Source organism: Rhinoraja longicauda, chromosome 37, assembly GCF_053455715.1.
Source record: "Rhinoraja longicauda isolate Sanriku21f chromosome 37, sRhiLon1.1, whole genome shotgun sequence".
NCBI classification, from domain to species: domain Eukaryota; kingdom Metazoa; phylum Chordata; class Chondrichthyes; order Rajiformes; family Arhynchobatidae; genus Rhinoraja; species Rhinoraja longicauda.
This window is the reverse complement of record NC_135989.1, coordinates 3,755,754-3,858,585: the sequence shown is the minus strand read 5'-3', so window position 1 is coordinate 3,858,585 and position 102,832 is coordinate 3,755,754. Positions and strand designations below refer to the sequence as shown.

The following is a 102,832-nucleotide window of genomic DNA, read 5'->3' as shown; positions in this document are numbered from 1 at the left end:
TCCACATCCACTCTATCCAGGCCTTTTTAAAGAGAGTTTAAAGACTCCCATCGGCACCTGAGGGCGGTCACGGTGGCGCAGCGGTAGAGTTGCCGCCTTACAGCGAATGCAGCGCCGGAGACCCGGGTTCCATCCCGACAACGGGCGCCGTCTGTACGGAGTTTGTACGTTCTCCCCGTGACCTGCGTGGGTTTTCTCCGAGATCTTCGGTTTCCTCCCGCACTCCAAAGGCGTGCGGGTTTGTGGGTTAATTGGCTTGGGTACAAGTGTAAAATTGTCCCTAGTGGGTGTAGGATAGTGTTAGTGTGCGGGGATCGCTGGTCGGCGCGGACCCGGTGGGCCGAAAGGCCTGTTTCCGCGCTGTATCTCTAAAAATAAACGAAATTAAATGACAGTAAGTCGTCCATGCACACTGACTGGACTGGCACTGGACTGCCAGCCGGAATCTGCAGGTTCAAGACTCGATATCGAACAGCTCCGATGACACATTATAGACAGGGAAGGCGAGTCTACATGTATGCAGTAGAGAGCACATGACTGGTCGTATCACGGCCTGGTTTGGCAACTCGAACGCCCAGGAACAAAGATCACACCATGCGAAGATAGGCGCAAAGTACCGGAGTAATTCAACGGGTCAGGAGAAACGTTTCAGGTCAGAGCCCATCTTCCAGTCTGAACATTGGTAAACCCTTCCAGGTAAAGACCCCACTGGTCATCTCGGTCCGAGGATCCACAGCTGAGATGGCACCAACATGTTCCCAATGTTGGGGGAGTCCAGAACCAGGGGCCACACAGTTTAAGAATAAGGGGTCGGCCATTTAGAACGGAGATGAGGAAAAACGTTTTCAGTCAGAGAGTTGTAAATCTGTGGAATTCTCTGCCTCGGAAGGCAGTGGAGGCCAATTCTCTGGGTGCTTTCAAGAGAGAGCTAGATAGAGCTCTTAAGGATAGCGGAGTCAGGGGGTATGGGGAGAAGGCAGGAACGGGGTACTGATTGTGAATGATCAGCCATGATCACATTGAGTGGTGGTGCGTACAGGCTCGAAGGGCCGAATGGCCTCCTCCTGCACCTATTGTCTATTGTCTATTGGAACAGACTCTTCCATTAATTGCCTCTCACACCTCGATGCTTGCAGAATATCGGCCCATTCACTAACTGAAGGTGAGAGGCCTTCCTCTCTGAACTGGGAAAAGAAAAAGATGTTTTGTCAACAAGAGATTCTGCTTTGATCTGTCCGAAGAAGGGTCCCGTTATGAAACTTCACCTCGCCATGTTCTCGTTGAGTTTAGTTTATTGTCACATGTTCCAAGGTACAGTGAAATGACGATACACCATAAGTACAGGAGGAGGCCATTCGGCCCTTCGAGCCAGCACCGCCATTCATGGCTGATCATCCACAATCCACAATCAGTAACCCGTTCCTGCCTTCTCCCCATATCCCTTGACTCTGCTATCATTAATTTTTAAAAAGCTTTTAGTTCAGTTTAGTTTAGAGATACAGCGCGGAAACAGGCCCTTCGGCCCACCGGGTCTGCGCCGACCAGCGATCCCCGCACACTAACACTATCCTACACCCACTAGGACAATTTCTACATTTACCCAGCCAATTTATCTACAAACCTGCACGTCTTTGGAGTGTGGGAGGAAACCGAAGATCTCGGAGAAAACCCACGCAGGTCACGGGGAGAACGTACAAACTCCGTACAGACGGCGTCCGTAGTCGGGATGGAACCCGGGTCTCCGGCGCTGCATTCGCTGTAAGGCAGCAACTCTACCGCTGCACCACATGATGTTGCGTGCTCTCCAGTCAGCGGCAAGACTGTACATGATTACAATCGAGCCGTCCACAGTGTACATGATAGGGGGAATAACGTGAATAATGTTTAGTGCCAGGTAAAGCCAGGAAAGTCCGATCAAAGATAGTCCGAGGATCTCCAGTGAGGTAGATAGTAGTTCAGGACCATTCTCGCATTACTGATGGTTCAGTTGCCTGATAACAGTTCGGAAGAAACTGTCCCTGAATCTGGAGGCGAACGGTTTCATACTTTAATTTATGGGGAGATCATTGTCCCAATCTCAGTCTCGGCAATCTGAGCTGGTCAGTCCCAGTAAATCTTTTCTCTCGGATCCCGGATAAAGGCAATGATGTGTCTGTACACTGTAAACGGCTCGATTGTAATCACGTGTTGTCTTTCCGCTGACGCAACAAAAGCTTTTCACTGTACCTCGGTACAGGTGACAATAAACTGAACTCAACAGAACTGTTTTAGTGCAAGATAAAGTCCGATCAAAGATAGTCTGAGGCTGCCTGGCCAGTCAGGAGGCTGGGTTACTCCAGCACGCCAGCCTTTTGCTTTGATCTGTGGCTCTATTCAAAGTTCAGGCTGACACACTGTCTATCAATGTGTGCATGTGTGTGTGTGTGTGTGTGTGTGTGTGTGTGTGTGTGTGTGTGTGTGTGTGTGCGCGTGTGTGGTGTGTGTGGTGTGTGTGTGTGTGTATGTGTGAGTGTGTGTGTGTGTGTGTGTGTGTATGTGTGTGTGTGTGGATGTGTGTGTGTGCATATGTGGGTATGTGTGCGTGCGTGCATGCGTGTGTGTGCGTGTGTGTGAGTGTGTGAGTGTGTGCGTGTGCGTGTGTGTGGGGGTGAGTGGGTGGTGCGTGCGTGTGTGCGTGTGCGCGTGTGTGTGTGTGTGTGTGTATGTATGTGTGTGCATATGTGGGTGTGTGTGCGTGCGTGCATGCGTGTGTGTGCGTGTGTGTGTGTGCGTGCGTGCGTGCGTGCGTGCGTGCGTGCGCGTGCGTGCGTGCGTGCATGTGCGTGCGTGCGTGCGTGCGTGCGTGCGTGCGTGCGTGCGTGCGTGCGTGCGTGTGTGTGTGCGTGCGTGTGTGTGGGAGTAATGGGAGGTTAGGGGAGGCAGTGTTTGTTCCCACATTGTACCATTGCACCTTGTGGTGCAGAAGGCCTGGGGCGTTTGGCCAGCATTTGATCAGCTGGCTGACCTCTGCCACTTTTCGTACCAACACCCTTCATTATCTTTAGTTACACAACAGCAGCCTCTGAGGCTCGCGGCCATTGGGAGCGTGTGAAAGGCTTTGGGTGGGGGCTTTCCTAGAGAGGGGAGGAGGCTCCAGACCGTAAACACCAGGCCTGCTCGGCCCCCCTAAGCTGGGCCACGGGTGGCACGGTGGCGCAGCGGTAGAGTTGCTGCCTCACGGCGCCGGAGACCCGGGTTCCATCCCGACTACGGGCGCCGTCTGTACGGAGTTTGTACGTTCTCCCCGTGACCTGCGTGGGTTTTCTCCGAGATCTTCGGTTTCCTCCCACACTCCAAAGACGTGCAGGTTTGTCGTGTGGCAAATGTAAAAATTGGCTTGGCAAATGTAAAAATTGTCCCTAGTGGGTGTAGGATAGTGTTAGTGTGCGGGGATCGCTGGTGGGCCGAAGGGCCTGTTTCCGTGCTGTATCTCTAAACTAAACTAAGCTAAACTAAATAATATTTCATAAGTTCATAAGTGATAGGAGCAGAACGAGGCCATTTGGCCCATCAGATCTCCTCTATCTTCCCCTCTCAACCTCATTCTCCTGCCTTCTCTCCAAAACCTCTGACACACTTATTAATCAAGAATCTATCTATCTCTGCATTAAAAATATCCACTGACTTGTGGCCTCCACAGCCTTGTGTGGCAATGAGTTCCACAGATTCACCACCCTCTGACTAAAGAAATTCCTCCTCATCTCCTTCCTAAAGGAACGTCCTTTAATTCTGAGGCTGTGCCCTCTAGTCCTAGACTCTCCCACTAGTGGAAACATCCTCTCCACATCCACTCTATCCAGACATTTATATGTACAAAACAAACAACACCAACACACACACAACCAAAGGCAAAAAATTACCGGATATTCTTAATACTAAATATTAAATGATTATATTACAATCCTGTTCCGGGATGCATTCAACCCCTGTGGTGCCCAGTAGACTCGACAATCCCCCCTGATCGAAACTGGGTCTTTGGCGCTGCAAGTGCTGTAAGCCAGCAACTCTACCGCTGCGCCACCGTGCCGCCTTAAGTCCTCCCTCCCAGCTTTCACTCCCCCCACCCCCACCTCACAATCACTCTGAGGAAGGGTCTCGACCCAGAACTTTAACAATCGACAATAGGTGCAGGAGGAGGCCATTCGGCCCTTCGAGCCAGCACCGCCATTCAATGTGATCATGGCTGATCATTCTCAATCAGTACCCCGTTCCTGCCTTCTCCCCATATCCCCTGACTCCGCTATCCTTAAGAGCTCTATCTAGCTCTCTCTTGAATGCATTCAGAGAATTGGCCTCCACTGCCCTCTGAGGCTGAGAATTCCACAGATTCAAAACTCTCTGACTGAAAAAGTTTTTCCTCATCTCAGTTCTAAATGGCCTACCCCTTATTCTTAAACTGTGGCCCCTGGTTCTGGACTCCGCCAACATTGGGAACATGTTTCCTGCCTCTAACGTGTCCAACCCCTTAATAATCTTATACGTTTCGATAAGATCCCCTCTCATCCTTCTAAATTCCAGTGTATACAAGCCCAGTCGCTCCAGTCTTTCAACATACGACAGTCCCGCCATTCCGAGAATTAACCTAATGAACCTACGCTGCACGCCCTCAATAGCGAGAATATCCTTCCTGGATACATCGTGGAGCTCGCAGTCTCGGGTTGAGACCGGTGTCGGGAAGCTCCAAAAGCCGCACGACGTTCGACCAGCCCCGACACGGGGTAGATCGCCCGGCGTGGGGGAGCTGAGATCCCCCCCGATGTGGGAGCTTGATCGCCCCGACAAGGAAGGCCAGCCGCCGGCTACGGGAGCCAAGATTGTCCCGTCAACGGAAGGTTCGAGGCCCCCGACCGCTGGAGGACAAAGAAGGGAAGAGATTGAACTGTTTTTTGCCCTCCATCACAGTGAGGAATGTGGAGGAGTCACTGTCAAGTCAAGTCAAGTCAATTTTATTTGTATAGCACATTTAAAAACAACCCACGTTGACCAAAGTGCTGTACATTTGAATTAGGTTCCAATAGAAAAAAAAATGAAAACATACAGTAGCACGCAAACAGTTCACAGCGCCTCCTCAATGAGCCTCAAACGCTAGGGAGTAGAAATATGTTTTGAGCCTGGACTTAAAGGAGTCGATGGAGGGGGCAGTTCTGATCGGGAGAGGGATGCTGTTCCACAGTCTAGGAGCTGCAACCGCAAAAGCGCGGTCACCCCTGAGTTTAAGCCTAGACCGCGGGATAGTGAATAGCCCCAAGTCGGCCGATCTGAGGGACCTGGAGTTAGAGAGGGGGGTTAGAAGATTTTTGATGTAGGGGGGGGAGTGTCCATTTAGGGCTTTATACGTGAATAGGAGGAGCTTGAAGTTGATTCTGTACTGTACAGGGAGCCAGTGGAGAGAGGCCAGAATCGGGGTGATGTGGTCCCTTTTACGGGTACCCGTCAGGAGTCTCGCTGCGGCGTTTTGGACCAGTTGCAGGCGGGACAGGGAAGATTGGCTGATCCCAGTGTATAGGGAGTTGCAGTAGTCTAGGCGGGAGGAAATGAAAGCGTGAATGATTTTTTCTGTGTCGTCGAATTTGAGGAAAGGTTTGATTTTAGCTATGGTTCGAAGTTGGAAGAAGCTGGCTTTTACCACAGCGTTGACTTGCTTATCAAATTTTAATGCAGAGTCAAATATCATGCCGAGGTTTTTGACATGCGGTTTGACTGTGGTGGATGTTCAGATACTACACTCTAATACTAGACTCTGTCAACTTCACTTCTGAAACACCCCTCTACATTCTTGAGAGGGGTCGTTCCAAACCTCCTTCCCCCTGGGTGTGAGGCATCCTGATGAAATGTTTTCTACGGCGCATCTGTAGAAGTTGGTGAGAGTTGATGCCGAACGTCCTAAGCCTTCCAAGGAAGTAACGGTGTTGGTTGGCGTGCTCCCTTGGTGGTTGCTTCAATATGGGTGGTCCAGGAGATGTTGTTGGTGATGTTTACTCCGAGGAGGATTTCAACCGTCTCCACTTTGACACCGTCCACGCAAACCGCTTCGCTTTCTGGAGGTCGATTGCTCTCCGGGTGCTCCGGTTTCCACCCACACCCCAAAGACGTACAGGTTTGTAGGTTTAGTTTAGTTTAGTTTGGAGATACAGCGCGGAAACAGGCCCTTTCGGCCCACCGGGTCCGCGCCGACCAGCGATCCCCGCACACTAACACAATCCTACACCCACTAGGGACAATTTACATTTACGCCAAGCCAATCAACCTACAAACCTGTACGTCTTTGGAGTGTGGGAGGAAACCGAAGACCTGAATTAATTGGGTGGCACGGTGGCGCAGCGGTAGAGTTGCCGCCTTACAGCGAATGCAGCGTCGGAGACTCGGGTTCGATCCTGACTACGGGCGCCGTCTGTACGGAGTTTGTACGTTCTCCCCGTGACCTGCGTGGGTTTTCTCCGAGATCTTCGGTTTCCTCCCACACTCCAAAGACGTGCAGGTTTGTAGGTTAATTGACTGGGTAAATGTAAAAATTGTCCCTAGTGGGTGTAGGATAGTGTTTGTGTGCGGGGATCGCTGGGCGGCGCGGACTCGGTGGGCCGAAGGGCCTGTTTCCGCGCTGTATCTCTAAAAAAAAAATCACAAAGGGAATGGAGATCAAGGAAAATGTAGAGTAGATCATTATCATATCATATCATATATATACAGCCGGAAACAGGCCTTTTCGGCCCACCAAGTCCGTGCCGCCCAGTGATCCCTGCACATTAACACTATCCTACACCCACTAGGGACAATTTTTACATTTACCCAGCCAACTAACCTACATACCTGTACGTCTTTGGAGTGTGGGAGGAAACCGAAGATCTCGGAGAAAACCCACGCAGGTCACGGGGAGAACGTACAAACTCCTTACAGTGCAGCACCCGTAGTCAGGATCGAACCTGAGTCTCCGGCGCTGCATTCGCTGTAAAGCAGCAACTCTACCGCTGTGCTACCGTGCCGCCCAGTGATCCCCGCACATTAACACTATCCTACACCCACTAGGGACAATTTTTACATTTACCCAGCCAACTAACCTACATACCTGTACGTCTTTGGAGTAGTTAGTTGGGAGAAGGTAACAACAAGGCAAACAGAGATAAAATGTAGTCGGGGACAGTAAGACTGGTGGGAGAACTCCGAGATCTTTGGTTTCCTCCCACACTCCAAAGACGTGCAGGTTTGTAGGTTAATTGGCTTGGTAAATGTAAAGAAAATTGTCCCTAGTGTGTGTGGAGATGAGGAACGCAGAGGCTTTGCGTAGGCTTTGCAACTAAGATAGATCTGGCTCTGCGTTCCTCATCTCCACATTGGGTGTAGGATAGTGTTAGTGTGCGGGGATCGCTGGTCGGCGCAGACCTGAGTCACTCCAGCATTTTGTGCCTGTCTTCGTTGTAAACCAGCGTCTGCAGTTCCGTTCCTCCACACGAATCTCTGTCTGCCAGGAAGCTGCTTCCCACAAGCGTCATGCCCGATCCAACACAATTTAAAAGGCAATTCAAACCCATTCATTAGGCTCGACAGCAGCCTAATAATGGAACCTGCCTCACAATGGGCGACTCCCAAACTCTGGTGCCAACAAACCTCACCACAGCTCACCCAAGCAACGCTGACTCAATTGTGTCATACTTTAGACGAATAAATATCTTGAAGTGGGCAGCAATTAAACTCTTCTCACACAAATATTTTTCTCTGCTTGAGGAAAGCTCAGCGGGTCAGGCAGTATCAAAGATACTAGAGGACCAAGATGGACCACTCCGTTGAAATCGCCTCTACTGAAGTGTAGTACGCAAAGTCCGCCATTTTAGTAAGCAAACCCCGCCCCTCACAGTGTAATCAGTGTTGTGTGGGAACAGTATGTGTGATGATACCATTAAAATGCAGAATATATCTCATCCATCCCTCCACAGATTGGCGCCACGACCTACCTCGGGTCGAGTGGTCTATCTTGCTCCTCTAGTATCTTTGGGCAGCATCTCTGGAGAAAATGGATAGGTAACTTTTCGGGTCAAGGCCCTTCTTCAGACGACCCGACAACGAAACGTCGCCGATTCCTTTACTTCGAGCTGCTGCCTGTCCCGCTGAGTTACTCCAGCATTTTGTGTCTATCTTCGGTGTAAACCAGCGTCTGCAGTTCCTTGCTACACATTTTTCTCAACTTGTCAGTCAGCTGCCCGTCAATCGGCATGAGAAAAAGAACTATGATCGGAGTTAGTTTAGTTTTAGAGATACAGCGCGGAAACAGGCCCTTCGGCCCATCGAGTCCGCGCCGACCAGCGATCCCCGCACACTAGCACTATCCCACACCCACTAGGGACAATTTACATTTACACCAAGTCAATTCACCTACAAACCTGCACGTCATTGGAGTGTGGGAGGAAACCGAAGATCTCGGAGAAAACCCACGCAGGTCACGGGGAGAACGTACAAACTCCGTACTGACAGCGCACGTAGTCGGGATGGAACCCGGGTCTCCGACGCTGTGAGGCAGCAACTCTACCGCCGCACCACCGTGACCCCCTCAATGAAAAGATAAATTTGCAGCTGTTGGGGTTCAGGCTGGTAAGGTCAGGGCAGTATGTCCTAATGTCACCTTCTGTGGCTGGGCAACATATCCTCCCTCCACACACACACATACTGAGACACAGAGTGCTGGAGTAACTCAGTGGGTCAGGCAGCATCTGTGGAGAACATGGATAGGTGACGTTTCACAGAGTGCTGGAGTAACTCAGCGGGTCAGGCAGCAACTGTGGAGAACATGGATAGGTGACGTTTCACAGAGTGCTGGAGTAACTCAGCGGGTCAGGCAGCATCTGTGGAGAACATGGATAGGTGACGTTTCACAGAGTGCCGGAGTAACTCAGCGGGTCAGGCAGCATCTGTGGAGAACATGGATAGGTGACGTTTCACAGAGTGCCGGAGTAACTCAGCGGGTCAGGCAGCATCTGTGGAGAACATGGATAGGTGACGTTTCAGTTTGTGAACTTTCTTTCCCGGCTCGAATAGTCACGTATCCATGTTCACCAGTGATGCTGCCTGACCCGCTGAGTTACTCCAGCACTTTGTTTTGTGAACTAGCAACTCAAATAGAGCCTGCAGCCCTTCTTAAATAGAGATATTTAGAGCAAATCAGAGGAGGTAATTGCTGCAGGTAATATCACAAAGTTTAGAAACAAAGAAAATAGGTGCAGGAGGAGGCCATTCGGTCCTTCCGGCCAGCGCTGCCATTCAATATGATCATGGCTAATCATCCACAATCAGTAATTCATTCCTGCTTTCACCCCATATCCCTTGATTCCTTTAGCCCGAAGAGCTAAATCCAACTAACTTGTGAAAAAATCCATTGAATTGGCCTCCACTGCCTTCTGTGGCAGAGAATTCCACAGATTCACAACTCTCTGGATGAAAAAGTTTTTCCTCATCTCCGTTCTAAATGGCCGACCCCTTATTCTTAAACTGTGGCCCCTGATTCTGGACTCTCCCAACATCGGGAACATGTTTCCTGCCTCTAACCTGTCCTATCCCTTAAGAATTTTATATGTTTCTATAAGATCCCCTCTCATCCTTCTAAATTCCAGTGAATACAAGCCCACTCGACCCATTCTTTCATCATATGTCAGTCCTGCCATCCCGGGAATTAACCTGGTGAACCTACGCTGCACTCCCTCAATAGCAAGAATGTCCTTCCTCAAATTAGGAGACCAAAACTGCACACAATTTAAAAAACATTTGTACAGGTACATGAATAGGACAGGTTTGGTGGGATATGGGCCAAACGCAGGCAGGTGGGACTAGTGTAGCTGGGACATGTTGGTCGGTGTGGGCAAGTTGGGCCGAAGGACTTGTTTCCACGCTGTATCACTCTATGATTCTAATACTACACTCTGTCGACTTCACTTCTGAAACATCCCTCAACATTCTCGAGAGGGGTCGTTCCAAACCTCCTTCCCCCGGGGGTGAGGCTGTGATGCATCCCAATAAAATACTTTCTATGGCGCATCTGTGGAATGTTAGTGAGAGTTGTTGGTATGGTTGCCAACTGTCCCATATTAGCCGGGACATCCCGTATTTTGGGCTAAATTGGTTTGTCCCATACGGGACCGCCCTTGTCCCGTATTAGGCCCACACGGTGCTGTAGGCCCGGACGCTGTAGGCCCGGACGCTGTAGGCCCGGACACTGTAGGCCCGGGCACTGTAGGTCCGGACACTGTAGGCCCGGACACTGTAGGCCCGGACACCGTAGGCCCGCACACTGTAGGCCCGGACACTGTAGGCCCGGACACTGTAGGCCCGCACACTGTAGACCCGGACACTGTAGGCCCGGACACTGTAGGCCCGCACACTGTAGGCCCGCTCACTGTAGGTCCGCACACTGTAGGCCCGGACACTGTAGGCCCAGACACTGTAGGCCAGGACAGTGTAGTCCCGGACACTGTAGGCCCGCACACTGTAGGCCAGGACAGTGTAGTCCCAGACACTGTAGGCCCGCACACTGTAGGCCCGGACACTGTAGGCCCGGACACTGTTGCCCAGGGGCCGCTGTAGTCCCGGACAGTGTAGGCCCAGGCGCTGCCTAACGGAGGTTGCGTAACATCCCGCCTCCCAGCAGCCGCCATTGGTAGAGCGGGAGCACGTGGCCGCTGGCTGGGTGAGGTCACGTGGGGCGCGGGGTGGTGACGTCACCCTTTGTCCCTCATTTGGGAGTGAGAAAGTTGGCAACCCCTAGTTGTTGGGGATGTGCCAAACTGGACAGACATGTCAAAAGGACGTTCATTTTGGAAGGAGATGAGGAGAAATGTCTTCAGTCAGAGGGTGGTGAATCTGTGGAACTCATTGCCACAGGAGGCTGTGGAGGCCAAGTCAGTGGATATATTTAAGGCAGAGATAGATAGATTCTTGATCAGGGGTTATGGGGAGAAGGCAGGAGAATGGGGTTAGGAGGGAGAGATAGATCAGCCGTGATTGAATGGCGGAGTAGACTTGATGGGCCGAATGGCCTAATTCTACTCCTATCGCTTATGAACCTGAACTTGTTATTTCGAGGGGCAGAATTAGGCCATTCGGCCCATCAAGTCTGTGCCATTCCATCATGACTGATCTACCTTTCCTTTTAGGGAGAGATTGATCAGCCATGATTGAATGATTGACTAGACATGATGGGCCGAATGGCCTAATTCTGCTCCTAAACGTCTCCAGCATGCTGAGATGGTTGTATGTCATTTGGGGGAGTGTGTGAGCGCAATGTCCCTTGTTGTAAGGAGGACCCAACAAGCCTGGCTCCCCCCCTGTGTCCCGCTCGGCACCCCTCCCACCTCCAGTCCTCTACACCACCGCTCACTCTAGCTCCCCACGTCTGGCGTTGCCTGACCCGGGCAGACACAAGATGCTGGAGTAACTCAGCGGGTCAGGCAGCATCTCGGGAGAGAAGGAATGGGTGACGTTTTGGGTCGATACCCTTCTTCAGAGTGATGTCAGGGGAGGGGGCGGGACAAAGATAGGATGTAGTTGGAGACGGGAAGACTAGTGGGAGAACTGGGAAGGGGGAGGGGATCGAGAGGGGAAGCAGAGACTATCTGAAGTTAGAGAAGTCGATGTTCATACCGCTGGGGTGTAAGCTGCCCAGGCGAAATATGAGGTGCTGTTCCTCCAATTTCCGGTGGGCCTCACTCTGACAATGGAGGAGGCCCAGGACAGAAAGGTCAGACTGGGAGTGGGAGGGGGAGTTGAAGTGCTGAGCCACCGGGAGATCAGATTGATCAGCGAAGGTGTTGAGCGAAACAATTGCCGAGCCTGCGTTTGGTCTCGCCGATGTAGAGAAGTTGACATCTGGAACAGTGGATGCAATAGATGAGGTTGGAGGAGGTGCAGGTGAACCTCTGCCTCACCTGGAAAGACTGTTTGGGTCCTTGGATGGAGTTGAGGGGGGAGGTTGGCCTGGCCTGGCCTGGCCTGGCCCTGCTGGAGACCCAAGGCTCCATCTCAGCGCCGCCGTGCCAACCCTCAGCCACTCAACACCGGAGCTGCAAAATAACCCGAACCCGCATGTGTGGCAGGAACTATCGGCAAACAGTGAGTGTGTACAAGCAATCAGAGAGCACTCTTAAAGGACAGCGGAATTATGGAAACATGGTCCCCGTGTTTAGTCAAAATATCTAATAGATGCTTGTCACCTCACCCTGTGCATGCCTATGGAGTGACCAAAATTATCACCTCGATAAATCTAAAGCTACTCCATTAGACTAACAGGTAAAAACATCCTGATACCAACAGAGTGACAACGCACACACGCACACATGCACGAACGCACGCACGCACACACGCACGCACGCACACACACACGCATGCACACACACACGCACGCACACACGCACGCACGCACGCACGCACACACGCACGCACGCACGCACGCACGCACGCACGCACGCACGCACGCACACAAATGCACGCACGCACGCACAACATGCATGCACGCACACACGCACGCACGCACACACGCACGCACACACACACGCACGCACACACATGCACGCATACACGCACGCACACGCACACACACGTACGCACGCACGCACACACGCACACACACACATGCACGCTCGCACGCATGCAGATACACACACCCACGCACGCACAAACGCACGCACGCACACACGCACGCACGCACAAACGTGCGCACACACACACGTACATACGCACGCACACACACACACACACACTTTACGTCCAAACTGTCACTGCACTTAAGAGATAACTCAAGGCTGTGGACAAGGGAGTTCTAAGCAAAGATACTAGAGGAACAAGATGGACCACTCCGTTGAAATCCCCTCTACTGAAGTGTAGTACGCAAAGGCCGCCATTTTAGTAAGCAGAACCCGCCGTTCGCTCTGCCTCGCGCAGTGTAATCAGTGTTGTGGGGGAACAGTATGTGTGATGAGACCATTAAAATGCAGAATGTATCTCATCTATCAATTCACAGATTATTGTTATTTTTCTTTTAAAATGTTTCTTCAAGTTTCTGCCTACTAAAATGGCGCCATGACATAGAAACATAGACAATAGGAGGCCATTCGGCCCTTCGAGCCAGCACAGCCATTCATTGTGATCATGGCTGATCATCCACAATCAGTAACCCGTGCCTGCCTTCTCCCCATATCCTCGATTCCACTAGCCCCTAGAGCTCTATCTAACTCTCTCTTAAATCCATCCAGTGAATTGGCCTCCACTGCCCTCTGTGGCAGAGAATTCCACAAATTCACAACTCTCTGGGTGAAAAAGTTCCTTCTCTCATCAGTTTAAATGGCCTCCCCTATATTCTAAGACTGTGGCCCCTGGTTCTGGACTCGCCCAACATTGGGAACATTTTGTCGGTTTTTAGGGTCGAATGGTCTATCTTGCTCCTCTGGTATCTTTGATTCTCGGAACGTTGTTGTTTGGGCGGCACGGTGGCGTAGCGGTAGAGTTGCTGCCTCACAGCGCCAGAGACCCGGGTTCCATCCCGACTACGGGCGCCGCCTGTACGGAGTTTGTACGTTCTCCCCGTGACCTGCGTGGGTTTTCTCCGAGATCTTCGGTTTCCTCCCACACTCCAAAGACGTGCAGGTTTGTAGGTTAATTGGCTTGGTAAATGTAAACATTGTCCCTAGTGTGTGTGTAGGATAGTGTTAGTGTGCGGGGATCGCTGGGCGGCACGGAGCCGGTGGGCCGAAAGGCCTGTTTCCACGCTGTATCTCTAAATCTAAAAAAAAAAACTAAAAAATCTAAATTATGAGAATAATAAAACACATGACATTCAATATTTAATTTTTTTTTAAACATTCTCCCTGTGACCTGCGTGGGTTTTCTCCGGGTGCTCCGGTTTCCTCCCACACTCCAAAGGCTTGGAGATTAATTGGCTTCAGTGAAATTGTAATTTGTCCCCAGTGTGTGTAGGATAGTGTTAGTGTGCGGGGACCGCTGGTCGGCATAGACTCAGTGGGCCGAAGGGCCTGTTTCTGGGCTGTATCTCTTAAGTCTAAAGTAAACTGAACATTTGAAGACCTGAAGTTATTTTGACAGAAGAATGTTTACTTCAGGGACGAAATGACATCTAAACACTATTCTAAGGAGACATTGATACAAATGTGCAGTAGAAGCAAATATCAAAGCAAATGTTATTAGTCTTATCTTTGATGAAAAGACATTTGGACAGATTCATGGATGGGGCAGGTTTGGAGGGATATGGACCAAACGCAGGCAGGTGGGACTTGTAGATGGTGCATTTTCGCCAGTGTGGGCAAGTTGAGCCGAAGGGCCATTCTGAATCGCTTAAAACTCCACTAGTGGGAGAGTCTAGGATCAGAGGTCATAGCCTCAGAATTAAAAGGTGCTCTTTTAAAAAGGAGGTGAGGAGGAACATCTTCAGTCAGAGGGTGGTGAATCTGTGGAACATTGCCACAGAGGGCTGTGGAGGGCAAGTCATTGAATATTTTGAAAGGTCTCCACTCGAAACGTCACCCATTCCTTCTCTCCAGAGATGCTGCCCGTCCTGCTGAGTTACTCCAGCAGTTTTCGTCTATCTTCGATTTGAACCAGCATCTGCAGTTCCTCCCTGCACGTTCTCCAGACCGGTTCCTGGAGTAGCTGCTCCCCCAGGTGAGAGGAGACCGAGGGTCCCAGTTTGGCATCAGCACTAAAGAGTATGTCTAAGGAGAGGTTGGACAAGCAAGCATTTCCCTGGAGCGTCAGAGGTTGAGGGGGGATCTGATAGATGTTTAAAAATTATAAGAGGCACAGATAGGGTGGATGGTCTGAGATTTCTCCCCTGGGTAGAGCTGTCAAGTGCTGGGTGGCACGGTGGCGCAGCGGTAGAGTTGCTGCCTTACAGCGCTGGACAATAGACTATAGGTGCAGGAGGAGGCCATTTGGCACTTCGAGCCAGCACCGCCATTCAATGCGATCATGGCTGATCCGAGTTTGATCCTAACCTCGGCGAGAACAAATGCAGGCTCGGCGATCGTTTCGCTCAACACCTCCGCTCAGTCTGTCTTAACCAACCTGATCTCCCGGTGGCTCAGCACTTCAACATCCCCCTCCCACTCCCAATCTGTCCTTTCTGTCCTGGGCCTCCTCCATTGTCAGAGTGAGGCTCACTGCAAATTGGAGGAACAGCACCTCGTATTTCGCTTGGGCAGCTTACACCCCAGCAGTATGAACACTGACTTCTCTAACTTCACATAGTCCCTGCTTTCCCTCTCTCTCCCCTCCCCTTCCCAGTTCTCCCACTAGTCTTCCCGTCTCCTACTACATCCTATCTTTGTCCCGCCCCCTCCCCTAACATCAGTCTGAAGAAGCCTGACCCGCTGAGTTACTCCAGCATTTTGTGTCTACCTTCGATTTAAACCAGCATCTGCAGTTTTTTTTCCTACACCACTAACCTCGGATGCTGCCTGTACGGAGTTTGCATGTTCTCCGTGACCTGCGTGGGTTTTCTCCGGGTGCTCCGGTTTCCTCCCACATCCCAAGACGTGCAGGTTTGCAGGAATTTAGAAGGATGAGAGGAGATCTTATAGAAACGTATAAGATTATTAAGGGGTTGGACACGTTAGAGGCAGGAAACATGTTCCCAATGTTGGGGGAGTCCAGAACATGGGGCCACACAGTTTAAGAATAAGGGGTAGGCCATTTAGAACGGAGATGAGGAAAAACTTTTTCAGTCAGAGAGTTGTGAATCTGTGGAATTCTCTGCCTCAGAAGGCAGTGGAGGCCAATTCTCTGAATGCATTCAAGAGAGAGCTAGATAGAGCTCTTAAGGATGGCGGAGTCAGGGGGTATGGGGAGAAGGCAGGAACGGGGTACTGATTGAGAATGATCAGCCATGATCACATTGAATGGCGGTGCTGGCTCGAAGGGCCGAATGGCCTCCTCCTGCACCTATTGTCTATTGTAAATTGTAATTGGCCTCTGTAAATTGCCCCTAGTGTTAGGATAGTGTTCGTGTACGGGAGTCACTGGCTGGTGAGGATTTAGTGGGGCCCATTTCTATATCTCTAATCTATATCTCTCAATGAAACATCTCTAATATCTTATATCTTTAAACTAAACTCATCGTCGCTAGCGGTCACTGGAAGCGAGTGTGACTGTCCTCTCCATAGGGTCGGACGTCTGTGCGTGAGTTTGTTTAACGTGGGGAGACTGGCGCACAGACAGACAGCCACCACACGGTCCTTGACAGATCTGGGTCAGGATCCAGTGGCGTGGAGTCCAAGACGACCGGGGACCCTTTTCTGCTGCAGCCTTCATCCATCCGCCTTCCCAGCCGTTGTGACGCTCCACTAAAGTCACCCGCCATCCTCCCTCCGCCTGTTCCACCGTTGGGGTCTTGGTTGGATCGCTCTTTGTCAGGGACCTCCCCCTCGACCTTACCGCCACGGGTGACCCTACCAGGAGCGTAGCTCCAGACGGCATCGCTCTCAGGGTCTCAGGACCACACGAGCTTCTCCACCACGACAAGGTGACAACCCACGGAGAAGTGAACTAAATCTAAACACCACTTTGAATGATTTCATACAAGGCAAGTAAATGGTTGTGTGAAATGTGCCTCTTTCTCTTCTACTACTTCTTCTTCTTTCGTATGTCAACTACAACAATCAAAAGTGGCAATTGGTGCTTCAGAGTACAGTAGTTGACGAATTTTGCTGCAAATGTTGCCCGTTCCGTAGAACTACCCAGGGTGCAAGACGAGGACTTGGAGCCGCCCCCACCCCGCCTCTTTCTCCATCCTTGGTGACAAGTTTGTGACCTTCAGTGCAATAAGGGTACACACACACACACACACACACACACACACACACACACACACACACACCACGCAAGGGAGAAGATGTACACTGTAATCAGGCTAAGTTGTATCAAATACAAATATAACATGAAGTGAGCCCTGACCAAAAGGAAAGATTGACTTGGTTTGTTTCCATCCACAGTAAACAACTGAGCAACAAAGTGTTCCCAAAATATTGATTGTTGCTTGGGGTTTATGACACGACACAAATTCCCCACAAAGTGCTTTTCCCCATTGCCTCCCGTTAATGTACAAAGTCATATCAGATATAAGGGACAGAGGATTCCACTAGTCCGTTCATACAACAGAACACCGATCACTGTCTGAGTACAGTTCTGGGCACCATGTTATAGGGAAGATGTTGTCAAGCTGGAAAGGGTACAGAAAAAAATTACATAGAAAACATGGAAAATAGGTGCAGCAGGAGGCCATTTGGCCCTTCGAGCCAGCACCGCCATTCATTGTGATCATGGCTGATCATCCACAATCAGTAACCCGTTCCTACCTTCTCCCCATATCCCTTGATTCCGCTAGCCCCTAGAGCTCTATCCAACTCTCTTTTAAATTCATCCAGTGAATTGGCCTCCACTGCCCTCTGTGGCAGAGAATTCCACAAATTCACAACTCTCTGGGTGAAAAGGTTTTTTCTCACCTCAATTTTAAATGGCCTCCCCTTTATTCTTAGACTGTGTGGCCCCTGGTTCTGGACTCCCCCGACATTGGGAACATGTTTCCTGCCTCTAACGTGTCCAACCCCTTAATAATCTTATACGTTTGGATAAGATCTCCTCTCATCCTTCTAAATTCCAGTGTATACAAGCCTAGTCGCTCCAGTCTTTCAACATATGATAGTCCCACCATTCCGGGAATTAACCTAGTAAACCTACGCAGCACGCCCTCAATAGCAAGAATATCCTTCCTCAAATTTGGAGACCAAAACTGCACACAGTATTCCAGGTGCGGTCTCACAAGGGCCCTGTACAACTGCAGAAGGACCTCTTTGCTCCTATACTCAACTCCTCTTGTTATGAAGGCCATCATTCCATTTGCTTTCTTCACTGCCTGCTGTACCTGCATGCTTCCTTTCAGTGACTGATGCACTAGGACACCCAGATCTCGTTGTACGTCCCCTGTTCCTAATTTGACACCATTCAGATAATACTCTGCCTTCCTATTCTTACCACCAAAGTGGATAACCTCACACTTATCCACATTAAACTGCATCTGCCATGCATCCACCCACTCACACAACCTGTCCAAGTCACCCTGCAACCTCATAGCATCTTCCTCACAGTTCACACTACCACCCAGCTTTGTATCATCTGCAAATTTGCTAATGGTACTTTTAATCCCTTACATCCAAGTCATTAATGTATATTGTAAATAGCTGCGGTCCCAGCACCGAGCCTTGCGGTACCCCATTAGTCACTGCCTGCCATTCTGAAAGGGACCCATTTATCCCCACTCTTTGCTTTCTGTCTGTCAACCAATTTTTTATCATGTCAGTACCCTACCCCCAATACCATGTGCTCTAATTTTGCCCACTAATCTCCTATGTGGAACCTTGTCAAAGGCTTTCTGAAAGTCGAGGTACACCACATCCACCGGCTCTCCCCTGTCAATTTTCCTGGTTACATCCTCAAAGAATTCCAGAAGATATCAGATGTAAGGAAAGAGGATTCCACTAGTCCGTTCATACATCAGAACACCGATCACTGTCTGAGTACAGTTCTGGGCACCATGTTATAGGAAAGATGTTGTCAAGCTGGAAAGGGTACAGAAAAGATTTACATAGAAAACATGGAAAATAGGTGCAGCAGGAGGCCATTTGGCCCTTCGAGCCAGCACCGCCATTCATTGTGATCATGGCTGATCATCCACAATCACTAACCCGTGCCTGCCTTCTCCCCATACCCCTTTATTCCACTAGCCCCTAGAGCTCTATCTAACTCTCTTTTAAATTCATCCAGTGAATTGGCCTCCACTGCCCTCTGTGGCAGAGAATTCCATAAATTCACAACTCTCTGGGTGAAAAGGTTTTTTCTCACCTCAGTTTTAAATGGCCTCCCCTTTATTCTTAGACTGTGTGGCCCCTGGTTCTGGACTCCCCCAACATTGGGAACATTTTCCCTGCATCTAGCTTGTCCAGTCCTTCTATAATTTTATACGTTTCTATACAATCCCCTCTCATCCTTCTAAATTCCAGTGAATACAAGCCCAGTCTTTCCAATCTTTCCTCATATGACAGTCCCGCCATCCCGGGGAATAACCTGGTTAACCTACGCTGCACTGCCTCAATAGCAAGGATGTCCTTCCTCAAATTTACAAGGACATTGCCAGGACTAGAGGGTCTGAGCTATAGGGAGAGGCTGAGCATGCTGGGACTCGGTTTCTTGGAGCACAGGAGGATGAGAGGTGTTTTTATAGAGATGTATAAAATCACAAGAGGAAGATGCAGAGTCTTGCCCGCAGGTGAATCAAGGACCAGAGGACAGAGTTTTAAGGTGAAGGGGAAAATAATTAATAAGTAACTTGTTCACACAAAGGGTGGTGGGTGTATGGAATGAGCTGCCAAAGGAGGTAGTTGAGGCAGGGACTATCCCAACGTTTAAGAAACAGTTAGACAGGTACATGGATAGGACAGGTTTGGAGGGATATGGGCCAAACGTGGGCAAGTGTAGCTGGGACATGTTGGCCGGTGTGGGCAGGTTGGGCTGAAGGGCCTGTTTCTACACTCTATCATTCTGTGACTCTACGTCTCTCTATAGTGAAAGCTCTGGGCTCTGCCAACACCCAGGTGCATGGGGAAGACACGAAGTGCTGGAGTACCTCAGCGGGTCAGGCAGCATCTATGGAGAAAAAGGACGGGTGACGTTTGGAGTCAGACTTTCTTCATCCTTCAGCTATTAGGTCAACCTCCAGTTATCTCTTCGGATCCTCACGAATGCGTGCTGCTTAAGGTGGCGATTGGGGAGCCCCTGAATCACTAGTCCACCGATTTCTACCTTCAGAGCTAAACATGGCTGAAGTCAGTCTGAAGAAGGGTCTCGACCCGAAACGTCACCCATTCCTTCTCTCCTGAGATGCTGCCTGACCCGCTGAGTTACTCCAGCATTTTGTGAATAAACATGGCTGGTATATACATTTTCTGAGGCAGTTAAGCATTTGCAGAATGTTTAACTGTAGGCACATAATCACAGCACAAAACTGTTAATTAAAGTAGACAACTCTCATCAGGTCAATTAAATCAGTACAGGTGTTACAATAGAGAGACCTGAACACAAGGAACTGCCAAAAAAAAAGACACAAAGTGCTGGAGTAACTGCGCACGTCAAACAGCATCTCTAGAGAATATCGATTGGTGGCGTTTCGGGTTGGTTCTGATCATGATCTAAGCCTTGACTGTAGGAAGGGACTGCAGATGCTGGTTTAAACCGAAGATAGACACAGAAAGCTGGAGTAACTCAGCGGGACAGGCGGCATCTCTGGAGAGAAGGAATGGGTGACGTTTCGACCCGAAACGTCACCCATTCCTTCTCTCCAGAGATGCCGCCTGTCCCGCTGAGTTACTCCAGCTTTCTGTGTCTATCTATGATCTAAATGTTGCCTGTCTAAGTTCTCCAGAGATGCTGAGTTACTCCAGCAAGTCGTCTCGCCTTTGTTACAGTAGGAAACCCTGGAGACTGCGCCCTCATCAGTTGAACGGTGATGTTGCAGTGTGGTGAGATATTTGGCTATAGGTGCCTTCTTCCGAACCTGCTGGCAATTCTCCCCAGAATGACTGTCATTTAACCTGATAGGTGCAAAGACATTTAAACTTGGTACAGGGATACAGCAATGAGCACCACAGTCTCACATAGGGTTGCCAACTGTCCCGTATTAGCCGGGACATCCCGTGTTTTGGGCTAAATTGGTTTGTCCTGTACGGAACCGCCCTTGTCCCGTATTAGGCCCGGGGGGCGCTGTAGGCCCGGACAGTGGGGGCCTGGACAGTGGGGGCCCAGACAGTGGGGGTCAGAGGCCTGGGCACCGCCTAACAGAGGTTGTGTGCAGTTTTGGTCTCCAAATTTGAGGAAGGATATTCTTGCTATTGAGGGCGTGCAGCGTAGGTTTACTAGGTTAATTCCCGGAATGGCGGGACTGTCGTATGTTGAAAGACTGGAGCGACTGGGCTTGTATACACTGGAATTTAGAAGGATGAGAGGGGATCTTATCGAAACGTATAAGATTATTAAGGGGTCGGACACGGTTAGAGGCAGGAAACATGTTCCCAATGTTGGGGGAGTCCAGAACCAGGGGCCACAGTTTAAGAATGAGGGGTAGGCCATTTAGAACGGAGATGAGGAAAAACTTTTTCAGAGAGTTGTAAATCTGTGGAATTCTCTGCCTCAAAGGCAGTGGAGGCCAATTCTCTGAATGCATTCAAGAGAGAGCTGGATAGAGCTCTTAAGGATAGCGGAGTCAGGGGGTATGGGGAGAAGGCAGGAACGGGGTACTGATTGAGAATGATCAGCCATGATCACATTGAAAGGCGGTACTGGCTTGAAGGGCCGAATGGCCTCCTCCTGCACCTATTGTCTATTGTCTAACCCGCCTGCCGGCCCGGGCGGCCGCCATTGGTGGAGCTGGAGCACGTGGCCCCTGGCTGGGTGAGGTCACGTGGGGCGCAGGGCGGTGACGTCACCTTGTCCCGTATTTGGGAGTGAGATAGTTGGCACCCCTCGTCGCACAGTCCAATCAGGCCGATTGAGTCCTGATCTTGGTGCTGATTGTGTGGAGAAACAAGGAACTGCAGATGCTGGTTTACAAAAGAGACAGTTTGCCAGAGTAGATCGGCGGGTCAGGCACCGTCTGAAGAAGGGTCACCTATCCATGTTCTCCCGAGATGCCACCTGGTACAGGGACGGGCCAATGCAAGACCAATATGAGCAAATGGGGCTGTGCAGATGCGGCAGGCACAGAATGTGAATGTGGAACATCTGGACAATCCGTGCCACACCTACCAAGATGCCCACGTCTTGGCAAACAATGCTGCCTGGAAGATCCAACGAGAAGGCAGTCAACTGTGCAAGAGCCCGGCCCAACATTTGAAACATAGATGATGGACACGAAATAAGTGGGGTGGAAGGCATCCTCAATAAGGATGGTGATATCATTGTACAGCAGTTTATTTAGTACTAGCCCAAGTGTTGGGCCTAAACCTCTCCTGTAATGGTGCAGCACCCTCTCCCCCCCCCTCAACCCACCTTATTCTCCCTCATCCCCCCCTCCCTCCCACTCCACCCCCTTATTCTCCCTCATCCCCCCCTCCCTCCACGCCCCCTCCCCTCCCCCCACTCCATCCCCCTCAAACGCCCCCTTATTCTCCCTCCCCTACTCCATCCCCCTCAACCCTCCCTTATCCCCTCAACCCCCCCTTATTCTCCTTCCTCCCCCTTATTCGACCTCCTCCCCCCGCTCCCCTCCCCTCCAACCCTTCCCTCCCCCACCTAGGAGATAGATTCAAACTTTTAAATGTGAATAACTTTCAAAATATAACACCGATTTCAATGAAACGTCTTCCATTAGCATCAAAGGGACGACGGTGAGTAAGGAGGGCCTAAAATTGTCGCGCTATCGTGTACCGTTTTGGTTGTAGTTCAGGAACAAACAAACAAACAAACGAGAGTTTTAGTGTATTGGTATTTGTTCGACGTATTGTGGTGGGTTTTGTTTTGTACTGTACATCTTATTGTAAATAATTGATTAAATTATTTTTGGTTTAGAAAAAAATCAGTACTGAGCTGGGGCTTTCTGCAGTGAAGGTCGACTCAAATCCAGACATTTGCCTGGGACCATTATAATCCAGATACAAGCACAGAGCAAGAGGTGCACAATCCCAACTCTGGCCTTCAGACATTTGTCAGTGTGAGGGAAGATACGCCTTTATGGCAGGATAGGGAAACGCCGCAACTTTCACTGCATCGATACAGTATGGATTTAAAATAACGCACAGTTCAGGAGTAACTCAGCGGGTCAGGCAGCATCTCTGGAGATGGTTAGGTGACTTTTCAGGTCAGAACCCTTCTTCAAACCGATCCAAAACGTCGTCTGTCAATGTCCCCCGGAGATGCTGCCTGACCCGCTGAGTTACTCCAGCACGCTGTGTCTTTTTTGTTAACCCACATCTGCAGTTCCTTGTGTTGACAGTGTGGATTAAAGGTGAGCTCCAGAATTTAAAGAAATAAACATTACTGATATAAATGTGTTTTAACTCATCTGTAAACATGTTCCCGATGTTGGGGGAAGTCCAGAACGAGGGGCCACAGTTTAAGAATAAGGGGTAAGCCATTTAGACCTGAGATGAGGAAAAACCTTTTCACACAGAGTTGTGAATCTGTGGAATTCTCTGCCTCGGAAGGCAGTGGAGGCCGATTCACTGGATGCATTCAAGAGAGAGCTAATTTAGATAGAGCTCTTAGGGCTAGCGGAATCACGGGGTATGGGGAGAGGCAGGCACGGGGTACTGATTGTGGATGATCAGCCATGATCACATTGATGGGTCGAATGGCCTACTGCACCTATTGTCTATGTATCTATGTAAACACAAAGTTCAAGAACATAACCTTTCAATACACTTAGTTTTAACCATCTTTCCTTCACAGCCCCCAATCTCGTCCTCATTGAGAATTAATGCAAGCACCAACAAACAAGAACTTAGCTCATGCCTTAATAGAAGCTTTGCAAGCTGCAAGCAGTAAAATACTCTAGTGCCAAGTATGCAGGAAGGAACTGCAGATGCTGGTTTACACCGAAGATAGACACAAAATGCAGGAGCAACTCAGTGGGTCAGGCAGCATCCCTGGAGAGAAGGAATGGGAGACCCTTCTTCAGACCCAAAACCTCACCCATTTCCTTCTCTCCAGAGATGCTGCCTAACCCACTGAGTTACTACAGCATTATGTGTCTATCTATAGTGCCAAATGTGACTACTTAAGATAACTTTCCTTTACTGATTAATTCCCGTCCGTTTCTCTCAAGACGAGGGCAACGTCTCATTACATTCTGGTACGTACCCCCATTAGAGAAGTGCAGAATATCAAAGCTTGTGTGATATTCTGTGTGCAGTTTTGGTCTCCTAATTTGAGGAAGGACATCCTGGCTATTGAGGCAGTGCAGCGTAGGTTCACGAGATTAATCGCTGGGATGGCAGGACTGTCGTATGAGGAAAGACTGGGCTTGTATTCACTGGAATTTAGAAGGATGAGAGGGGATCTTAGAGAGACGTATAAAATTATAAAAGGACTGGACAAGCTGGATGCAGGAAAAATGTTCCCAATGTCGGGGGAGCCCAGAACCAGGGGCCACAGTCTAAGAATAAAGGGGAGGCCATTTAAAACTGAGGTGAGAAGAAACTTTTTCACCCAGAGAGTTGTAAATTTGTGGAATTCTCTGCCACAGAGGGCAGTGGAGGCCAATTCACTGGATGACTTTAAAAGAGAGTTAGATAGAGCAGAATCAAGGGATATGGGGAGAAGGCAGGCACGGGTTACTGATTGTGGATGATCAGCCCGAAGGACCAAATGGCCTCCTCCTGCACCTATTTTCTGTGTTTTCTTCAATGTTAGGTTCTGGGAGCGGGATGTACAGAAACATCAAGGATATGGTGCAGAGACCCTGCTGGAGTTCACTCCTTGAGATTCAGAGGTTGGCAGCTGGATCTTTCTGATCTACAACCAGACTGTTTCAAGTGCACAACATCGATTACGAGCTTCCAGTTTGCACAGACACAGCACCAGGGCAGCCAAAAAGGTCACTCAACATAAGAGTATGGGATGAGAAATTTATTCTAAATAAATTTTAAACGGCAGTCATTTGTCACGCAAGTTAAGAAGAGATATTGGTAAAAGAGCCCAACATTTCCTCATCACGTACCTCTCCAGTCACCCTGCTACTTTTGATTTGGTTGGTTCAAACACATGACCCCCTGCTCTCAAAGGGACCTGTTGATCTAATAGCCAAGTACTTTACAAAACAATGTAGAGTGGGCAAATGTACAGCAGAGGGAGGGTAACCTAGGCCTGGATGGCTTTCCCCGGCCTCTCGCTTCCACAGCAGCGGCAAGATTAAAACACAAAATGGCCATCCCACCGTGAAAGAAGATCAATGCATCAAATCTTCCCTCTTTGCTGACAAAGATTAACTTCACCACCCCTGTGGGATTTAATTTTCTTTAAGGTTTGACGGTTGCCTCTCAATTACTACCTCAGTCAGTCACCACAGGTTTCACCTGCCACTATTAAAATACATTTAACGTTTGCGGAGAGAACGATTGATTTTTGGTTGGCTGAATTTTAATCCAACGTTGAGCCTTCCCTCCGCATCTCCTGGAAGGTATAATGTTGGATGGTATTGGTCTTCCAGCACATACACCGATCAGCCAAAACATTATGACCACTGACAGGCAAAGAGAGTAACAATGATTATCTTGTTACAATGGCACCTGTCAAGGGGTGGGATATATTAGGCAGCAAGTGAACAGTCAGTTCTTGAAGTTGATGTGTTGGATGCAGAAGAAATGGGCAGGAGTAAAGACCTGAGCGACTTTGACAAGGGCCAAATTGTTCTGGCCAGACGACTGGGTCAGAGCATCTCTGAAACGGCAAGGCTTGTGGGGTGCTCCCGGTCAGCAGTGGTGAGTACCGACCGACAGTTGTCCGAGGAGGGACAAACCACAAACCGGCAAGAGACAGGGTGTTGGGCGCCCAAGGCTCATCGATGCGCGAGGCAACGAAGGCTATCCCGTCAGGTCCGAACCGACAGAAGGTCGACTGTGGCACAAGTCACAGAAAATGTTAATGGTGGTCACGGGAGGAATGTGTCACAATACACAGTGCATCGCACCCTGCTGCGTATGGGGCTGCACACGGAGGACCAACAGCATATTAGGCAGGTGGTCATAATGCTTTGGCTGATCGGTATATTAGCAGGTATTTATCATGTATCAGAGTAAACATTAATGGCTAACGTCCAAGCCCAAAAGTTGTTCACATCCATCACCCTTTTCAAGGGTAGACCAGAACCATTTAGCTAATTTTCCCCTTCCCTTTCTACACCCATCTTCTCCACCATTATCCAAGCAGACATCCAACTGTTCTTGCAAAGCCCAGGGATTAATTGTATGATTTTCCTGGCCTTAAATGGCTCACTATTTTAAGTTGAGCCACTGCATGAGGTGCCGTGAGAACAGGATCCGAGGGATTATCTAGCTTCCTCCTCCAAGCTGGTGGAAGGATCATTCAACAAGAACATGGACATGTAAGCAGTTTGAACATAGATCTGGCTGATCCAATGCAGTAAGATAAAACATTTGAAAGTACCATTCGGGTTAGGTATTCCTTAACAAGTGTCTTCATTTAAACTTCTTTAACAAATCAGAAAGAAACACTTCAGTAGAGCACAGGCATCATTCTCAACATGTCTGCTGGATGTTCAATTAAATGCCAGGTGTGCCAACAAGAAAAAAAAAAGTCCTGCAACACCAGAACAAGTAACGCTGGCTACAAGGCAACACTTGACAATAATAGGTTTTCTATCGTAACCGAAGACCAAGATAGCCTGCGTATTGAGAATAACAAGTTTAATGTAATGGTCACAGGAGATTAATGTTAAATTAGACCTAAATGAGAGTTAATGAACCAATAATAGGCAAATCTTTCACATCTTTGCCTCCGACTGGCGTTGATATGTTAACAAAGCAACATGGATAAGGTTGCCAGTGTTAAATTGTTTAATGGACCAGCCTCGTAATGTTGAGTGTGTAAACTCGCTCAACACACATGAACGTGTCACGGAAGTGCTGTGAACCATGCACTTCCTTTTGACGGCGATCACACCAGGAGCGAAAATTGACCCGACACTAGTGTGACTTGCACTGGGTGAGGGCAGAGGGGTTGATGTTTATTTTGGAGGGGAGGGGGTAAACATTTAAGGGGAGGAAGGAGAGTCAAGCCTGGAAAGCAACGATGTGTAACGTTTGCAAGAGCAAAAATTTAGGTCCAAATGGTGCGCTTGACAAGTACAGCTTTGACACAACCCGCAGGTCAGCCCGTGTAGTCAGTATTACCGCAGAATTACATCAACAAATAAACCCACACCTGGCCCAACACAATAAATAACATCCACACATCCCTCCCCATGCTTGCTCCTACAAACATAGTGTTAATAAATTACAAATCCTAGGCTTTCCCCGTGTTCGTACTGAAACGGAATGAAGGAAGTCTGTTCATTTGCTGGGCGGCAGGTAAGGCTCGAGTAAGAGCTTGGAGAACGTGTTGACTTTGTCGGTGCCCCTGACTTCGTGAGGTAACAGCGGGAGCTTCACTATGTGAAAATCTTCATACAGATCCTCCATCTGGAAAACGAAAGAGCAAAAGCTAAAATCCCCTCTTAAACATGCAGAAATGCAAACAATGAACAATCCCCCACTGGCAGAGGGCCAGATATAGCGACTTGCTAGACGTGTAGGGTCTCGACACTAGTCCTTCTTTCCAGAGATGTCGCCTGTCCCGCTGAGTTACTCCAGCATTTTGTATCTATCTGTGCTGGAGTTAAACGTACACAAAGTGCTGGAGTATCTCAGTGGGTCAGGCAGCATCTCTGGAGATCATGTTCTGGGTCGAGACCCTTCTTCAGACTGATTGTGGGTTGGGGGTGGTGGGAGTAAAAGCTGGGTGAGAGGAGAGGTATGACAAAGCATCACCCTTCCTTTTTCTTCAGAGATGCTGTCTGACCCGCTGAGTTACTCCAGCCTTTTGTGTCTATCTTCATCTTGCTTGATGTCCCAGGTACGTTGATGTTTACATCAAACCGCCAGGTTGATTTTGGTCATTAAAGTATAACGGGGAACAAATACTGGCCAGCATAGGTTGAGGGTTGGAAAAAGATGGATAGGATAAGGTTTAGGTTCAGAGAGTTATGGGGCAAGCATGGGCAGGTGGGACTAGTGTACATGGGGTATGTTGGCCAGCATGGGCTAGTTGGGCCTGTTTCCAGGCTGTATGACTTACAAATAGAACAATCACAAAACTGCAATCATCAGATTACCGCCAGCCCTTTAAGAAATTGGGATTTAATCTAACAAAATGATTAGCTCCTATTAACATATTTTATAGTCTAGTTTCAACATTCAACAACCAGTCTATAATAACAACTGTTGGACCCATAATAAAAACAATTGAACTTAAAGAACTTAAACATGTGCCGTACAGCCACTTTTCCCAATGATGCTTTCTGTCTGTGAAGAAAGGAATTGCAGATGCTGAAGATAGACACAAAGTGCTGGAGTAACTCAGCGGGACAGGCAGCATCTCTGGAGAAAAAGGATGGGTGACGTTTCGGGTCAGAAGGGTCTTGACGTGAGCTGTTGCCCACTCCAGTGGGACTAGGGTTGCTGGGACATGTTGGGCGGGTTGGGCTGAAGAGCCTATTTCCACACTGTATCACTCTCCGACTCTGTGCAGTGTACCTGGTCAAGGTATTTGGACTGGATTTTGTGCCGTGCCTCACACATCCGACAAGGCTTCTCGCCGGGATCTGGAAACACCAGCTGGTTTACGATGATGTTGTGGGTGTCAATTTTGCACTTTGCCAACTCTTGAATTAGTCGCTCCGTTTCATACAAGGATAGAAATTCGGCAATGCACACACAGATAAACGTGGTCTGCTCCTGCAAGTGACAAAAACAACAACTGTGAAGCTGTGCAGCATCAGTACCAAACATGTGGAGTATTGTGAGCGGTTTTGGGCTCCATTTCTGAGGAAGGATTTGGAGAGGGTCCAGAGGAGGTTTACGATAATGATCCCAGGAATGATTGGGTTAACCTATGATGAGCGTTTAATGACACTGGGCCTGTACTTGCTGAAGTTCAAAAGGATGAGGGGGGGGACCCCATTGAAACTTACCGAATAGCGAAAGGCCTGGATAGAGTGGATGTGGAGAGGATGTTTCCACTAGTGGGAGAGTCTAGGACCAGAGGGCACAGCCTCAGAATTAAAAGAACATTCCTTTAGGAAGGAGATGAGGAGGAATTTCTTTAGTCAGAGGGTGGTGAATCTGTGGAATTCTTTGTCAGTGGATATTTTTAAAGCAGAGATTGATAGATTCTTGATTAGTACGGGTGTCAGGGGTTATGGGGAGAAGGCAAGAGAATGGGGTTAGGAGAGGGAGATAGATCAGCCATGATTGAATGGCAGAGTAGACTTGATGGGCTGAATAGACAATAAGCGCAGGAGTAGGTCATTCGGCCCATCGAGCTAGCACCACCATCCTATGTGATAATGGCTGATCATCCACAATCAGCACCCCGTTCCTGCCTTCTCCCCATACCCCCTGACTCCGCTATCCTTAAGAGCTCTATCTAGCTCTCTCTTGAATGCATTCAGAGAATTGGCCTCCACTGCCTTCTGAGGCAGAGAATTCCACAGATTTACAACTCTCTGACTGAAAAGGTTTTTCCTCATCTGTGTTCTAAATGGCCTCCCCCCTTATTCTTAAACTATGGCCCCTGGTTCTGAATGGCTGAATTCTGCTATCACAAGACCTTAGAACACCCAGCACCTCCCTGACCGTAATCGAGACTTCTCCATTAAACTGTCCCAAGTTCACGTTTCTCTCCACGGTAAAAGCAAACAGTACTCATTGAGGACCTTGCCCATCTCCTGCGAATCCATTCACAGATGAATGCTTTAGTTTCTGACGGGCCCTATTCCCTCTCAAGTTAGCCTCTTTCCCTTAATGTACAAAACATCTCATTGGATTCTCCTTGAGCTATCTCCTGCCTTCCTGATTTCTTTGCCTTCCTGATTTCCTTCTCATGTTGCAACCTTCTCCCCCATTGACGAACTGTACACTGCAAGGGCCAGGAAGCGAGCGGGCAAGATCATCTCTGACCCCTCTCACCCTGGCCACAAACTCTTCGAAGCACTTCCCTCTGGAAGGCGACTCCGGACTGTCAAAGCAGCCACAGCCAGACATAAAAACAGCTTTTTTCCCCACGAGCAGTAGCTCTACTCAACAACCACAAGTCTGTAACCTCCTTTTGCTCCGGATTATTTAACTCACATGTTTAAACCGCAATGTTGTATTCTTAATGTTTTATGCTTTATTCTTAATTGTTTACGGTATGTTCGTGCTGTTACTTGCGAGCGGAGCACCAAGGCACATTCCTTGTATGTGTACATACTTGGCCAATAAACTTATTCATTCATTCATGTATGCTCCACGGTCCCCTAAACTCCTGTAGGGATACACTTGATCTCAGCTGCCAATACCTGGCCCACGCCGCCTTCTTTTCTCTGACCAGGGCCTCAATTTCTCTCATCGTCCGGGCTTCCTTACTCCCAGCTCCCTGCCCTTCACTCTAACAGGAACATGTATGCCTTGAACCCTCATCACCACTCTTTACAAAGCATCCTTCAATCTGGACATCCCTTTGCCTGGAAGCAATTCCAATTACCTTTAGCAAGTTCTCCTCTAATATCATCTGTGGTTGCAGATGCGTGAGATACGATCTTAAAATAATCCACTGTCTAATGAATGAATGAATGAACAAGTTTATTGGCCAAGTATGCATATACAAGGAATGTGCCTTGGTGCTCCGCTCACACAAATGACAACACAAACGTACAGTTAACAATGAAGAATAAAGCATAAACACATCAAAACAATAAGGATACACCATTATCCTTACACCCACGGTCTAAACATGTGGGTGGAAATAAACCAGAGCAAAAAAGAGACTCCAGACTTTGGTTATTGAGTAGAACTGCCACTCGTGGAAAAAAAGGTCTTTTTATGTCTGGCTGTGCAACAGAGAAAATGGAAATATAGGTTCTGACTGTCTACCCTATGTCATGAGAAATAGATTCTGACTATCTAGCAGTCTATCTGAAAGTTCTCTCTCTCTCTCTCTCTCTCTCTCTCTCTCGTGTTCTCTCTCTCTCTCTCTCGTGTTCTCTCTCTCTCTCTCTCTCTCTCTCTCTCGTGTTCTCTCTCTCTTGTGTTCTCTCTCTCTCTCGTGTTCTCTCTCCCTCTCTCTCTCTCTCTCGTGTTCTCTCTCTCGTGTTCTCTCTCTCTCTCGTGTTCTCTCTCTCTCTCTCTCTCTCTCTCTCTCTCTCGTGTTCTCTCTCTCTCTCGTGTTCTCTCTCTTGTGTTCTCTCTCTCTCTCTCGTGTTCTCTCTCCCTCTCTCTCTCTCTCTCTCTCTCGTGTTCTCTCTCTCGTGTTCTCTCTCTCTCTCGTGTTCTCTCTCTCTCTCTCTCTCTCTCTCTCTCTGTGTTCTCTCTCGTGTTCTCTCTCGTGTTCTCTCTCTCTCTCTCACTCGTGTTCTCTCTCAAGTTCTCTCTCTCTCGTGTTCTCTCCCTCTCTCTCTCTCTCTCTCTCTCTCGTGTTTTCTCGTTCTCCCTCTCTCTCTCGTGTTCTCTCTCTCGTGTTCTCTCGTTCTCTCTCGTATTCTCTCTCTCTCGTCTTCTCTCTCTCTCTCTCTCTCTCTCTCTCTCTCTCTCTCTCTCTCTCTCTCTCTCTCTCTCTCTCTCTCTCTCTCTCTCTCTCTCTCTCTCTCTCTCTCTCTCTCTCTCTCTCTCTCTCTCTCTCTCTCTCTCTCTCTCCTCTCTCTCTCTCTCTCTCTCTCTCCTCTCTCTCTCTTCTCTCTCTCTCTCTCTCTCTCTCTCTCTCTCTCTCTCTCTCTCTCTCACTCTCTCTCTCGTGTCTCTCTCTCTCTCCTCCCCCTCCCTCCCTTGATTTGCGGTCAAGTTACAGGATAACTACAGGAAAACATGCAATTCCCTCGCGGCCAGCAGGGGGCCGGGACACTCCCGGTGAGCAGGGCCGAATCGCCGGCCGTGGTCAGAAGGCGGCGGAGGACTCGGCCCATAGGGGCCGTGGGCCATGGAAAAGCCGGCACGGAGTGAGTGGTCGAGGCGGTCAGGTCGGAGCCCTGAGGACAAGTCGGGCCGAGGATGAGGTCTTGCAGGGCCGAAGCCTTAAGGCCGGGCCTGAGCCTCAAGGTCAAGGCAGGCTGAGGACGGCGTCAGGACGCGAGGGGGACCCGACGTGGTGGTGGGGGGGGGGGGGGGTGGGGGGGAGAAGGGATGAGTACTTTTCATAACGTTGTCAGCGCCTTGCTGGCACCTCTTTTGTGTACTTTGTTTGCAAAACCAAAGAATTTCACTGCACCTAGCTTGGTACAAATGACAATAAAGCATCAGCATCATCATCATCATCATAATTACCGGGTCTTTAAACTGCTCACTGACGGAACGAATGACCGGCAGGGTCTCTTCCAGCTTGGATGCAAGTTGATCCGCATTCATGTCACCGAGTCCAAGCATACTGCACATCTGAAATGCAGGCACTGATTAAATACAGAGGGATTCCACATCCAACATAACCAAAGGTTACGTAGATCACCAACAATGAAAGTGACAATTATTCAGAAATTATTACAGAACAGTCATGTTAAACTTTAATTGAAGTCACTATGCAATTTTTTAGTTAAATTGCAAGGAATCCTAGCTAATCCACCGGGTGGCGCCACCAACGCTGGCTGCCTCGCCAACAGTCTGTCCTTTCTTCTGTTTTTATTATTTTAAGTATGTGTTAAAAGTATGTTTTAGTGTTCCTTGGTCCACCACGGGTGAACAAAGAAGCAGATGACTGAACTTTATTACCTTCCATCACAGTGAGGAATGTGGAATCCGCTGTGGTGGATGTTGATGTTAAATTTTACTTTATGTGGCTGCATGTCTTGTTGCTTTTCACTATGCAGTAACTCAAATTTCACTGTACCTTAATTGGTACACGTGACAATAAATTGATCTTGAAATCTATTTAGTTTAGTTTAGAGACTTTGTGGGAACAGGCCCATCAACCCACTGAGTCCACACCAGCCAGCAATCCCCGCACACTAACACTATCCTACACACACTAGGAACAATTTACAATTACCGAAGCCAATTAACCTGGCACGGTGGCACAGCGGTAGAGTTGCTGCCTTACAGTGAATGCAGCGCCGGAGACTTAGGTTCGATCCTGACCACGGGTGCTGTCTGTACGGAGTTTGTACGTTCTCCCCGTCACCTGCATGGGTTTTCTCCGAGATCTTCGGTTTCCTCCCACACTCCAAAGACGTACAGGTATGTAGGTTAATTGACTGGGTAAATGTCAAAATTGTCCCTAGTGTGTGTAGGATAGTGTTAATGTGCGGGGATCGCTGGGCGGCGCGGACCCGGTGGGCCGAAGGGCCTGTTTCCGCACTGTATCTCTAAATCTAAATCTCTGTTTAACCTACAAACCTGTATGTCTTTGGAGTGCTGGAGGAAACCGGAGCGCCCAGAAGAAACCCACTTGGTCATGAGGAGAACGTACAAACTCAATGCAGACAGCACCCGTAGCCAGGATGGAACCCGGGTCTCAGGCGCTGTGAGGCAGCAACTCTACCACTGCGCCACCTTATGGACCAAAGGGCCTTTCTTTTGGGCATTAATTATCAGTAATTATTTGATCTAATTTCAAACAGATGGGTTTAGTCTACCTGGGAGATGAAAGGACTAATTTGGTTTTTAATCTGCATTAGCCGCCCGAGACCCCTCTCGACGATAGTTGGGAAGTTCAAGAGTCGCAATGTGTGTCCTGTTGGAGCCGTGTCAAAGACCACCACTGAGAAATTCATGCCTTTCACCAATCTGGAAAACAGATGCAAAACAAACGTTATTTAACAAAAAGGCAGTGCTAAGCTAAGAAGACCCTTCGGTAAAAGTTGCTCGACTTTACTTTAGAGGCACAGCGAGGAAACAGGCCCTTCGGCCTGTTTCAACCAACGATAGCCCATGCAGCAGCACTATCCGACACACTAGGGACAACAGGTGCAGGAGGAGGCCATTTTGTCCCTCGAGCCAGCACCGCCATTCAATGCGATCACGGCTAATCATTCACAATCAGTACCCCGTTCCTGCTTTTACAATTTTACCGAAGCCAATTAACCTACAAACCAGCACATCTTTGGGGCGTGGCAGGTGACCAGAGCACCCGGAGAAAACCCACGCAGGTCACATGGAAAACGTACAAACTCCATACTGACAGCACCTGCAGTCCGGATCGAACCAGTGTCTCTGGCACTGTAAGACAGCAATTCTACCACTGTGCCACCGCAGAGCATCAGAGCATCATTTAGTTGCAAATTACTGTACACATACTCCAGATCCAATCCAATAAAATCTATCCAATTGAATATATCTGGCAAAATAAGCAGTATGATGGCAGTCAAATGTACAGCAGCATTTACTATTCAGACGCCTCTAACATTTAGTAGAGGAAAGAACTGCAGATGCTGGTTTAAATCGAAGATAGACACAAAACGCTGGAATAACTCAGTGGGACAGACAGCATCTATGGAGAGAAGGAATGGGTGATGTTTCGGGTCGAGAAGAAGGGTCTTTGTCAGTGCCCTTTATGTGGCGACTATTTACATACCTTGGGTATGCATGCAAGCAAAGAATTTCACTGTGACTTGGCACGTGTGACAATAAAGTATTCAGTTCAAATTCAATTGCAAAGTTTAATCAGAATGCTGCCTGGATCAGAGAGAATAAGCTGAGAGGGGGAGGGACAAACATGGAAGTTTTTCTCAGGAGCATCAGTGCTGGTCGTCCCATTGCAGGAAGGATGTGAAGGATATAAAAGAGGTTTACCACAACGTCTGAGGACGGGTCTCGACACGAAACTATTCCTCACCCATTCCTTCTCTCCAGAGATGCTGCCTGTCCTGCTGAGTTACTTTGCATTTTGTGTTTGCCTCTAACATTTAACTTTACACCCAGAAACTAGCAATCAGTGGCAGGATCTTCACAGCAGAAGAGATGAGATTTAAGTTTCAAAGTGATTATCCCTCCATGGAAAAATCAGGAAACAAAATGATGGAGGTTTGTGTCACAATGTGCAGCAATGAAACTGAAAATGTTTAGTTTAGTGTAGGTAGACACACAATGCTGGAGTAACTCAGCAGGTCAGGCAGCATCTTGGGAGAGAAGGAATGGGTGACGTTTCCGGTCAAGACCCTTGTTCAGGCGTCATGGTAAACCTCTTTTATATCCTTCACATCCTTCCTACAATGGGATTTAGAAGTATGAGAGGGGATCTCATTGAAACATATAAGATTATTAAGGGGTTGGACACGTTAGAGGCAGGAAACATGTTCCCAATGTTGGGGGGAGTCCAGAACCAGGGGCCATAGTTTAAGAATAAGGGGTAGGCCATTTAGGACAGAGATGAGGAAAAACTTTTTCAGTCAGAGAGTTGTAAATCTGTGGAATTCTCTGCCTCAGAAGGCAGTGGAGGCCAATTCTCTGGATGCTTTCAAGAGAGTTAGATAGAGCTCTTCAGGATAGCGGAGTTAGGGGGTATGGGCAGGAACGGGGTACTGATTGAGAATGATCAGCCATGATCACATTGAATGGTGGTGCTGGCTCAAAGGGCCGAATGGTCTCCTCCTGCACCTATTGTCTATTGTCTACTGAATGGGTGTCGCTTCGGGTGGAGACCCTTCTTCAGACTCTTTAGTTTGGTGTAGTTTAGTTTCGAGGTACAGTCCAGAAACAGGCCCTTCGACCCACCAAGTCCGCACTGATCATTGATCCCCACTCATTAACACTACCCTACACACACTAGGGACAATTTACACATACACCATGCCAAATAATCTACAAACCTGTACGTCTTTGGAGAGTGGGAGGAAAGCGAAGATCTCGGAGAAAACCCACGCAGTTCACGGGGAAAACGTACAAACACCGTACAGACAGCCCCCGCAGTCGGGATGGAACCCGGGTCTCCGGCGCTGCAAGCGCTGTAAGGCAGCAACTCTACCGCTACGCCACCGTGAGCCCACCAACATTGTATGCCAGAGTTCACCCTCTCCCTGCAACTCCTCCACCCTGGTCCATCTAACACGATTTGCATGTCTTATTCTTATTTTATTAATCCCCCTTCCCATCCTGTGCTGTTTCCAGAGACTATATTTTTGATTGATTCATTACAACAAGCAGCATGTAAACAGGCCCTTCAGCCCATCGACTCTACACCAACCATTGATCACCCATTCACCCTAGTTCCATGTTATCCCACTTTCTCATCCACTCCATACACACTAGGAACAATTTTACAGAGGCCAATTAACCTGCAAATCTACACATCTTTGGGACGTAGGATAAACTGGAGCACCCGAAGGGAACCCACAGTCAGAGATAGAACTTCCCTGGACCACATCCGTATAGTGCACCTTCAGTACTACGCATTCAAGTTGCCCATTAAAGTGGTCAAGTAGGTTCATTCCTAGCTTATGCCATCATAAGCAGCTCATACAAGTCTTCATCCCACCAATTCAAACCATCCCCTTCCCAAGGAGGTCTTTTTGCAGCTTGTTAGAGGGGTCATTCACTATTGCCTGATCAGAAATATTTGACCACTCATTTGTCTCAATACTTTGCTGAAATTGGTTCTCATCAAGAAGGTAACTGGGGTTATGAGAAGGCAGGAAAATTGGGTTAGGAGGGAAAGATAGATCAGTCGTGATTGAATGGCGGAGTAGACTTGATGGGCCGAATGGCCAAAATTCTGCTCTCATCACTCATGAACAGGGCAGCGGTAGAGTTGCTGCCTTACAGCGAATGCAGCGCCGGAGACCCGGGTTCCATCCCCACTACGGGCGCTGTCTGTACGGAGTTTGTACATTCTCCCCGTGACCTGCGTGGGTTTTCTCCGAGAGCTTCGGTTTCTTCCCACACTCCAAAGACGTGCAGGTTTGTAGGTTAATTTGCTTGGTGTATGAGCAAATTGTCCCTAGTGTGTGTAGGATAGTGCTAATGTGTGGGAATCGCGGTTCGGCGCAGACCGATGGGCCTGTCTCCACGCGTATCTCTAAACTAAATGAAAATATTCCAAACACAAAAGGATTCTTCCTCTTATTGGCATCGTTCCTGCACTGTCACTCTATAGGAGAGATTAAGAGCTGAGCTCAAGTCAACACTAATTCTAGTTAGAGATCGCAGCCCAGAATGTTGCGTCTAAAATGGATAAATGACGGATATGACAAAGGTAGAAAGTTGTCCCAGCTCACGTTACCTCATGACTTCAGCGTAGCTCATGGCTTCATCGATGCCTGGGAACGCACTCATTGCCTCCTGCATCATCTTCTTGCCCATGCTCACCATGTTATCCTCTTCAAAAAATTCATCGGGTAGTTCAGCTACACCAAGGCTTGGATCAATTTCCTGCTCAGCAAACAGTAAAAACAGTTAAGTGTTAAGTTTAATTTCATCTAAGTAACCAAATCGTGCGGCACGGTGGTGCAGCGGTAGAGTTGCTGCCTCACAGCGTCGGAGACCCGGGTTCCATTCCGACTACGGGTGCTGTCTGTACGGAGTTTATACGTTCTCCCCGTGACCTCCGAAATCTTCGCTTTCCTCCCACGCTCCAAAGATGTACAGGTATGTTGGTTAATTGGCTTGGTAAATTTTTTTTTTTTTAATTGTCCCAAGTGGGTGTAGGATAGTGTTAGTGTGCGGGGATCGCTGGTCGGCGCGGACCCGGTGGGCCGAAGGGCCTGTTTCCGCGCTGTATCTCTAAACTAAACTAAACTAAATTTGCACACAAAATGAAAAGCCCAAATATGATATCTTCAAATAGTAATCATAGACTGCCGTAAGCAGGGCTAGAAGGCAAGGTGTGTGCCCATCTGTAGAGGTTTTGCAGGGCAATCGCTCTACAAGGCCTTGTGTGCACTGGGCATCACCAGAATGGAGAGAAGAGCCATGAAGAACACCACAGAGGCAGCGGAGAAAGCCTGGAGATGGCTCTGGACCAGGAGAGGAGGTCCATGGGAAGGAGCAGCGAATGCCACATGAACACAAGTCGTGATCTGATCAAGGGTGAGCGAGAGTGGCTGATGTTGAAAGACCCGAAACACCCGATGACCCCAGGTTACATCACTGAGCATGTGTTCAGGAGCATCACGAGATGTATTTATAAATCATCAATCCTATCCTCTTCAATAGAAAAAAGTTTTTCTCAGATTTGACCTCGGATACTGAATTAATCAATATCTGATGAGGAGTGCTGAAGGGGTATAGAAGAGGAGATTGTATTTGGTAATGTCGATATTCCCAGCTAGAGCAGATACAGATCCACCACCGATTTTCCGGCAACATTTAATCCAGGCCTCTTTTAATTCAGACAAAATCATCAGCACGTAGACAAAAATTGCTGGAGTAACTCAGCGGGTCAGGCAGCATCTCCGGAGAGAAGGAATGGGTGACTTTTCGGATCGACATTCTACTTCAGACTGATGTCAGGGGAGGGGGTGGGACAAGGATAGAATGTAGTTGGAGACAGGAAGACAGTGGGAGAACTGGGAAGGGGGAGGGGATAGAGAGGGAAAGCAGGGACTAGCTGAAGTTAAAGAGGTCAATGTTCATACCGCTGGGGTGTAAACTACCCAAGCGAAATATGAGGTGCTGTTCCTCCAATTTGCGCTGGGCCTCACTCTGACAAGGGAGGAGGCCTAGGACAGAAAGGTCAGATTGGGAATGGGAGAGGGAGTTGAAGTGCTGAGCCACCGGGAGATCAGCATGATCACACAAATCATGAGCACAGTTCAAACCCCACCCCAGAAGCCCCCCCCCCCCAAATTGTGGCGCCAGGCCGGGTAAGGCGGCTGATCTCGCCATCGATCGGGATTTCCACGCCAATTGACGGGTGGAATTTGCCCCCCTGCAGCTGCTCCTTGTCCTGTGCCCCACTCTGGTGTGCACCCATTTCTCCCACACTCCCTTCCACCTGTATCCCTCCCTTCAGCTTTATAGGTCACCGTTCTCAGACACCCTTTTGTCTCCTTTTCAGCTCTGGCTTTTGTACACCCATCCACAAACCAAGCCCCCACCTAACACTTACCAGGGTTTGTCCAACCACATCTCTTTCACAGCTTTCTCCCACCTACTACAATCAATCTCAAAAAGGATCTCAACCTGAAACCATGTCATAATGTTACATGATAGGAGCAGAATTAGGCCATTCGGTCCATCAAGTCTACTCCCCCATTCAATTGCGGCTGATCTATCTCTCCCTCCTTACACCTGCCTTCTCCCCAGAACCCCTGACACCCGTACTAGTCAAGAATCTGTCTATCTCTGCCGTAAAAATATCCATTGACAACCTCCACAGCCTTCTGTGGCAAAGAATTCCACAGATTCACCACCCTCCAGTGATGTTGCCCGACCCGCTGAGTTACTCCAGTACCGTGGTTTTTTTTTTAACATATTGGGTGCAGTTCTGGTCACTGCATTAAAGGAAAGATGCAGAACCTTTAGAGGTGCAGAAGAGATTTACCAGGATGCTGTCTGGATTAGAGTGTATTAGCTAGAAGGGGAGGCTAAACAGACTCAAATTGTTTTCAGACAATAGACAATAGGTGCAGGAGTAGGCCATTCGGCCCTTCGAGCCAGCACCACCATTCAATATGATCATGGCTGATCATTCTCAATCAGTACCCCGTTCCTGCCTTCTCCCCATACCCCGACTCCGCTATCCTTAAGAGCTCTATCGAGCTCTCTTTTGAATGCTCTCTCTTGAACTCTTTTGCAGGAGTGTCGGAGACTGTGGGACAATCTGATAAAGTATATAATATTATGAGAGACAGAGATTTTGCCCCTCTCCCATCGGGCAAAAGGTATAGAAGTGTGAAAACGCACACCTCTAGATTCAGGGACAGTTTCTTCCCAGATGTTATCCAAAAAAATCACAAAATACTGGAGTAACTCAGCGGGTCAGGCATCATCTCTGGAGGACGTGGATAGGAGACGTTTCGGGTCGCAACCCTTCTTCAGATTTGTTGTCTGAAGATGGCTCCCGACCCAAAGAGTCGTCTATCCAAGGTTTAAAGGAGATTTGCAAGACAAATGTTTTGCACTGTGCAGTTGGTGTCTGGTTTCCACAACCACAAGGGAGGTGGTAGAGCAGATGTGACAGCAATCTGTAAGTGACAGTTTGAGACACGCGCAAATAGGATGAGAGTAGAGGGTCACAGCCCAAGAGCAGGCGAGTGAGGTGCCGTGGTAGTCTGGCGAGCTGACCTATACCACCACACTGAGTCCAGTCGCCAGCTCTCAGACACCTCCTCCTACTTATCCTTGGACTTATCCCGCAGATGAGCACCAGGCCATAATCTCACTGACCATTTCTGATGTTATCACTTATTTTTGATTTTTATTTTGAAAACAGGTGCAGGAGGAGGCCATTCGGCCCTTCGAGCCAGCACCGCCATTCATTGTGATCATGGCTGATCACCCACAACCAGTAACCCGTGCCTGCCTTCTCCCCATATCCCTTGGTTCCACTAGCCCCGAGAGCTCTATCTAACTGTCTTTTAAATTCATCCAGTGAATCGGCCTCCACTGCCTTCTGTGGCAGAGAATTCCACAAATTCACAACTCTGGGTGAAATAGTTTTTTCTCACCTCAGTTTTAAGCTGTCTGCCCTCCACAGCCTCCAGCCTTATCGTTTCCCAGCCCCGCACGGCCTACTTTTACCTTCTCTCCAAAATCCATAAACACACTGCCCTAGCAGACCCATTGTTTCTGCCTGCTCCTGTCCCATTGAAATGATTTCCACATGCCTCGACTCCATCCTCTCTCCCCCGTCCAATCTCTCCCAGTCCAATCTCTCCCGACCCATGTCCAAGATGCCTCAAACGCCCTTCATCTCTTTAATGACTTCCGCTTTCCGAGCCCCCACTCATTCATCTTTACTATGGACGTTCAGTCACCTGTCTGAAGAACGGTCTTGACCCAAAACGTCATCCATTCCTTCTCTCCAGAGGTGCTGCCTGTCCCGCTGAGTCACTCCAGCATTTTGTGTCTATATTGAGATTAGTTTAATTTGGCAATGTGATCGGTGCAAACATAGTGGGCCGAAGGGCTCGTTCCTCCACTATATTTTGCTATGCAAATTAAAAGTAAAACTGGTAGTTATGGAAATCAAAACCCAAATTAATATTGTGCAAGAAGGAACTGCAGATGCTGGTTTAAACCAAAGATAGACACAAAAAGCTGGAGTAATTCAGCAGGAACTCCCCTGACTTTCAGTCTGAAGAAGGGGCTCGACTCAAAAGTCACCTATTCTTTTTCTCCAGGGATGCTGTCTGGCCCACTGAGTTACTCCAGTTTTTTGTGTCTATCCCGAATTAATATTTGCTGGCGATACAAACTTAGCTATGGCACTTCCCAATTTCCTTTCTGCATCCAAAATCACAATGGGGATCAAACTGGAATCCATAATAAAAGGTGGCTCAGGATGGAGTGGGCAGATTTCTTATATTCTTACAAGACCTTATCGTCAACAGTCCTCGAACCAGAATTACCCGTATTGCATATTTCAAGGCTGCACTTATCTTGAGATTTTTATCATATAATATTTTAAATCTCCACCTATCAAATATGAAAACACTTCTAGTACAAAGTAGCTGCAATGTTTAGCTTAGTAACAGACTCTTCTGCCCACCGAGTCCACACTGATCACCGACCAACCATTCACACTGGTTCTCTGTAATCTTACTTTCTCATTCAATCTCCACACACCTGAGGGAAATTTAGAGCGGGTCAATTAACCTACAAATCCATGCATCTTTGAGATGTGGGGAAAAAATCAAAGCACCCGGAAAAAACAGGTTATCGGGAGAACGTGCAAACGTCACACAGAGAGCACTTGAGGTCAGGATCGAACCCAGGACTCTGGCACTATGAGGCAGCAGCTCTACCAGTGTGTTGCTTACATATTTTGATACGTTGAATTACCGAGAACATATTTTGAACGCTATCTCCACTGCTAACATTTTACTTACCATAGCAAAGAGGTTGTCATAACCCTTCACTTTCGTTGGCACTTTGGAGAATTTCTGATCAAATGCATCAGAAATGTTATGGGCTGGATCCGTGGAAATAATCAGCACAGTCTCTCGAACCTCTGCCAACTGCACAGCCAAGCTGCAACTGTTTGGAGGGAAAAAAAGATATGTATTGAGGAGACACATGGAACTGCCGATGCTGGAATCTCGAGCAAAAACAAAGTGCTGGAGGAACTCAGCATCTGTGGAGGAATGGATGAGTGACATTTCAGATCTGGTCCCTTCTTCAGAGTTTATCGATTCCCTCCACAGATGCTGCATGACCCAATGAGAACCTCTAGCTATTTATGTTTAGCTCAAGGTTTGTATTTATACAGATGTATTCACACAGTGAAACGCTTTTAGCCAATAATCATCTTTTCATCTGAAGACACTTGTATTGTAGAAGGGGGAAACCAACCCCACTCAGCAAGCTCCCACACACTGCAATCTGATAATGACTGGAAAGTGATAGTTGGATCAGGTGAGGAGAGATATTGGCAGATGGGTGGATGTTGTAACCAATGCTGGAGATAAAGTGGAAAAGGGTGCAGATATTAAATCTGATAAGAAGATGAGGAGTGAAATGTAGATCTAGAGGAAGGGATAGTTATAGAGTGATACAGTGTGGAAACAGGCCCTTCGGCCCAACCTGCCCACTTCGGCCCAACTTGCCCACACCGGCCAACAGTGTCCCAGCTACCCTAGTCCCACCTGCCTGCGCTTGGTCCATATCCCTCCAAACCTGTACTATCCATGTACCTGTCCCAACTGTTTCTTAAACAATGGTATAGTCCCAGCCTCAACTACTTCCTCTGGCAGCTTGTTCCATACACCCACCACCTCTGTGTGAAAAAGGTTACCCCTTGGATTCCTATTAAATCTTTTCCCCTTCACCTTGAACCTATGTCCTCTGATCCTCGATTCCCCTACTCTGGGTAAAAGACTGTGCATCTACCCGATCTATTCCTCTCATGATTTTGTACACCTCTTATAAGATCTCCCTCATCCTCCTATGCTCCATGGAATAGAGACCCAGCCTACTCAACCTCTCCCTATAGCTCACACCCTCTAGCCCTGGCAACATCCTCGTAAATCGTTTCTGAACCCTTTCAAGCTTGACAATATCAGTTTGTGGAGGGGATTGGGGGTAGAAACCCTTTTAAGCTTGACAATATCAGTTGGTGGAGAGGATTGGGGGTAGAAAAGAAAAATTGGGGGTATGGGGTAGGAAGGGATGGGAGATGAGCAGATGAAGGAGGAGAAAGGAACTAGTTTTCACCCACTCTCACTCCGTCCCGTTCTACATTACACTTCCCGCCTTCCTTTTCATCAGATTCCACATTCTGTCAATTCACCACACCAAATAAATAGCTGCCTCTTCACCTCAATACTAAATGGCTTACCTTTATCCTGAACCCCTGGTTTCAGATCCTACAGCCAAAGGAACATCATCCCTGCTGAGACCCGGTTAAAATGAGGTCCATTTAAACTCTAGGGAATACAGGTCTAGTTTACTCAATCTAATCCCAAACAGCAAGCTATCACTCGCAAACCCATCTGATAAACCTTCATTACAATCCCTGACAAATCTTATTTTTTACAAATTGGACACAAGACTCAGGTGAAGTCTCATCAAGGTTTGTAAATAGAGTAAGACATAATCACTACAGCATTTAAATACTCCCATAAAGGCCAATAGACCACTTTCCTTCCTGTTAAAATAATGTTAAAATTCAAACTTATAACTAAAGTGTGGGAAGGAACTGGAGATACTGCTTTACATGGAAGATAGACACAAAATGCTGGAGTAACTCAACAGGATAAGCAGCATCTCCAGAGAGAAGGAACGGGTGACGTTTCAGATCGAGAACCGAAGAAGGAGTCTGAAGAAAGGTCTTGACCCGAAACGACACCCATTCTTCTCCCAGAGATGCTGCCTGTCCCGCTGAGTTAATCCAGCATTTTGTGTCTAGTAACTAAAGTGTGTTATTAAACAAATGGTGCCAGAGAAGTATTTTTCTTATTGTGACTTTCTTCCACAGAAACAAACAACTTATGGCAAATTCCAAATTAAACAGCGTTGCAACTAATAGATCATGGCACATACTTTAAAGTGGCACAGCCTCAATATAGCTACGACCATTAAGGATCAATATAGCACGCTAGAGACACAGCAGGTGAATGGACTCTGTCTGTTAAAGAATAACTTGCCTGACATTAAAACTTCACTTTGGGCCACGTTTTAATCTAGCAAAACAACAGCTCGTTTTCACCTAACCCACAGCTAACCATGGAACATTTTGATGATCATTGTTACTTGTTTTTTGCATATTGTTCATTCATTTCTATATCTCTCTATATCACCGTTAATATCCCTAATTTCCCTTTCCCCTGACTCTCATTCTAAAGAAGGGTTTTGGCCCAAAACGTCACCTATTCCTTTTCTCCAAAGATGCTGCGTGACCTGCTGTGTTACTCCTGGATTGAGTGGATGTGGAGAGAATGTTTCCACTCGTGGGAGAGTCTAGGACCAGAGATCAAAGTCTCAGAATTGAAGGACTTTCCTTTAGGAAGGAGACGAGGAGTTTGTTTAGTCTTAGGGTGATGAATCTGCGAAATTAATTGCTGTGGAGGACAAGTCAATGGATATTTTTAAGACAGAGATAGATTCTTGATTAGTACAGGTGGTGTAAGAAAATAACTGTAAATGCTGGTACAAATCGAAGGTATTTATTCACAAAATGCTGGAGTAACTCAGCAGGTCAGGCAGCATCTCAGGAGAGAAGGAAAGGGTGACATTTCGGGTCGAGACCCTTCTTCAGACAGAAGAAGAAATATCACCCTTTCCTTCTCTCCTGAGATGCTGCCTGGTCTGCTGAGTTACTCCAGCATTTTGTAAATAAATACCTTGATTAGTACAGGTGTCAGTGGTTATGGGGAGATGGCAGGAGAATGGGGTTGAGAGATCAACCATGATTGAATTGCACAGTAGACTTGATGGGCCAAATGGTCTAATTTTGCTCCTATCACTTATGAACATGATCATTTTGTGTATATCCTCGGTATGAACCAGCATCTACGATTCCTTCTTACACACAGCTGTATTTATGCAATGTTTTGAATCTATTAAAGCGGCTGAATGCAGGGTTAGGAGACGTGGACCAAGAGAGTCTAGGGTTGCTCCTCTAGTATCTTTGTCCTCTAATTCGGGGAGAGAGGCTCCGATGGGAGGGTACAGGCGGCTGTGGGGAAACTATAGACACAAAAAGCTGGAGTAACTCAGCGGGTCAGGCAGCATCTCTGGAGAGAAGGAATGGGTGACGTTTCTGGTCAGACTTTTCTCGACCTGAGAAGAGTCACCTCTTCATGTTCTCTGGAGATGCTGCCTGAGTCACTCCAGCTTGTTGTGTCTACCTTCGGTTTGAACCGTTGCTCCCTCCACGCTGCCTGTTGTGGGGGAGACTGTGTCCAGGCATCGGGCCTGACAGCCGCCCCATGCCCAACATGGCAACTCCGCCAACAGCAGCCCTGACCCTTCTACCTGCAGGTGGTTTTGCCCACTCCTCCTTTGCCACCCACGAAGATCCACTTGAGTGATTTCTGCTCGATGATGTTGGAGAGGGTGGGCTCCAGGGGCTCCACGTCGATGGCGTCCTCGAACTCCTCGTCCATCGCCGCCGCCGCCGCCATCTTGCGCCGTCACGTGACGGGGCCTCGGGCCTCAGGCCTCGCCCGTCTCCGTCTCCCCGCGGGTGCCGCCACAGCACCGCGCCACAACCCGCCTGCAAACCTCCCAGCAACAACAACGATGACCGCACTCACTCACTCCCAATCACCACAAACACAAGCCAATTCCCCACCCGCACTTGGCATCACCACCCTCTCCTATCCGCGCCGCCGATTGGCGCAGCCGCTCCCCAGCAAAGGTACTAGAGGAGCAGGATAGACCACTCGGCCCTACAAACCGTCGTCTGCCGCGGCGCCATTTTAGTAGGCAGAAACTTGCAAAAACAGTTAAAAAGATAAATAACAAAAATCTGTGGATTAATAGATGAGATATATTCTGCATTTGTATGGTATCATCACACATACTGTTCCCCCACAACACTGATTACACTGCGAGAGGCAGAGCGAACAGCAGGGTTTGCTTACTAAAATGGCGGCCTTTGCGTACTACACTTTAGTAGAGGCGATTTCAAAGGAGTGGTCCATCTTGTTCCTCTAGTATCTTTGTTCCCAAGACAACATCCTCACATTAGAGCAGAGCAAGATAGACCACTCGGCCCTAAATACTGTAGTATGTCATGGACAAAGATACTAGAGGAGCAAGATAGACCACTCGGCCCTAAAAACCGTCGTCTGGTATGGCCAAAGATACTAGAGGAGCAAGATAGTCCACTCGGCCCTAAAAACCGTTGTCTGTCATGGCCAAAGATACTAGAGGAGCAAGATAGACCACTCGGCCCTAAATACCGTCGTCTGTCATGGCCAAAGATACTAGAGGAGCAAGATAGTCCACTCGGCCCTAAATACCGTCGTCTGTCATGGCGCCATTTTAGTAGGCAGAAACTTGCAGAAAGTTAAAAATCTGTGAATTGATAGATGAGATATATTCTGCATTTTAATGGTCTCATCACACATACTATTCCCCCGAAACACTGATTACACTGCGAGAGGCAGAGCGAACGGCGGGTTCTGCTTACTAAAATGGCGGCCTTTGCGTACTACACTTCAGTATAGGCGATTTCAACGGAGTGGTCCATCTTGGTCCTCTAGTATCTTTGCTCCCAAGACAACATCCTCACATTAGAGCAGAGCAAGATAGTCCACTCGGCCCTAAAAACTGTAGTATGTGATGGCCAAAGATGCTAGAGCAGAGCAAGATAGACCACTCTGCCCTAAAAACCGTAATCTGTCATGGCCAGAGATACTAGAGGAGCAAGATAGACCACTCGGCCCTAAAAACCGTAATATGTCATGGCACCATTTTAGTAGGCAGAAACTTGCAGAAACATTTAAAAAGAAAAATAACAAAAATCTGTGAATTGATAGATGAGATATATTCTGCATTTTTATGGTATCATCACACATACTGTTCCCCCACAACACTGATTACACTGCGAGAGGCGGGTTTTGCTTACTAAAATGGCTCCTTTGCGTACTACACTTCAGTGTTGGTGATTTCGACGGAGTGGTCCATCTTGGTCTGAAGAAGGGTCTCAACCTGAAACGACACCCATTCCTTCTCTCCAGAGATGCTGCCGGCTGACCCGCTGAGTTACTCCAGCATTTTGTGTCTGCCTTCGATTTGAACCAGCATCTGCAGTTATTTTCCTACACGAGTGGTCTATCTTGCTCATCTATGCTGCTGCCCATCAGTCTACGGTTGTGCATTTAAAGTGTTTTATCTCTCGCTATTCCTGCCCAGAAATGTGGCAAAATTATTATTCCTGTCTTAAATCTTATGCCACCACCGTCTGCAACACCAGCATGCTTTGCAAGTTGTGTTTGGCCAACTTTTCCCACTTAAGATGGACAGAAAGTGGGTGCTGCCGACTGTATTTGACCGTGGCAACTATATTATAATAGATTGTATACTACTCGGTTATTGTCCACTTGGTAAGGTCGAGCACATCAACTAGTTCACAAAGGATATAAATTCATGTTTGCTGAAAAGTTGGTGACTGTATGGTCTTCTCCAAACTATTGCTATCACTGTGGAACTATTGCATCAATCATGGTCTTCAACAACGTAAACTTAAGGGAGCCAAAGCTATTTTGGGCAGTTCCAGATTCAGAGTGTGTAATTCCACTAAGAACAACACCTTATTTCCTTTAAAATATATTTTGTTTATGGTCAAAATTTTCTTAAAATACAGTGCGCACAATGGACTGTAAACATGCATTAAGATGTGTAGAAAAGTTTCAAGATGTAGAATTTCAACCATTCTCTCAAATTTTAAATGCTAAATTGAATAAAGTGGTCTAAAGGGCTGCCTTTTTCTTGTTTTTAATGCTAGCAGATATTGAGAAGCTGATTTATGTGCTCCAGTAATTAAACATTTGTACATTAAAATTGTATTGATCAGTTTTCAAATGTCATTGTATTTTGATATAGTAATATGGTAACTACGACTCTCTAATTCAATCTTTATAGTGCAAAAAAGTGCCATAAGAATTGTCAATAAGTCTGATTATAATGACCCAACCAACCCATTATTTATGAAATCATATGCCCTAACATTTATGGACCTAGTAGACTTTAATACTCTACAAATAATGTTTAGAGCAAAAGAAAGAACACTTCCTGACTGTATCCAAGGTTTGTTTTCAGTGAGGGAGAGCAGGTATCCACTCAGGGGAATTATATGTTTGAAAAAAAGAGGGTAAGGACAAATGTGAAAAATAGATATGTGACTGTTAAAGGGGTCCATTTATGGAATAGTTGCAACAATGAATTAAAAGAGTGTAGTAATATGTGTAAATTCAAGAAAATATTCAAAAACATTATATTTCAAAGACACAAAATGTGTGATCAGCGCTGAGAAATGACTGGCATGACAGAAATGATGTTTCTTGATTATATTTGTGTTTCTTTCTATGTTTTGTTTATTTGTTTCTGACTTATGGTGTTGTGTTTTTTTAAATTATATTTTGTTTTATTGTTTTGTTTCACTGCTATTTTGGCTAGTTAGGGTAATGCTTTGTTAAGATTTAGATTTAGAGATACAGCGCAGAAACAGTCCACCGGGTCCGCGCCGCCCAGCGATCGCCGCACATTAACACTATCCTACACCCACTAGGGACAATTTTTACATTTGCCCAGCCAATTAACCTACATACCTGTACGTCTTTGGAGTGTGGGAGGAAACCGAAGATCTCAGAGAAAACCCACGCAGGTCACGGGGAGAACGTACAAACTCCGTACAGACAGCACCCGTAGTCAGGATCGAATCTGAGTCTCCGGCGCTGCATTCGCTGTAAGGCAGCAACTCTACCACTGCGCCACCGTGCCGCTTAATATTAAGTATTAAGGGTAGGCACAATAAGATTTGGCTTCTGCCTATACATTTTATTTCGGTCAGAGACTATCATGTGTGATTATATTGTTTTATTTTTGATATTATGATTTCATACCATTTAACTTTCATAATTGTATGGTCAATCTGTTGTATTGACCGGGAAAAAAACAAAAAAAACATAGATAAATAATTTGGTAACTACGACTCTCGTGGGTTAAATATTGGAAATATTATGATTTTTGATAATTATGATTTCGTGCTATTTAACTTTCACAGTTGTATGGTCAATCTGTTGTATTGTATTGACCGGATAAATAAATAAATAGATAAATAATATGGTAACTATGACTCTTGTGCGTTAAATATTGGAAATATTATGATTTTTAATATTATGATTTCGTACTATTTAACTTTCTCAATTGTATGGTCAATCTGTTGTATTGTATTGACCGGAACAATAAACAACTAAATAAATAAATAGATAAAGAATATGGTAACTATGACTCTCGTGGGTTAAATATTGGAAATATTATGATTTTTCATATTATGATTTTTGATATTTTTCACAGTTGTATCTGTATTGTATTGACCAGATAAATAGATAAATAATATGGTAACTACGACTCTCGTGGGTTAAATATTGGAAATATTATGATTTTTGGTATTATGATTTTTGGTATTATGATTTTTGATATTATGATTTTTGATATTATGATTTCGTACTATTTAACTTTCACGGTTGTATGGTCAATCTGTTGTATTGTATTGACCGGAAAAATAAACAAATAAATAAATAGATAAATAATTTGGTAACTACGACTCTCGTGGGTTAAATATTGGAAATATTATGATTTTTGATATTATGATTTTTAATATTATGATTTTGTACTATTTAATATTCACAATTGTATGGTCAATCTGTTGTAATGTATTGACCAGATAAATAAATAAATAGATAAATAATATGGTAACTACGACTCTCGTGGGCTAAATATTGGAAATATTATGATTTTTTGATATTATGATTTCGTACTATTTAACTTTCACAATTGTATGGCCAATCTGTTGTATTGTATTGACCGGGAAATAAAAACATAGATAAATAATATGGTAACTACGACTCTCGTGGGTTAAATATTGGAAATATTATGATTTTTGAAATTATGAATTTTGATATTATGATTTTTGATATTATGGTTTTTGATATTATGATTTCGTACTATTTAACTTTCACAGTTGTACGGTCAATCTGTTGTATTGTATTGACCGGATAAATAAACAAATAAATAAATAGATAAATAAATAACATGGCAACTGCGACTCTTGTGGGTTAAATATTGGAAATAAACTGCTTTATTATTTTTAAAAAGAGGTTGTTCATTTTAAAGTTTATTTCCCTGGGGGCCGGCCAGCCCATAGATAATAGAGCAGAGCTCCAAGTGTAATATCATATAATATAAAGATAATATAAAACAATATAAGATGACTATAATGTAAAGGTAATACTAGCTCCTGTGCTATGACTATGTGTGGGCCGGCCCGCCCGCCCGCCCTCACTCCCAGCAGGCGCGGCGGCCGCCCTTCCCAAGATGGCGGAGAGGCGAAGGAGCCGCGAACTTTCTCGAAGCTCCGAGACGGATGGCGGCGCGGAGAGCAAAGGAGTGAACGCCTTCGCCAATGACGGCAGCTTCATGGCGCTCTTCAAGAAGATGGAGGAGGAGAAGGCGGCGCGGCGGGAGGCGGGAGGAGGAGGCGGGGACGTGGAGCGCGGAGGGCGGCCGAGCCCGGCGGTGACGGTGGCGGCGGCGGCGGCGGCGGCGGCAGCAGCAGCAGCGGTGGGCCCGGGGCCCGAGGCCGAGGCCGGCAGGAAGCCCGCGCCGAACACTGTAAGGGCCTGCGGGTACCGAGCGGGACTGGGGCTGGATCCTTCCCCGTTTACTCACCTGAGGCGAGGGGAGGGGGGAGCGGCCCGTCCGCCCGCCCGCCCGCCCGGGGACGATCACGTAAACATATTGCAGGCGCCCACTCTCATCCACGCTCCCTACTTTGTCCCCACACTCCCTCACTGGCTGCTTGGCCTGCTCCCATTACCCTTCACTGCCCACTCCAACAGACAATAGGTGCAGCAGGAGGCCATTCGGCCCTTCGAGCCTGTACGCACCGCCATTCAATGTGATCATGGCTGATCATTCTCAATCAGTACCCTGTTCCTGCCTTCTCCCCATACCCCCTGACTCCTCTATCCTTAAGAGCTCTATCTAGCTCTCTCTTGAATGCATTCAGAGAATTGCCTTCTGAGGCAAAGAATTCCACAGATTTACAACTGGAAAAGTTTTTCCTCATCTCCGCTCTAAATGGCCTACCCCATATTCTTAAACTGTGTGGCCCCTGGTTCTGGACTCCCCCAACATTGGGAACATGTTTCCTGCCTCTTAACGTGTCCAACCCCTTAATAATCTTATACGTTTCAATAAGATCTCCTCTCATCCTTCTAAATTCCAGTGTATACAAGCCCAGTCGCTCCAGTCTTTCAACATACGACAGTCCCGCCATTCCAGGAATTAACCTAGTAAACCTATGCTGCACGCCCTCAATAGCAAGAATCTACCTACCCCTTTTATTTCAATCGTACAGCACCAAGACAGACACAAAAAGGTGCAGTAACTCAGCATCTCTGGAGCGAGGAATGGGTAACCCTTCCCCCAACTCGTCCACACCGTCCTAGATGCCCCATCCAGACCCGTCTTCAGTTTGACCGCTGAGTTACGCCTCCAGTTTTATTGTGTCTCTCTTCAGCCTGAAGAAGGGCCCCGACCTGAAATGTCTCGCCTATTCCTTTTTTTCTCCAGAGAGATGCTGCCCGGCCCCGCTGAGACAGTCACTCCAGCGTTTTTCTCGCTCTCTTTGGAGTGCTGTGTTCGGTTGTGTTGGGAAAGATGTTGTCAACCTGGAAAAGGTGCAGAGAAGATTCACAAGGATGTGTTAGGGGGAAAAAAAACTACAAATGCTGGTTTAAATCGAAGGTAGACACAAAATGCTGGAGTAACTCAGCGGGACAGGCAGCATCTCTGGAGAGAAGGAATGGGTGACGTTTTGGGTTGAGACCCTTCTTCAGACTGATGATGGGTCTCGACCCGATACATCACCTGTTCCTTCTCTCCTGAGATGCTGCCTGACCCGCTGTTACTCCAGCATTTCCAGACCCTTCATCAGTCTGAAGAAGGGTCTCAACCCGAAACGTCACCCATTCCTTCTCTCCTGAGATGCCGCCTGACCCGCTGAGTTACGCCAGCATTTTGTGTCTTCCTTTGATTCACAAGGATGTTGCCAGGACTCGAGGGCCTGAGAGAGAGGATGGTCAGGCAAGGACTCTATTCCTTGGAGCGTAGAAGGATGAGGGGAAATATTATAGAGGTGTGTTATATCATGCGAGGAATAGATTGGGTAAAAGCACAGAGTCTTTTACCCAGAATAGAGTGTTCAAAACTAGAGGACTTAGGTTTATGGTGAGGAGGAAAAGATTTAATAGGTATCCAAAAGGCAAAATTTTCACACAGAGGGTGGTAGGTTCATGGAATGAGCTGCCGGAGGAGGTAGTTAATAATATTATATTATTATAATAATAGTACGATAATATAATTTGAAAGATTATACGCAGGTACATGGATAAGATGAGAAAGGTTCAGATGGATAGCTTAAGGATGTTTCCACTAGTGAGAGAGTCTAGGACCAGAGTAAAGCCTTTAGAAACATGAGGATTTTCTTTAATCAGAGGGTGGTGAATCTGTGGAATTCATTGCCACAGATGGCTGTGGAGGTCATCAATGGGTATTTTTAAGGCTAAGATTGACAGATTCTGGATTACTAAGGGTGTCAGGAGTTTTGTGGTGATGGCAGGACAATGGCATTGAGAGGAAAAGGTAGATCAGCCCTACACAAGATCACAGGAGAAGTAAATTTAAATATTTTTAAAGACTACTGCAGATGTTAGCTACTTGAAATAAAATGCTGGAAATACTTGGATCAGGCAGCATTTGTAGAGGGAAAAGCAGTGTATTAGCTCAATGACTTGGGTAGACTGGTAGATTCAGAACATTGAATTGCTCTATTTGTCATATTAATTACACGATGTAGCAAAGCAACATACTAAATTTTAGCTGGAAAATACATACAGAAGTGGGTCAGGCAGCATCTCTAGAGATCAGTCTGGAGAAGGGTCTCGACCCAAAACGTCACCCATTCCTTCTCTCCAGAGATGCTGTCTGCCCTGCTGAGTTACTCCAGCATTTTGTGTCTATAATGGTAAAAGTGAGAGAGATCTGTTGAGTAGAGGAGTGGAGCAAATTGTTTCCTTTTGAATCCAAAGTTAAGTGGAGACTTAATGCCAATTCTAAAACTGATGAAGCTTCCAGATAATATTTAAAGAGAGTACACCGACAGATACTGATTTAAACATACACTCCTTAAAATAGAGACACAAGAGATTGCGAATGCAGGATTTTTTTGCAAAACATAATCTTGATGGGCTCAATGGGTCAGGCAGCATCTGTTGAGGCAAAAGGATGGTCGACTATTTTGGTCAGGACCCAGCATCAGAGCTGAGAATGTAGATGGAAGATAGTCTGGATAGATTAGTGGGAAAGAGGGATGAGACAGGCTGATGGGTGATTGCTTGATCCAGATTTTTTTTGTGGGGTGTTACCGGAAATATGATATAAAGCACAGAAAATGGTGGGGATATTTGGACCAGGCAGCATCCATGGAGAAAGAAATATTCAACATTTCAGTCCAGTGACCTTTCATCGGATGGAGAGTGAGGTAGTTTCCTGCTTAATATTTGCCCCCTCGCCAATTTTGCTGGAACAGATTAGTTCACTGATGTTTTGGGCCCCTCACACTGTGCAAATTGGTTTCTGTGTTTTCAATGTTGTAATAATAATTGTATTTCCAAAAGAATTTTGTAGTGCTTTGAGATGTTGCAAAGCGGTGAACATCAACATATAAGAAAACACCCTTTCTATTTTGTGTGATGAGAAAAAAAAGTGAAGTAGTCATGGTAGGCAAAAAAAAAATCACTTTTGGTACTTGTATAAAAAAAATCAACACTAAAGGAAAGCATCGAGATGTTAGCAGACGTGTGCATTTCTTTCACTTGTTTGCTTTGTTTTTAGTTCCTAAATTGATGTACAACTTGAGGGCTTTCTCAAAGAATTTCTTCCAGGATTTTTTTTTTTTTCTCTATTCTATTATGTTTAAGGACTGCTACATTTGGGGTTTTTTAAAACACTTTCATTCGTTTTCCCTGGATGCTTTACTGCAACAAAGATCTGTCGATATGGTTTTGAAGATACCAATTGGCCCAACTTTATCTTTTCCATTTGTTTTTGTCGCATGACTGCGTGTCATGAGGAAGAGAACACTCCAGACCAGTCTGGTTTAAATCCAGTTTTTTCAAATCGTTTCACATCCCTGTTATCAGGCTTCTGGTGTGAGCAGAAATATCAGGAACAAATAAGAATTATGGACTTTGCAGCACAGTACCTCAATTGGAGGTTACAAATTACCTTTTGACATTATGTGCAGGAAATTCTGGTTCTGTTGAGAAAGTTGGTGTTTGGAGGTGACTTGAGTTTTCAGGGCAGTTAGTCAACTGTTTGGTTGCTGCTGAATGGTTTGTATCTTTTCTTTAAAGTTATAAACTCGGGTCAAAAGATTCTTCCTGAATGTTATGTAACAGATTGTACCTGAATTGGTGATGATGAGTTGAATCTCCAGGAATTTCAGCTTCAATTGCTCTTTAGATTGATTCTTTAAACACTAAGCTAAATTTCAGATTGTCAGAATAGATTTAGATTTAGATTTTTTAGATTTAGATTTAGAGATACAGCGCAGAAACAGGCCCTTCGGCCCACTGGGTCCGCGCCGCCCAGCGATCCCCGCACTAACACCATCCTACTACACCCACTAGGGACAATTTTTACATTTGCCCAGCCAATTAACCTACATGCTTGTACGTCTTTGGAGTGTGGGAGGAAACGGAAGATCTCGGAGAAAACCCACGCAGGTCACGGGGAGAACGTACAAACTCCGTACAGCCGGCACCCGTAGTCAGGATCGAACCTGAGTCTCCGGCGCTGTATTCGCTGTAAGGCAGCAACTCTACCACTGTGCCGCCCTCTTCATCTAGGGTTGGCATGTCTTTAAGGTGGTGCCCAGTTTAAGGCAAAACGTATGTTTAAGGCAAAGCCCAGTTTACTAAGACCATCCACTTTGGCCCAGAAACACTAATTTCTTCAGCAGCAACCCAGAAAAAGAACCAAATTCAAAACTGGGAAATTAATGCCAAATATCTAGATCAGAGCAATGTAATATGAGTATTGTAAGCAGTCAATCCCTTGTAACCTTTTTTGCTTTACAGCTTCAAAAGTCGTCTTGTGCTCCAGTGGGTGTGTTGACCTTATGTAAACCAAGTGATGTGATTCGTCATTGTGTGCTGCTGATGTGTGCTCACCAGAGCAGTAATGTGATTATCCAGATTACTGTTGAAAAATTCACTTAATTAATAGACCTGAGAATATTTAAGAATGCTTTAAAAGCATTCCTCAATACAATTTAATTTTATTAATTGGAAATATTATACCTTGTTTATGGTCCAAATATCCATTTGTTGAGTAGACCAAGGTAAAGTTAAGGATTTATCTAGAGTTACATACTGATATCCTGTGTGTTCTGCATAATGTGCAGAAACCTGCACTGTACTAGTTGGTTTATCTGCTATTAACATTCTTTGGTATAAATGTATTATAGCTGGGTGATTGATTTTGTGACAATCTTAGCCACTGATATGATTGCACCCTGGTTGGAGTCCTATGTTCAAACGTAATCATTTGAGAAACACAGATTTTATGATCTCTGGGGCATTAAAAACCTGTGGATACAGTATGCAGTGTGGGACCAGCATTTTGCACGATTTACAAGTGTGTGATGCCCACTTAATCTCAGCACCTGACACCACACATTGATATAACTTAAATTAATAAACTATAATGTTACCGTTAATGTGTTACAATATTTCCCCCTGGATAGCATTAAAAGACAATTAATGTCAATAACTAACTGAAAATGAAATGAATGCTGAAAATGACCAGATTTATCTTTCTATGATAATTTATAACATGGATTTGTTGACTCATTAATGGATTAAAAAAAATCTTAAACATCCAGCCATGTAAAATAAAATGTACTTGCACAGGTTTTAAATGATTTCTCATTGGATTTGTGTTTCACAAAATTGAAATTTACACATTTTCCTTTTTAATTGTTGTGCAGCTTGTATTGTGAGCTCAGTGATTGTTCGGTAACCAGAGTGATCATATCAGATATTGATAATGTCGCTAATCTAAATCAATTGCTTTCTGGGTATTCTTCCCGTTTATTTTCATGTACAGGTTTGAACATCTCTATGCTGCCTTGCAAAATATTTTGTACCAAACTTTTTGAAATCATCTGGAAGAAAATGTTGACAACAAATGAGTAAATCCTTTGAAATATTGTGATTAAAAAAGAAATATATATATATAGATAGCAAAATTAAAACTCAAATACATGCAAGTATTGATATTAGCATTTAGTATTAGTTAGTTTGATTGTTCATTGGAGTATGTTCAACATTTGTAAGTTTTTTCTTTACAGGTTCCCCGTTGTAGAAAGTGAACAGGAGATAGAACCACCATTTGTCAGTTTGCAGACTACCCTTTGAGTTTGAAGCATGCATATCCTCAATTTTAAGTTAGAATTTTACATTTGGCAGTCAGTGAGAAATTGTACCAAGCTATAACAAAATGTATATCGAACGAGTAACAAAAGGCAGAAAAGACATGAATGATTGCTTTTGGAGATAATTTATTGAATATAACTTTGTATACCCCAGCCCTGCCCTGCCTTGGTGGTTTATTTACTGTTTAACCGCCATGTTATCCAAACATGAGGCTTGGATTAAGCTCTGTAGTTAAAAGGGAATCGGTTCCATGTCGTCTGGTCAAAGTATTGCTTATTTAAAAGACCAGTCAGTGCCACAGATTTTTAACTTTTACATAAGCCTTCACGTTGCAGCAAGAAATCCAATTTATAATCTATCTTTTGTTGCAGGAAAAAATGTGCCGAAAATGTTGACGGAATTGCAAATGTACATGTCTGGTTAATTTGCCTTTGCACAATTTAAAGAGCTGTTGCTGGTCTTTAAAATGGTAACACCTGCACTGTCACTTTTGCCTTATAGGAGAGTGTAAAGAATGGCCTACCTCCGCTCACAGTAGCTTGTATACTGTATGTTAGAAGTGCGTTGAGACGTTGTCGTGGGAGATGCATTCTGTTGTGGAATGAGATCTAATTTCAGGACCCGTGTTTAATTACATAATGGGCAGCAATGACATTGCAGCTCCAAGCGCTCGTGTAATGGTTGCAGTCTTCTGTCCCTTACACCAGGTGGGAAAGCGGCGAGGTGGGGCAAAGTTAGCCCTCAAGACGGGAATGGTAGCCAAGAAACACAAGGCCGATGAGGAGGTAAGAATCGCAAGCTTTGCGGTAATGATTTCCACAATCTTTCCACTGACTTGCAAAATAGTTTTTTTACCTCACAGTACAGGAGATAAATAATTATGCTTGTGTACCTGTGCCAGTGTTTGATAGAACTAGCAAACTTCTTCCACTTCCCAGCTCTTCCCCACTGGGCGTGCTCTAAGATTTCCTTCAATTCTTGACCAATGTTCTTATGAAATCCTTCCAGCTCTACATGTGGAAGAGTCCAGTAATTTTGTTTATATTTTTTGAAATAGGTCTCTCGTGACAAAGTAAGGTAATCGGTAGTACAGTAGTTTAAAAGGGAAATGTGAACTCTCTTTTAACTGACTGGCTGGTGCTCTGGTTCACACTGCCTGAAAGGCTGGCACAGGGAACAACTCAAATGTATTTATGAAGTACTTTAAGCTTCACCTGAAATGTCCCTACATATGCAGCAATGAAACCAGGTGCTGGGCAGTGGGATTAAACTGGAGAATTATTTTATCTTAAGGACAAAATGATCTGAATGTCATTATTTTGCCAATTTGTCTAAACCTTTGCCCTCTGATTATTACCCTTTTGCCACTGGAAACATTTTCTCTTTATTTACCCTGTCAAAATCCTTTATAATGTTGTCTACCTCTTTCAAATCCTCATGATCTGTGCCCTGGTGTAAAAGAAGCCTCTTCTGAAAATCTTTCCTTCCTGTTACTATTCTTATAAATCTCTTAATCTATCTAGAAAGTCTAAGCTACTTAAAATGTAATCTAGTTTCGTTCTTCTAGCAATATATTGAAAACTTAATATTTCACCCAGAGAGTTGTGAATTTGTGGAATTCTCTGCCACAGAGGGCAGTGGAGGCCAATTCACTAGATGAATTTAAAAGAGAGTTTGATAGAGCTCTAGGAGCTAGCGGAATCAAGGGATATGGGGAGAAGGCAGGCACGGGTTACTGATTGTGGATGATCAGCCATGATCACAATGAATGGCGGTGCTGTTCTCCTCTCGCACCTATTTTCTGTTCCTATATGCTTAATTTTAAATATTGATGGATTCACAATATTTTTGAATTTGTACAGCCTTAGATATTGGTCCTTTTTAAACTGAGCTTGAATCAGCCCTAGCAAAGGGGAGGGCCATCAAATAAGATGTGTTATTTTGTCAAAATAACTTGATCTTCCCAAAGTAAGCACATGAATGTTTTCCTGCATGTGGTACTAAAGTACTGTCATGTGCCAGTGCCTCTAAAAAAGGAGTTAAAAAAAAAAAGGAAAAGGTTGGTCTATTAAAGAGCTAGAGATTTTCTGTGAATGCTGCAACAGGATTTGAATCGGAGTCATTGTGTATAATGTTCAGGAGTTATTCCTGCACTTGGCGCAATGCTGTGTGCTATCTGCAGCTTGTTGAACACCCACGTTTAGTCTACCTGTTTCTCTCTCCCCTCTCTCTCCCCAGGCTGAGGCACGAGGAGGAGATGCTTGGGCCAAATACATGGCAGAGGTGAAGAAATACAAAGCACATCAGTGCAGCGATGACGACAAAACCCGGCCTCTTGTTAAATAGCCTCAGTTGCAAGCCCATGCAGACAAGAACTGTATTATATTTTACACCGTTAAGATCAAGTCCTCGACCCATTGCCCTGATTGCACAGAGATTTTTTGATGGCCTGAAAATGTATTTATTTGAATTTGTGGTATTGAAATCGACACCTGCAAAACATCCAATGCATTGTTTAAGTTCCAGCATTGAGATCCTGTCCATTTTCAAAGTGATTATTAATGTACAGTTTCCCTCGCATTCCTATCCCAAATATTGTTTTCACCGTAGAACAGTTTTCAGTCTCTTTTAATCTTTATTTTTTATAACATGCACAATATAGCTCCAATTGTCAGTAAACTGAAAACTCCATGCATATTTGCTCTTTTGTGCCTCCAGTTATTAGCTACAGAACGGTAGCCAGTTTTTTGAACAATGTACATAATCTTGTATACTCTGCAGCCTCCCGCTGGCAAGTGGATCTGCCAGGTTGCCGTGAACATAGACTGGTCTGGCCAGTTTGGAATTAGCTGGTCTGATGCTTCCTGCCTTGCTCTGAGGAGCCTAGTGGTGCTGCTGTTATCTCCATGAAGCGCCCAGGGTAAGAGGCAGGCTTGTAGTCTGTTGTTTACGCCACTAGAAGTCCTATAGGCCAGTGACCGAACCGGGCTTTGTGCCCAGTTCCACCCTGGGGATGTGCTATATCCGGGGGACAGAATATGACTGCCACTGTCCCCTGACGGGACTCTCCAGTAGGTCAGTCTGTGGTTCATGAATGGACATCCCAGTGTAGTTAAGGCAGACCGAGCAATGTGAACAGGGATTGGAGTGGGGTTAGCAAAGGTCTCTCAAGTCCACAAACTACCTCAAATGTATTTAGCATAACATTTTCACACAGCTGTCAATATAATTTGCTGTGTTTTCACCCAGCCAGCATTCACCTTCCTTTGTGTGAGCACAAGACTTTGCCTTGTTTGATGCCTGAATTTTCTTTCCCATAACAAACCCCAAGCCTGTTACATTGTCATGTTCACTGTCTCTGCCGGATGATCCTGGAGTGTTCTGTTCGGTCAAAATAAAATCAAATGGTGAAAGATAAGTGACTTCAGAGCATGGGCTGCTGATCACATTCCAGATAAGGTGCATAAGGGAAATCTGTGTTGCAGATTCCAAGCTGTTTGCCATATGGTTGATTTGCAGTCTCCTCAAATCATTGGCCACTTTGATATAGAAACAAGGATCGGCAGATGCTGGCTTACACAAAAGGGCACGAAGTGCTGGTACAACTATCCCACCGGAAATTGGAGGAACAGCACCTCATATTTTGCCTGGGCAGCTTGCAGCCCGGCGGTATGAACATTGACTTCTCCAACTTTAGATAGTTCCTCTGTCCCTCTCTTCCCCTCCCCCTTCCCAGTTCTCCCTCTATCTTCCTGTCTCCACCTATATCCTTCCTTTGTCCCGCCCCCCTGACATCAGTCTGAAGAAGGGTCTCGACCCGAAACGTCACCCATTCCTTCTCTCCTGAGATGCTACCTGACCTGCTGAGTTACTCCAGCATTTTGTGAATAAATACCTTTGATTTGTACCAGCATCTGAAGTTATTTTCTTACACTACCTGGTGCAACTCAGCAGGTCAGACAGCATCTCTGGAGAACACGGGCAGAATGACGTTTTGAATAAAGGGTGCTGACCCGAAACATCACCTGTCCATGTTTTGCAGAGATGTTGCCTGACACACTGAGTTCCTCCAGCACTTTCTGTCCCACCGTTTAATATACCAGGGACTCCTGTTACTACCTCTCATAATTTTTCTATCAGGTCTCCCCTCAGCTTTAGATACACCAGACAAAACAATTCAAGTTTGTCCAACCTTTATACCATCTAACCTAGGCAGTAAACCTTTTCTGCATCCTCTCTAAAGCCACCAGATCCTTGACCAAAACTGCACACAATACTCCAAATGTGGCCTAACTAAAGTTGAATAAAGCTGCAAAATGACTCTTTTTCCCCAAAGCATTGACCGATGAAGGCAAGCATACCATATGCCTTCTTTACCACGCCTATCTACTTTTGTCACCAACTTCAGGGAGCTATGGACTTGGACTACACAGCTCTGTTTGTCAATGCTGTCAAGGCTATTAACACCACACCTTACAGTACAGCACTTAGTGCTAATAGCAGTGTGAGATCAAGAAGGGTGTAATGCTGGGGCATTGAGATGGACAAGTCCCCACCTGATGGGATCTATCCCAAGTTATTGAGAGACGAGAAGAGATTGCACAGAGACTTTGATGTTGATCTTTGTATCCTCTAGCCACAGGCAGGATCCTAGGGGACCGGAAAGTAGCCCAGCATTCCTTAGTTTAAGAAGGGAAATTGAGACAATCCAGGAAATTGTAGGTGAGCCTCACATCAGAGGTAGTGAAGTTTTGGAGAAGATTCATTGGATTAGGATTTACTCGTGTGGAAGTGCATTGACTAATTAGGGACAGTCAGCCTTGCTTTGTCCACATCATGTGTTACAAATTAGATCTGGGTGTTTGAGATGATAGTGAGGTAGGCAGAGAATGTTGTCCACATGAATATCAGGCATCGGATCAAGTCCCTCATGGTAAATGATCTAGATTAAGATGCATGGAATCCACAACAACTTGGTTGGTTGGATTCAGAACTGGTTTACCCATGAAAGGCAGGGTGATAGTGGAAATGTGTTATTCTAACAGATCTGTGTTCTGCAGAGAACAGTTCTGCGATTTCCGTTTGTATGTCACACATATTGTCTTAAGACATGGATAAAAATGAAGATGGGTTGGTTTGCAAGTTTGAAACACATTCCCTTTTATGCACTTCAGTTTCACTATCTCCAGGATCCAAAATAACCTTTCCAGATGAGATGGAGATTGAGACATGTTTTCGGTTTAGGATTCTTGATTCCCTTGTCAAGATGAGCTCTTCCAGAGTTCCAATGCAGACAAAGTGTCTAGATGGTGAACAGCACCATTTTGTCTCCCTGCTCCTGATCACCACTCACGCCTGCTCTTGGCCTTCTCCACTATTACAATGAAACAATAAGATTTCATTCTTCCAGTTTGCATGTCACAGCATAGATTTGAGGAATAGATCGGGTAGATGCACAGAGTCTCTTACCCAGAGTAGGGGAATTGAGGACCAGAGGACATAGGTTCAAGGTGAAGGGGAAAAGATTTAATAGGAATCCGAGGGATAACCTTTTCATACAGAGGGTGGCGGGTGTATGGAACAAGCTGCCAGAGGAGGTAGTTGAGGCTGGGACTATCCCATCGTTTAAGAAAGTCAGACAGGTACATGGATAGGACAGGTTTGGAGGGTTATGGACCAAGTGCAAGCAAGTGGGACTAGTGTAGCTGGGATATTGTTGGCCGGTGTGGGTGAGTTGGGCCAAAGGGCCTGTTTCTACACTGTATCACTCTGACTCTAAATGTGCAGTGGGATGGTGGAGTCTATAACTCCTTGAAAGCTGCAACAAGTAGATAGTGCTAAATAAGATATATGGTATGCTTACCTTTAGCAGTCGATGCAGTTCTCTAAGACTTTAGTTAGGCCACATTTGGAGCGTTGTGTGTAGTTCTGGTACCCCAACTACAGGATGTGGAGGGAATGTTTATATTCACCAGAATGCTGCCTGGATTAGAGGGCGATGCCTGAATTCACCAGAATGCTGCCTGGATTAGAGGGCAATGCCTGAATTCACCAGAATGCTGCCTGGATTTGAGAGTGATGCCTGAATTCACCAGAATGTTGTCTGGATTTGAGGGTGATGCCTGAATTCACCAGAATGCTGCCTGGATTAGAGGGTGATCCCTGAATTCCCCAGATTGCTGCCTGGATTAGAGGGTATTAGCTACAAGGAGAGGTTGGACAAATTGGGATTGTTTTCTGGAGCACCAGAGGTTGAAGGGAGACCTGATAGAAGTATTTAGAATTATGATAAGCATGTGGATTCAAGGAATGCATGTATATGGATTGTATGTGGGCAGATGAGGATAGTTTTTCTTGGCATTAGGCACATTGTGGGTTGAAAGGCATGCTCCTATGTTGGCCTGCTCCATGTATAGACTCGGATCCCAGTCTACCTCCCCACTAATACCACCAACATAGAAATCAGTCTGCAGATGTCTTTATTTTTTTAAATACACATTTTTACATGATTTATGTAACCAGCAGCAAGTGTAAACTAAAAACATTAGTTGTACTCAAACCAAAAACAGAAGTGTTGAGCAGTTCTAGATTGCGATACTTTGAAGAGATCTTCCTCCCAGCCTAGATGAACAGAAAGTGTTTACAGTCAAAGTCTTTAAAATGGTGGTGGGGTTCTGGTGATGTTTGGTAGCGTGGCAAGACCAAATGACCACCAGGTACACGCTATAAACCTGGCTGGGAAAGGCACGCACACAGCTAGGCCAGAGGTGCAGTTGTGAGGGTCTCACTGACGAAAGTGCTGCTTCAGCGTGGCTGAAGGGACTGAGATAACACATCCTCGATGTGGAAAGTCGTGTATGTAAACTGCCAGCATAAAGCAGTGACAATCAGCAGGAGTGATCCCTTACAACAGGGAGCAGTTCCACCCCGTCAGCTATTCAATGCTGTACATCTTAGCCTTTACCTCCATTTGAAAGTTGACATTTATCTCTGCTTACAGGTAAACCATTAGCACGCAAAAATGTTCAGAAGTGCAGTTAATACCAGTTTTCTTTTAACTGTACACAAGGCATAGGTTGCGAACCACTGCTGGGAAATGGGATTAGTATAGATGGGTGGTTGGTGCAAACGTGATGGGCCAAAGGGCCTGCACTGTACAACTCAATCTCAGTTGTATTCTTGGCTATTTCTCTAGCCAGTGAGAGCAGCTTGTGCTCAGACTTGCAGTCAGTCATAACTTGGTCACAAGAAGCGTCTGCTGCCCCTTTGCTCAACACCAACTCGAGTTCCCCAAGCCTAATGCACAGTAATCCACCCACACTGAAGTCCAACTCCCAGACCTATCATTATTTGTCTTCTGGTCGTGGTTCAATAAAAAAACCTGTTCCTGCCTAGTCCGGGTGCTCTTATCCTGCATTCCTGCCGGTGCCATTTCCAGTGAATGGTGTACAACTTCCCTGTGACAAATTAGCCAGGTACAATAATACTTAAAAGACACTAGGACAGGTTCATGGATTAGAAAGGTTTAGAGGCATGTGGGCCAAATGGGATTAGTTTAGACTGGGCGTATCGATCAGCATGAGCAAGTCGATCTAAAGGCTGCTGCAGGACTCGGAGTCTGATAGTGGAAGCTCTTTGTCAACGTGATGTTAGATTTGCACTAATGAAACATGGTCTGAGGCTTTCTCGCAAGTAACGGCATACTGGAGCGGCTGGTAGTGCTGCAGCATCAATGCCAGTGAGCCGGGTTCAATACTGATCTGTGTGGAGTTTGCACATTTCCCTCCGGGTGCTCCGGTTTCCTCCCACATCCCAAAGATGTACGTTTGTCGGTTAATTGGCCTCTGTAAATTGCCCCTGGTGTGTAGGGAGTGGATGGGAAAGTGTGATGACATCGAATTAGCATGAACAGGCGATCGATAGTCAGTGTGGGCCGAAGGACCTGCTTCCATGCCTTATCAATTAAAGTGAGGGCAGAGAGAGAGGGCAAACAGCTGTGGAGGCCAAGTCAATGGATATTTTTAAGGCGGAGATTGACAGATTCTTGATTAGTATGGCTATCGGGGGTTATAGGGAAAAGCCAGGGGAATAGGTTTGAGAGGGAAAGATAGATCAATCGTCATTGAATGGCAGAGTAAACTTCATGGGCTAAATGGCCTAATTCTGCTCCTACGTTGTGAACCAGAAGCTGCAACAAAACATAATTCAGAGCCCAATTTAAAGTCACGGGTCCTTTCCTGACTTTTCATGTCTCAAGTCCACAAGTGATGGGAGAACAGATTGAGACGTGCCTGTGGGAAGATGCAACTAGACAACAAGTGCACTGGACAGGCAATATTCCTAAACACATCAGTAAAGGTTTTAAGTACTGCATCCACTTTGCATTGTCACAGAATGTGCAAAATTACAACAAATCCACACTTTCCCCTCTGCGGCCACATATCCCAAACCAAGCTCACCCAGGCTTCATTTTCCTTCGTGGAGTCAACCTGCCTTCGCTCTCTCGCACCCATGGGGGGCAACTTACACCTTTCTTGGGAACCAGCTCAAGAGCAACACTGACCATAAAAGCAAATCTCATCATTAAACAAGTCAAGGTGCAATCCTGGAGACATTTCAGTGTACAGGGCTCTTGGATCCAAGGATCTACCCAACGATGTCAGGTAAAGGCAACAGCTGGTGTCAGACCTGCTCAGAGCATGTCTGGTGTGATTGTTGGTTGGCAGCGAGTAGGCCGATTGTTGTTGAGGGAGGCCTTGACTTATTAGGGACAGGCAGCATAGCTTTGTCCACAGCAAGTCACATTGTACACATTGGATTTGAGTTTAACAGAGCTATAACAGCCATGAATGTCCAGAATGGACCGACCCTGCACCCGTGGCCAATGCAGACCAAACGTCACACTCACCGGGTGTAACAAGAGTGCACAAACTGACACCAGTGGGGATCAGCTGCAGGGATTCGAGGAGAACCTGGAGATACTCTGGTGCAGCAGAGGTTCAGCACACTAGATGGTGCCTGCTCTGACAAAGAGTGCAGGTCAACGACTGTAAATAGCTAAATAAACCCTCAACATTTGAACTGCTCGGGTGCAAATTACACCAAGTTATCGGACATGATTTTAACTCTTTACATTAAGACCTCCCTTAAAAAAAAATCAGGTAGTGCACACTGAGCAGAAAATCTGACCATATTCATGTTGTACTCACTGCCTCCCCCTCCAGGGGTTGGGACAGCCACTGAAAGGGTTGCCTTGAGTGTAAGGTTGCTCTGGGTCACTAAATGTACTGACCCAGGGGATCAGGAGGACTCCAGCTGCAAGCCCCGCCCGGTACAGTCTCGTACAATGGACCTGCACCACACAAGGACAACCAGCCATCCAGAGCTCCACTGCAGTCTCCAGGAATTACAAACTAATCTCTGGGAAGCTCACACATCCCAGTGGAAAAATACATGAGCGTTTCAAAAATAAATTAGGATTTCCATTGCACTCTTTAAACACTCTCTTTACAAAGTCGTGGAAGGTATTGGAGATGGGTTACAAATATGCTTGTTCGATAGCTTGTGACCAACAGGCTGGCACAGTGGTGCAGCTGGTAGACGTTGCCTCACAGCGCCAGAGACCCGAGTTCGATCCTAACTGCCTGTGTGGTTTGTACGTTCCCCGTGACTGTGTGGGTTTCCTCTGGGTTCTCCGGTTTTCCCCCCATATCCCAAAGATGTGCGAATTTGTAAGTTAACTTGCCTCTGTAAAATTAGTAGGGAGTGGATGAGAAGGTGGGATAACATAGAACCAGTGTGAATGGGTAATCGATGGTCAGCATTGGACACGGTGGGCCGAAGGGCCCGTTTCCATGCAGTATCTCTAAACTAAAGAACTGAAGAGCGAACGGTTTCCAGCCGGAATGAGGAAAGGTCCTTAGGAATGGGCAGGTCCTGTAGTTAAACCCCTGGCTCGTCCCCACCCACTGGGAATTTCCAGAAGTGGCAACTACTGGAATGTTTCAGGACTGCGTTAACAGCCTAAAGGGTCCCTAACACACTGAGAACACATCCGCATCTCAGTCTGAAGGGATCTCAGTCTGACGAAGGGTCTCGATCCGAAACGTCACCCATTCCTTCTCTCCTGAGATGCTGCCTGACCTGCTGAGTTACTCCAGCATTTTGTGAAATAAATACCTTCGATTTGAACCAGCGTCTGCAGTTATTTTCTAACACACCCTCCTCACTCACCGCCAACGGTGGAGATGCAACCATGCTGCCATTCTTGGAGAGACCAGCAGGAGGCAGCAGACCCACAGATGACAGAGAGAACACAAAGGGAAAGCTTGCTTTAAATGACCGACTGAAACCATCCTTCTTAGACATGTGGGGAAAACACTGACAGGGTGGTGAGGAGACCAGGAGAGGGGAGGGTGACTAGATAATCTACCCTAGTCTACGCAGATCTGATGAATTAAAAGGGTAGTGAGAGATGCCAAACGTTTGATGGCTCCGATCACATACCTTTCTGTCAGTGCTAGTTTAGTTCTGTGAAACGGGAGCATCCAGAGGAAACCCATGCTGTCAGAGGGAGAACGTGCAAACTACACACAGACAGCACCAGAGGTCAGGATTGAACCTGGATCTCTGGCACTGTGAGGCAGCAGCTCTACCCGCTGCGTTACTGTGCCCCATTATTTTCGCATCAATACTCAGAACCTCCTGAATCAACACATGGACTCTGGAGCAAACGCGCGTGGTAAGTTGGGGGCAGTCCTTGGAACCACTACCCACATCTGTCCACAGGGCAACGCAAGGCTTCTCCCCGATCCCCGGCCCTCAGAAGCCAGCGGCCAGGGACAGATGAACATCGTGAATCATGAACCTCAGATAAATCTCTCCCAGACCCTGCTGGCCGTGATCAATACTGAAGAACACTTTGGTGCCTTGCCTCCGGTCACAGCAGGTAAAGGATGAAGCCGAACCAGCAGCGTGTTGCTCAGGCCATCTTCCGTCTTTCCCTGCCACTGCTAAACATATTTGCTCCCTCAGCACAGTTAAACCTCCCAGCAGAGAGGGAGGTGTGGAGGTGTTGAGCTGGAGCTCCAGGCTGGATCGCGGGTGTGAGGCTGGGCTGAGGTAGTGGGGCCCACCATCTCCGCGGGAGAGAGGAGTGCCGTACGTACACGACTGGCGGGCAGGTGAGATACTGAAGTGCCGTCAGTGCCCCTGAAGCACAGTCTGTGCCGGGCAGGTGAGATGCTGAAGCACAGTCTGTGCCGGGCAGGTGAGATGCTGAAGCAGTCTGTGCCGGGCAGGTGAGATGCTGACGTGCCGTCAGTGCCCTGAAGCACAGTCTGTGCCGGGCAGGTGAGATGTTGACATGCCGTCAGTGCCCTGAAGCACAGTCTGTGCCGGGCAGGTGAGATGCTGAAGCACAGTCTGTGCCGGGCAGGTGAGATGCTGAAGTGCTGTCAGTGCCCCCGAAGCACAGTCTGTGTGGACACCTCTGCTGCCTGGTGGACGACCAGATTCCTGCTCCTAGTCTCTGTCTTGCACCTCTCAGTTGCCACATCACACGGAGTCTTGCATCAGAGGTTCGGCCTTCCCCGAGACCTGAAAATGATCCCTGTTTTCCGGGGCTTGGCTCAGGGGGAAGTGTTGTGGAGGATGTTGAGGGAGGAGGGCTGTTCTCCCGGGTGCTTCGATGGAGGAGTCTATACCGACACAGACCCATCCTCTAGCTGTGCATGTCTACAACCAGCACATACACCGATGAGCCAAAACATTATGACCACTGACAGGTGACGTGAATAACATTGATTATTTTGTTACAATGGCACCTGTCTAGGGGTGGGATATATTAGGCAGCAAGTGAAGTCAGTTCTTGAAGTTGATGTGTTGGATGCAGGAGAAATGGGCAGGAGTAAAGACCTGAGCGACTTTGACAAGGGACAAATTGTTATGGCCAGACGACTGGGTCAGAGCATCTCTGAAACGACAAGGCTTGTGGGGTGCTCCCGGTCAGCAGTGGTGAGTACCGACCGACAGTGGTCCGAGGAGGGACAAACCACAAACCGGCGACAGGCAGGGTGTTGGGCGCCCAAGGCTCATCGATGCGCGAGGGCAACGAAGGCTATCCCGTCTGGTCCGAACCGACAGAAGGTCGACTGTGGCACAAGTCACAGAAAATGTTAATGGTGGTCATGGGAGGAATGTGTCACAATACACAGTGTATCGCACCCTGCTGTGTATGAGGCTGCACACAGAGGACCAACAGCATATTAGGCAGGTGGTCATAATGTTTTGGCTGATCGGTGTGTACCGCGGCTCGAGGCTGGGTGGTCCTTGGTTGTGCAGGGAGTGGAGATTTCCCCAGCTGTCTGGCGTGAGCCCCATTCTATAGGTAGCCTGTGGGAGATGAAGTGCAAGAGTGCAGAGCAGAGTGGGGGGGGGGGGGTAATGTCACTGTCACCATGTAGACTACAGGGGCATCTCACATCACCCGCTCCAAGACCACCAACACTGGCCTGGTAGGCAATCACATTCTGGTACTAGAATGTAAAGAACTCACGTCTGCCGTCTCTCGGTACAAACGATCCTTTCACTTGGCAGAATCAGCCGTCTCCCCGACAAAGGATCGATCAGGAGACTTTGATCTAAACCATGTCCGTTGTCAATGGAAAATCCCACTGCTACCAGGAGCAGCCACCGAGATGAAGGTGAGGAGGGAGGGGAGGGGAGAGGGGAGCTGACAGCCGCTGCTGGGACCGCACCCTGCTGCACAGAGCAGCACCCGGGCATCAATCAGAGCACAAACTCTGCCCGCCTCACAGCGGGCAAAGCTCAATGACCTGGCGGGCACCAACACTGCACGTGCAAAGAAAGCCAAAATGTAAAACACCTCTTGAGTTGTTTTGAGTGGGACTCCTATCTTCACTCGGCTTTTAATCACTTTCCTCTCTGCTGCTCAGTGTTAAGTAAAACATTTGGCCAAATCGCAGCATCTTCAGCTGGTAAAATGTACGGTCTGGTGCAAACAAAAGCTCTGGTTGATTTTATGGATGGGGTGAAGAGAGGGGGCAGGGAGGTGGGTGGGGGGGTGGGGAAGGGATAATTCTTTGGTCTGAGTGAGTGCGAGATTTCACCCCTCTTGTCACCCCCTGCCGCTCCCAGCCCCGCCCCAGTCTTCTTTCCGTTTGGCAGCGCGACATTCAAAGTGCGGGGGGCAATTGGCAAAGGCCGAGTCAGGTCAGTTGGTCTCGTAGGAAGCCAGCAAGGCCGCATCGACAGGTTCCATGCATGAGGGGCAGGTGAACGACCTCATGAGCCACTCGTCAATGCATTCCATGTGGTAGATGTGCATGCATGGCAAAAACCGGATAGGGTCACCATAGACAAAGTCCATCATGCAGATCACACACCTGAGGGCAAACAACAAACACATTATTACTACATCGCTTATACAGTGATACAGTGTGGAAACAGGCTCTCGGTCCAACTTGCCCACACCGCCCAACATGTCCCAGCTACACCCATCCCATCTCCCTACATTTGGCCCATATCAATAGACAATAGACAATAGGTGCAGGAGTAGGCCATTCAGCCCTTCGAGCCAGCACCGCCATTCAATGCGATCATGGCTGATCACTCTCAATCAGTACCCCGTTCCTGCCTTCTCCCCATACCCCCTCACTCCGCTATCCTTAAGAGCTCTATCCAGCTCTCTCTTGAAAGCATCCAACGAACTGGCCTCCACTGCCTTCTGAGGCAGAGAATTCCACACCTTCACCACCCTCTGACTGAAAAAGTTCTTCCTCATCTCCGTTCTAAATGGCCTACCCCTTATTCTTAAACTGTGGCCCCTTGTTCTGGACTCCCCCAACATTGGGAACATGTTATCTGCCTCTAATGTGTCCAATCCCCTAATTATCTTATATGTTTCAATAAGATCCCCCCTCATCCTTCTAAATTCCAGTGTATACAAGCCCAATCGCTCCAGCCTTTCAACATACGACAGTCCCGCCATTCCGGGAATTAACCTAGTGAACCTACGCTGCACGCCCTCCATAGCAAGAATATCCTTCCTCAAATTTGGAGACCAAAACTGCACACAGTACTCCAGGTGCGGTCTCACCAGGGCCCGGTACAACTGTAGAAGGACCTCTTTGCTCCTATACTCAACTCCTCTTGTTACAAAGGCCAACATTCCCTCCAAACCTGTCCTCTCCATGTACCATGTACCTGTCTAACTGTTCCTTAAATGTTGGGATAGTCCCAGCCTCAACTACCTCCTCTGGCAGCTTGTTCCATACACCCACCACCCTCTGTGTGAAAACGTTACCTATTAAATCTTTTCCCCTTCACCATAAACCCCTGTCACCTGGTCCTACTCTGGGCAAGAGATCTATTCCTCAATGTCTGCTAATCGAAATAACAGATACCAGATGGTTTATGTGCACAACTACCTGATGATGGCTGGTTTAGTTTAGTTGGTTTACAGCGCGGGAACAGGCACTTTGGCGCACAGAGGCCGTGCCAACCAGCGATCCCCGTACACTAACACTAATCTACACACTTGGGACAATTTAGATTTTTAGATTTAGAGATACAGCGCAGAAACATGCCCTTCGGCCCACCGGGTCCACGCCGCCCAGCGATGCCCGCACATTAACACTATCCTACACCCACTAGGGTCAATTTTTACATTTGCCCAGCCAATTAACCTACAAACCTGCACGTCTTTGGAGTGTGGGAGGAAACCGAAGATCGCGGAGAAAACCCACGCAGGTCACGGGGAGAACGTACAAACTCCGCACAGACAGCACCCGTAGTCAGGATGGAAGCCGGGTTTCTGGTGCTGTAAGGCTGAGGCAGCAACTGTTCCGCTGGTCCACTGTGCAGTCCCTATCGGCTGGTCTGGGAGATGCAAGCCGTGGGGCCACAGGGCAGCAGGTATAAGCCAGTGATTAGACCTCGGCTCGAGGATTGTATGCGGACACCTCTAGCCACCGTGGAGAGGACGATCAGGCCTGGGAAAGGTGCACAAGAGATCACTGCACCGTCAGAGGTGAAGAGGGTTTAGTTATCCCGGGACACTGGGCTTATTTTGATGTAATATGAGAGGCGGGGTAGATAGTCTTTTTCCCAGGACAGATGTGTTAGATACCAGACCGGCAAAGCTTTCATGGGGAAAAGAGGCGCAGTGGTTGAGTTGCTTTCTCACAGCATCAGAGTCCAGGGTTCGATTCTGACTACGGGTGCTGTCAGTACGGAGTTTGCACGTTCTCCCTGTGACTGCATGGGTTTTTTCCGGGTGCTCCCGTTTCCTCCCACGTTCTAAAGACGTGCAGGTTTTTACGTGAGTTGGCTTCTGTAAATTGTTCCTATTGTGTAGGATAGAACTAGTTTAGTTTAGAGATACAGGGCGGAAACAGGCCCTTCAGCCCACCGGGTCCCGGCCCATTTAGAACTGAGATGAGGAAAAACTTTTTCAGTCAGAGAGTTGTGAATCTGTGGAATTCTCTGCCTGAGAAGGCAGTGGAGGCCAATTCACTGAATGCATTCAAGAGAGAGCTAAATAGAGCTCTTAAGGATAGCGGAGTCAGGGGGTATGGGGAGAAGGCAGGAACGGGGTACTGATTGTGGATGATCAGCCATGATCACATTGAATGGCGGTGCTGGCTCGAAGGGCCGAATGGCCTCCTCCTGCACCTATTGTCTATTGTCCCCGCACACTAACACTATCCTACACCCACTAGGGACAATTTTTACATTGACCAAGACAATTAACCTACAAACCTACACGTCTTTGGAGTGTGGGAGGAAAACGAAGATGTCGGAGAAAACCCACGCAGGTCACGGGGAGAACGTACAAACTCCGTACAGACGGCGCCCGTAGTCGGGATGGAACCCAGGTCTCCTGCGCTATATTCGCTGTAAGGCGGCAACTCTACCACTGCGCCACCGTGGGGTGATCGATGGTCGGTGGGCCGAAGGGCCCATTTCCGCACCGTATCTCCAAAGTCTGATGTAAAATCTAAATTTGCGAGGCAAGTGTTTGGCATAGAGGGTGGTAGGTGCCGGGAACACGCTGCCAGGGGAGGTAGAGGAGGCAGGTATGATAGCAACGTTTAAGAGGCATTCGCAGAGAGGTACATGAACAAGTGGGGGGATCGAGACCACGTGCAGGCAGATGTGAAGTTTAAACTGGCATCATGGTTGGCATTGGCACCGTGGGCCGAAGGGCCTGTTTCGATGCTGTACTGCTCTATGATAGAGGAGGAAGGGAATTTATGGCAGGGGACCACCAGGAATGGATGGATGTGGAGATCCATAATCACTGGCAATTACAGAACACGGGCGGCACAACAGTAGAGTTGCTGCCTTACAGAGAATGCAGCGCCGGAGACCCGGGTTCCATCCCGACTACGGGCGCCGTCTGTACGGAGTTTGTACGTTCTCCCCGTGGGTTTTCTCCGAGATCTTCAGTTTCCTTCCACACCAAAGACGTGCAGGTTTGTAGGTTAATTGGCTTGGTAAATGTAAAAATTGTCCCTGGTGGGTGTAGAATAGTGTTAATGTGCGGGGATCGCTGGTCGGCGCGGACCCAGTGGGCCGAAAGGGCCTGTTTCCGCGCTGTATCTCTAAACTAAACACAAAGGAACTAGCTACACAGTGAATGCAAGGCACTTTTTTTTTAGTCACATAGCACAGAAACAAGCCCTTATGACCAACTCATCCATGCCAACTCAGATGCCCCAACTACACTAACCCAATTTGCCCAAGTTGGGCCCATATCCCTCTAAACATTCGCCATCGTGTGCTTGCCCAAATATCTTTTAGATGTTACTGTACCTGCCTCACCTATCTCCTCTGGTAGCTCGTTCCATATACCCACCGCCTTGTGTGTGGAAAAAGCCGCCCCTCAGGATTCTATTAAATCCTTCCCCTCACATCTTACACCTATGGCCCCTGGTTCTTGAGACACAAGGAATTGCAGACGCTGGTTTACAAAAAAAGACTCGGGTGCTGGAGTACTCAGCAGGTTAGGCAGCATCGGAGCGAGTCAGGCAAAGATCCTGCCTGACCCGCTGAATTACTCCAGCACTGTCTTTTTTCCCCCTCTACTTCTTGATTCTCCAGCTCTGGGGAAAAGACTTATACTCGTCGATGAGATCACCCCTCAACCTCCTGCGCTCCAAGGAATAAAGTCCTAGCCTGCCCAACCTCTCCCTACAGCTCAGGCCCTCGAGTCCTAGCAACATCATCATAAATCTTCTCTGCTTTCTTGAGCATCATGGGATTTTTCCTAAATCATGGTGATCAGAATTAACACAACTGAAATAACAGAACACAAATTTTCTTAAAGTTTTAGTCCGTTGTGATCTGGCGTTTCGGGTCAGAACCTTCCTTCAGACACACTACCATTCCTTTTTCTCTAGAGATGCTGTCTGACCCGCTGAGTTACTTTATCTCAATCTTCGGAATAAACCACCAGGATCTGCAATTCCTTCCTACACATCATTAATCCTGATGAAGGATGTGACATCTGCAGACCAACACAAATAGGGCATAGGCACAAAAAGCTGGAGTAACTCAGCGGGACAGGCAGCATCTCTGGAGAGAAGGAATGGGTGACTTTTTTGGTCAAGACCCCTTCTTCATTTTATGTCTGTCATCAATGTAAACCAGCATCTGCAGTTCCTTCCAACACAAAGAGTATAGACGTCCTTCTCCAAAGGTGTTCAGTGAATCGGAGGATGGAGGGATAATGCGCTAATTCTGTGCAAATGATAATAGTTTCTTTTAACTCATTTAGTTAACTAAATTTAAAGGTTCCAATGACCATAGTAGTAAGTAGCCTCTTGCATCATTATTATTGAAACATATAAGATTATTAAGGGATTGAGGCAGGAAACATGTTCCCGATGTTGGGGGAACCAGGGGCCACAGTTTAAGAATAAAGGTTAGGCCATTTAGACTGGAGATGAGGAAGAACATTTTCTTCCAGATGAGTTGTGAATCTGTGGAATTCTTTGCCACAGAAGGCAGTGGAGGCCAATTCTCTGGATGCTTTCAAGAGAGAGCTAGATAGAGCTCTTAAAGATGGCAGAGTCAAGGGGTATGGGGAGAAGGCAGGAAAGGGGTACTGATTGTGGATGACCAGCCATGATCACGGTGAATGGTGGTACTGGTGCGAAGGGCCAAATGGCCTGGTCCTGCACCTATCGTCTATTGTTCATCATGTTTTGAGTAATGTAACCTCCGTGCTGTCGCAACCAGGATACTCACTCCTTGGCCTTCTTGTTCTTGGGTTCTCTTCCGCAGTTGAAGCTGCCCTTGGGAAGGTGCTGGATCAGACCCAGTCTCTGTGCTATTCGGATCTGCTCTTCCTCTGTCAACTGGGTGGCCAGACGGGTTTGACTCGGCGTTGGGTGATAAACTGGAATTTGTGCTTGTTCCTGAAACACAGGGAATCATTTCTCGGGTCACCGAGAGTTTCAAAATGAAGGAGCCCATTCTGACCAACTTAATCCGATCAGTTGCTTCAGAGTTTAGTTTAGAGATACAGCGTGGAAACAGGCCCTTCGGCACCGAGTCCGCACCTACCAGCGATCCCCGCACACTAGCACTATCCTACATACTGGGGACAATTTACAATCTTTACCAAAGCCAATTAACCTATAAACCTGCAAGTGTTTGGAGAGTGGAAGGAAACCGGAGCACCCGGAGAAAACCCACGGGGAGAACATACAAACTCCGCACAGAGAGCACCCGTAGTCAGGATCAAACCCGGGTCTCTGGCGCTGTGAGGCAGCAACTCTACCGCTACGCCACCCTTCAGTCGATCTGACAGGACAAGCTTTTGCTGCATTGCCCAAAACCATATAGAACATTGAACAGTACAGCACAACAGGCCCTTCGGCCCACAATGTCTGTGCCAAACATGATATCAAGACCATCTCTTAACAGCCTGCACGTAATCCATACTCCTCCATTCTCTGATTATCCACGTGCTTCTCCAAATGTCTCTTCAATGCCTCTTTCACATCTACCTCCACCCCCGGCAATGAGTTTCAGGCACCCAGCACCCTTGTGTAAAAACAAAAACCTGCCCCACACATCTCATTTAAACTTTGATGCTCTCACCTTTAAAGCTATGCCCACTAGTATTTGATATATATCCACCCTGGGAAAACGATTTCTGACTATCTCCTTTGCCTAAGGTTCTCAAATGTTTATATACTTCTAGCAGGTCTCCCATCAACCTCTAACATTGCAAAAAACAACAATCCAAGTCAGTTCAACCTCTCCCTGGAGTTAATACCTTCTAATCCAGGCAGCATTCTGTAGCCGATCAGCCAAAACATTATGACCTGATGAGCCAAAACATTATGCCCACCTGCCTAATATGCTGTTGGTCCTCCGTGTGCAGCCCCATACACAGCAGGGTGCGATGCACTGTGTATTGTGACACATTCCTCCCGTCACCACCATTAACATTTTCTGTGACTTGTGCCACAGTCGACCTTCTGTCGGTTCGGACCAGACGGGATAGCCTTCGTTGCCCTCGCGCATCGATGAGCCTTGGGCGCCCAACACCCTGTCTGTCGCCGGTTTGTGGTTTGTCCCTCCTCGGACCACTGTCGGTCGGTACTCACCACTGCTGACCGGGAGCACCCCACAAGCCTTGCCGTTTCAGAGATGCTCTGACCCAGTCGTCTGGCCATAACAATTTGGCCCATGTCAAAGTCGCTCAGGTCTTTACTCCTGCCCATTTCTCCTCCATCCAACACGTCAACTTCAAGAACTGACTGTTCACTTGCTGCCTAATATATCCCACCCCTTGACAGGTGCCATTGTAACAAGATAATCAATGTTATTCACTTCACCTGTCAGTGGGTATATTCCACTGTATAAACGGTAGAAACAAAGAACTGCAGATGCTAGTAAATACAGAAAAGGACACAAAGTGCTGGAGTAACTCAGCAGGTCAGGCAGCATCTCAGGAAAAAATGTATAGGTGACGTTTTGACCCAAATGCCCATACTAAAATCCATTTAGACAACATCCATTGCTCTACCCTCATCGATTATTTTCGTCACCACCTCAAAAATCTCAATCAAGTTAGTAAGACATGACCTGCTCTGCTTTGCTGACTGCCCCGAACTAAGTGAGAAACAAAACTGCAGGTGCTGCTTTACCAAGGAAGATAGAAAATGCTGGAGTAACTCAGCAGGTTAGGCAATATCCGTGAAGAACGTGGATGGTTAACCTTTTGAGTCGAGACCCTTGTTCAGACTCAAGAAGGATGCAGCGTGACCAGAGTTACTCCAGCGTTTGTCTTTCCTGTCCTTAATTTACCCATACTCTTCCAAATAGGAATAAACTCTACCCCGAAGAATCCTCTCTAATAGCTTTCCTACCACCGACCTATAATACTCTGGATTCTCTCCAATTCCCATGTTAAATAAAGGAACAACATTGGCCACTCTCCTGTTTTCCGGGATCTTGCCCGTGTCTAAAGACTCAAAGATTTACGTCAAGGCTCCTGCAACCTTGTCGCTTTCAATAGATATGGGCGGTCACGGTGGTGCAGCGGTAGAGTTGCCGCCTTACAGTGAATGCAGCGCCGGAGACCCAGGTTCCATCCCGACTACGGGTGCTGTCTGTACGGAGTTTGTACGATCTCCCCATGACCTGCGTGGATAGACAATAGGTGCAGGAGTAGGCCATTCAGCCCTTCGAGCCATTCAATGTGATCATGGCTAATCATTCTCAATCAGTACCCCGTTCCTGCCTTCTCCCGATACCCCCTGACTCCACTATCTTTAAGAGCTCTATCTAGCTCTCTCTTGAATGCATTCAGAGAATTGGCCTCCACTGCCTTCGGTTTCCTCCCACACTCCAAAGACGTGCAGGTTTGTAGGTTAATTGGCTTGGTGAATGTTAAAGTTGTCTCTAGTGGGTGTAGGATAGTGTTAGTATGCGTGGATCGCTGGTCGGCGTGAAGCTGGTGGGCCGAAGGGCCTGTTTCTGCGTTGTATCTCTAAACTAAACTACCCATGATAGATCACATCAGGTTCTGGGGATTTATCCACCTTAATGCTCCTCAAGAACTCAAACACCACCTGCTCCTTAATCTCAAACACACTAATCTCATTGTCCACCATGGTGAAAACAGATGAAAAGTACCTGTTTAGCACCTTGCCCACATCCCCAGATGCCAAGCACAAATTCCCTCCTTTATCCGTGAGCGGTCCCTACCGTCTCCCTGGTGACCCTCTTGTTTTTAATGTGGGTATAAAAAGCTTTGGGATTTTCTTTAATCACAACGACATTGTATGGCCACTATTGGAGCTTCTAATTGCCCACTTGAGTTCTTTTCCCCAGTCTTTATATTCTTCAAAGCCTCTGGCTTGTTCCATCCTCTTAAACCTTGCGGCTGCTTCCTTATGACCTAATTTTATGAACACGTTTTGAGGAACATGGGCAAGGCTGAATTAGCTTGGTCTCGCAACTTGGTTGGATGGCATGGACCAGTTGGCAAGGGCCACAGGGCCAGTTTCCATGCTAGATAGCTCTACCACTATGACAAATGTGGGTACGTCAGAGACCATTAATATTACTGTGGTAATATTATTTCAATGAGGTGCCTGCAGGCAAACCGAATGTCCAATTAAAAGACAGGAATGAACAATGCTCGGTTTACTCAGCAGGGTCTGTGGCTGCTTGAGCTTCATCTGCCTTTCCTGTTTATCTCAGATTTCCAGTAGCTGAGGTACAGATGGGCGCTGGAAGGGACAGATACTGGGCGGGGGGGGGGGGGTGAGTGGCCACTGCGAGTGGAGCAAGCACTGGGTGGGCATACGGGGGTCGGGCACCGTGTGTGGGCACTGTTTGCGGCGGGCGAGGGAGGGCATTGTGTATGGGGCAGTCACTGGGTAGAGGGAGGGCACTGTGTATGGGGCAGTCACTGGGTAGAGGAAGGGCACTGTGTATGGGGCAGTCACTGGGTAGGAGGGCACTGTGTATGGGGCAGTCACTGGGTAGAGGAAGGGCACTGTGTATGAGGCAGTCACTGGGTAGAGGGAGGGCACTGTGTATGAGGCAGTCACTGGGTAGAGGAAGGGCACTGTGTATGGGGCAGTCACTGGGTAGGAGGGCACTGTGTATGGGGCAGTCACTGGGTAGAGGGAGGGCACTGTGTATGGGGCAGTCACTGGGTAGGAGGGCACTGTGTTTGGGGCAGGGGTGTGTGTGGACACTATATGGCCGTAGAGTCTGAAGAAGGGCCTCAACCTGAAACGTCACCCATTCTTTCTCTCCCGAGATGCTACATGACCCGCTGAGTTACTCCAGCATTGTGTGTCTACCTTGGGCACTATATGGGCCAGGCACGGGTGGAGGCGGGCGTAGTGAGTGGGGCACTGGGCAGGGGATCAACCCAACTCATTTGCAGAAACTCTTTCTGAACATAATCCAGTTTATCCAATTTCTGTCCCTAGATTTACTTTCTCTGATAATTTTTCAAATTCCATTTCAACCAACAATAACATCGACGCCTGTCACCTTGTCATGCAGTACATTCCAGATACTAAAGACGTTGCATAAAAGCATTTCTTTATTCTGTCTCATCTGAAAATCACTTATAGAATCAAGGGAGAATGTACAAACTCCATACAGACAGCACCCGCACTCAGGATCAAATCCAGGTCTCTGGTGCTGTAAGACAACAACTTTACCGCTGTTCCCAAGTTGTGCCCACATAAAGACACAAAGTGCTGGAGTAACAGCAGATCTGGCAACATCTCTAGAGAACATAGATAGGTGACGTTTCACACCAGACCTGGTGCACCCGGAGAAAACCCACGCGGTCACAGGGAGAACATGCAAACTCCACAAAGACAGCAGCCGTGGTCAGGTTCAAACCAGGGTCTCTGGTGCCATGTGCTGGCAGGGTTCGAACCAGGGTCTCTACCAGCTGTGCCACTGTGCTGGCAGGGTTCAACCCAAAACATTGTCCATTCTCCCACAGATGCTGCTCGACCCACTGAGATCCTTCAACAGATTGCGTGTTGCTCCAGATTCCAGCATCTGCAGTCTCCTGAGTTTCCCCTTGTTATTTTAAGCACCAGGCGCCCCGTGGACAAAATTCATGAAAGGCAATCGTGATCAGAAGCTGAAATCACAGGTGGTCTCTCCTTCGGCCCCCGGCCCCCCCCCCCCCCAACCCTACCTTCCCTGCTCAACCATGACCTGAACTGCTCACCTATGACCAACCATTCCCTTCCCCTCCCAATGACAATCTCCCATCTGATCTGCACCGCCAACAGCCCAGCCCTGGTATGCCAACCAACCCTCATCACCTGACCCAGCATGCCTTCCACTTCCTTGCCCAACCAGATATTCCACCACCCCCGCACCTGCCCACACGCCCACTCACGTGATCCTCCTCCCACACGCCCAATCACCTGGTGCCCTGCCCACGCCCAATCACGTGGTCCTCCCACACGCCCAATCACGTGACCCTCCTCCGACACGCCCAATCACGTGGTCCTCCCACATGCCCAATCGCGTGGTCCTTCCAAACGACCAATCACGTGATCCTGCTCCCACATGCCCAATCACGTAGTCCTCCCACACGCCCAATCACGTGGTCCTCCCACACGCCCAATCACGTGGTCCTCCCACGCACCCAATCACGTGATCCTGCTCCCACACGCCCAATCATGTGATCCTGCTCCCACACGCCCAATCACGTGGTCCTGCTCCCACACGCCCAATCACGTGGTCCTGCTCCCACGCCCAATCACGTGGTCCTGCTCCCACACGCCCAATCACGTGGTCCTGCTCCCACACGCCCAATCACGTGATCCTGCTTCCACACGCCCAATCACGTGATCCTGCTCCCCCACGCCCAATCACGTGATCCTCCCACACGTCCAATCATGTGGTGCCCCTGCCCACACGCCCAATCACATGGTCCTCCCACACGCCCAATCACGTGGCCCCCCTCACCAGCACACCCATTCACGTTCCCCAGCCCCAACAGGACGCCCAATCACGTGCCCCCACCTGCGACAGGACGTCCCACCATGTGCCCCACTCCCGACAACTATGCCCACTAATGAACGCCCGCTCCGCCAGCACGCCCAATCACTGGTCCACCCATCAGGTTCCCCTGCCTCCAAAAGGATGCCGAATCATGTGCCCCTTCTCCACCAGCTTGCCAAATCACGGTCACAAGCCCTGCACCCATACATCTGCCCACCAGCCTACCCTCTGGTTCTCACTTACTGTGGTCTGTTCTCTCTGAGCCCTTTTCCCCTTCTGCTCCTCCCGAATTCTGATTCTTTCCTTTTTACTCTCAGCCATGTTGCTCGGTCTTCCTTGCCCCACTAAGCCTCTGGCCTTTGCTGTCTCTCTGTTGTTCTGTGTGAGTGTGCGCGTGTGTACGTTAAGCACTCTCTGTATCCTGGGTCTGGCTTTACTGCCTTGCCTTTCGGTCTTCTAAAGCCTGCTGTATTCCACCTCGTATCAATCCTTTCTGGAAAAGAAAAGCCACAGAGATGTCAGCGTGAGGAAAACCCGGGGCTCGACACTCAGATTTAAACAACACCCTTGGGGCGACACAGCGGTAGAGTTGCTGCATTCCAGCGCCAGAGACTCGGGTTCAATCCTGACTACAGATGCTGCCTGTCTCTCTGTTCCTCCCACATTCCAAAGACGTACAGGTTTGTAGGTTAATTGGTTTGGTATGAATGTAAAATTGTGTCGTGTGTGTAGGATAGTGTTAATGTGGGGGGAATCGCTGGTCGTTGCGGACTTGGTGGGCTGAAGGGCCTGTTACGACGCTGTGTCTCTAAAATAATCTATATTATTAACCAGGCAATACATTAACCAGGCAATACATCTCATTAATCAGGCAATACATCTTATTATAAGAATATAACTGCAGATGCTGGTACAAATCGAAGGTATTTATTCACAAAATGCTGGAGTAACTCAGCAGGTCAGGCAGCATCTCGGGAGAAAAGGAATGGGTGACATTTCGGGTCGAGACCCTTCTTCAGACCGAGGAAGGGTCTGGACCCGTAACGTCACCCATTCCTTCTCTCCCGAGATGCTGCCTGACCTGCTGAGTTACTCCAGCATTTTGTGAATAAATACATCTTATTAACCAGGCAATACATCTTTAAGCACTGCTTCTCAATTTAAGCACTCCTTCTCACAGCAGTGACATTATATACGTGGTATCAGGACTATATATATCCTTAACCCAAAATCTTTTTCCAAAGTCTATTTATAGTTCAAACCTATGGTTAAACATCTAATTATAACCCGCTGAACTATTCCTGCGATCCCTGAACTATTTACACAGGCCACCCCCTCATCCCTGAAACATGGCTAGCAGTACCACCGCATCTCAAAGCCGCCATTCATCGCCCTACCTGCCAGCACGTTGAGGAACACGCAGGCGGTTTGTGTTCCCCAGCCAAGGAATGTTACAAAGTTTGTCCGCGCAGTACTTGAAGGGGAACTCTCTATTAAGGTACAGCTGACGGCCGTTGTTTTCTCTTGCTGTGGGGAAGCACCTGCTTCCTGTCTACTTAGGAAAAGAAAAAACTGGCCACAGTAGCAGCTGTGAAATTAGCGTTGGGGAATGCACAGGCACTCCCAGAGCGGCCACTTGTGGTGGCGAGCTTGTCTCGAGCAGGCACCACTTAGTTATCAGTGCCACACAACAACCTGTAGCATCACGTCAGTCCCACAAGAAAGGTACATGAATGTGCAGGTTTATAGAATCAGGGAATTATTACAGCACTGGTGACTTATTTTGCCAACTGCCTGTCCATCAATCTATCTAGGTCAAGACCAAGTGAAGATTATTAAGGGGTTGGACACGTTAGAGGCAGGAAACATGTTCCCAATGTTGGGGGAGTCCAGAACCAGGGGGCCACAGTTTAAGAATAAGGGGTAGGCCATTTAGAACGGAGATGAGGAAAAACTTTTTCAGTCAGAGAGTTGTAAATCTGTGGAATTCTCTGCCTCAGTAGGCAGTGGAGGCCAATTCTCTGAATGCATTCAAGAGAGAGTTAGATAGAGCTCTTAAAGATAGCGGAGTCAGGGAGTATGGGGAGAAGGCAGGAACGGGGTACATATTGAGAATGATCAGCCATGATCACATTGAATGGTGGTGCTGGCTAGAAGGGCTGAATGGCCTACTCCTGCACCTATTGTCTATTGACTAGGCCAGTGCTTCTTAAACTGGTGAATGGGTCACCCAAGGGTGAATGAAATTATGTTGGGGTGACTGAAACGAGAGGGGTGAATGACTTAATTTATTCAGATTTTTTTTTTTCCTCAAGGGAGAATAAGATGAAAATTACAAAAAAAACATAAGAAAATTTAGTCGAGGGTGAATGAAATTTTGTGACAAAGACTCAAGGGTGAATGACACTGAAATAGTTTAAGAAGCACTGGACTAGGCAACCGTTTCGCCTAACACTTGCATTCGGTCCACCCACATACTATCTTTAATCGGACATTCCTGGACTTTATAGACAATAGGTTCAGGAGAAGGCCATTTGGCCTTTCGAGCCAGCACCGCCATTCACAGTGATCATGGCTGATCTTCCTGCCTTCTCCCCATATCTCTTGACTCCACTATCTTTCAGAGCTCTATCTAACTCTCACTTCAAAGCATCCAGAGAATTGGCCTCCACTGCCTTCTGAGGCAGAGAATTCACAGATTCACAACTCTGGGTGAAAAAGTTTTTCCTCATCTCCGTTCTAAATGGCCTACTCCTTATTCTTAAACTGTGGCCCCTGGTTCTGGACTCCCCCAACATCGGGAACATGTTTCCTGCCTCTAGCGTGACCAATCCCTTAATAATCTTATATGTTTCAATAAGATCCCCTCTCATCCTTCTAAATTCCCGTGTATACAAGCCCAGTCGCTCCATTCTTTCAACATATGACAGTCCCGCCGTCCCGGGAATTAACCTCGTGAACCTACGCTGCACTCCCTCAATAGCAAGAATGTCCTTCCTCAAATTTGGAGACCAAAACTGCACACAGTACTCCAGATGTGCAGTTTTGGTCTGCTAATTTATCTTGCACTAAATATTATTCCCTTTATACTGCATCCGTACACTGTGGGTGGCTTGATTGCAATCAAGTATGGTCCTTCTGCAGACTGGAGAGACTGCATCAAACAGCTTGTTCCTTACTGGTCTGCAAATCATCACCTCACAAGTGCTCATCATAATCTTTGTTCCAACAACAGAGAAACGTAGGCTCCTTTTGTGATCTGGAATAAGAAAATAATAGTCTCCAGAACAGTTCCATTCAAGACCAAAAGAAATTTGCAGAGAATGGTGGACGCAGCCCAGACCATCACACAAACCAACCACCCTTCCATCGACACTTCACGCTGCCTCAACAAGTCCACTTGCATATTCAAGGACTGGTCTCACACCAGACCTGTTCCCCCTCGTCCATCAGGTATAGAAGTGCAAAAATGCACACCCCCAGATTCAGACTCCAGTTTCTTCCCAGCTGTTATCAGCCAAATGAACCATCCTATCACCAACTAGACATAGAAAATAGGTGCAGGAGTAGGCCATTCGGCCCTTCGAGCCTGCACCGCCATTCAATATGATCATGGCTGATCATCCAACTCAGTATCCCGTACCTGCCTTCTCTCCATACCCACTGATCCCTTTAGCCACAAGAGCGATCCTGAACCACCATCTAGCTCATTCAAGACCCTCAGACTATTTTCAATTGGACTTTATCTTGCACTAAACATTATTCCCTTTATCCTGTATCTGTACATTGCGGACGGCTCGATTGTAATCATGCATAGTCTTCCCGCTGAAGAGATAACAAGCACAAAAAAGCTTTTCACTACACCTCGGTACACTTGACAATAAACTAAACTAAAAGAACCACAGCCTTCTCCGCCATCCAATAAAATCTTTTACCTAGGCACATTCCCGCACTAACCCCACACCTTCCAGTTCCCCATACAATCCATCAATGAATCTGTCTTGAGAATTTTTAGTTTTAGTTTTTAGTTTAGAGATGCAGCGCGGAAACAGGCCCTTTCAGCCTAACGGGTCTGCGCTGACCAGCGATCCCCGCACACTAACACTATCCTACACCCACTCGGGACAATTTTTACATTTACCAAGCCAATTGTCCTACAAACCTGTACATCTTTGGAGTGTGGGAGGAAACCGAAGATCTCGGAGAAAACCCACGCAGGTCACGGGGAGAACGTACAAACTCCGTACAGACAGCGCCCGTAGTCGGGATGGAACCCGGGTCTCTGGCGCTGCATTCGCTGTAAGGCAGCAACTCTACCGCTGCACCACCGTGCCGCCCTAAAATGTGCTTGTGCTCTTTAGTGTTGCAGAGAATGTGCGTCTCTGGAACACTGAAGAGCACAAGATGCCACCATTCGGCCCATTGCCAGCTCCCTGCACAGCAATCTATTTGGCCTGCTCCCTCTGTCACAAATTATTTGCTCTCAACTGCCAACCAGAGCCCAATTCACTCTAATGCCACCATTACCAAAGGCTCAGATTATTACCAGCCTCAGCATAAAACACTGTGCTTGGCACCTTCCCATCCTTTTGCTCATCTCATTCCAATGTTTTCTTCCACTCATATCTTTCACCATTGCTTCATGTGCAGCGGTAGAGTTGCCGCCTGACAGCGAATGCAGCGCCGGAGACCTGGGTTCCATCCCGACTACGGGCACTGTCTGTACGGAGTTTGTACGTTCGCCCCGTGACCTGCGTGGGTTTTCTCCGAGATCTTCGGTTTTCTCCCACACTCCAAAGACGTGCAGGTTTGTAGGTTAATTAGCTGGGTAAATGTAAAAATTGTCCCTAGTGGGTGTAGGATAGTGTTAATTTGCGGGGATCGCTGGTCGGCGCGGACCCGGTGGGCCGAAAGGGCCCGTTTCCGCGCATTCACGGTACGGTGGTGCAGCGGTTGGGTTGCTGCCTTACAGCGCCAGAGACCCGGATTCAATACTGACTGCGGGTGCTGTCTGTGCAGAGTTTATACGTTCTTTCCTTGACCGCACACCCGGGTGCTCCGGTTTCCTCCCACATTCCAAAGACGTAGACGTTTTTAGGTTAATTGGCTTCAGAAAAAATGGTAAATTGTCCCTTGTGTCAGATAGGCTAGTGTACGGGTAATCACTGGTTGTCATAGAGTCATAGAGTCCTGCAGCACAGAAAGAGGCCCTTCGGCCCATCGTGTCCGTGCCGCCCGTTACCAAACACAGTCTAATTTTAATCCCATTTTCCCGCATTTGGACCGTAGCCCTGAATGTTGTAGCATTTCAGTGCCCATCCAAATGCCTCTTAAACGTTGTGAGTGTTCCCGCCTCCACCACCACCCCAGGCAGTGAGTTCCAGACTCCAACCACCCTCTGGGTGAAAAAGTTCTTTCTCACATCCCCCCGAAACCTCCCTCCCCTTACCCTGTATCTATGTCCCCTCGTTGTTGAACCTTCCACCAGTGGAAGAAGTTCCCCGCCATCTACCTTATCTATACCCCTCATGATCTTGTACACCTCGATCATGTCCCCTCTCAGCCTTCTCTGCTCCAGGGAAAACAACCCCAGTCTGCCCAGTCTCTCCTCATAGCCGAGGCCCTTCATCCCTGGCAGCATCCTGGTGAATCTCCTCTGCACCCTCTCCAAAGCTATCACATCCTTTCTATAATGTGGTGACCAGAATTGTACACAATGGTTGGCGTGGACTCAGTGGGTCGAATGGTCTGCTTCCACGCTGTATCTCTAAATTAAACTAAATCCCCATAACACTGACACACTCCTCAGAACCGTGCCTACCAACACTCCTGCACTACATTTCCACTCGTACACACTTTTAATCTGAGGATGCATTTAAAGGGAATCTAGACAAACTCGAGGTGAGATAGGAAAGAAATGTGGACGGAGTAATGGAACGGGAAGAATAGTGTCGGAAAATAACTGCAGATGCTGGTACAAATCGAAGGTATTTATTCACAAAATACTGGAGTAACTCAGTAGGTCAGGCAGCATCTCAGGAGAGAAGGAATTCCTTCTCTCCTGAGATGCTGCCTGACCTGCTGAGTTAATCCAGCGTTTTGTGAATAAATGGAAGAACCTCATTTGTAGCATCATGGTGTGTTTTTTTATGGCCACAAATGCTATCTCCACCATTTCAAATCTTTTTAAACACCTCTCACTTCACTACCACTCTTCCTTACTACGATACAAAAGTGTTTAAATCACCACCTTAAACCCTTTCTACGGACACTTCACAAACCGCATCAAAGGAACTAAAAGGTACATACAAATCTGTAAGCATCAACATCTGATGAATGCAACAGACCCAGTCTCAGACAGTAGGAATGTGACCTGTCCAGACTGGGCATCTTAGCACTGGGAATTTTCCACTGTGGTATACATTCAATAAAACTTTGAAACCGTTTTGAACGTCGTCGGTGCAGCTAAGCAACATTCTCAGAAACCACTATCGCAACACGTTCTAGTCATCTCCTGCTCTCCCTCCAACTTCTACACAATTAGTCCGCTTCTATCAGATACGATCCGATACGATAAAACTTTATTAATCCCCAGAGGGAAATTGGTCTGCCGACCGTCGCAACAAACAAGGCACACAAAAACTTGTAATTAAAAGTGAAAACAAAAGGAAAAAGACAAGTGACTGTTGGCTGGCTGCCGTGTGCACAGCGCCTTCACCGGAACAAACAAACAAACAGAATTATCCCCTGGGCAGAGGATTCTAAACTAGAGTGCCCCCCCTTCCCCACACCCGGTCCCCCTTTGTTCCCCCACTGTCCCTCATGGCGGTCCCCCAATGTCTTCCCCTCTTGCTCATCGACTACGATGCCCCACAGCCACCGAGGCCCACGTTGCCGCCGCCGAGGCTCCCACTGCCGCCATAGCCGAGGCTCCTTCGGCCCAGACAGGCCTCTGCCCGGCCTTCATCGCAGCCCCCTGGGGGGCCTGTGGGACAAGTCGGGCCTACTGGGGCGCGTTCTGGTCGTCGGCGGCGCGGTTGCTCAGCAGGATGGATCGGTCCCGCGCGTCCCCGACAATCTGTCTATCAGGGAACCCCCTGGCCAGAGGTAGTATAAGAAAATAACTGCAGCTGCTGGTACAAATCAACGGTGTTTATTCACAAAATGCTGGAGTAACTCAGCAGGTCAGGCAGCATCTCAGGAGAGAAGGAATGGGTGACGTTTTGGGTCGAGACCCTTCTTCAGACTGATGTCAGGGGGGCGGGACAAAAGAAGGATATAGGTGGAGACGGGAAGATAGAGGGAGAACTGGGAAGGGGGAGGGGAAGCGAGGGACAGAGGAACTATCTGAAGTTGGAGAAGTCAATGTTCATACCGCTGGGCTGCAAGCTGCCCAAGCGAAATATGAGGTGCTGTTCCTCCAATTTCCGGTGGGCCTCACTATGGCACTGGAGGAGGCCCATGACAGAAAGGTCAGACTGGGAGTGGGAGGGGGAGTTGAAGTGCTCAGCCACCGGTGTCATCTGTTGCCAGTGTAATATGTCCACCCCCCCTCCCCCCTTCTCTCCCAGTTTCCCCACTCCCCTCTGGAATCGGTCTGAAGGAGGGTCCTGAAACAAAATATCACTTCTCCATATTCCCCCAAGATGCATGTCTACGTAGTCCCAGGATCATCACTGTTCAGCTCAATTCACTCCTTGCATCCCAAAACACGCGCCAGCACATCTCTGCGGGAATACCATGGGGGAGGATTACCTTGCAAGTGATCACTCTGTGTATGTTCCTCATCGGTGGAGACACTGTTGGACTGGGAGGGGGGGGGGGCTGCAATCACAAGGCCCACTTGTCCTTGCATACAATTTTGAGGACACATTTGGGTGTGAATGGAACCAGGCATCTTGGCTGACTTCCCACCCTTTTCCTTGAAAGGGGATCAAATGTGAACGGGGGAATTTCTGGCTTTATGACAACTCCAGCCACTAAATGACTGTGGAATGGATGGAAACTTGAGACCCCTTTTAAAATATTCCACCACATCTAGGCTGACACTCCACCACTGAACCAGGAGCGATGCCCTTGAGTGGATATGGTTGTCAGAGCAGAGATTACATCTAGGCCCCTCTGGCCCATCGATGAGGAGGAATTTATTTAGTCAGAGCCATGGTGAATTTGTGGAATTCATTGCCACAGAAGGCTGTGGAGGCAATTAATATTTTTAAGATGGATATTAATAGATTCTTGATTAGCACTGGTGTCAGAGTTGATGGGAGAAGGCAGGAGAATGGGGTTGACAGCAGGGTCACCTTGTGTTGTGCAGGAGAATGGGGTTAGGAGGGAAAGATAGATCAGCCATGATTGAATGGCAGTGTAGACTTGATGGGCCGAATGGCCTAATTCTTCTCCTATAATTTATGAACCTCTCATTAATGCAGGAGATCCCATACTATCTCAAGAGTTTCCTCCAGCAGCCTGGCTATTATTTATCCTTCAATTAACATCTAAGTGAGATTATTCAACCATTAACCAACCGCAATTTTGTGGGACTTTACCCGACCACAACCTTATGTGACAGCAATCTGGGAAACCTCATACAACCTCATACAATCACATGCATTAGGAGCAGTAGGCCATCTAGCCCCTTAGGCCCGCTTTGCCATTTAATGAGATTGTCACCAATCTGATTTTAACCTCGACCTTGCATTCCCCTCAGTCCCTGACAAGCTTTCATGCCATTGCTCATCATACAATTAACCACTTCTGTTTTAAAATGGCCAAAAACACTGCTTCTGAAACACCTTTCAAAGTTTCACAACTCTTTGGGAGAAAAACAAATTCACTACATCTGGGTGGGAGTGGGGGAGGGGAGGGTGCTAGACCAATGCAGGAGAAGTTTGAGGGGGGGATGGAGTGGCTGAGAGGGGGGATAAGGGGGAATAGGTGAGTGGGGGGGGGGGGAAGGGGAAGGGTGCTGGACCAACGCAGGAGAGGTTTGGGCTCAACGGGTCCACTCGGTCTGATCTGTCTGAAATGGTCGATCCATTCATTTCTGGATCTTCCCATGTTTATCCAGAGTCAAGAACCTACAGGATTTTGCGTTTCAATTTAATCCAGCGGATGAAGCCAAAGTTTCCTGGCATTGTAGGTCTGGGGAGTTGCTGACATTGTGCTAATTCTTCACTTTGTTACTTCTCAATAAATTGCCAAAACCTTCTGTGACACGTAAACATTGTAACTGGTTCCACTTTTGTACTTTAATTAGAATTTAGGAAGTCTGCAAGCCCCAGTCTCCAATAAACATCGACATCCTTGATCTTTTTATATTCAAGGTGGAGAAAAAGCTTGTCCATCACCATGATCTCATAGCCATTATTCCCTCCCACCCCTCAATCAACTCTCCACTTAAACTTCACAACTCGGAGACTAAATATAAAAATGGAGTCACATGGTAGCTGTCACACTACCAGAGGTGCTATCTATCAATCAAAAGAGGTACTATACTGACATCTCGCGCAAGTAACCAATCTCGGGGCATATTTCAAAGACAGCAGTGATATAATCCCAGCCAACTTTTATACCTAAACCAACATCACAAAGACAGCTGACAGTCATAGCACACACAGTCATGGCCCCATCAGCCCACAGTGGCTATGCCCATCAACAAGCACACCTCTATATGGACCTCTCACATACGAGGTATTTTGTATATTCATTGTATTGTTGCATCTAATATGCCTCAAACGTTGTTGTAAGAATTTCATTGAATCTGTTCACATTGAATATGACAAATAATCACACTTGATTTATTCACCACAGCCACATGTTTTGTCAAGCGCCTCCCTCTGACAGTTCTGTGAGACCCTCTCACTGCTCCCACTCTGTGATTCCTGTTGCTCTCCTGACCCCTACCACAACCAAGTGTGCTTCCTCAAGGTCCTCCCTCTCAATTTAAGGATGTACTCCCTATTTCCCAATCAACCACATGCATCCCATGCACTTTCTTTACCTGCACTTTAGTCCAGTTTAGACATTTCGCATGTTAACAGGCCCTTCTGCCCATCGGGTCCACACCAACACAATCTTCTGTTCACACTATTCTACGTTATCCCACTTTCTCATCCATTCCCAACACACTAGGGGGCAATTTACAAAGGGTCAATTAGTTTACAAAGCCGCACATCTTTGGGATGTGGGAGGAAAGCAGAGCACCCAGAGGAAACCTACATCACAGGGAGAACGTGCAAACACCACATAAACAGCACTCAGGATAAAACCCAGGTCTCAGGCGCTGAGGCAGCACAGCACTACCAGCTGTGCAACCTTCTCTTAGTTTTTTCATTTACAGATACACTGTGGAAACAGGCCCTCCGGCCCACCAGGTCCATGCTGACCAGTGATCCCCGCACATTAACACTATCCTACGCCCACGAGGGACAATTTTTACATTTACACCAAGCCAATTAACCTACAAACCTGTACGTCTTTGGAGTGTGGGAGGAAACCGAAGATCTCAGAGAAAACCCACGCAGGTCACAGGGAGAACGTACAAACTCCATACACACATCTCTGTAGCTGTTACATTCTGCAAAAGTTCTCAAGAGATACTGCCGGACCCACTGAGTTATTCCAGCACTTTGTGTCTGTCTATCTTTAGTATAAACCAACATCTGCATTTCCTTGTTTCAACATTCTACAGTTAGTTTTCCTTTCCTTCTTGCATTACCTTAATGGTATGCAACACACAAGGCACTGGAAGAAATCAGGAAGTCATGCAGCATCCGTGATATCTCAGGTCGGGACACTTCTTCGGACTGAACGATGAATCAGCGTGAAGAAAGGTCCCTATCGAAAACATCATCTGTCCTTTCCCTCTACAGACTCTGAAATGCCTGACCGGCTGAAATCTAAAGACAGAGGGAAGGAGAAGGGTGGAATGGGACAGTAGTGAAGGGAAAGGATGATGATAATGCACTTTGTTTTTTGTTGAAGGGTCCAGCATCTGCAGTTCATTGTGTCTACATGTGCAGTATGATTTGGTAGACAATAGGTGCAGGAGTAGGCCATTCGGCCCTTCGAGCCAGCACCGCCATTCAATGTGATCATGGCTGATCATTCTCAATCAGTACCCCGTTCCTGCCTTCTCCCCATACCCCCTGACTCCGCTATCCTTAAGAGCTCTATCTAGCTCTCTCTTGAATGCATTCAGAGAATTGGCCTCCACTGCCTTCTGAGGCAGAGAATTCCACAGATTTACTACTCTCTGACTGAAAAAGTTTTTCCTCATCTCAGTTCTAAATGGCCTGCCCCTTATTGTTAAACTGTGGCCCCTGGTTCTGGACTCCCCCAACATTGGGAACATGTTTCCTGCCTCTAGCCTGTCCAACCCCTTAATAATCTTATACGTTTCGATAAGATCTCCTCTCATCCTTCTAAATTCCAGTGTATACAAGCCTAGTCGCTCCAGTCTTTCAACATACGACAGTCCCGCCATTCCGGGAATTAACCTAGTAAACCTACGCTGCACGCCCTCAATAGCAAGAATGTCCTTCCTCAAATTTGGAGACCAAAACTGCACACAGTACTCCAGGTGCGGTCTCACCAGGGCCCTGTACAACTGCACACAGTACTCCAGGTGCGGTCTCACTAGGGCCCTGGGTCTCGATCCATTCCTTCTCTCCAGAAATGCTGCCTGACCCGTTGAGTTACTCCAGCACTTTGTGTTTATCTTCTGTGTAAACCAGCACCTGCCGTTCCTTCCTGCACTGATCCCAATGGGGACAACACACACAGATATACTGGGAGTGGGTGGGTGATGATGGGGGGGGGGAGGGGTCTCTGCCTCTGCCCCTCCCCCGCCAGGCTGCGCTGACAGGGACGAGCTCGGCGATATGCGAATGCAATGAGTGTGCAGCCCGGCACCGACCTGCTGGAGTGTTGGGGCGGCGGCGGGCGGCCTGTGGCAGTGCAGCGGCCCCGGTCCGGCCCTGCCTCTCCCTCTGGCCCCCCCGGGCCCGGCGATCCCGCCGCCCTCTCCCTCTCCATCGTTCGAGTCGTTCAGCAGCGAGATGTCGTCGCCCGCCAGCGACTTGAAGCAGTTGCCCATGTTTATGGTCGAGCTGGGAGAGAAGAAACTCTGCGGCCTCAATGCTTTTTTACAAAGTCATCGGGCGTTTGAGCGCCGTTTGTGCCATGGACCATCACCAGAGCTCCGCCGCCGCTCCGCCCGGCCCCGTCGACGCCGCCGCCATCGTCTCCCCCGCCGCCATTTTCCGCGCCTCCGCTCCCGCCCTCTCACACTAACCTGATGCCCACGGCGGGGCGGGCACGCTGCTTGATTGACAGTCCCGCTGACCACTCCCCGGCTTCGACGCCGCTCAGTCGAAGGGACGCAGCCAATGGCGAGGCGGTGGATGTGCGGGCGGGCGGGCCTGGTGCACCCGAACTTGCTGCTGCTGCTGCTGTGATGGACAGCTGCGCCGACTAATCAGCGCCGGGGCTGGGTCAGCGCACGGGGGCGGGGCCACGGCTTGCGTCTGACTGACGGCGGTCTTCGCCAATCAGGGAAGGGCTGGCGGCGCAGCGGGACCAATCAGCGCCGGGAGGAGGCGGGATTTCCGCGGCAGGTCCAGGCAATGATGCTGCTCATTATTGGCGGTGGGTGACGCCTCAATGGACAAGGGCACCATCAACTTGGCCTGGGGCACCATCAACTTGGCCTGGGGCACCATCAACTTGGCCTGGGGCACCATCAACTTGGCCTGGGGCACCATCAACTTGGCCTGGGGCACCATCAACTTGGCCTGGGGCACCATCAACTTGGCCTGGGGCACCATCAACTTGGCCTGGGGCACCATCAACTTGGCCTGGGGCACCATCAACTTGGCCTGGGGCACCATCAACTTGGCCTGGGGCACCATCAACTTGGCCTGGGGCACCATCAACTTGGCCTGTGGCACCATCAACTTGGCCTGGGGCACCATCAACTTGGCCTGGGGCACCATCAACTTGGCCTGGGGCACCATCAACTTGGCCTGGGGCACCATCAACTTGGCCTGGGGCACCAATGCTGCACTTGACCTGACCAGCTCAGTTTAGTTTCATGCAGTTTACTTCAGTTTTACTTTAGTACAGTTCAGTTTAGTTTAGATTAGTTCATTTTAGTTTAGGTTAGTTGTTTAGATTAGACAATAGACAATAGACAATAGGTGCAGGAGTAGGCCATTCAGCCCTTCGAGCCAGCACCGCCATTCAATGCGATCATGGCTGATCACTCTCAATCAGTACCCCGTTCCTGCCTTCTCCCCATACCCCCTCACTCCGCTATCCTTAAGAGCTCTATCCAGCTCTCTCTTGAAAGCATCCAACGAACTGGCCTCCACTGCCTTCTGAGGCAGAGAATTCCACACCTTCACCACTCTCTGACTGAAAAAGTTCTTCCTCATCTCCGTTCTAAATGGCCTACCCCTTATTCTTAAACTGTGGCCCCTTGTTCTGGACTCCCCCAACATTGGGAACATGTTTCCTGCCTCTAATGTGTCCAATCCCCTAATTATCTTATATGTTTCAATAAGATCTCCTCTCATCCTTCTAAATTCCAGTGTATACAAGCCTAATTGCTCCAGCCTTTCAACATACGACAGTCCCGCCATTCCGGGAATTAACCTAGTGAACCTACGCTGCACGCCCTCAATAGCAAGAATATCCTTCCTCAAATTTGGAGACCAAAACTGCACACAGTACTCCAGGTGCGGTCTCACCAGGGCCCGGTACAACTGTAGAAGGACCTCTTTGCTCAGTTCAGTTTTAGTTCAGTTTAATTCACTTGTTTAGTTCAGTTTCAGTTTAGTTTAGTTTCAATTAGTTCCGTTTCGGCTTAGTTCAGTTCAGTTTTGTTTAGTTCAGTTTTAGTTCAGTTTAGTTTAGTCCAGTTTAGTTTAATTTCAATTAGTTCCAGTTACTTTTCGTTTAATTCCGTTTAGTTTAGATTAGTTCAGTCTAGATTTGTTTAGTTTACTTTACTTTATTGTCATGTGTACCAAGTTACAGCGAAAAGTTTTTGTTACATGCAAACTAGTCAGCAAAAAGACAATACATGATTACAATCTAGCCATGCACCATGTACAGATACATGATAAAGGGAATGACGTCTAGAAAAGTCCAATCAAAGATAGTCCGAGTGTCTCCAAATGAGATGGACCATAGTTCAAGACTGCTCTCTAGTTGTTAGTTCAGTTGTCTGGTTCAGTTGTCTGATAACAGCCGGGAAGAAACTGCCCCTGAATCTGGAGGTGTGCGTTTTCACACTTCTGTACCTCTTGCCTGATGGGAGTGGGGAGAAGAGGGACTGACCGGCATGTGACTCACACTTAATTATACTGCTGGCCTTGTCGAGGCAGCATGAGGTGTATATTGAGTCAATGGTAGGGCGGTTGGTTTGTGTGATGGTCTGGGCTGCTTCCATAATTCTCTGCAATTTCTTGCGGCCTTGGGTGGAGCTGTTCCCAAACCAAGCTGTGATGCATCCCGATAAAATGCTTTCTACTTGTGCTGGGTTCAATATTGAGTCAAACACCAGCATTAGTCGTAATGTGACTTACAAGACTACCTTTCTGATCTTTAATTAACTTTTTCCGGTTCTGTAAGTTAGCTATCCAATATTGTCCATCCAATAGACACAAAGTTTAGAGATACAGCACGGAAACAGGCCCTTCTGACCAGCGATCCCTGCACACTTACACTATCCTATACACACCAGGGACAATTTACAATTAATTATGCCAGGCCAATTAGCCAGGGCTCTCACGATCCTTGAAAGTCCTGGAATTTAAAACTCTGTTTTGCAAGGCCTTGAAAGTCCTTGGATTTATCATGGGTCCTTGAAAATTCACTTTTTATGATAAAAGTATTAATGCAGAGTAATGTGGCGTTTTTTCATCGTTTATAATGTGTATTTTTATTGAAAGTCGGGAAACATTGTTAGACATGTTTGTCTTTGTCGCCTATTTACATATTCTCTTACCTGCTTTGTCGCTGAGAATAAAGACATTGAAGAAGCAGGAATGTGTGTCTTGTCTGGTATTCATTTATGACTCAGAGCAGGGACAAGGTGAGAGATCGCAGTGCCCCCTCGCAAACACCAAACTAAAGGAGACTTCCCTCCTTGTCACCACCGCCTCTCACCCCGGGGATGCAGGGCTTCTGAACAACAACTGCTACACTTGTGTTTGTTCTTATTTCGCTGCGTTAGAGGGAGACAGGGCCGGGGAACAGAGTGGAGGACCGTCTTAGATCTCACTGCTGCTCCCTCTACCCCCCTCTCTCTCCCCCCTTTCCCCCCCTCCCAGCGCCAGGTATATCGTTGTCATCCTTCTCTGCACTCACGTAGAACATATGGAACATGGTACAGCACTGTGTGGGAAGGAACTGCAGATGTGTAGGGAAAAAAAACCTGTAGATGCTGGTTTAAATCAAAGGAAGACATAAAATGCTGGAGTAACTCAACGGGTCAGGCAGCATCTCTGGAGGGAAGGAATGGGTGACGTTTTGGATCGAGACCCTTCTTCAGACTTGTTAGCTGATGGTGGGAACATGGAACAGTAGATGCAGGTTGATACACAAAAGGAACACACCATCCGAAAAAGGTCTCGATCCTAAAGATCACCTGTCCATGTTCTCTAGAGGTGCTGCCTGACCCTCTGAGTTACTCCAGCACTTTGCACCGATGAGCCAAAACATTATGACCACTGACAGGCAAAGTGAATAACATGGATTATCTTGTTGCAATGGCACCTGCCAAGGGGTGGGATATATTAGGCAGCAAGTGAACAGTCAGTTCTTGAAGTTGATATGTTGGATGCAGGAGAAATGGGCAGGAGTAAAGACCTGAGCGACTTTGACAAGGGCCAAATTGTTCTGGCCAGACGACTGGGTCAGAGCATCTCTGAAACGGCAAGGCTTGTATAACAGGTATAACAGAGCTTTATTTGTCGTTCGGTACCGAAGTACCGAACGAAACTACATAGCAGTCATAGAAAAAAGAAAAAAAAAAGAACACAAGACACATGACCCCAACACAAACGTCCATCACAGTGACTCCAAACACCCCCTCACTGTGATGGAGGCAACAAAACTTCCACTCTCTTCCCCACGCCCACGGACAGACAGCTCGTCCCCGACCGACCCGCACAGTCCCCACACCGGGCGCTGAAACGTCTCGCGGCCGAACCGGGCGATGAAAGGCCCGCGACCAAGCCTTGCGCAGCTAAGTCCCGTGGTCGAGCCGCACCGGGCGATGTCAAGTCCCGCAGCCGAGCCGCACCAGCGGTGAAAAGCTCCGCAGCCGAGCCGCACCGGGCGATGTAAAGCCCCGCGGCCGAGTTGCACCGGGCGGTGTTAAGCCCCGCAGCCGAGTTGCACCGGGCGGTGTTAAGCCCCGCAGCCGAGCTGCACCGGGCGATGTTAAGCCCCGCAGCCGAGTTGCACCGGGCACTGTTAAGTCCAGCGGCCAAGCCGCACCGGGCGATGTAAAGTCCAGCGGCCAAGCCGCACCGGGGGATGTTAGGCCCCGCAGCCGAGCCGCACCCCGCGCCGTGAGGAAGAGAAAAGTTCCCCCCCACCCACACCACCACCCCCTCCCACACATACACAACCAAAAATATATATATAAAGTCCATCCCAACACCGACACACAACAAAAAAAGGAAAAAAAAAAAAAAAAAGACGGACAGACTGCTAGTCAGCCGCTGCCGTTAGGCGCCGCCATCTTGTCCCGGTGCTCCCGGTCAGCAGTGGTGAGTACCGACCGACAGTGGTCCGAGGAGGGACAAACCACAAACCGGCGACAGACAGGGTGTTGGGCGCCCAAGGCTCATCGATGCGCGAGGGCAACGAAGGCTATCCCGTCTGGTCCAAACCGACAGAAGGTCGACTGTGGCACAAGTCACAGAAAATGTTAATGGTGGTCACGGGAGGAATGTGTCACAATACACAGTGCATCGCACCCTGCTGCGTATGGGGCTGCACACGGAGGACCAACAGCATATTAGGCAGGTGGTCATAATGTTTTGGCCCATCAGGTCATAATGTTTTGGCTCATCAGTGTATGTTTTTTTTCTTCAATCGCTTCTCATCAACGGACCATAGAAACCAAACTGGAGAATCAAGAAGGCTATAATTTTTTTTGAATGGTAGTTGCATCAGTATGTTGTGCTTTCAAAAGTAGATTCAAAATATGCTGCTGGAGACTTTATTTGATGCTGGTCCCTACATAAAAGAACAATTTTGTGTATGTCTGGATAATATTTTTCCTTTTCCTTAGCAGCATCTGCTTTGATCTGTCATTTTCACACCTTACCCTTCCATATCTCTAGACTCCCTCTCCCCTGAATCTCAGTCTTAAGAAGAATCTCAACACAAAATGTCACCCATTCCTTCTCTCCAGAGATAGATAATAGGTGCAGGAGGAGGCCATTCGGCCCTTCGAGCCAGCGCCACCATTCAATGTGATCATGGCTAATCATTCTCAATCAGTACCCCGTTCCTGCCTTCTCCCCATATTCCCTGACTCCGCTATCCTTAAGAGCTCTATCTGGCTCTCTCCCTTGAGTGCATTCAGAGAATTGGCTTCCACTGCCTTCTGAGGCAGAGAATTCCACGAATTCACAACTCTCTGACTGAAAATGTTTTTCCTCATCTCCGTTCTAAATGGCCTCCCCCTTATTCTTAAACTATGGCCCCTGGTTCTGGACTCCCCCAACATTGGGAACATGTTTCCTGCCTCTAACGTGTCCAACCCCTTAATAATCTTATACGTTTCAATAAGATCCCCTCTCTTCCTTCTCATGCCACCTGTCCCGCTGAGTTACTCCAGCATTTTGTTTCCATCTTCTGTGTTTTCTTTAGAGATGCAGCGCGGAAACAGGCCCTTCGGCCCACCGAGTCCGCACCGACCAGCGATCCCCGCACACTAACACTATCCTACACATACTAGGGACAATTTACACATATACCAAGTATCCAACCCAAGCCAATTAACCTACAAACCTGCACGTCTTTGGAGTGTGGGAGGAAACCGAAGATCTCGGAGAAAACCCACGCGGGTCACGGGGAGAACGTACAAACTCCGTACAGACGGCACTCGTAGTCTCTGGTGCTGTGAGTCAGCAACTCTACCGCTGTGCCACCGTGCCGCCCTGAATCAGCATCTGCAGTTCCTTTCTACACAATACTAAAGTCACGTCAGTCACAAAGCTCATAGTATTTGTTCTTGTTATAAATAAAGCTGGGATGTTCAAAACCTAAACTGGGAGCAATTGGAATCTGTCCCTTTGAGTCAAAACTTCCCTTTGTTGAGAGAAAGTATTGAACTAAAAGTGCAATCTCGACAGGGGCAGATGCCAATCAGCAAGTTTAAAATCCCACAGAACGGCAGAACAGCCATCGCTAAATTAACTTCCAAAATGAATGTGTTGGGAATCAATGAGATTCTATTGTCCTTGGACAGCTGGACTCTGGAGTGCATTAGGGCTTGTTAATCAGCTGAGTGGTTGTGTACAGGGCTGAGATCAGCTATTTAATAATGCCCACTGTTGTATCATAAGTTCATAAGTTATAGGGACAGAATTAGGCCATTCGGCCCATTAGAGTTGTGAATTTGTGGAATTCTCTGCCACTGAAGGCAGTGGAGGCCAATTCACTGGAGGAATTTAAAAGGGAGTTAGATAGAGCTCTGGGGGCTAGTGGAATCAAGGGATATGGGGAGAAGGCAGGCACGGGTTACTGATTGTGGATGATCAGCCATGATCACAATGAATGGCGGTGCTGGCTTGAAGGGCCGAATGGCCTCCTCCTGCACCTATTTTCTATGTAAGTCTACTCTGCCATTCGATCATGGCTGATCTATCTCTCCCTCCCAACCCCATTCTCCTGCCTTCTCCCCACAACCCCTGACACAGGCACTAATCAGGAATCTATCTCTGCCTTAGAAATATCTACCGACTTGGCCTCCACAGCCGTCTGTGGCAAAGAATTCCACAGATTCACCACCCTCTGACTAAAGAAATTCCTCCTCATCTTCCTAAAGGAACGTCCATTGATTCTGATGCTATGACCTCTAGTCCTAGAGGAAACATCCACTCGATCCAGGCCTTTCACTATACAATACATTTCAATGAGGTCCCCCCCTCAACCTTCTAAACTCCAGTGAGTACAGGCCCAGTGCCGACAAACGCTCATAGTAGGTTAACCCACTCATTCCTGGGATCGTTCTTGTAAACCTCCTCTGGACCCTCTCCAGAGCCGGCACATCCTTCCTCAGATGTGGGGCCCAGAATTGCTCACAATATTCCAAATGCGGTCTGATCAGTGCCTCAGCGTTACATCTCGGTTTTTGTATTCTAGTCCTTTTGAAATAAGTGCTAGCATTGCACTTGCAGTCTTTGAAAGACTGGAGCGACTGGGCTTGTATACACTGGAATTTAGAAAGGACGAGAGGGGATCTTATCGAAACGTATAAGATTATTAAGGGGCAGGAAACATGTTCCCAATGTTGGGGGAGTCCAGAACAAGGGGCCACAGTTTAAGAATAAGAGGTCGGCCATTTAGAACTGAGATGAGGAAAAACTTTTTCAGTCAGAGTTGTGAATCTGTGGAATTCTCTGCCTCAGAAGGCAGTGGAGGCCAATTCTCTGAATGCATTCAAGAGAGAGCTAGATAGAGCTCTTAAGGATAGCGGAGTCAGGGGGTATGGGGAGAAGGCAGGAACGGGGAACTGATTGAGAATGATCAGCCATGATCACATTGAATGGCGGTGCTGGCTCGAAGGGCCGAATGGCCTCCTCCTGTCTATTTGAGCTTCTGCCACCTCTTTGTTGAACGGGTCTGTTGAAGCAGGCGTCTGTCTTCTGGCCTTGAGAGGTGATCTCACCTGATGTTGCGGTCACGTTCTGAGCCAACGCTGACCGAACACCTCACTCACCTGCAGGAACACAGACTGTAATGTTTACTTAGAGTCACAGGGTCAGAGAGTCAGACAGTGTGGAACCAGGCCCTTCGGCCCAACTTGCCCACACTTGCAAAAACAATAGGTGCATTTCACTGGAAATGGAGAGGTGGGGGTGAATGCACAGAGTCTTTTACCCAGAGTAGGGGAATCAAGAACCAGAGGACATAGGTTTAAGGTGAAGGGGGGGATGAATTAATAGGAAATGAAGTGGCAATTTTTTACACAAAGGGTGGTGGGTATACGGAACAAGCTGCCAGATGAGATAGTTGAGGCATGTACGATCACAAGGTTTCAATGACGTTTGGACATGTACCTGGATAGGACAGATTTGGAGGGATATGGGCCAAATGCAGGCAGGTGGGACTGGTGTAGATGGGGCATGTTGGCCGGCGAGGAGGTTAACATATGATGAGCGTTTGTCGGCACTGGGCCTGTACTCGCTGGAGTTTAGAACAATGAGGGGGGACAAATCTACTGGAATTTTTTGAGGATGTAACTAGGAAAATTGACAGGGGAGAGTCAGTGGATGTGGTGTACCTCGACTTTCAGAAAGCCTTCGACAAGATCCCACATAGGAGATTAGTGGGCAAAATTAGGGCACATGGTATTGGGGGTAGGGTACTGACATGGATAGAAAATTGGTTGACAGACAGAAAGCAAAGAGTGGGGATAAATGGGTCCCTTTCGGAATGGCAGGCAGTGACCAGTGGGGTACCGCAAGGTTCGGTGCTGGGACCCCAGCTATTTACGATATACATTAATGACTTAGACGAAGGGATTAAAAGTACCATTAGCAAATTTGCAGATGATACTAAGCTGGGGGGTAGTGTGAATTGTGAGGAAGATGCAATAACGCTGCAGGGTGACTTGGACAGGTTGTGTGAGTGGGCGGATACATGGCAGATGCAGTTTAATGTAGATAAGTGTGAGGTTATTCACTTTGGAAGTAAGAATAGAAAGGCAGATTATTATCTGAATGGTGTCAAATTAGGAGGAGGGGGAGTTCAACGAGATCTGGGTGTCCTAGTGCATCAGTCAATGAAAGGAAGCATGCAGGTTCAGCAGGCAGTGAAGAAAGCCAATGGAATGTTGGCCTTCGTAACAAGAGGAGTTGAGTATAGGAGCAAAGAGGTCCTTCTACAGTTGTACCGGGCCCTGGTGAGACCGCACCTGGAGTACTGTGTGCAGTTTTGGTCTCCAAATTTGAGGAAGGATATTCTTGCTATGGAGGGCGTGCAGCGTAGGTTCACTAGGTTAATTCCCGGAATGGCGGGACTGTCGTATGTTGAAAGGCTGGAGCGATTGGGCTTGTATACACTGGAATTTAGAAGGATGAGGGGGGATCTTATTGAAACATATAAGATAATTAGGGGATTGGACACATTAGAGGCAGGAAACATGTACCCAATGTTGGGGGAGTCCAGAACAAGGGGCCACAGTTTAAGAATAAGGGGTAGGCCATTTAGAACGGAGATGAGGAAGAACTTTTTCAGTCAGAGAGTGGTGAAGGTGTGGAATTCTCTGCCTCAGAAGGCAGTGGAGGCCAGTTCGTTGGATGCTTTCAAGAGAGAGCTGGATAGAGCTCTTAAGGATAGCGGAGTGAGGGGGTATGGGGAGAAGGCAGGAACGGGGTACTGATTGAGAGTGATCAGCCATGATCGCATTGAATGGCGGTGCTGGCTCGAAGGGCTGAATGGCCTACTCCTGCACCTATTGTCTATTGTCTATTGTCTATTGACCTCATTGAAACGTACAGAATAGTGAAAGGATTGGATAGAGTGGATGTGGAGAGGATGTTTCCACTAGTGGGAGAGTCTAGGACCAGAGGGCACAGGCTCAGTTCTTTAAGGAAGGAGATGAGGAGGAATTTCTTTAGTCAGAGGGTGGTGAATCTGTGGAATTCTTTGTCACAGTCGGCTGTGGAGGCCAAGTCAGTGAGTATTTTTAAGGCAGAGATAGGCAGATTCTTGATCAGTGCGGGTGTCAGGGGTTATGGGGAGAAGGCAGGAGAATGGGGTTAGGAGGGAGAGATAGACCAGTCATGATTGAATGGCGGAGTGGACTTGATGGGCCGAATGGCCTAATTCTGCTCCTATCACTTATGACCTTATGATAACGAAGGAATACAAACGGTGAAGTTAGCAAGGCTAGGG

At 47.6% G+C, this 102,832-nt stretch overlaps 3 protein-coding genes across 5 annotated transcripts; 1 reads left to right on the top strand and 2 right to left on the bottom strand.

Annotated features, from left to right (window-relative positions):
* Nucleotides 1-26,475: 26,475 nt before the first annotated feature.
* Nucleotides 26,476-45,717, bottom strand: get3 (guided entry of tail-anchored proteins factor 3, ATPase). The gene is made up of 7 exons (XM_078429473.1): nucleotides 45,381-45,717; nucleotides 41,795-41,942; nucleotides 37,024-37,172; nucleotides 33,443-33,593; nucleotides 32,142-32,249; nucleotides 28,380-28,580; nucleotides 26,476-27,266 (listed from the first exon to the last, which is right to left on the bottom strand). The coding sequence occupies exons 1-7, from the start codon at nucleotides 45,527-45,529 to the stop codon at nucleotides 27,138-27,140; spliced, it is 1,035 nt and encodes a 344-aa protein (XP_078285599.1). The 5' UTR covers nucleotides 45,530-45,717; the 3' UTR covers nucleotides 26,476-27,137.
* A 4,719-nt stretch (nucleotides 45,718-50,436) lies between these two features.
* On the top strand, nucleotides 50,437-60,456 carry trir (telomerase RNA component interacting RNase). 2 transcript variants are annotated; one of them, XM_078429478.1, is made up of 3 exons: nucleotides 50,437-50,747; nucleotides 57,346-57,423; nucleotides 58,877-60,456. In XM_078429478.1, the coding sequence occupies exons 1-3, from the start codon at nucleotides 50,451-50,453 to the stop codon at nucleotides 58,982-58,984; spliced, it is 483 nt and encodes a 160-aa protein (XP_078285604.1). In that variant the 5' UTR covers nucleotides 50,437-50,450; the 3' UTR covers nucleotides 58,985-60,456. The 2 variants fall into 2 exon arrangements, with proteins under 2 accessions (XP_078285604.1, XP_078285605.1); XM_078429479.1 differs by lacking the exons at nucleotides 57,346-57,423; nucleotides 58,877-60,456 and adding an exon at nucleotides 57,140-57,333.
* A 2,469-nt stretch (nucleotides 60,457-62,925) lies between these two features.
* LOC144610734 (RING finger protein 11-like) lies at nucleotides 62,926-92,957 on the bottom strand. Of its 2 annotated transcripts, XM_078429667.1 has the most exons (4): nucleotides 92,601-92,733; nucleotides 80,924-81,173; nucleotides 74,915-75,084; nucleotides 62,926-70,044 (listed from the first exon to the last, which is right to left on the bottom strand). In XM_078429667.1, exons 2-4 carry the CDS (start codon nucleotides 80,999-81,001, stop codon nucleotides 69,873-69,875), a joined length of 420 nt encoding a protein of 139 aa, XP_078285793.1. In that variant the 5' UTR covers nucleotides 81,002-81,173; nucleotides 92,601-92,733; the 3' UTR covers nucleotides 62,926-69,872. The 2 variants fall into 2 exon arrangements, with proteins under 2 accessions (XP_078285793.1, XP_078285792.1); XM_078429666.1 differs by lacking the exon at nucleotides 80,924-81,173 and having other exon boundaries at nucleotides 62,927-70,044; nucleotides 92,601-92,957.
* Between the last annotated feature and the right edge of the window lie 9,875 nt (nucleotides 92,958-102,832).

Excerpts from the sequence above, each read along its gene's own strand:
- LOC144610734 (XM_078429666.1), bottom strand. The coding sequence starts at position 92,780 with ATGGGCAACTGCTTCAAGTCGCTGGCGGGCGACGACATCTCGCTGCTG. Across the intron at positions 75,085-92,600 it reads CCGCCCCAACACTCCAGCAG|GAACAAGCACAAATTCCAGT; the intron begins GTCGGTGCCGGG and ends CCTGTGTTTCAG. Across the intron at positions 70,045-74,914 it reads AAGAACAAGAAGGCCAAGGA|GTGTGTGATCTGCATGATGG; the intron begins GTGAGTATCCTG and ends GTTTGCCCTCAG.
- get3 (XM_078429473.1), bottom strand. The coding sequence starts at position 45,529 with ATGGCGGCGGCGGCGGCGATGGACGAGGAGTTCGAGGACGCCATCGAC. Across the intron at positions 28,581-32,141 it reads GTGAGCAGTTTAAAGACCCG|GAGCAGACCACGTTTATCTG; the intron begins GTAATTATGATG and ends TGTCACTTGCAG. Across the intron at positions 27,267-28,379 it reads AGTCCAAATACCTTGACCAG|ATGGAGGATCTGTATGAAGA; the intron begins GTACACTGCACA and ends TTCGTTTTCCAG.
- trir (XM_078429478.1), top strand. The coding sequence starts at position 50,451 with ATGGCGGAGAGGCGAAGGAGCCGCGAACTTTCTCGAAGCTCCGAGACG. Across the intron at positions 50,748-57,345 it reads GGAAGCCCGCGCCGAACACT|GTGGGAAAGCGGCGAGGTGG; the intron begins GTAAGGGCCTGC and ends CCCTTACACCAG. Across the intron at positions 57,424-58,876 it reads AACACAAGGCCGATGAGGAG|GCTGAGGCACGAGGAGGAGA; the intron begins GTAAGAATCGCA and ends CTCTCTCCCCAG.